General features: G+C 34.1%; 6 protein-coding genes across 7 annotated transcripts in view; 4 read left to right on the forward strand and 2 right to left on the reverse strand.

The window, feature by feature from the left end:
• LOC115452921 overlaps positions 1 to 1952 on the forward strand; it is a 3369-nt gene extending 1417 nt beyond the window's left edge. Inside the window, exons 2-4 of the mRNA XM_037440189.1 lie at positions 1 to 93; positions 320 to 482; positions 1597 to 1952. The exon at positions 1 to 93 is cut by the window's left edge and continues 81 nt beyond it. Of these exons, the coding sequence (XP_037296086.1) occupies positions 1 to 93; positions 320 to 482; positions 1597 to 1676 (336 nt within the window). The 3' untranslated portion in view covers positions 1677 to 1952. The remainder of the gene's footprint in view (positions 94 to 319; positions 483 to 1596) is intronic.
• A 1275-nt stretch (positions 1953 to 3227) lies between these two features.
• Positions 3228 to 15004, forward strand: LOC119189714. The gene is made up of 5 exons (XM_037440182.1): positions 3228 to 3480; positions 4103 to 4187; positions 4697 to 4806; positions 6478 to 6658; positions 14879 to 15004. Exons 1-5 carry the CDS (start codon positions 3394 to 3396, stop codon positions 14926 to 14928), a joined length of 513 nt encoding a protein of 170 aa, XP_037296079.1. The 5' UTR covers positions 3228 to 3393; the 3' UTR covers positions 14929 to 15004.
• A 29211-nt stretch (positions 15005 to 44215) lies between these two features.
• Positions 44216 to 66561, reverse strand: LOC119189689. Its single transcript, XM_037440055.1, has 5 exons — positions 66249 to 66561; positions 48463 to 48930; positions 47755 to 47922; positions 46495 to 46630; positions 44216 to 46016 (listed from the first exon to the last, which is right to left on the reverse strand). The coding sequence occupies exons 2-5, from the start codon at positions 48686 to 48688 to the stop codon at positions 45881 to 45883; spliced, it is 666 nt and encodes a 221-aa protein (XP_037295952.1). The 5' UTR covers positions 48689 to 48930; positions 66249 to 66561; the 3' UTR covers positions 44216 to 45880.
• A 1949-nt stretch (positions 66562 to 68510) lies between these two features.
• Positions 68511 to 71320, reverse strand: LOC115451480 (pyridoxal phosphate homeostasis protein). The gene is made up of 4 exons (XM_037439815.1): positions 71089 to 71320; positions 69791 to 70148; positions 68966 to 69207; positions 68511 to 68703 (listed from the first exon to the last, which is right to left on the reverse strand). The coding sequence occupies exons 1-4, from the start codon at positions 71173 to 71175 to the stop codon at positions 68632 to 68634; spliced, it is 759 nt and encodes a 252-aa protein (XP_037295712.1). The 5' UTR covers positions 71176 to 71320; the 3' UTR covers positions 68511 to 68631.
• Positions 71321 to 71689: 369 nt separating this feature from the next.
• LOC115451481 (huntingtin) lies at positions 71690 to 102052 on the forward strand. Its single transcript, XM_037439814.1, has 43 exons — positions 71690 to 71950; positions 72019 to 72160; positions 72977 to 73098; positions 73609 to 73826; positions 73996 to 74127; positions 74455 to 74588; positions 74852 to 75044; positions 75284 to 75435; positions 76000 to 76146; positions 76397 to 76506; positions 76934 to 77058; positions 77224 to 77993; positions 78142 to 78338; positions 78599 to 78718; positions 78942 to 79194; positions 79485 to 79659; positions 80327 to 80578; positions 81350 to 81531; positions 81936 to 82460; positions 82728 to 82888; positions 83250 to 83343; positions 83617 to 83716; positions 84357 to 84451; positions 87018 to 87263; positions 87860 to 88256; positions 88527 to 88713; positions 89023 to 89167; positions 89498 to 89680; positions 90271 to 90389; positions 90712 to 90843; positions 91168 to 91320; positions 91561 to 92602; positions 92673 to 92869; positions 93082 to 93228; positions 93780 to 93956; positions 94256 to 94404; positions 94630 to 94757; positions 95134 to 95361; positions 96401 to 96606; positions 97348 to 97486; positions 97863 to 97998; positions 98247 to 98566; positions 98848 to 102052. Exons 1-43 carry the CDS (start codon positions 71886 to 71888, stop codon positions 99250 to 99252), a joined length of 9300 nt encoding a protein of 3099 aa, XP_037295711.1. The 5' UTR covers positions 71690 to 71885; the 3' UTR covers positions 99253 to 102052.
• Positions 102053 to 110379: 8327 nt separating this feature from the next.
• LOC115448050 overlaps positions 110380 to 122327 on the forward strand; it is a 21931-nt gene continuing 9983 nt past the window's right edge. The window contains exons 1-6 of one of the 2 annotated variants that reach the window (XM_037440204.1): positions 110380 to 110539; positions 112375 to 112492; positions 119537 to 119607; positions 120208 to 120283; positions 121151 to 121297; positions 121748 to 122082. In XM_037440204.1, coding sequence (XP_037296101.1) covers positions 110444 to 110539; positions 112375 to 112492; positions 119537 to 119607; positions 120208 to 120283; positions 121151 to 121297; positions 121748 to 121911 — 672 coding nt within the window. In that variant the 5' untranslated portion in view covers positions 110380 to 110443 and the 3' untranslated portion in view covers positions 121912 to 122082. Of the gene's footprint in view, positions 110540 to 112374; positions 112493 to 119536; positions 119608 to 120207; positions 120284 to 121150; positions 121298 to 121747; positions 122083 to 122327 lie in introns of those variants that run through there. The other variant, XM_030175346.2, reaches the window with a different exon arrangement.

Here is a 122327-nt window from a genome sequence, read left to right on the forward strand (position 1 = left end):
ACTGCTACAGAGACAGCCATACAAATGACATTAGGGCTCATCTCAGTAGTCTTGTGCTGTGTCAGCGTTCTTTTAGTCATCGGAGCTTGCTGTGTGAGTGTTTTGTTTTGTGAAAATAGTTTATGAACATCGTGTATAATATAATTAAAACTTTAACATTAGGCATCATACAAACTACTTCATAAAATCAATGGGTCGTAATTTACGTTTACATTTAACGTATTATTATTTATTATATGCATGCTAGTATTTTATTTGAGTTATGAAGAAAGCCATTTTTGCTTGGCCTTATGTTTGGGTTATTATTTTAATTTTACAGAACGTTCCAGTCTTGATCGAGATATACCAATGGGGTGTCATTTTGTATAGCAGTATTGTGGTGTTTCTCTTCATGATTTTGGCAATCAGTTGCTTCTTCATTCACACCAATTGTTATCTCGCCGGCGGCGCGTTGTGCGCTCTTATCATATTCGATGTTTTGTGTAAGTAATGTGTGTCTGATATAGTTTTACATTAGAATCTTTAATTTAAGAGGTAAATGAGGCCCTTGAACTACATTGTAAAGGTTTATATCCAAGCCCTACTATTTTTAATTGTAATATAAAACATATTATTTGCATTAATGAACGTGCTTTTAAATTTAAAATTTAGGATATCCGTCCTTTACCATCATAGTAAAATAAAAAATACTTATTCGGAAACATAAAAGCCATCAAAGCAGCATAGCTTCGATCTCAATGCGGGTTAAAATCCAAAGCGGGAACCGATGTACTTAGTTCCGAGAAACGAAGTGGATAGGCGATGCGCTGTTTAAACTCGTTATAGTCTCTTCTTATTGCTAACAGCAAATGCATATCCATTACGTTACTTTGTGTTCCTCCGTTTTAAAATGTTAAGACAGTAGTCACAGTTTTCTGTTTAATATTCTTATTAAGGTCCGGGGGCCTTATTCCTTCTAAGGGAGTATATCCGTCTATTTGCAATTACGGACGTTCTAATCGAAGGACAGCTTTAATGACCATATAGACAAATGGGGATTTTTGAGTCTCTTACCTATATGGTGTACTACCTAAGTCTACTACCTAAGGTGTGTGAAGTCTACCAATCCGCACTAGGCCAGCGTGGTGGATTAAGGCCTAATCCCTCTCAGTAGTAGAGGGGGCCCGTGCTCAGCAGTGGGTAAGTATATAATACAGGGCTGATATTATATTATTATTATTTATTATTACCTATATGGCTATGGAAGATGTCCTTCGAATAGAAGGTCCCTAATTTTAAAAAGACGGATTCGCCCTTGAAGACGGTAAAGGGCCCCCTGATCTAACATTATGTGTTAAAAGTTGTTGTTGTCTTGTTTATTTTCGTGTTTTAAGCATTTGCATATATAGTATAATACAAGGGGTATTAGGTACGCATATTTTGTTATCCGTATATTATTCTATTAAAGTAATGGACGCATCCATCAAAAAGTATTATACATAAAGAACTCTGAACCCAGTAATTGACGACCAAAAAATATAATAAACAACTGCTAAAGGGAGCTAAAGTATAGTAAAGTTATATTTAAAAGTAAGATATAATCTCTTTTGATTTCAGTGACGGCTTATTTCGTGATTGTGGCAAACAGTCTCAGGATGTCTCTGAAATATTTGACAAATGAAGAACTAATGATATGAACATTGTTTTCAAAGTTACAAGTTTTAGTTCTGTATTTGACAATAAAATGTTAAAGTTTTCTCTTTAATTTTCTTCGCATTTGAAAAAGGCAATTATATGTCAACGCAACGTTTTCCTTACATTGTGGCTATAATTTGAACAGCGAAATTCAATGTTGTCTAATTAGCAAAATATTACTTTATATATATATATATATATATATATAGTTAGCATTAATAGTTACGTTTAGATAATCTCACCTTTGCTATCTCGTTAATACTTAATATTCATTCCGGAACACAAGTTTTGGGTTATAATTATGTTAAAAACTTTAAGTTACTTTGTATACAACGCGTACCCGATTATAACCTGTTTTGTGTGTAATAAAATAAAAAAAAAAAAAATACACTTTTTACTAATCATTCTGCAACTGTAAAAATAGCATTCAACAATGTTAGGTTATAGTCAATAAATGATGTATTTTTTTTATACTTGCACGGTAGAGTGACTTCACTGCGCTTGATGGTAGGTGGCATGTGGTCCAATAGAATGTCGACTGACGAAAGATTACCCCTCCGCTGTTGACACAATAGGGGACCGGCCTATGCTTGATTTTGTACATTATTCTATATGTAATGGCTTTTAATATGAAAAAGAAGCACTCCTGCGAAAACTGCATTAAAATTGGTTAAAAAATGAGCGAGTAATTCATATTTAAAATATTGTAACGTGCAGAAGTGGGCACGATGTGGGGATATCGCTTCATCTCTTTCTTTCGCACGCGTCGTAATTCCCGATGACGTCACATGTGGATATTTTGTCTCTTTTCTGTTTCTTGTTAACTACCCTTTCCATCGAAATTCAAAGACTTATAACTTGTTAATTTTTTACCGGATTTTAATAATTCCTTTGTGTTATAATTTATATAACGTAAATATTTGATAATAGTAAAGAACAAAAATGAGTCCGGTACCCTATTATGCCGGCCTGTTGGAACCGCATATACACAGGCTGATCCCGGAACGCGACACTTACGTTGGGCACTATGGCCGGTTTTAACACATTGTATTTGGTGGTCACTATCCGTGCGAATATAAAATATATCCTACCACCAGCAACAAAATTAAATATGGCAGAATTAGACACCTTTTGCACTAAACGTTGTGCGGCATGCAAGCGTGTTTTTTTATTCTTTATATGAATACAAGTGGTGACACGCAAGTTGTTCGCCTGATGGTCGCCACCGTAACTTTCCCCAAAACAGAATAGTACCACCTACAACTTGAATTACACAGCTTTGTAATTTGCATAGCATTAGTCACCCTTCTAAAATAGTCGATACGAATAAATCTTATAAAAGCAATTATATTTAAATATTAAAAAGTATAAATAATTATAATATATAAAACCCAATACCTAACTGTTATAGCCTCAATTCCAAGATTTTATAATGAACCTCCTTTAATAATTTCTTTAACATCAGAAATCTATGTTGACATCTTATATATATAAGAAGTATAAGATTTATTAAAACGCAGTGATTATATTCTCTTTGATATATATTATTATAATTCTCTTCGTTGACATTCATCGTAATAATAATGTAAGATTCGTTATCATTTTTCATTCTGTCACAAAATCTTGTGTCAAAAATGTAATCTAACTACATCAAAATCATATATTTTCTTGTATTATGTTATAAATGATTTTGTTTATCCTCTAAAATTACTCGTCAAAATGTGTGAAATATTTCCAGAATTTCATGATTGTTGTTTGGTTTTCTCATTACGAATTGGATTATTGATAATTTCACTTTTATCAGTAGTAAGTAGGTTATGAATTTTATATTTCGCCGCAACCACATTACCCTTTATTGTGTTTAATTAATTCAATTTATTTAAAATTTAAAATATTAAAAGTGAATTTAATTATTTATGTATATTTAAATAATATGCTTTATATTTTACTCCTCACAATTCGTCTGGTTTATAATTTTCTTCTGACTTTACTTTACTTGCAATTCGAGAGGATGAGAAATTGAAGCTGTTATTGTAGGCTAAAACAACTAAATATGTGGATGAACCGTGTGAATCCAATGATAGCAAAATTATTATTGGTGTAATCTATCTGTTTAAGTATGTATATACTTTTTTATCTTATTTCATTACAATCTTATTCTCTATTCTAAAACCTAGCAAACTGCTCATTATGCAAGTCAACCGTCTATCTAATGTAAGATATATATGGAAAAAATATTTAGTTTGTAACTGACAATATTGGAATGTGTCGTCATTCTACTGTATCTATTACTTTTGTTGCAATTTAGAAACATACTTGTATTCCCAGAGACTTGCTGTGCTGCATCGCCAGGTATCATAAAGTACCTGTCATTGAGGAGGGAAAATCCCTACTATTTCTAACCAGTGCTATTCATATTTCTTTCTAGATCACTGGAGCTATATCGCTGAGCGCTATAGAACAACAAACAGAATCTAATTATGAAAATTTGAAAAACATCACTAATATCAGAGGTGGACTTTTTCAAATATTCTCTACCTAATACAAGAAATTATGTTTACAACTAAAATCAAATTCAAACGGAAACGCAATTTGACTATATTTATAACACAATAACCAGTATTTTTGTGTTTATAACTTTTGTATATGATGTGTTTTTATTTATGCCTATGCGCTGGAGGACCGCGGACAAATTACATTCGCATGGGGAATTTCCAACAGGAAAAAATATCATTTAGATTGTTCTCTCCAGATTTCATACATGGTGTGAAATATGCAGAAGTCTATCTTCATATTCGATTACAGAAACACAGCTACAAACGGCTTTATTTAGAATGTATTCACATATGTCAACTTATGCTTTTAAAATGTACAAGGGTTTTAAAATTTGTTGAAATGACAGTCCTAACATTTAGAGATAAAAGTTATAGTATAATGAAAAGAGATATCCTAACTGATAATCGCAGCATTTTTACTAATATCTGTTATTACAATTTTATCTAGCTCATTTATAACATTTCAGACCCGAAAAAGGCGATATCACAGCTGAGCTCACTGATAAACTCCGGAATCACTTTCATGTCAGTCTGCTTTATGCTAATGGGAGTATTACTTCTATACGCGACTTTGGCGGTGAGTAGAGTAACAAGTATTTCATTATCCTTGTACGATTGATTGGACTAGACCAGAGCCCGTTGCTAAGATGCATTTCTGCAATCGTTAACATACATACATACATACATAACATCACGCATTTATCTCTGAAGGGGTATGCAGAGGCGCAACTAGGACACCCACTTTTCGCCAAGTATGTTCCGTCCCATGATGTGATAGGGGGCGAGCCTATCGCCATATCGGGCACAAATTCCAGACTCCGGGCTGATACTGAGCAGAAAAACCCAAATATTGCTTTGCCCGACCCGGGATTCGAACCCAGGACCTCAGAGCGCTATTGTACCGGACATGCAATACAACTACGCCACCGAGGCAGGCAATCGTTAACGCTTATATATTATAGAAAAATGTAAGGGAATACATATCCTATCAACAAGAATAAATAAGAACATCACATAACATAACGTTAAGAGCCTTTGCCGCTCTCAGACCTACCACTACAATTGCTGTATGCCAGGATCAGCAGTGGCACGCATTTTATGACACCGAGCAGTGAAGTGAAGAGTGTCAGGGAAAACTAATTTGTCTTTATCCCGCATAGAAATTAATAAAATAAAAAGATAGAGAGGAGTTGGAAACATGAATTGTTCACTTCCCTCCATAGCAAAGCGGGAGACACAATAATGAACTATAACGTTAGCGTTAACGATAGTGTAAAAGCATCTTGCTACGGCCTCTGATACAGTAGACGAAACAAATTATCGAGAAACTTTGCGTCCCTCGACGGTTATAATTAAGCAACTAACTCGAAAACTTGTCGAAACTTCCCGCCATTTGCACGATCACCATGATACCATTATAAATAAAAGTCAATGGATTATTGTCAAAACAGACTTAAATTTAACAAAAAGAATCCTATTTGCTCTAATAAATACCAATGTAATAAATGTAATAAATATTTGCCAACCGTCACCGGCAAATATAGAAGCTGCGCTGTTTATTATATTGGCGTTGAATCTTTTTCTATTAAACGGTGCTAGCTTAGTTGCTAGTATTATTATCCAGACAGGGATCCATCATTTCAGCTGGGAATCGTCCACTGCAGGACATAGGCCTCCCCCATTGAGCGCCAAAGGGACCGGTTTTGGGCCGCCCTCATCCATTCGACCCCGGTGACCCTCACCAGGTTGTCGGTCCATCTCGTGGAGGGCCCCTGCCCACGCTGCGTACAGGGCCCTTATACGTTTACTATTTGAATTAACCGCCATACGAGTATTTAATGGGTCACCTTAGCCTTGTTAGCCATATCAGTTTTACATACACGTTGCTGCCTGTAAAGTAAAGGTAGAAGCCACTGTAGAGGAACAGATGGTTACGTTCCTCTATGGAAGGGAAAGATGACCAGTCGGGCAGATGTTGCGCCTGACCGGCCGCGGCCCCTTCGACGGTCATTCGGAGGTAGTATATATGCTGCGTTTCGCGCAAATTCTACTATCGCAAGCCAGTATCGCCTAGCGTCATCTATCGTGATTGCTGTACGATATAACTACAGTTGTCAATGCACCGATCATCTTGCAGCTCCGGTAATGTGAACTAGATGGCGGTGTATGCACTGATTGTACCGCCACTTTAATTTAGTATTATATTTATTTTCGTATTATATTAATTTTATATTTACTTGCCTTCCAGGACGCGGAAGGAATCGTTCAAGTGTTCGTCTGGATTACATTTGTGAACGTTATTTTCGGTTTCTTCATGGTGATTGCGATATGTTATGAATGTGTATTCAAAGAGGACAAATGCATACTCAAGAGCATGGACTGGTTGTCCGGCTCTGCGTTGCTAGTTATCGTTGTTATTTATTTATTTGGTAAGAATTTATATTTAATTAGTATAATAACGATGATTATATTTAGGTAAACATAATTGTAGAATATTAAAATTAAGTAAATCCAGATATATGTTAAAAATCGTACGTCAGAATCGTATCATATTTTTGTATTTTTATTAATTATGTATTTATTTCAATTAGAACGGGTTAAACAATTACATTAATTAAGTTAATGATAACAACATGTAACTACAATTTGTTATATATTTTGTTCAATTTAATGACAGTCTCCCACTGTATCTACAGAAAATAATACACAAAAAATACCTAATCCTAAAAAGATTGCCCTTGTTAGCACACATAATATATACGCAGAGCTGTTAAGCTGTGTACATATTTGAACAAAGCCGTACAGCTTGTGTCGATTTCATGCATATAATAGTACGCAGTTTTAGGTCCGATAACCAAAAATGATTTATGCAAATTGCCGTGTAATACGCTCTGGACTGCAGTGTACTAGCGCCTAAGATCGTGACGTCGCACCTAATGAGCCTCTCGCGCGACAGACCCCGCCATGACCCCCGTTTGTTCACACTATCTCATAATTATCTTGGACGTAATAAATTACAAAAAAAAAATAATTGGTGGAAAAGCGGCTTTATTATTTATGATTTAAGGGTAAAAATGGAGTGTCGTAATTTTATTAGCGAAGGTCCTTTTAAATAAAATGTAAAAAGAATTAAACAAAAAAAAATAATACTTATATCTCGTAACCAGCTTCTGCTCGCGGCTTCGCCCGCATGAAGGAGTTTTCCGGGATAAAAAAAGTAAAAGGGGAAAAATATCCTATAACCTTCCAAGGTTCTTAAACTAACTCTACATCAAATTTCATAAAAATGCTTTTAATAAAATCGATAATATACAGACAAACAGAAAACGGGGACTTTGTTTTATAATATGTATAGATATTGTAAATTAATTAATAATGATAATCGTGATACGGTAGATTTAAAATATATCAAAATATTGCTATAATTACTTTTATTTTACATAAGATTAAAAGTGTTTTAAACTGAATACAATAATAGCTGTTACTGTTTATTATTAGACTATGATATAATATATCGCTTAATAATTCAAGGTTTGTGGCTCGACCGTACTTTAGATTTTACATAATTAATGTGAATATCGGCAAATTGTTTTAGTTCGCGTTCCGCCAAGCATTAACGCGTGCGTGTGGATGTCAAATCAATCAACAAACATAGTAAACTTTAAAATATAATTTAATAATGAAATTTAATTAATTAAAAAAAATTAACATGTTTTTCACGGAAAAACGGTCAAGTGTGAGTAGGGCTCGCGCACCAAGAATTCCGTACCATCCAATTTTATTATTTTTAATTAACAATCTTTAAACTGAGAACTCTTGATAGAGTCCCCCCCGTGACCATGAAGGCTGCAAAGTCTTCGAACGTCGGGAGAAAATAATAATATAAAAACCGCGTAAAAAAAACGTTTAGTACTTTTATTTTTATTATGTATTAATTGTAAATGAAATTATAATATGTACATTTTCATATAATATTCTTTTATTACAATGACAAATGTCAATCATACAATTTACTTTTTAGTGACCATAGAGTGGCCACGAACACAACAGTTTCCTCCCCCTCAAATGAACATAGTTTTTTACTTATTCTTTAGAACGTAAGTCCAGGATCTGGTCCACGTGACGTTTGTGTACTTCGCCACTCTCTGTTCTGATTAAATAGTGTAGGTGACCTAGGACTTTCTCGATTCTGCCAAATTCCCACTTGTCACGGCCTGTGTAGTCCCTAAACTGCACCTTACGTCCAATCTCGAATTTCCTGGTTACAACGGAATATGATCTCGCCGTCTCTCTCGCTACCTTCCCTCTGAATTTGACATGTAGAGCGGTGCGTACTTCTCTACCGAACATTAGCTCGTATGGGCTCTTGCCACTGCTGACGCTAGGGGTCCTTAGCAAATGTTCCTTAATGTCTCGTAGCTGCTCATGTATTGTACCAGGCCCAAAACGGGCAGCATGCAGTGCCTTTTTAATCGTCTGTACGAATCTCTCTGCCTGTCCGTTAGTAGCTGGATGGTAAGGTGCTGACGTTTTATGTATGACTCCCGTATTCTTCAGGAATGACTCAAATTCATTTGATACAAACTGTCGACCATTATCCGATACTAAGGTGAATGGTACTCCAAATGTTGTGAATAAATCCTTCAGTTTATTTATACACCATGAGCTAATGGTAACCTTCGTCGGTATAATCTCCACCCACTTACTGTATGCATCAACTATTATAAATAAGGAATATCCTTTAACAGGGCCCGCAAAATCGATATGTATCCTCTGCCACGGACCAGATGGTTTTTCCCAGTGATGTACTTGTACCGGTGTTGGTTGGTTTTGGTTTAATCGACATTCACGACATTGACTTACTAGACTTTCTATGTCTTTATCTATATTTTTCCAATAAACATAACTACGGGCAAGTAATTTCATTTTAACAATTCCCAAATGACCTTTATGCAGTTCGTTTAGTACTGTGTTTTTCAGACTAGCCGGTATCATAACCCTGGTACCTTTTAGTATACACCCATCTTGCACAGTAAGCTCGTTGTCATTATAACCATATCTTTTAACACTTGTGCCCGTCATCAGTGCTTTCATCAGTGTATCATAATCCATGTCTTTCGTGGTTTCTTCAGCTATCTTTTTTCGGTCGATTGTAATGGTGTTCATTTGGTTTCTCTGAAAAACGCTACAAGCGTCAATAATATTCAAGGCTATTTTATCTACCGGAAATCGAGATAAGTAGTCTGCGTTACTATTGCCACTCGATGTTCTGTATTCAATCGTATAGTCAAAACCAGATAGAAAATGGGCGTAGTGAAAAAGCCTCATAGTACTCATTGCCGGTAATGTTTTATGGGGATGAAATATTATAGTGAGCGGTTTATGATCTGTAATTAATATGAACTTCCTTCCGTAACAGAAATTGAAAAACTTTTTAAGTCCCCAGAAGATAGACGTCGCTTCCTTGTCAATTTGGCTGTATTTCTTTTCACTTGATGTGAGTGAACGAGATGCGAATGCGATTGGTCTATCGGAGCCGTCAGGCATTCTATGTGACAGAATGGCGCCAAGTCCTGTCGGGGATGCATCTGTAGCGAGTACTACTGGTTTATTGGGATCGAAGTGCATTAGTACCCTTTCACTGATAATTTCTTTTTTATCTTGTCGAAACTCTCTTGACATCTCATGGTCCAATCGAATTCTGTACCTTTCTTTAGCAAAGAATTCAAGGAATTCGATATTGAAGCTAAGTTTGGTATGAATTTATTATAATAATTTGCCATGCCTAAAAATGTTCTGAGTTCGTCAATGTTTTTAGGGCGTTCGGCGTCCAGAATTGCTTTAACTTTGTCTCTGTTTTTATGTAACCCATTTTTATCAATCGTATGTCCCAAATAGTTAATGCTCTTCTTAAAAAAATGACATTTCTCCTTATTTAATTTTAAATTATATTCTTGTAATTTTTGAAGAACTTGACGTAGTCTTGCTAAGAGTTGATTTTCTGAAGATCCTTGAATTATGATATCATCAAAAAAACATTTTACTCCTGCCAATCCTTGCAGCAATCGATCCATAAATTTTTGCCACAAGTTAGGTGCTACCTTAACACCAAACATCAAACGGTTAACTTTGAATGAACCCTTATGTGTACTTATTGTCTGCATCATGGCGCTCTCCTCATCCATCATCATGTGTAGGTACGCCTGGCTGACGTCCAATGTGCAAAATATCTCACCACCATTCATTTCTACGAGTATGTCTTCAATTATCGGTATTGGGTATTGGTCGTCTTTGATGATCTTATTTAATGTAACTTTGTAGTCGGCGCATAGACGTATACTTCCATTTGGTTTAACTATCGGAACTACAGGAGTTCCCCATTCAGAGTTGTCTATTTTCGTAATAACTCCTTGTTGACACAAGCGATCTATTTCCGTGTCAACCTTTTCCTTTAGAGCGTACGGTATACGTCTTGGTTTAATAAAAATTGGTGTAGCTCCCTCTTTTAAAGAAAAATTTGCCTTGTAGTTAGGTATACAGCCAAGAGTTCCATCGAAAACCTTTGAATATTCAGCCAATAATGAGTCAAGTTTCGTATCAATATTAGATCGTATATTGTTGATATTGGCTAAATTGAGATTTGTAAGTCTAATCCATGATCGACCAAATATAGGTTCAACGTTTTGTTTGATAATATATAGCTTTCCGCTGAAAAATTGCTGTTTATATTTGCATGTCACGTATACTACTCCGACCGGTTTGATTAATTCTCCTGTATAAGTTTTCATGATAATGTCAGTTTTGAATATTTTTGTATCGAGGTTTAATGCCTTAAAATCTTTATAAGATATTGATGATAGAGCTGCTCCCGTGTCTACCTCCATCTCAACAATTTTGTCGTTAATGTGGATCTTAATCATATATTTGTCGTTGATGATTGATCTAATGACGTTCATGTTCCATGGTATACCAACATCGACAATCGACTCCTCGTTCATATCCTGGGCTACATCCTCAGCATGCACCTCCACGTGCTCAGATTGGACCAAATGGTTGCCCCTGAACGGGTGTAAACATACACGAGCTAAATGGCCCTTTCTTTTACATTTATAACATGTATCGTTAATACATCTACAATTATTAGCTCTGTGGCCTTCACTTCCGCAACGAAAACATTTCCCTTTTATGTCTTTTACTGTTATAACTTGTCTTTTGAATGGGGTTTTCTTATTTAATTGTTGCATTTGATGACTTATATGAGTAGCTTTTGATATGTAAGAACTGTCACACTTTGCTGTTTCTATAGCTGTTGCTGTACGTATGAGATTTGGTAAGTCAGTTACATCGGTACTCTGAAGAATTTTAGCACGTGCGTCATTGTCTTTAAGACCTCGGACAAATTGAAGTGTGATAAAATTATCAGCAATCGATTTATTGCAGTGTTTGCATTTAAAATCACAATCTTGTGCTAAACGTTTTAATTGTGCTGTATATTCTATAATCGATTCATTCTCCTCTTGTGTCCTTGTAATGAATTTGTGTTGAGTTGCCCACATGCTTGGTTTTGGGTCCAAGTAATCATCTAAAATTTTAATAAGTTCGGCGTAACCGACATCAGATGGTTCTTTTGGTGCACATAGATCGTATGCTCTTTGATGTAGTTCTGGAGGAATAGAACTTAAAAGCATGTACATTTTGGTTTGGTTGTCATGGCAATTATTTAAAAGCAAAAACATTTCTAATCTTTTGTAAAATTTATAAAACTTTCTTTTTCTTGTAATGGTTGAAACATTATCTTCGGTACTACCGTTTCACTGCTTCGAGCGTATGTAGATGTAGGTGTTGCGTAGTATGGTGTAGAAATAGATGTTGTAGGGCGTAAATCCTGTAACCTTACTTGTAGCTGTATTATCAATTCTTCAGTTATATATCTTTCTTCTATTTCCACCTCCACCTGATCATCACATTCTATTATCGATTCAATTTCCGTTTGAATTTGGTCGAACTTCTTTTGATAAGTTGTCAAATGTTCTAGTCTTGCTTTTAATTCGTAGTCTGGAATTTCTTGTTCATTTTGTATTAAATAGTTTTGTAATTTTTTTAAGCTGCCCCCTTATAGAGGCTCGTATTCTTCGAAGTTTTTGTAGTTCCATATCCTCGTCGCCAATATTATGTATTAATTGTAAATGAAATTATAATATGTACATTTTCATATAATATTCTTTTATTACAATGACAAATGTCAATCATACAATTTACTTTTTAGTGACCATAGAGTGGCCACGAACACAACAATTTTCAATGTCTAACATTCGCGTAAACATAAGAAATCATTAACTCTTGAAAGCTCAGACTCCAAGACACACGGCAAATACCCAAAATTATTTTTTACTCTGTCGTAGGTTTTCTAAGGCCCTATACCTTAAACTACAGACAATGTTCACATATTGGTACAAAGCTGTTAACGTAAACCCTCGCGTTTAAAAACACTAGCGTCGCTGACCGGGCCTTTATTATTTTTTTAACTCCTGTACTCGAATTGTTTCGGGATTGGGATACGCCGCTGCGGTCGGCGCTAACGGAGTATTGTTATTCCAACTTTAATGGACTGTAGAAAGCCAATAATCTGGAAAAGTACTCCCGAGATATTACCTGACAGTAAGGTAAGGGAAGTAAGGCGAAAGGTCCATACAATCCGATTGCTATCGGCTTCTCTTTTGTAATTTAGTTAAAACTAGCGACCCGCCCCGGCTTCGCACGGGTGCAATATTTCTCCACTATTTAAGTAATGGATGTTATTATACATATAAACCTTCCTCTTGAATCACTCTATCTATTAAAAAAAACCGCATCAAAATCCGTTGCGTAGTTTTAAAGATTTAAGCATACATAGACAGGGACAGAGAAAGCGACTTTGTTTTATACTATGTAGTGACGTAATTATAATCATTAGTACGATTTACAGACTACATTTATATTATATATTAATACCTGTATATTGTGTCGGGTGACCTTTCGGAAAAACCTTATCCTTCGCCACTAATTTGATGGTACGTAATTCTTGGTTCGCGAGCCCTACTCACACTTGACTGTTACCGGAGAAAACAACACAAAGCAACAAAATTAGTGTTGAGTTTTGTATGGGAAGTGAGTTTCTCATGCGTTTAAACGTACAAAATTCGTGGCCAAACACGATTATTTGACCGAACGCAAATAGAAAGTTTGTAATAGTAAATTCGTTAATTTTTGTTCTTAAAATACATAATATTTACGGTTTTTAGACGACACGGTGCTGCAGCACCACCAGCGCAAGAAGTAATGTCTTGTAAGACATTGCTTCAAGCCAAATTTTATGATTCTAAGTCAACGGGAAGTACCCTATAGGTTTTGATTCCCTTGTGAAATCCCGAAATATGTCTTATAACTCATCATATCTTTTGATCGTATTGCCTTACAAGTTTGATTTATTTATAGCTGAAAGAACCCGTAGTGCCGGATATTTGATATAAATTTCGACTTGATAGTTCAACGCGCTCTTCACAAAAAGGGTGAGCCAAAAAGTAATCCTATAAGAGTTCTTTTTGAGGTACGGAACTCTAAAAAGATAATAGGTATGTTCGCCCACATTCCCCCGGCTGCCGTGCGCACTCTGACGCCCACAGACTTTATTTTTCGAATTACTGATTTTTAATTGATTGCAGTCCACAATTGTTAAAATATAAGTTTTACAAATTAAGAAAAGTACATAATCGTAAATCTTGCAAGGCACAGCAACGTAGAAGAGAAACTAACTAGAAACTTATCCTTAAATAAAAAAAATGTTGTATAAATAAGTTATTAATTTGTTTCTATTTAATCTACTAGTCTAAAAAAATCAATGTTATACAGTTACTAAATAGTGTAATTAAATGTATTACTACGTCATGCACTAAATTTAATGTAATTGTATTTAATTTAAACATTAGCTTATTCAGAATTATTTATAATTATTTTACAGTAAGGTGCCAAAGTTAGAATTTATAGATCGTGGTTAAAGAAATCAATTATCAAGTAGTAGCACTATTTAACCGACTTCATAAAAAGGAGGAAATTATCAATTCGACGTGAATGTTTTCATATCAACGGTTGAAAGGCTATTGACTTAAGCGACATTTTTGCGACACCACGTTTCACACATATTTAAAATCAGCACTTTTTTCTATGTGTTTTAAACTACTTAAAATTTTTCGAAAAATTTCGCTCATGTCAATTAGTTTTTCAACCATCGATATATTAATGTTTTAATTTGTTTTTCTTCACGTGTGCATTTAAAATTAATGATGAAGTTCTAATGCACTTATTTTTCTATTTTTTTTAACCTAGTTCAAATTTTTCGAAATAAAATGTCGCTTAAGTCAATTAGCTTTTCAACCATCGATTTAGTAATGTTTTATTTTTTTTTTCTTTACATGTGCATTTAAAATTAATGATGAAGTTCTAATGCACTTATTTTTCTATTTTTTTTAACCTAGTTCAAATTTTTCGAAAAAACATGTCGCTTAAGTCAATTAGCTTTTCAACCATCATTTATAGTAATGTTTTAAATTTTGTTCTTTACGTGTGCATTTAAAATTAATGATGAGGTTCTATTGTATTCGTTCTTGTTCCAGCGTGGATCTACTTCATATCAGTGGCGAATAGTTATGCGACAAATGTATAGTGAAACAGCTTGGGTGGATTAAACAAAACATTCGTGATGTTATTTGTGACTATTGTTTATAAATTAGGTTTTATGATTGTTTGTTTTGTTTATGTATGGATTAGTAAATTTTTATTTAAGTGTACTTACCCATAGAAATAAATTGGTGAGTAAAGTTTAATTAAGTGTATTTAGCCATAGAAATTAATTGGTGAAATATATATCGAGATAATCAAAATATTAAGAGACGGTATTGACACCTAACCCATGCTTAGAATAAATATACGAAAGATTTAATATCTGCATATATTTAACAGGAAAACCGTGGTGTAAACAATGAGACGGTTTTTCTAGGCTGAGGCCTCATTCTGACTCTTTACTTGAGTTTTTGCCGTTTTCTATTGTTTGTGACGATGTATTACAAGTTTACTGGCAACATACAATTTTTGTAGCGCAAATACTTCGACTTTTCGAAAAAAAAGCGGCGATAGCCTAGTTGGTTGTGGAACGGACTGCCAAGACGAATGTCCGCAGGTTCAAATCCCAAGGGCACACACCTCTGACTTTTCTAAAATCATGTGTGTATTCTTTGTGAATTTATCGTTCGCTTTAACGGTGAAGGAAAACATCGTGAGGAAACCTGCACATCTGAGAAGTTCTCTATAGGAATTTTCGAGCGTATGTGAAGTCTCCCAATCTGCACTTGACCAGCGTGGTGGACTAAGGCCTATTCTCTCTCAGTAGTAGAGGAGGCCCGTGCCCAACGGTGGGACTATAATACCGGGCTGATATTTTTATAAATACTTCGACGAATGGTCAACCTATCATATTAATGACGTCGGTTTTTAGATATCTAAACTTAATTATAAACTTACGATAAATTATTGTTGTTTAATAACATTGTTATAAACCGAGATGTACATAATATTTGGAAATGAGACTTAAGGTGGGATTACATCGACCTCGTTCCTCGAGGTCAACTGGACTCCGTCATACTATTAAATTTAATAACGTAAGAGGTTTTGAAAGATTGGTTCCAAGTCTGAAAAATTTTGACGAAATATATTCGAGGTTACTTAAAATATTGCAGTGGAATCTTGAGACCATATTATTTTACGAGGTTATTTTGGTCGGAAAGCGATAGAAGAATAGACAAGGACAGTGTAGTATTAACATGTCATCGATTAAGAAGGTTTTCCTTCAAACAGTTACATAATCAAAACTCGCCATGAGCAAGTTTACAATAATAATAAATGTTTTTATTATTGCACAAACAAAATATAACAAGTGGGAACACATGAGTAGTTAAATTATTATAAATATTGTTAGTGCTTAAAACTAATTTAAAACAAAACATCAATTGACAGGAGGCCACAAACTAGGCAATGCCTGCATTTTTGGGACCAAATATAAATCTATATAATTTATATAATCTTGTTTTTTTTTGAGTCTATTTCATTTCTTTGGCGTAAAAAATCTAATATTTTAATTGGTCAGATAGAACTTTAACTCCGAGACAATTTGTTAATTTTGCAGAAATGTTAAACGACATCTGTCATTGTCGATTTGTAAACGGTAATCAATCTTATACTCCAGGATCTACAATGACATGCATTTTTACGACAATAAGGCTTAGAACTTAGAAGAATCTAGGAACATTAACCTTTAACGCGTAAAGAATTCGAACAGAAAATTAGTTGGAAATATAAAATGTCTATGTGGAAGTAAAATCACAGTTAACCGGTAAAGAAATCAAATAAACAGAAAAGAAAATGAAAATATAAAATGTCTATGTGGAAGTAAAATCACAGTTAACCCGTAAAGAAATTAAATAAACAGAAAAGAAAATGAAAATATAAAATATAAAATGTCTATGTGGAAGTAAAATCACAGTTAACCCGAAAAGAAATTAAATAAACAGAAAAGAAATTGGAAATATAAAATCTCCACGTGGAAGTAACATCACAGTTAACCCGTAAAGAAATCAATTAAACAGAAAAGAAATTGGAAATATAAAATTTCCATGTGGAAGTAAAATCACAGATTTTCTCATGTATCTCCAGTCTTTGTTTATGATATAAGGACACACTCGCGCTGGGCTTCCGTCTCCGGATATTGTTGCTAGCATTTGCAATACCGATATTAATTTATCATTTCCTTACTTTATTTTTAACGTAATAATAATGGAATGCAAGTTTATATTAAAATCTATAAAATAATTTCAATGATCGTTTATTTGTTCTCCAAGTCTAATATTTTATTGGAGTTTGGGTACGTACTCGCGAAAACGATTCAGCTGCTGACATTGTATTAGAGTGCGTAAAAAGATAACTAGTCTGCCATCTTATGCGATCTGCCATATTGGATTTAAAGTAATTTTATTTTTCATTTGATATTCATACCATGGGCACCCACAAAAAATAACTAGTCAAACGTCTTGGACCGTCCGCCATATTGGAAGTAGAATAACGTCACTTAGGTAACAAAGCATCGTCGACCAAAATACACGTCTTTGAAAAATTTAATCTTAATCGGTTATGGACACAGCTTTAAAATTCATTTGCAAGATTTGACCCCTACATGACATATACATAGGTACATACAAACATTGCTAGTTAAATAAAAGCTTGTAAAATACGACGACAACTAAACAGTGTTCATACAAATTAAATCTGAAATAACAAGCATTGCACCGATTAGGGTGTTAGCCGGGTTGGACGTTTTTTCGTTCCCTTTGCGTCGCGTATTGAAATAACACTCCGCTACGATAATAAGGTAGACAAACGGCACGTTTTAGCTAAATTAAAACACGTTGTAAAGTTTGCGTTGTAGTTTTATATGTTTCATATATTTTACGTCTCATGGAAGTATTTTGTAAGTTTTTAAACATCTGAAACATATAATGTTTTATGAACTATTTTACAAATTACCTAACAAATAAATAGTTTACAATTGATAGTCAACATTTTAATATACCATGGACTTCTATATCATCATCATCAGTCTATATCTTTGTCCACTGCTGGACATAAACCTCCTCCAGTATGCGCCATTTTACCCTGTCTCATGATTTGGCAAATGAATTTAAAACAATATTCAGAGAAGAAAAAAAATCATATTAAATTGAGTTACGTAATTAATTAATTTTAAAACTCAATATTTTACCGCACTCTTAAATCCCAAAATGAAAACACTGTTTGCGTAATATAGTCCATTCGTTGTCTGAATACAGTTTTGTACATCCGACACTCCCTTTTCTTTATCATACGTTTTACGTTTGTAGATACGCTCGATCAAATACATTTTACTTTTTATTACATAGAAATTAAGGTTCATTATCATTATGTATACAACCATCTGACAGAATATAACGCTCGGCTTACACGATCGTCCGTGCTCGCTACATGCAATAATCATAAAAGCGGCTCATAAACAGCCTACAAATGAGGGTATTTTGCAATGTCGACGCGTTTCATTGGCATTTACACACCCGACAACGTACCGTACAAATATTAGATCCGATTACGTATACTTACTGTTAAAGGTTTTATACTTATATAACTAGCTTTTGCTCGCGACTTCGCCCGCGTGAAGGAGTTTTGCGGGATAAAAGTCCCACTATATATTTTCCCGGGATAGTAGCCTATAATTTTCCCATGGTCTGAAACTATCTCTATTCCAAATTTCTTTTTGTTATACCACGTCTTATGTCACGTCCCGTTCCCGTGGGAACAGGATAAAAAGTATCCTATGTCTGTCTCCTGGTTCTAAGCTTCCTCCCTACCAATTTTCAGCCAAATCGGTTCAGCCCTTCTTGAGTTATAAATAGTGTAACTAACACAACTTTCTTTTATATAATATATAGATATAGATATCAATTTAGCTGGCTGATATTGTATGTAGTTTCCACAACGATGGAAAAATAACAAGAACAAAAAATGGTGTTACTGTGATACATACGATGAACCGTAAACGTCGCTCATAGTAAATAAACTATCCAGTTTATAAATTCTAGGGCGTTATTACTCTGCAACATATCCCATTCCTAACACTTACAAATTACAATACGATTATAATACGAAAAGAAATATTGTTATGTTTCAGTAAAATTATATTACGCTTTATTTAGTTAAGTAGCGTAGTTGGGGGAGGGGGGAGTACCCAGCGGCAATTTAAGGGGGCGGCAAAACGTCTAAAAAAACTCCAATAAATTTTTACCTTTGTCGCATATGCCAGTAGCTTGGTATCGCCAGTTTTTTATATTGTATTTTGTTAGATTTTTTTTTACTTTTGGGATCATAGTGGCGGAGTCCTTAATTAGCTGTTAAAAAATTATACGCACAGAGGGCAGTCTTGTCCTGTTCCAAAATCTTCCTTATAGTTAGTATGTTCGACACGAACCACAATCGCTTATTGTAATCTCTGTAACATATTACATACGCTAAACTGATTTTTATTACGCGGTTAGTCGCCATGTGTAATCTTCGCTTAGATGAATATTATTTGTTGTACCATCTAAGCATATTAATATAAAATATTCATAATATAATATTATCGTACATATATTCCTATAGTACCTTTTATGTACTCTATTCTGAAAGTTACTTATTACATTTTCATACGTTACTTGAAAATATCACAAAATTAATCACCCTCCGATGACGAAGCTCAAGACCCAAGCCTCCAATGATTACGGAATCAAAACACCTATCTGTTTTTAGATAAATATTATTATTTTTATATACCACAAAACATAAACATGAATATTATTACATTCAATTTCACCTTTACCAAAGTTTGGGGTAAAAATGTTTGGTTTATTGCACGAAACGGGTGTTTCGTGTAATGAGCACTTACTCGTAATGGATATAAGCTTTTAGGCCGCACTGTGGCAGATTCCCGCCCACTACATACTATAAGATAGATGGGGCGGGTAATCAGGGTTTTAAATGCTAAATGTAGGCAATTTACAGGTAGATGTAGGAAGTTTGGTTATAATGGGAAAGATATTACGGATTTAATTTGAAGAAGATTATAAAAGACAATAAAGAATTTAATTTTATAAATACTAGGTATTGTGTTAAGACTATTTTTTTAATGTCTCAATAATTGCTACTAATATAGCGTTCTAATATTTGCTATGTCTGAAAAGGGCTACAAACTTATAAGTATATAAAATGTAACACCAATTTTACCCAGTTATGCCAAAATATACCAAACTACATACATAAATTATCCATATAGAAGTTATTAATGTTTAATGCGCAATTAATCCAAATATGATACATAACTGTTCAACAATACTTGGTTTTCAATTCCTGAGATTTTTATAATTACAAAATAATTTACTACTACTATTACTAGCTGCGGGACTTGTTGCTAAATAGACAAAGAATACACTTCTAAACATAATATAACCTATATATATACTATATAAACATCCAGACATATGAGCCACAAACATTCCGATCTGTATGCATAAACTAGTATAGCGTCTAGCTAAACACACCCAGTGCATGCGTTAATTTAAAATTAATTTGTTTTTGTGACAATAAGAATAATACTGTAACGATGCTTGAAAAACAACAAATTTGCTTTAGATCAACTCGGATATTTGGCGTGGTTTTTAGTTTTGTTTGTCTCATTATGTCCAGTACACACTGGCTACAAAGAACGTGCTCGTAAGCTTAAAATAATATTAGCAAATGTACTGCTTTTATCCATTGTCTGTATGATACAATGATTAATCAAAAAGTGATACAATTTAGATATAAACAATTGCATAAACTGCCACTCCATCAAAATCCACCCACATAAGCGAACCTCTATAAGATAATCCATTTCCTCGCATCAGAAGCACAATTTGAAATATATCGTAACGGGATACACTTCATACTTCCTTTGAAGTAAACGTGAAATGTTATTCCATACAAATGCAATAAATTTCGCCCAGCACTGCGGTGAATATTGAGCCGTTTCTTTAAAGTCTACAGCGAAATATCAGCAGCTTCTATTTTGATACAGAGCCACGCTATTTTATATTGCTTCCTATTGAAATCCGAGATGAAAAGTTAAGGAATTTATTGCTAACTGAGGGAATTTATGGACCTTATTTAAGATCTTTTTATAATTATTTGTTTTTAAATTGTTTGTATTTTATTAATTACTAGAAGAATCCAGTTTGGGGTTACCAACCTCTATTTTTCTATAAGTGACTAATTATTAACGGTACATTTTCGGAAGAATTTTGCATTTTCCTACCGACTTAATATAACTATGGCAAAATAAGAAAGAAATCTTATAATAAAACCATAAAGCATGTTTTTAGTTGTCACCGTGGTTCAAATGATTTATACGCTAAACAACGAAAGCAATTTCAGAGCAATGCAGTCTAATAAAATATGTACAAATTCGTGTTTTCTATACGTACGTAGAGCGTCTAGGTTTTGTCAACTTATCGCTCTTCTGCTGCACACTAAAACGTTCCTTATGTCTATTTTATTAAAGTATATTTTTGGTGCCACATATTGTTCTCGATCAAACAAATGTGGGCGCGGTGTGATCATTCGTAAAATTGCTCTATCAAAAATAAAACCTGCCGTGATTTCTGCTCGCCTGAAATTTTTACGGACGGTCTATAAATATAAAACAATATAGTTAGGACATTTGTTATATAAATATGTTGGCATACATGACGAATTCAGTTCAAAATACAAACTAACAGCATTGAGTAAATCATCATTAGCATTTTTATAAATGCTATGAGATTTCAATATGATAAAAAGTAAAAACTAAAAACGCGTCATAAAATTAGTTTATAGAACTTAATACCATTTAAAAATAAAAATCAATTGCCACTTCAGAGCATCACTTGAGAACGAGCCGACCGATGTAGAAGATCCCCTTTTTGTTGTGTTCGAAATTATTACAACAAAGTTTATTTAAAAACACAATTTTGGAAAATGGACAAAAAGTCTATAATGATATTTTTGTATGAAAATGTTTTTTTGTACACGCTTATAACCGAAACCGCATAAAATTTAGTGATTATTTTGTTTAGTTCCGTGTTTAAACATAAGATTATTTTGTACCCGATAGGTAGTGTTATAATTGATAGTTAAAAATGAAAGATAGTTTACAAAAAAAACGGTCTACGTAAAAGACTGCTGTGGCGAGACGCCTGCTGGGCGTAGGCCTAAATACTAGTAGTCAGATAAAAAATTATTGCCGTCTCAATATTTAATATCGTAGGTCAAGTAGGTATAACTACTAGTAGCCAGATAAAAAATTATTTCCGTCTCAATATTTAATTTGTTAGGTCAACTGCACACTCAGCAGTGCCATCTACAACTCAAAATTATGGTTGTATTGCAACTGATTTTCCACTGTATGCAGTAGAACTTAGTATCAGCTTAGCAAAACACTCGTTTCGTCATTCAGTAGCATAAAAACTAATTGGTCACTCTAACTTTGTATGTAAATTGCACACATCGATCCACCAAAGGGCACGAGCCATGAATTTTACAACACCCGCCAGAGTCGCGACGGACATATTGATTGTGCCTAAGGAAATTCAATACTTAAACGCTCACAGTATGTGGAAATCGAATTATTCAAGTTTTAAGTCGTTTAAGTACAGAAAAAACTCGATTAATTAGATTCGTAAAGCGTTGAGATAATTGAGTATCCGGGTTATTGAATGAAGAAAAATTGTTTTTGTACTGATCATTAACTTGAAAAAGATAAACTGCCTACGTCGCCCGCGTTAGCTATTTTATAATTATATAGTCACATGGTTATCTTTGTTATTTAAAACTACAAAGACAAATTATTCCATCATCATTATCACCAGCAATATGAAGTCTATTGCTGGACATAGGCTTTGCTTAAAGATTTCCTGTCGCCGAAGTGAGTGTGTCGCGTTTTGGGTTCCGGTTGGGAATCGGCCGGCATAATTGTGTCGAATGGCGAGGGATAATCTTTCGTCAGCCGATGATTTACCCAAATAGAGTCCATATGTATTAGCGATTTACCATCAGGTGTAGTGCGTTCACCTTGTCCATAAAAAAAGTATCAAGATTTATTTTCATATCTATAGGATACAGGAGAGGAGGGAAGGCACATTAGCAGCACGTAGAAACCCAACGCCGGAACACTCCCGGCGTTCATTTCCGTCATGGAGTTTGCGATTCCATTGCGGATACAGAAAATATGACCACCGCCGCTTAATGGATATCAAAATGGCGATATAGACGCCTTTAAACTCGTTTTATTCAAAGAGCCTTTTTACTTCTTGAGAGTTTTAAAACTTTTTCCAAGTATTAAGTGGTATTTTTAATGGGCCTCTCAGAAATCTACACCTAAATAATTCATCTTATTCACGATAAACCGAGTATATGAAATCATGAAAACGTACGTGGATTTAATCATACCCATGTCGAAACGATGTTAGAAACGTTAGAATTCTGTTCCTGGCATTTGACATTTGAAGCAGCCGACAAACGTATGTATGAATCAATCCCAATCAATCGAATAAAAGTCGGCCCAGACTGAACGTTGGACCAATTTACCTCTTCGCATACGTCGCACGTTAATCGCATCGTACGCGTAATCGGATTTTGTAAGTCGGAATGACGAGTACGAGAAGCGATTCTGAAACGACCCAGCGTTGCGCCATTTACGAACAGAAAAGACTTAGTGACCGTCACATGTTGGTCTCACGACGATATTAATAACTCAACTCCTCCCTATCTTTCCTATCTTTCTATTTCATTAATTTCGATGCGGGATAACGGCAAATTAGTGTTCCCCGAGTCTCGCTGAGTTTCACCGCTCGGTGTCATAAAATGCATGCCACTGCTGATCATGGCTTACAGAAGTTGTAGTGGTGGGTGTGAGGGCACAAAAGTCTCTCACGCCCAATCACAATCAAGCGTCACTGATAATCGCGTCGTCTTTTATGCCGCATTCTAGTATTCATACGCTCTTGTTCAGCTTTCGAAATACACACCGATACGATTCTATTACGAATCGTATGCGAAGGGTCTTAATATGCTAGGAACAGATTAAAGCGTTTAATAAAGCGGTGAAGTTATAAATAAATTGTCATTATTGATCCCACGTGTTGTGTGGTGTTGGCACATTGGGTCATTGTTGCGTGAATTGTGCCGACATGCTAATTTTGTTCTACCACAGAGTTTATAAAGAGGTTTATATTGCAAAAAAACTGTAATGTATTCTTGTTGTTTCATGAATCCTGGCTATGCAGTGAACCGGAATGGTCAGGTTAACAAATGTGGTAAATGGTAAAAGATTCCTAACAGTTTAAGTATGATAAAACATTATAGCAGAAAGTTTGCTAACAAACAAGTTAAAGGGTTGATGATAGGCGAAGTCAATGGCGCGAAATCATACTTCGCTATAACTATTATTCTTCTCGTAATCTACCTACATTCGCTTGGTCATATGATTAATGCACACATTTCGAATTTCAGACCCAACCAAAATCAGAAACATATGTATTTTACCACAGTTCCGATGATTCATCGTAGTAAAACATGCCCAATGTGGGCATTGAATTTCGAAGTCAAGGAAATATTGACATCTTACGTTTACACGAATTTTATACATCGAAATAAAATTAGAATAAAGTTTGGAATTTGTCGTTTTTTATATCATAGAAATATTTTTCTCTACTTGCTCGGTGGCGTAGTTGTATTACGGTACTACTGAATTTCCGAGGTCCCAGGTTCGACCCTCGGGTCAAGTAAAGTGATATTGGATTTTTTCACCCAGTATCAACACAGAGTCAGGAACTTGTGCACGAGGTGACGATAGCTCGCCCCCTATCACGTCATGGGACAGAATACATGGCGGAAAGTAACTGCTCCTCTGCATACCCCTTCGATGATAAAAGGCGTAAGTGTGTGCGTGTAAAAATATTTTCCATACCTATTTAATTTTATCTTTAAACATTCCTTATATATTTTTATTCTGTACTTTGGCGTTATTTTACGAACCCATGTTTCTACAATATTTATTAACGTTGGTAGACCCCAAATATTTATATGAGGTATCTTATTTAAGTGAGTTGGGTATAGGTGGGTGAGATGTTCAATAAACACCCCACGTCTCAATATTACAGGTGACGGCAAACACGTCTGCAAATACCTGAATAAAAACGTAGGCATCCTAAAGGCATCTCAGGACCTTGCGCATCCTTGACATACCTTTATTATTGCTAAGTATATATTTTATAAACATGCTAACTTTATTTTGATATTGCTTTTTACTAATACTCGCATTCTTGAATTTATGCCCGATATGTGATAGAGATGCCTCCTATCATATCATGGAAGGACGGAAGGTATGAAAAGTAATTGATCCGACTTACCACCTCAAGGATAAAAGGTCATTTGTATTCTATAAAGTTATTCACAAATTACTAAAAATAATCATTAATAATGAGAAAGTATTTCTTCTCCCCGTTCCTTTTGTTTTAATATAATATAGTATTAATTCTTTCACTACTCAACCTGATTTTTAAACTTCGCCTTTCAAACAATCGGGTACAGACTTCAGTCACTCTTTGTTGGAAGAAAAGAACATCTTGCAGGCGAGTGTTTTCAGCGATTGGACAGAGTGTGCATTATATTCTAAAACAAAAGACATGAAGTTCCAACTAAAGAGTGATCAACTTATTGTAATACCATAGTTTTTTAACCCATTTTTTTATTGAATTTAACGTTTGTTTATCGTATGATGAGCCAGTAATTAATATAATTATAGCCTATATCCGATCTAAGAACAAATAAGTCTGACAGTACTTGAAACTCTGCTTTTTTTATTGTTATAAATGAGAAGACGAGCTTACCGTTCGCCTGATGGTAAGCGATTCGACCACCCATAAACAGTAGAAACACCATCCAACACATTGAATTACGAAGTATTGGCTGGTATTCCACTGCGCTCGCCATTCTGAAATATGACATTTTAAGTCTTATTATGTCCAGTGGTTACACTGGCTACAATGTCCATCAGTGACTACACCTTGCTGCTTGGCGGCAGAAATAGACATTACTGCATAGAAATTGACATTGGTACCTACTCAGGCGGACTCTCACATATGAGAGACCTACCTCCAGTGATGTCAATAAGTTAATCACACCAGCAATATTGCTTACTATAACACATAGTGTGAGATAATGAAAAGCGGAGCTGTTTAGGTCTTCAGAACACTCACTCACGATACAAAACGTGAAGACAAGCTATCAACTGTGTTACACCTGACAATTAGTGATTGGATTCATTAGTAGTTCTAACTATTGCAAAGCCACTCAAGCGAGATTTTAACCGCTTTTACCCACTATTCGGCGCCTTAACTAGATTACAAGCCGTGTCTAGTAGAACCGAAGGCCACTGGCATAATTTCTCAACCCATTGACTCCGGGTGCGACGCGAGATTTTCATCGTACTTCGTTCCCAAAATAAGCTTGTTATCACTTAGGGACCACGTTTAAACGCGTCTATTTATATTGTACTTATTTAAAATTTTAAAGCTTAATTAAGATTTTAGGGTATTAAATAAGGTGTACTGCTCATCATTTTAATGGCCATATTGTTTAGAAGAGATTATTTATATTTAAAAACGTGCTTCAGATCTCGTCTCCAGTTACGTAGATGTCTTTTTCAAACATAAAGGCAATTAAATCTTATATTACCTTACTTTCTATTTATATAACTTTCAGTGTTTAAGAGATAGTGTAGATTTCTATTTATCAAAAAAAATTGTATCGTTGAAATAGTTTTACGACATTACTCTACAAACTAAACACGAAGTTTAACTACACTGACAGTAGAAGAGATTGCTTTGTGTTAACACACTTATCTCGAGAAACGCTGCTAGGATTCCTAAAATTGTATTCATACTAGGAAGTTACATTATCCCTGAGTGATACTGGCTACTTTTTATCCCGTGAAAAAATAGAAATTATTTGTTTGGTTTTAGAAACACGTTCAAAGTCTCCTAAATAAACAGAGAAATTAATGTAATGCGGTCAGAGTGGTGAAAAAGAATCTAGTATATTATATTAAAACAGGTTAATACAAAGTACAATTTTTATTAATGATGATTTTCAAAGATGTACTTTGAAAACGCTGTACAGTTCCCATTTTCAAATATGTATTACCATTTTTTTTTCTTTTTATCAATTCACGAAATATCCGATTGGGCAATAATCTAGGTTTATTATCCTTTTCAATTGAAAAAAAAAATATATTTAAACTTAACATTCCTTGTACAATTGACGATCTACTACAAATTCAATTTGTAAAGGCTGGGCGGCATTTCGCCATTTTTTAAGCGACGATGTAATTTATATGTTCTTGTCAGTTTGATAATTTTATTATGGAATTGGAATTCTATTTTATAACCACATTTTAAGAGAAGAAAAATCAAATAACTTAAGATAGTAAAATCATCGTTATATAGGTATGTCAGTGCAAAAGTAGATTCATTTTTAGGTAAGTATATAATTGTAAACGTTTTCACTGCGCTTCTGAAATACTTCAATAAAATAAAAAAAAACTGACATGAGTTTTTAATTTTTTTAATACTACAATTCGTAGGTATATTATCTACCACACTACCTAACCTACCTACCTAATTCTTAAAATACTCAGCAATACTAATATAACAACCAATACAAAAGAGCAGGTACCACAGCGATATTCGAGGCACTCTATCAGAACAGGAGTCAAATCACTGTCAGTCGAGCATGACGTCAAGCAACGCATTTCACGTTCACATCATTCAAAACTGTCAGCCATTGAATGCCAATGAGTAAGCTTGCCATCTATTTAACGGGAGGGTGCGAGTTCGCGCAACTGGGCAAATGTTTGTATAGCCTAATATTTGCAGTATTGTGGGACTGAAAGCCTAGCATTCTTTATGCTTATGTCATAGTAATGTGTATACTCAAGAATATTCTATCACAACATTTAATAATTATTATGATAATAATTGCAGTGGCAGTATTCGTTCTTATTAAGTTTTTGAAACAGGTCCTCAATATTTTAGTAAAGTCGTGAATATTATTATCGTCTGATTGGTTTAAAAGCAACTTAGGTTGTAGTCCAAAATTTTTGGGTTGGTTTCTTAGTTCGATAGTTAAAAATGTGTTTTTCAATTTAAGTAATCAATAAACACAACAGTGGCGAAGTGTGATGTTTTCTGAAAGGAACCCGAGAACACTTATAGGTACTAATATGCATAAATGCTTACTGCAAATAGTTGATAATTAATTTAATATAAATTACGAAAGGGAAGCTTGAAATACACCTTGACGTATGAGTTATTAACAATAGTATTTACTCTATGTGGCGGTAATCAAAGTCCCTATTATTTCATGAGACGAACAAGTACTCTACCGAAATTTACAAAGAACTTATTTTTGGAGCTTAAGCTGTTATTAAGTCGAAAACTACACTAATGTTTATCACGCTTGAATGTAATTTCGATATCTCTCTCCAGTCGCTACAATTACGCCCACACACAAACAAAATCTCGCATTTATCCCCGAAGGGGTATGCAGAGGCGCAACAAGGGCACCCACTTTTCGCCAAGCGTGTTCCGTCCCATGATGTGATTTGAACAAATTCCAGACTCCGGGCTTACACTGAGCATAAAACCCCAAATATCAGTTTTGCTCGACGCGGGATTCGAAGCCAGGACCTCAGAGCGCTGCCGTACCGCGCATGCAGTACAACTACGCCACCAAGCACTCTACAATTACGCCAGTATCACTTAATTGGTTTATTCGTTATCATAAAATCTCTAATTACTTCAATATACAACACCAAAATTCTTGGATACTGACGCTTTAATAATTCTACTCTGCTCTAAGATATAACATAAATCACTGAAACTAACAGTTTTATGTGCCAAGTTAACCGCCTGAAGAGTTTAACATGAATAACTTACACGTCGTAGTCAATAACACATAGTTAGGTATTTTGGGAGATGCCCGCCAAGGCGAAAATGTTAGTTCGGAAATATATTATTTATGTCAAAACGATACCTCTATAACTCATGTGATGTTATTATAATTGTTGAGACAAAAATCATTTTGTATTGTCCGACTAACAGCCATTTCAATAAACCATTCCAACCTCAATCTTTAATCCAACTCCGAGAATGAACCTATCAAAATGAGTCATTTGTAAGGATGTCAAAAAAACTTTGTTCTGATTGGTCCACTTTGATGATAGATCGAAAAACGCGATTCGGATTGTGTATTGTAAATAGCAGTTAATGGTCTAATCAACCAATAAAATTTTAAGGTAGGTACTATGACGTCGGCATATCCTTGCTGGATACAACTCCTGAAATAAATAAAGATGAAAAAAAAGGAAAAAAAATCATGAGTTTTCATTTCGAATGAAATGTATAACACATTCAACAGGCGTTATGTTTTATAATTACGAATGCTCACTAACCTTTTACTCCAAACTAAACTCTTAATACGAGGACTTCAGTGATTTATATTTAATTAAAATAAAGCCTTCTATCCTTTTCTCGTCACTTAAATATCCCGTATTAAGTTTGGGCACGATCCTAAAACATGAATAAATCATGCGAATTTAATACAAGTGTTTGATGTCCATATCGCTGAATAGATCTGAACCGCAACAAATTAAATGAATATACCCAATTAATTAGCAATATGACACGTTCATTATAGCCTACGTGGATTAATGAATGCCTCGATGATCTCTACACGTGTAAACAGGGTGTAGAAAATGTCATGTAAAATGTTACACCTACTTCATTTCGATTTTAATCATATTTAGTTCTTTCTTTTAATAACAATTATATTATTATTGTTTTAATTAATATATTTTTTATTGAGGTCGAGTATTGCTATTATATTGATGAATATAGTCTGAACCAAGACTACCATTGTAATATTTTTTTTTAAGAATATTCTATTTTTTTATTGCGGCCTACCATTAGGTGATAGGTATATAAATAAAGACATTACCAGATAAAATATTTTTCCACGAGACGTTTTTATTCTATTTTATAAACACCAAGCCATTTACCAAAAATCACTATTTATAAATTGTGACTGCAGTATTTGAAAGTTAAGAAAATTTCGACCATCAGGTGGGCGTTTCGTTCATTACCTCCATCTCCCTACAAACGTGCACGATAAATATTGCAAAATATTTTATGTGTTGCTATGAAAGCTGTTTTTTAGAGTATTTTTTAATAGGTAGCTCAAGCATTAGGTTACTTAATTAGATTTTTTTACTTTAATAATTTATAAATCGAACCTTTGCTTTATAAGTAGCAATAACAGTCAAGCTTGAAATCTAAATAAAACCAGTTTTGAGATTTTATGGCGGTATTCAATTTTTTTTAATGTGGAATTATAAAATGTAGGAAGATATGGTAATGTTGATTTTTCAAAATAAAAACACCTCAGTCAACCTCGTGAACATGAAGGCTGCAATCCTCAAAACGTCGGGAAAAAATTATAATATAAAAAGACTCGGGACAAAATCCGGAAACTAGTTTCATTTCGATGTCTAACATTCACGTACCTACACATAAGAAATTATTAGTTAGCGTCGAGATTTTGCGTACATAGTGTAGATCCAAAAATACCTTGTAAAAATTATGGACAAGTAAATTCAACAGTATTAGCGTCTTATCAGCAGTATAACAAGACTATATTTATGCGCAAATTATAATGAATATTACATAGAGACAAGCTATTTATTTATCCTTTTGTAATACAAGAAATACATTACCTACCCACACTGATTCTTTGTTAGCCCTAATCATTTAAGAATATCAAATCGACCTCAATAAAAACAAACAACGTAAAAGCACACAAACCCACTTTCATTTCCACTATTTATTGTAAAACAATGTCTCAAAGAAATAAATCTTAAGAGACGGATACAGTGCTTGTTTACTGGCAGTGTTTACAACGAGCATTCTTTGTATTAAATGAGGTAAATGTTCAATACAACCTTTTCAATATTCTGTGCCCCTGATCGATCAGTCACAGAACACAGGAATATAGTTCTTATTGTTTTGTGAGAAGGTTGATATCTAATGAGATAAAATTTCTTATTCTTTAGTCTCGTAAAACACCAATCCTCGAAGGGATAGGCAGAAATGCAACCAGGGTACCCAGTTTTCGTCGTGCGTTTCAACCATAATGTAAAATGATTGTGTGTGATATTTCCCTATTAACATCCAAATTATAATTTCTTCATATTATAGTAGTAGATAATCGCTTGTATAGTGCACGCGATAGCTTAGTTGAGTGTGGAACGGACTGTCGAGACGACTGGCCGCAGTTTCAAATCCCAGGGGCGTACACCTCTGACTTTTCTAAAATTATGAGACTATTCTATGTAAATGATCACTTGCTTTAACTATGAAAGAAAATATCTGAGAAGTTCTCAATAGGAATTTCGAGGGTATGTGAAGTCTATCAATCCGCACTAAGCCACCGTGATGGACTAAGGCCTAATCCCTCTCAGTATAAGAGGACGCCCGTACCCAGCAGTGGGACAGTATAGTATAATACATTGCTGTTATTATTATTATAAGTTTAATGTGTATATTAATAACACAATATGTATACAATAAATAGTTATATTGTATTTCTCTATGAAAGTAAATGGAATGAATGAGTGACCGACACAGCAGCGAGCTTAGAAGCAATTGGATTGTGAATGAACGATCAACCACAGCCATCTGTTTTTCTCACTTCTGACACTATCAGTATACCCTACAGTCCTTTGTTCGCGTTCCAACAAATTCTTGCGAATCTTTATTTATTTTCTTTCAATATATTTTATACTAGCTTTTGCTTGCAGCTCCGACTGGGTAAAAAAGTTTTCCGAGTTAAATATTTTCCCGGAGGTAAAAAACACTCTGGAGTAATGTAACTTTCGTTTAGTCATTGTTTTGAAATCGGTTAATAGTTCTCGATATTAGAGCGTTCAAACAAACAAATTCTTCAACTTATGTATTAGAATAGATTTGTCTATCTTTGTCATCTACCAAATACCTACTGACGTCCGGATGTGCCGGGCTTACTTACGCTTATAATATATAGATAACTACTTTTATAAATCACAAAGCTGAAAACAAGATGGTTCAAAATAATAAATATTATGTTCATACCAATGTTCGACAGACTGACTTAAGCGACATTTCTTTTATAGGAAAATTGAGAACAGTTAAAAAAAAAAACAAAGAAAATGTATCGATTCCAAACATGTATAAAACATCCTTATTTGTATAAAATTGCAAGTGTAAACCGACGATATATATTTTTGAATATCGTATAGAAGATGAAAATGACTAGCACTACAAAAAATTCTAATATCAGCCATATATTACTATTTACGCATTAATCCGTAAATACCTTTATTTCAATGTTAACATTCGCGTAAACATAACAAATCATTATCAGCCATATAACAGTATCTAATATCAAAATATTGCAGACTATTTAATTGGTTATTAGGTCCAAGAGCCAATATAGCAAGAGAACGTTCACACATCCAGGTTCAGAGTGGCGCAATTAAGTGTAATTTATAGCTGCTCCCTGACACAACGCAGTCGCGTCACGTCTTCCCGAGGGAGCTCTAACTACACCGCGTATTTATAGTTTGTACTTCTATTCGTTATTGAAGTTATTAGGATTATTAGTTTTTATTGATACAGCCATGTCTCGAACTGACTTTATTAACTATTGAAGTGTTGGATAGTATAAACGTTGCAAAAGTAGTAAAGGGAAGATAGAAAAGTGAAGTTCGATGTATAATGTATTTAATTATTTTGGTTCGGCTGGGAATTCTGAAATGTGTTTTTGAACTCGGGCTATGAAAGTTCGAAAACAAATTAACATTATGATATTACTCGTAAGGTACCTATCAAAAACCATATTTGACTCTGCATATTCAGAATTACCTAATTGTTGGCTAAGGTTTTTATCTCCTTGCTATCTATTCGATTTTGTAGATCTGGATAATTTTGTACGCTTTTTGACATTAATCAAACAACACATTTCACCATACCACAACACACGACAAAAAAAAAGCGGCGATAGCCTAGCTGGGTGTGGAAGGGACTGCCGAGACAAATGTCCGCAGGTTCAAATCCCAAGGGCACACACCTCTGACTTTTCTAAGTTCTCTATAGGAATTTCGATGGTGTGTGAAGTCTACCAATCCGCACTAGGCCACCATGGTGGTCTAAGGCCTAATCCCTCTCAGTAGTAGAGGAGGCCCGTGCTCAGCAGTGGGCAAGTATTTAATACAGGGCTGATATTATTATTATATTATTATACCACAACGGAAAGTGGCAATATGATCAATATTATTTCGTCTGCTAAACCGATACTTTTTTATATATGCCTGGTATCTTTTGCCTTAAAGAGCGACAGATTATAATGTTCAACAATACGATGGCACATATAAATATACCTCGAGAGTTCGTGAGTTGGATTCACTATAATGCGGTGCAAGTTTCCTTTGTGTGCCGCATTGATACCCACAGAAGAAAGCATCTACTTCCCGATACTTGTTAAGTCACGGAAATTTATGTGGACGTATATTTTATTACTAGTTACTATCTGTTTTCGATCAAGTAGAAGTATCCGTAGAATTCATTATTAATACCAAACTTGATACTCATGAAATACTTACCCTTGTGTTTTTACATTGTTACGTGCAAAGTGGAAAAATTCTCCAGCTAAATGGGAAATAAAATTGCGTATCAAAATATTACTAAGGTAAAGTTGGATAGAGGCGCGCAACGCCGGATATTGGGTCGCGCTGAGTTGTTGCTAGAATTTAAAACAATGGACCGGAGCCATCTGCCGCCACGGGTTGGGAACTGCGAGCGTGGCGCGCTATTCTCGAGTTATTCGACATTTTGATTAAAAAATATTTCAAAGTGAAACTGAGATATGAGATGTTTAATTAATGGGTATGCGAATGTGAATCCTATGCATTCTCCTACGACTCGCTGCCTACGACTAATATCTAGGGATGCTGATGTTTTCTGATAATAAACTACAAAAACATTTTTAGTTCTTTAATAAATTTATATTATGATAGGAATAGAATTAGCGGGCATTTATATTAAATAATTCTTGTCTTGAAGATAGACTATTAACGTGATTCAGTATAAAGTATTTTTCCCATTTGATATCATCTTACTTCTTATATTACTAATATAGCTTTTGCCCGCGGCTCCGCCCGCGTTATAAAGTTTTTCAGGCCAAAGCTTTCTGTTATAAAAGTAGTAGTTTCCCGGGAGCCTATGTTCTTCCCAGGGTCTCAAACTGTCTCCATACCAAATTTCATCTTAATACGTTGAGTAGTTTTTGAGTTTAACACGTTCAGGCAGACAGAGGCAGCGGGGGACTTTGTTTTATAATATATTTTTTAGAACTTTTTAAGAGGAACAATCCCGTCATACATCATTGTTGCATAACTTTAACCGTTTACGCAGCGCACGCAACGGAAGCTCTCAAAACTAATATTTTTTCCTCGATTTGCAACATGTTTCATTACTGTTCCGCTCCTATTGGTCATAGCGTGATGATATATAGCCTATAGCACTCCAGGAACAAAGGGCTATCCAACACAAAACGAATTTTTCGGTTGAAACCGGTAGTTCCTGAGATTAGACATTACTGCTCCGCTCCTATTGGCCATAGCGTGATGATATATAACTTTGAGCTCTCCACGAACAAAAGGCTATCCAACGCAAAAATATTTTTTCTGTTGGGACCGGTAGTTCCTGAGTTTAGCTATTACTGCTCCGCTCCTATTGGGTATAGCGTGATGATATATAGCCTATAGCACTCCACAAACAAAGGGCTATCCAACCCAAAAAGAATTTTTCAGTTCGAACCGGTAGTTCCTGAGATAAGACAATACTGCTCCGCTCCTATTGGGTATAGCGTGATGATATATAGCCTATGGCACTCCACGAACAAAGGGCTATCCAACACAAAAAGAATTTTTCAGTTTGGACCGGTAGTTCCTGAGATTAGCGCGTTCAAACAAACAAACAAACTCTTCAGCTTTATATAGTAGTATAGATTATAAATGCGTAACTTCATGAATACGTTTGAATGTTTGTTAGAAGTAATCGTAAAAGCAACTGAACGGATTGGGATGAAATTTGTTACACGAATAAACCATATCCTAGATAAACATATTGAGTTCATTTTACCCCGGTAATACACTCCTATGGGAAATGTTAGATATTTTTATCAATTTTTTAAAATAGGTGGCCCTGACCTCTTATTGGTAGCGCCATAACTATTGTAATTTAGGAACTTCTGTAAATGGAAAGTTGTCCACACGGGCGTATCCGCAAGCAACACCTAGTTTCATATAATGTCGTAAGCGACATTCGCCATTTTCGTATACCTTTTATAATAAATCCCCTTTGTTCAAGTGTCAAAGACACGCGGTCACGACATGTCGTTACTAATTTATACTACATGAGACTACAATGTTACATTATCGACACATCATTAGCGCGCTGTAGGGGATATAAAATCAATACCACACGGCACATCCTTAATGAATATACATTAAGTAGATTTAAAAGAAACGTGGAGAGGCAATAAGACAGGCCATCAAAGGATTGACCTTATGCTGGACGTCATCCTTGGGTTCACTTCTATTTTATATCCGCCCGGATAGCGACCACCGTACACAAGGTGTCAAACACACCGTAGTAGCATACGTCAGTGTGTCGCGTTCCGGGATCAGCCTGTGTATATTCGGTTCTAACAGGACGGCATAATTGTGTCGAATGTGGAAGGCTAATCACTTCTCGTCAGTCGACATTCTATTGGACCCCCCTCTATTTACCACCAGGTGCTGAGGGTAAACTTGGCTTTGCCCGCATAAAAAAAAACTAAGCACCAGGTACAGTGAGGTAACTTTGTTTTAAGTTAGGTCAGGAGGCCCTATTCTGTCTATATGGACGAATAAGTTTTCTGGAATTACGGGCGTTCTCTTCGAAGGACAGCTTCGATAGCCGTATGGGTAAGAGAATCAAAAAATCCCCTATTTACCTATACGGACGTCAAAGCTGTTCTTTGATTAGAATGCCCGTAATTACATAAAGACGGATATGCCCCCATAGACGGAATATGGCTTAACCTTATAAAAAGTAATCTACTTACTCTGCCACAATGGTTAATAAGGAGGTCTTGAAACCAGTTAAATGCTTGCTTCGGCTAGTGGCTACCATGACCAGGCTGTCTTTGTAACAATTTCTAAATCTTATATTTATCTTCTTATTTCACATCTATATTTAACTACCACTATGTATAAAGAACAAAAATTTGCGAATTTATTTATAGGTTTGTAGGTGCTAATCTCTGGAACTACTGAACTAATTTTGAATACATTTTATTTATTTATTTATTTATTTATTACACTTTATATACAAAGTGTAATAAATAAATCTAATAAGAAACAATATTACTGTTGAATGCTATAAGTTAATTATATCCTGGAAAAATAAATATCCCAGAAATCCTTTCACGAGGGCGGCGCTGCCGGTAAAAGCTAGTAAAAAATATTTCCAAACCTCCAAACTAGGAACGACACTAAAAATATGTATTAGACATAAAATAATTAGATTGATACCTGTAACAGTACGATATTTCTCACTAAAACTTCATATAATATATTTGATTAACTAGGTACTAACACATACTAAATGTCAGTATACCTTAATAACGATAAAATATTAAGAATGTTGCGTTTCGGAATCTTGTATTACTTAATAGTTTGTTAGTCTACCACGGCGGCGTAGTTGTGTTACAGCATACTGGAGCAGTCATAACTGCAGTGAGGTTTCGGGTTCAAGCCCCGGGTCGGGCAGAGATATTGGGTTTTTCTACTCAGTATCAGCCTGGAGTTTGGAATTTATGATATGGCGATAGCTCGCCTCCTATCATATCATGGGACGCAATACGCACGGCGAAAAGTAGATGCACTTGTTGCACCTCTGCCTACCCATTCGGAGACAAAGGGCGTGAGTATGTGTGGTATATTAACATTGTTAGACATTAATTGCGAATAATAAATGTTCTTGTCTGTATACCTTATAAATATGCACAAACCTTCACGTGTAGTCAGGAATTGAACTCATTTCAAGTTCAGCCACCTTACGCCTACAATATTTCCTTTCTAAGAAAATCTTATTGCCATTTTGTTTTTCTGTCAGTCTCTATGAAGCCAAGAAGCATTGTAGCCATAATGATTATATAAGACACAAGAAACACTTATCATAAAGTAAGCAATTTGCTTGTCTCATCGTTACTTAAAAGATTATTACAATCATTTATTTAATATTTATTATAAGTATAGATGATAGTTTATTCATGAGGCGAAACTACCTTTAACACTATTGAATACTAAATACCCGTTAATTCGCTCATATAAAGAAGATTCAATACTGAAACTTTTTTAATATTACCAACAATGCCTTTTGTATTCGGACACCGCCTCTCTATTCCTTTCAGGTTTCAACCCTTTTCACACTAAAATTGTGTAAATAAATGTGAGTTAAGTCGGCTGAATGATTTCTCCGTAGACTTGATAGTAAAGGTTTTCCGTCACATTCGCAAGGCGTCAGAAAAGTTTGGTATATATTCCAGAAACTAGGGTAGAATTTATTAAGAATTCAATTATTTGGGTTCAATTATTAAGAAGCCAAATATTAATTATTTTCTTTTATTTTTTCATATCGTTAAAGGTCAGTAGGCATACATGTATCTCGCTGTCTGTATACAGTATACTAATTATACTTATCTTAAAAAATATATAATATTAAATACCGCGCTTTTAGAAAGCAATACCCAATTAAATACACAGAACAAACCATTGACATAAATTAAAGAGTAGCAGTCAACTATATAAATAACAATAGACAACTCTTAATAAATAAGCTAAATTATGTATTAATGTCCCAAACTCGTTCAAAGCGACCTTTACAAGATCATCTGTTCATTTATTATTACATGAAAACACAATTAAATTCATTAGTTTGATACATTTATAACCCTATTATACTATTGATAAACCCACGATTATTATATTATTTTGAATTCGAATTTCAAATGTTAATATTTGACAAAAAAATGCAAATTAAATCTTTATTGTGTGTGTTTGTTTTACTTTTGTTTGTATTCAGTGTTTATTTGTTCATAAGGGCTTGTTTAGTCGTTTTTAAACTACTAATTGGAGGTGTATGCGTACGTGGTTTAAAATTTATATTTTATTTGATGAGAATGAAATTGGTAAGAAAACATTTAATTCAAAATTAATATATTATGTGCATAATGTATAGATATTACATTATTACCTATATTATATGTTTATAATATCAGCCCTGTATTATATACTTGCCCACTGCTGAGCACGGGCCTCCTCTACAACTGAGAGGGATTAGGCCTTAGTCCACCACGCTGGCCTAGTGCGGATTGGTAGACTTCACACACCTTCGAAATTCCCATAGAGAACTTCTCAGATGTGCAGGTTTCCTCACGATGTTTTCCTTCACCGTTAAAGCGAGCGATAATTCACAAAGAATACACACATGATTTTAGAAAAGTCAGAGGTGTGTGCCCTTGGGATTTGAACCTGCGGACATTCGTCTCGGCAGTCCGTTCCACACCCAACTAGGCTATCGCCGCTTTATTATATGTTTACCTATATTATATTGTATACAAAACAAACATTCATACATACCTTCACGTCTAGTTCACCGACGGCGTAGACAGAGGCGCAACTAGTGTAGGTACTCACGCTTCACCTAGTTTACAAAGTTCCTTTCTATAGCACACCATAGTTCGCGGGTCACAACACCTGAATTACATACTTTCCCGAGTACAGACGAATAGTCACAAAGACGAGTGTATTAACAGTTTATTAGGGTGTATTCGTCACTCATAATTCATAGTAAATCTTAAGTCGCGCACGAATTATTCGCCAAGTTATTCGCCGATAATCTAAATGAGGTATGGACATTGGACAGGTGACGAGCCTTTTATATGAAAAAAGTTACCTATATTGTATTAGTGTTTGTAAATAATACTATTCTGTGGTATTGGGCACAAGTTTCAATTTAAAGCGACTCATATTTTCTATTTCCAATAACATTTTTAAAACGTGACAAGGCATTTGGTGTCAGTAAAATATCTCCTTAATATTTATATAATAAATTTTGTTTACGCTCCAAAAATACTCCAGAATTATGTTATTTTCATATAATCGTATGAAAAGTCTTTGTGTATTTGTGTTACAATGGTTCCGATTGAAATCAAAAGGTCTCGACGTTACAGATTTGATTCCAGTCACACTGAGAAAACAAACGATTATGTTGTAGCACAGGTTTGTATTTAAGGAAGTAGGGGGCTTGTCCCATTTAATAAAGTAGGTCTTCATGCGGATAAAGTGTTGCAAGGAGTAGTCTTTAATGAATGCATACTGAAATTTTACTAGAAGTGGTAGTTTATGGTTTAGTTCACCACGATGCCAATTACCATAACTTAATTATTTTTATTAATATATTTTTTATTCAAAAAACATTATTACAAACCGATAAAATTATCTAGAATGTTTTTTAACCTGAGTTTTTATTAGCAAACTATAGAACCAAATGCTATCTATAAGCAGAATAAAATCTAAACCCGACCCTGCCTCCTTTCACAATAAGGGCGCTGTGAATTCAATCACCAATTTTCTACGGTCCACACCAGTTTCGTTTTGTGCGTGAGTCGACAGCTAATACACGGGCTTTGTCCAACCTGTCGTCGGATTATGCGCTTTATTTTTACGATATTTGCAACCGATCTACTCGTATTGACCCCGTATTCGCGATTACGACATACCTTGAATACGTGCCTGCTCTAGTTGTTTTGATGCTTGATATTAATGGAAAAATAATTATTTCTTAAGACAAATTAAAAAGTAGCGCTGTATTAAAAAATCTTCAAACAAACATGCAACACAACATGTAAGAGTCCGCCTGGGTAAGTACCACCGCAATGTCTATTTCTGCCACCAAGCAGCAGTGTATAGTCACTGTTGTTTTCCGGTTTAAAGGACACTGTAGCCAGTGTAACTACTGGACATAATGAGACTTAACATCAAACGTCTCAGAATGGCGAGCGCAGTAGAATACCAAACAATTCTTTGTAATTCAAGGTGTTGGATGGTGTTTCTACGGTACAAGGGAATGTTTATGCCTCTACGAGGTCAAATCCATCAAATATTGAAAAATTTCGACACCGAAAAATTGCATTTTGAAAATTAAAACGGCATAGAATAGAATCTTCCGATGGTTTCAACAATAGTGTAGAAACAATGCGCAAAACAACTCGATCAAAAAGAGGGAACACAACAGGATCCAATATAACCAACAGCGCAGAGCAACGGATCTGCGACGGATAAAGTAGCTAGCTTAGTAGGTAAAAAGTAGCGTAATTATGTGAAAAATTAGATATTGCTCGCGGCTCGCTCGCTACAGAAGTCTCATAATCACTGTAGTAATTCATAGAGCCACCTTCAGGACACTAGCGCCATCAAATTAAGTAATATCAGAGTTATAAGTTCCAATATTTTCCATCAGAGCAAATTACCTGAATATAAAGTAGCCTATGTGTCCAGGACATTGTCCATTTGTGTACCAAATTTAATCAAAATCCTTTCAGCCGTTTTTGTGTTTACTTCTATCAAACAACTAAACATCCAAATAACAAAACCTTTTCGTTCTTATCATATTAGTAAGCCCGACGTAGTCCAGCGTATTAGCAAGCTAAAGTGGCAGTGGGCAGGGTACATACAGTTCGCAGAACTGACGGCATATGGGGCAAAAAAATTCTCGAGTGGAGACCACATACTGCCAAGTGCAGCGTTGGACGACCACCGACAAGGTGGACAGACGACTTGCTAAATGTCGCAAGAACACGCTGGATGCAGGCCGCTTTAGTCAGGTCCTTCTGGAAATCTTTAGGGGAGGCCTATGTTCAGCAGTGAACTTTACGTGGCTGATGATGATGATGAATATTAGTAGGAAGTATGATATCTCATTCAGGATGCAACGAAAGACATTAAGAAAGCTATATTATAAATTAAACACGCTGTTAAAAACGCTTGAGTTTATAAACAAGCCAGCGGACTTATTGATATGCTAACAAGATTTCACGGTTGGCCCCCAAAGAGAATGCGATCTGAGTTTCCATTTGTCACAGACGAAACGCCAGCATCTACTGATTTCTGTTTTTCGAATGACAAAATATACCAATAAAAAGGAAAATATTTTATCAATAACGGACCTATTATTTGATGTTACTGCTTGATATTTGAATAATTTACGACTATGATTTATATTGAACAAAGGGAAGCTCTTATCTAATATTCAGGCAAAGAATTTTTTTTTTATCGAACATATACATACGTGGTCTATCCATTTGTAATATATCATCTATGTGTTTCGTGTAATTGACAAACCTCCGAATAAAAGTGTTGTTTTGGAAGAAACTAGTTAATTATAATGTAACTTGCTTACCTTCAATAAGTACCTATTTAGTTTTCTAATATTCGTAGTCAGAAAAGAAAACACAGTACACACTAAAATTTTAAAAAATACTTCAGGGTCCCCGAAAACGACAATGGAAAATTTGCATTCATTCAACCCATTTATAAAAACGGACTAGATTGTAGCCGCTCCAAAATCTTGATTGCAGCCAAATACCTCGGTAAACTGAGTCGCTTATCCAATTATAATACTTAATTTAATTTCTATTTGCTCATTTGTGCGCGATTAGCAGCTATTGTTAACAATAGCTCGACCAGAAAATATTTTATTATATTATACTTATAAGGCTGATTTTAATAAACAATTTGAATTTTTTATCTTAAAAATATCGGCAGTATCTCGAACTTTACAGTGTGATAAGTACGGTTTTATACGAATTATTACGAATACGATCAAATACTTTTAAGTGCTTTTAAAGCTATGTTTTCCTCGTAATATTTCTACATAGGTACTTAATACTCAATACCCATACTTGTACTTAATTGTATCTAATTTGTCTCATTCCTAGTATAATAATAATATCAGCCCTGTATTTTATACTCGCCCACTGCTGAGCACGGGCCTCCTCTACTACTGAGAGGGATTAGGCCTTAGTCCACCACGATGGCCTAGTGCGGAGTGGTAGACTTCACACACCTTCGAAATTCCTATAGAGAACTTCTCAGATGTGCAGGTTTCCTCACGATGTTTTCCTTCACCGTTACAGCGAACGATAAATTCACAAAGGATACACACATGATTTTAGAAAAGTCAGAGGTGTGTGCCCTTGGGTTTTGAACCTGCGGACATTCGTCTTCACAGTCCGTTCCACACCCAACTAGGCTATCGCCGCACTCCTAGTATATTCCCGTGCAAAATTTTATATCCATGGAAATTAAAAACTTTTAGGACTCTGTTAGTATTGCAATGTGGCTAGGGTCTGGGCGATTAGCCCCAGCTTCTGGCCCCCAGAAACGCATAAAATGTTTTGTAAGGCTTGGTATGAAAAATTGCGAAAGGGGTCTTAGATCACCCCAACTTATAGCGTGATAACAGCGTTGACGCCATCAACGAATGATGCAAGAAACTCGAACCGCTGGTAAAATGTTGCACACACAAAATCATACACCCGGGAGACCCACAGCAGAGGCGGCCTTTGGGGGAGGCGAACCGGGCAACCGCCCGGGGCCTCGCGCTTCCCGAGGCCTCGCGCGGTGACTCGCAGCACCTTTTTTCTACGTTCTTACAAAAACAGGAGAACGTTTTTTACTCTGCCTGGGGCCTCGCGTCTGTTTCTTTTTGCTTTTTGGCGCTCGCAACCCAAGTTTAATTCAAATTTTTGGTAGTGTTAAAACTGGGTGGTTGGTTGTGACGTTTTCCATCAAGTGAGCGACTTGCTTCTCTCGTATTAATAGGTTTAAAAAAACTTTATAACACACCTTTTGTTACAAAGCGTTTCAAAACATGTGTTTTCCTTGAAAAAAAAAACAACCACAAAAAATCATTAGTAATTTATTTACGTTAACAATGATCAAGTACATATTAAAAATAAATTTACAAAAACATATAAAATACACAAAGCCTAAACTAATGGCACGACTAATATATTAAAATGTGCTGTACTTTGGACGAAATGTATCAAGACCAGTTTAGTATACTAACTTACTAACTAAACATAAATGTATATATGTCTATCTCATACGTCAGTGCCTTGTTAAGGCGTCAGATATAATCATGGGTGTAGGTAGGGAGCAAAGGTAGGTACCCACCTTAGAAAAGACCTTGCGCCCCTTGTGTAAAATAATTAATAAAATCGAACATAGTAAATACCCTATTGTGGCGACTGGTGAAGGATAATATATAAATATGAATTGTATAGTTAATAACCATTCATATTCCAAAGTATTCTCAAGATTTTTACACATACAAAACGAGACACAATTGTAATCTGTGGCATATAAACATACAGATCTACGAGTATTCACTTAAAAGCTAAATAAAATAACTACACAATTAATACAAAATTAATGAGCAAATAAATTAAGTTACATTGTTTGTTCTGATATAAAATATAATATTAAAGGGCACAAAACTTCACTATCCCGCAAAGATTCTAGCGTGTGATAAGGCGACTTGAGCCAGGTGTTGCAAAATGCAATTTGTACTTGCAACATAGTGTGCCTGGTTCGTGGAATTTTATCCTACAAAAATAATTAAAATCATGCGCATGCGATTAAGAGTCAATAAATGCAGGCCATCTGTGTCATATTTAGTATTTTGTCTCGCAGTTTGCTTTGTGATTGTTAAACATCTCTCACTACAGTAAAGCAATGTTAAGATTACCTAAAAAAACTTGCGGAAGCTGACTTGCAAGCTATTTAACCATGTAAACAATGATGGCTAGTTAACTTCTGCAATTTTTTAAACTTGCAGAACTTTCAGCAAGACACGTGTGTATCTATTGAACTATCTTTAGTGTTCACCTTAAAGTTCTTGTGCAATATATTACTGCAGAAAGTTGCTAGTATCAATGAATCCTTCCGAACCGTATTGTGGCCACGGCGGCTAATCTCACGGAAATCAACCACCTGGCTGATTTGTACCAACGCAGGTGATGTTATAGCGCAAAAGTATGTGCGCAATAAACTGCTAGTATAAACTACGCATAATATTTATTACCAATGAGAAAACTGAATAACAGTTACAAACATATAGATCATTAGTAGGGTGGTAAAGTAATCAATCATATTTCAACCTAAAGCGACATGCTTAAGGTTCAAATTGAAAGTTTTCCCTAGAATTGGACGGGGACGAAAATAGTCTAAATTATAATAGGCATTGATATAGCTATATTATATAATCGTTATTGTCAATGAGGTAATAAATGTAAGGATATGTTATTAGAGTTATTGATACCCATTTTAAGCTTACAAACAAATTTGAACTCGAGAATTATTCAAAAATATTTATAAAATCGTTACATTATTATGCTTAATGCTTAGAAAGTAATTCGCTCGTGATTTGCTGTTTGTTCTTATTTTTATTAATAGACCTCGGATTATAAGCATTATCAAAATGACACTAAAATTCTACATTCAGAGTTTCATTCCCTAAAAAAGGCGAAATTTACTAATTTCAAATACATCACATCAAATTTATCGTCCGATATCTATTTATAACTATTAGGTAGTGTAACCTCAACACTAGTATGCTAGTACATAGCACGGGTATAGTAAACGAAAAAAGGAAATTGCAGATATTAAAAGAGAAAATATTTTCATAAATTAGAAAATAACGCAAAATGCAATGTACTTATAAAATAAATTAAATACTTCTCACGAAAAATATGGTATTATTCTTCGAATAACTGTTAGTATGAATGTACTATGATTCTTAAAATATTTTTAGTCTTAATCTAATTATTATGGACGGATTATTCACAATAAAAATACTTTATAACCATTTATGAGCTAATTCAGCCTTCGTTAACATTCACATTTCTATCAGAAGTGTTGCAGAAAACACTTTCGAAATCATTGAAATACTTCGACATATAAAAAATAAAAAAAAAAACTTTAAATATATTTTTATACGTGTGTATTGTGTACTTTTCCAAGTTGTTTGTTCATAGTAGTAATATTGACTAACAAAAAAAAAAAAAATTCATCTTGTCGTACGATTTTTTTTTTTAATTATATTGTTCACAGACTATAGGCCTCCTCTACTCATTGTAGACAGGCTCTTAGTCCTCTACACTGAAAAAAGTATATATAAATGAACAAAATTAAACATAAGTCAGGAAGAAGAAGATATTTAAATAGTTACTGACCTTTGTAAAAGATTAATTATAATTACGCGTCTTAAAAAGATACTCAATATCATTGATACGCGTTATGTACTTCCAACCATTATCAAATCTCGAGTAAAAGGAATGTTTCAGCAATTTGATCACAATATAATAATCTCTTGGAATGTTCTTTCAGAGTTATAACTCCTTTGAGACGCAAAATATCACAAAATAAATGTATGTAACGAATAGTTTTTATGAAATGCTATTAACTTTTATTGTTTTTTTTTTTGTCTTAATACCTTCATTCTATATATTATTTGATAGAATGAACAAAAAAAAAGACAGACGACATAAAAATCTTCGTAACAATATTTCATAGAAAAACTATTTCGTTACGGACATTCAATTTTGAGAAGTACTCAGATGTAAAAATATAACCTCTATAACATGCAGAAAGAAATATAGCTATCGAGGATCCTAAGGATAAAGAGTCGATATGATCAAGTTCGTCTAGAAGGGTCATTTGAGTATTAGTACAGCATTATCGCGCCGTTGACTTTCTCCTCTAGCGCTGGTGCGATGGTATCAGCGTCGCGGCCGTCCGCCATCGCCACCAGCACGCACACGTCGTTCACTAGTGCTGATAACGAAGCCGCCACCACCAACCTGGAAAATAGAAGTTTAATTTTTTTTTATATATGACAATAGCAAAGCGACTTCACTCCTCCTTGGTGGTAAGGGAAGCGGTGTCCATATTGAGTATTGATTGATGATAGATATCTTTCAACTTTTGACATAATTGTCATATGTATATTCCATTACAACGGATTCTTTAAGCATTTTCTAGGATTTATCTCCTACAATTTTTCAACGAGTATAATCGCATAAGGAACTTGCTCCAGTTTTTAAGCTAGATATAATTAGGCGGGTGCCTAGAAATCGTAATCAGCATATTAATTGTACAGAGCATCAAAGGGCACGAATCACGTGCAGTGAAATCAATTTTAGGGCCAGAGTAGAAAAACAGAATCCTTAAAGATGCAATTCTAAGCCTACACATAACAGCAATTCCAAATTTTTTTATTATGTATAGACTATTCACAGTTAGTTAATAATATGTAATAATAGGTAAGTTGTAGATTACCAAAACGAGAGTCCAAGGTCGGCCATGTCGCTGGAAGACCAAGTGTCAGCCAGATCCTCGTCGGACATGACGTTGTGCTGCAGCCGAAGGAAGTACTCTGTCAACCATACTGCTATCGCTCCCAAAGTGAACAGTACTGGAAGCAGAAACATTGATTATATTTATACATATTATAAAACTAAGTTCCGTTTACTGTCTGTCTGGATGTTATCGATTTTCTCAAAATCTAAGACCCTGGGAAGGTTATAGGCTACTTTCTATTCCGGAAAAATATATAGTGGGACTTTTATCCCGGAAAAGTCCTTCACGCGGATAAATTTTGCTCGCGGCTCCGCCTGCCTGGAAAACTTTTTCCGGGATAAAAGTCCTGTTTTATATGTTTTCGGGGTAAAACAGAGCCTATATTTTAAACTAGACCTCGAGCAATGCATCGGTGAAAACTGCATTCAATAGGGTGCCGGACTCATTTTTGTTCTTTACTATTATCAAATATTTACGTTATAGAAATTATACTACAGAAGGAATTATTGAAATCCGGTAAAAAATCAACAAGTTATAAGTCTTTGAATTTCGGTGGAAGGGGTAAGTAACAAGAAACAAAAAAGAGACGAAATAACCATTTGACGTCATCGGGAATTACGACGCATGCAAAAAAAAAGAGGTGAAGCGATATCCCCACAACGTGCCCACTTCTGCATATTACAATATTTGAAATATGAATGACTAGCTCATTTTTGAACCAATTTTTATGTAGTTTTCACATTTCGTATTATTAACCATTACATATAGAATAATGTAAAAAAATCAAGCATAGGACGGTCCCCTATTCAATCAAATTTTTTCCTGATACGTGTACAAACATACATACTGACAAACATTCTAAAAACTGTTCTTTTGGCTTCTGTTGCTCTAATAAAGTTACAATTTTATTATATGCAAAACAGTCCTTGCGACACGCAACCATTTGTTTCAAAATATCATCTAATATTAAATTGTCTCTTGTAGCACAAAGCAATTTTGATATCAGCTATTTCGCCATTATCTTTGCTACTAGGACTCAGCGATCTTGAGCCCAATGCATTTTTAGTCCCTTTGCATGCATTGGTTTTATCAGAATACAATAAAACAAAACATCAATTTCAAATTCACAAAACACAGTCATAGTTTATATCTAGAGGATGTGTAAGGTTTATGATCCCAAACTCTAGTCATAGGCACCTCTAGATATGATGGCCTCTTGTGATGTTTACACATACTTACCAGCGAGAGTATTCCCTGCCAGCAGAGGGCGTGGTGAGCACCTTGCTCTTGCCGCTGAGCTCAGTACCGCGAGGATGCATGACCCACCAGCGCAGAGAAGTGCCGCACCGAGCAACGCCGCGGTGCCACACCACGCCCAGCGACGAGCCGGGTGCGTTCCGGCTTTTACTGGAAACAGATGTTATTACTGAATACCTTCATTATTCAAGGGGATATAAGTCATCACAGTTTGTTTACTGGGTGTGGGACATTTGTATCCGCCCGGATAGCGAACACCACAGAAAGAGTAAAAAAGTAAAATACTTTTTCGAAAAAAGCAGCAAAGAACAACTGGTTGTCCTGTGCTTTTAAAACATGAAAATGCTTAAAATTCCTATTAATCTTCCAATATTACTTTTAATGTTTCGTTAAATTAAACCTCCTGCGTTTCTGTGACAACCCTGGTTGCCACACGATATTGTAATATGGAACTAGACTAGATCCTAATCGGAGCCAGTTATCATTGTTCGAATTGTACAACTTGCTTCATTTCGCAAAACAAAGCTTGTTTGTACTTTGTATTTGAATATGGACTTAAAATGTAAGGCGCTACAATTTATTTTTTACCTGTACAAGATGTTGTGTGCTTTAGAACGTTCAGTAGTGAGCTAAGCTTAGTGAAAATAAAGACGATATAAAAGATTGTTTTTTTTTTTAAATACCACTTACCACTAAAATCATAGCTCCTCCACCCGTAACCGTAGTTCAGTTCCTTACGACCTTCGAAGAGGCCGAAGCTAATCCTCCCCTCCGATACTTGAAGGCTGTGCGTTCTATGCGCTCGCGCATCTATCCAATGCGTTGTCCCCAACGACGCTACTATTAAAGCTATACACAGACATGACCCAAAAAAGGTCGCAAATATCATCGACCGTTTGAATAAATTCAATTTCATCTTGAATAATGATAAATTCAGCCTTTAATTTCACCCGCGACGTGTTTCATTGGCTGCCAGATATCGCTAATCACATTGTCTATTTCAACAATTTGCGCGCCAAATCATCGAGTTTTTACGTCGTTTTCTAACTATTCAACTGGTGGGATCGCGCCTGCTTCATTGTTTTTTGGTTTACTGACGCCTATTCGCCATTACGGTTTGACTTCTTGCGCTGTTCTCTCACGGTGTTGAAGAAATATCTGTAACAAGCGAAAGATAATTATGTAAAGTCAAGTTCGTTTGTTACTCAATTGAGCGATAAATAAATAATAATGTACGTGAGAGAAAATTATGAGAGCTTTGTGTATCGTATCAGATTTAGATACACTTGGTTAACAGAAAGTAAATAACTCATGCATGTCCCTTTCGTAAGAACTAAAAGCCGTAATCGATTTAAAAGTAAGTAGTCAGCTGTTTTGCCTAAATTATCTAATTGCAGTATAGAATATTGTAATATATAATTTGCACTTGTGCTTTCCTACTACACTTGTTCATGAATGAAGGACAATAATAAAAATGGCTGACCAGAAAATATTTTTTTATGTTTACAAAATTTTCTCTAATATGCACTATACCTTGTCCGCAGTGCACTAGGCCATCTTATAAGGGAACACATACGTGATCTTATATTACATAAGTAGACAAGGCAGTTAGCTGCAATGAAAACAATGGTATTCATTTTATGCAACTTGGCTGACGGCTGACTGGGTAATCTATTGTCCGAAGACCGGTGAAAAAACAGCCAGATAGTGGACTTTAATTCAAGCCGACTAAAACTGCAAAGGGACTTGCGTCTACTAACACGTATTCAATTATTAAGAATGAAAGATTTATTGCTGGCACTATTTTAAATAGACACATTACACAAATAAAATTAAAGAAAGAAAATGACCATATTATTAATAAATAAATAAACAAAAATAACATAAAGTCCAGCAAAGGTACCTCTCATTCAATTTGATGCTACAGTACGACCTAAATAGTACTACAGGTACTTAAGGTTAATGATGGTAATTTTAATCACCATAAGTATAATTATTCTAAAAGTCTAAATTAAAGGCTAATGTTACAGCCACTCGGACTGCATTTCCAAAAAACTAGGACTAAAAAGTATAAATTTGGTGAAAGCAAAAATAAACTACGAACTGATTAGATGAGACACGGCATAACTTTTACCGATTTTACTCGGCCCGCATTACGAATTATAATCTAGCTTATTACAAAAGTTATTTAATAAAATAGAAAATCCACCGAGACAAAGGCGACTCTAATTAGCTGTGTAATCAACATTGTATAATGAAAGTATTGTTAATGTTGAATTTAAACTATTCGAATATTTTCAATTAGTTACGATTTTGTTTTGGTAAATCGATAGATTAGTTTCGTTGAATCACAATGGTGTTATAGTCAAAACTATTAAACAAAGGCCATCAATAAAATTTTACAATACATACAGACTACATACAATTTAAATTTACTCTTCAAGCTGTTCGTTTTAAATGTTGTTTTTATTAACCATTTTCCTTTATGTAAGTGAATGGATTACGTAATATCTGTTACAGTTACTTTGCATTTGAGAAGTGTTGATATTGCATTGTCCGAATGCTTACTGTGCGACAAATATATACATTTTAGGAAATACTTGTACAGTATGTACGTATATATAGTCTTTGACATTTTTGTGTAATTAGAAAATTAGAAAATAGTCAATATTTTTTATTAATTTAATTACTGCTAGGAATTCTGACGGTGAATTAAGTTTAGTCTATTTACGTGTATGAAGTCTAGAAACAAATCGAATGTGGTCAAAATCCGTATAATAACCATAGCATTGTGGCCGCATTTTCACCCACCTTTCAAGATCACGGCATGTATATATTCAATATTAACTGTAACAGTGGCACATCGATAGTGTGGGAAAGTATGTATCGATATTGAATTTAATTGCTTATCGATTAACGGAACGCAGCGGAATGTGGATAAAAAGATATCGGCCTGCAGATCGTTTATGGATAATGTAAATAATTATGGTGGTTTCTGAATATATGCTATTAATTTTAATGTTAGCATTTAAAGGCCCGATACATTTCACAACTTTTAAATTATAAGGTCAAGTATTTTATTGGTCCTTATATTTCTTAAACAACGTAAATAAGTATGAATTACAGTAAATTGTTTTATAATACGAAATGAAATATAATTTAAAGAATTTTATTTCCCAGTCACATGAGTCATAAATTAGTCAAAGGAAAACTAGAAGCAGTTGAAATGAACCTATCTCTTCCTGCATAAACTGGCATCTGCATAGATTCCAGGAACCTTGGCAGTGGTCCCGTAACGGACGGACGAGCGGTCACGGCGCGCTGCGCTTGGCTGATTCCACGCACATCTGCATATTCATCACATACCCATGCTAACGTTGTGAAGGTCACTGTTAGTTATGACATCAATAGTCCGGGGTCGTCTGCTTATGTTGACAACATTTTACATACGATTACACCTTATTGGAGCCAACTATTTTTATATGTGACTGTGTTGTTTTTCAGTACTGCTACCGAGTTGGGTCCTCATATTCGATCTCCCTATTGGAGGAAGCGATGTTAGGGTATTTTGCCCAAAATCAGTCATTTTCAAATTTATGCCCGATATTGGCGAATTGCTACTGTATTTCCTCATGGGCCAGAATAGTTGGCGAAATGCGGATGAACTACGATTAAACTATCTAAGTGTGAATGTTTACAATACATAATATAAACATACGACATAACACCATTGGAAACTACGAAATGCCGGTCAGTTACGTTACCATTAAACAGGTTTAATAATTATGATTCAGAGTTGTAAATTACGTCATCACAATCCGGAATCAGTAAAATGTGCTTTAAATCCGGTAGTTAAATGTTAAATTGAAAAATGTCTCCCACTTATTGAATTTAAAGACGTAAGTAATGACACTATCACGCATTGGTGTTACTGATTTCGTCAGTCTAATCCCAAACGTAGAAAATGTATGTATGCATGGTTTTTAATTCTTGACTTAATGTCATACTTAAACGTTGCATTCTCTTTTTAAATTTTAAGCCGTTTGGCACTTTATTACCTAATCTTTTAAGGTTGATTCATTCAGTTTCATCCTTTATCACATATGTTGGATATTCCCTATCTACGCGTGTTTAAATTCGACGGCTCCTACGTATACTAGTACAAGTGCAAAAACACAACTTTACAGAGGAGCGATTTAAACATTCTAAACTTTGCAAATTTGTCATAGTTCATCAGAAATCTTTGAAATTTTGAACTACTGAGGCAGAACATTTTCAAATTTCAAAGTTTTAATTTTCCTTCTCAATTAGTATGGCCAAAGTCAGAACAATCTGCCGGCCCATATGTTAGCATCGAGCCCCAATGTAACAAACACGGTTAAACGAAGCATGAAATTTTGCAGCCCCTTGTTTACTGCACTTAATCGTGTAAATTGAATGGCTTAGTTCGGTACGGTTATTCGATCCCCTAATGCGGACAGCAAAACCAAACTTTTCAAAATCAGCACGCTAGCTTATGAAAATTTCGATAATTATTGAATAATCTCTAGACGCTATCCTTCGAAATAATATAGAATTGAATTGGCGACCCTAAAATAATTTGCCATCATTGATAAAGCAATTGGTTGCAGTTTTTCAACTCCCGTCGACGTTAATAAACGCTGTCATCTTCTGATGCAATCGTTTCGTTGAAAACAAAAAAGTATTTAAAGGTCATTTTAGTTAGAATTGCATTTCTGCGACCAATTCATAAGAATCTTACAAAGACAAGTCATTCACACGACTACAGTAATTATATTTTTATAATTTAATCGTTCATTCCTCGGTTTCTGTTTCACGCCACGCGGAAGAAATATTAAGATTGTTTCCTTGCAGACAACGAACAGGTTGCTCTCAAATTACTAGATAGTTAGTTTGTCTTGTGTTACGAATGTTATCAAGTTACCGATCTTGTTTATTCATTAGATACACTCACTCTGGGAATTTGCTCCCGTTATCTGTTATAATAATTCTTTTTAATTACTGTAAACGTTAGCAAAAATATTACAGCTAGGTTTTTTCTTTCTTTCTCACAAGAAAAAATTAATAATTGAAAACGAATCGGTACGGTAAATCCAAATTAATTCATTACCAATTTCATAATATCGTTTATATAATACATTTAAGCAATGCTTTCATTAAAGGTGTAAACACCTCATTAAGCTCGAACAAACTTAATTTTAAGGGGTCTTAATCTACAACACCGTGGACTATTACTCGGTAATAAATCAGGGATTACGTCTCAATCCTTAGTCGGAGAACTTGCTTAAAGCTGGGATTAGTACTGAAGGTAATGACTGACTGAGAATAAAACAAATGATTGAGTTGGCACCATTGCAAGTTTTTAGTATATCTACCCTTTTCAACATTATAAAATACATTTATGTTTTTTACTTGTATAACATATAAATGAAATCAGACTGTCTCTGTAGCCGCTTGGATATTATAATCGTGTTGTAGCATCTTTTTTTTTTTAGCATGTCACGACAAAGTGATTACTGACCACAATGTGCTTAATAGTAATCACAATGCCGGTCAAATACAATGTTAACACGAGACGATTGAAAAAAATATAATGATGCTTCTACTTAATTATCAATAAACTACAATAATATGAAATAAGCGGATTAACGTAATGCAGTAATTTTCTAGCTGCATGCAGCATTCGCGAACTGACAGCAACCAGTTGATGGTGTTGGTAAGAATTGTTGCGGACGGTGTAAAGCATTTCCACCCAAATATGCCTTGAATTGTTTATTATAGTTACTGCAGCTCAAATTATTCATGCGTGCTGTTGAGTTTTTTCTACATTTTTCGGTAGTCGACAGCTGGAAACCGCTGTAATATAGATAGTATATGCTACTTTACCCAAAACATCAGAACTCTGCCATCTCCTTATTTGCCTTAACTACTACAAGCGTTATATTGTACTGATCTCTTCACACAACCTTTGACACTCGTGAGACCAAACCACAACACCAAGTACATACTTATTTTTTACCACAAAATTTCAAAACCCCGCATCAAGCGTATCGGATCCTTCGTCCGGTTGCACGTGAAACTAATCGATACCAACCGACCTTCACCAATAGCCGTTTAGTTAATACTTTTAAAACAAGTTTTTATGCATTTTCGAAAGAATTTGTAATATTATTTGCTATTAGTTTATGACGCGAGGCTTGTTGTTTTTAGCTGCGAGTTAAATTTGTGTGGTTGTTCATGTGTAGAGTAATTCACTTTTATTTTTAGTAATAAATACAATTACCGTCAATGGAAATTAAATGCTTGACCACGTACGCATAATATTTTTATTGGATTTCCTTCATTCTTCAGTCCTCAAAAACAAGTTCAATCCAAACACCGATTTATTATCCATTAGATCTAAGTTTAAAAGGTTATAGTTACACGAAACAAAAAATAATAATAATACACTACGTTACTAGTAATTATAATTTCAACCACCAAGCTATTCTACAAAGTAAAACTAATTTAGATGCGTTGTAACTTATAAAATACATCTTATAAGCATAAAAGAACATACACTCCCTGAAGTGTGTCATCAGAACATGTCGCAAATTCAAAGTACCCGTTCAGCCCAACGATCTAGGCAGTCCGATATTACATCCTGCATTCTAGCTATTGCTTAACCCTAGAACTTAGTCATACTCTCGGCTAAAAAAGAATGAATGTTAACATTAATTTATGAAATGTGTCATTCAAGAGAGTGGCCAAGCAGACAGTATTAAGTAGCTCATGCTACAATATAAAAGGAAGATAATGAAGACAGAAGACATTGACAATAAAGGATTTTCGAAGGAACTATTTTGATTATTTTGATAATATTAACAATTTTATGATCCTTTTATTGTACGAGATGGGCTCTGACAGAGTAATCAAGTTGAGAATTTCCTTTTTTGGACTTATCTTCTACAATACAACTAGGTATGTAGAGAATGCTATTTTCATAGGTCAATAAAATGCCAACCTTTAAGTAGAAAGTTCGCAAATCGTCCACACAAGTTCCATTGCAACTAGCCAGTTAAAATCAAGGCTCAGACACAAATTACATAACCACACCACTGGTTAAATAACCGCTTGGAATTATACCACGCGGTTCAGTTGCTGATAATTGCACTATAGCTAACTGTTTATAAGCGGTAGCGTAGAAAACGGTTTCTATAAGTGTAGTGTGCAAGTCAACAATGATCTACTGACATGTGCTGGATTTTGGTATTCTCGTGGCATTGTTCTAAATGATACATACCTACGTCATCAGAAACTTATTTGTAAATACACCAGACAAATACTTATTAAAGGAATAGAGCTATAATTTATTTACACGATGAATGACAAGAAATACATTATTGTAGTGATGAAAATTATATTAATCTAACTTTAACGTCATCTGAGATTTGAGAGTTACAATATTATCGTGATTATCAATCGTGTTCCGTAGCAAGGAATTTCTCCGCGACGTATAGGCCGGATCTATTGATTGTCTTTATTCGCCTAATTTATAGCTGGTTATTATAATATGCTTGTCACGACATTGGGTTGAATAAACTTCTTAGATATCTTGTGCTGCGCCTCCAGAATCCAGATGTCATTTAAAAAATCCGAAAAACAATCTGGTTTTATTGTGTAACTGAGTTTATTACATGTCATGTAACACTTTATGTACCTATTTAAAAATCTGAATCATTTTTCAAGGAAATACATGTTTCTTCTGATATACATAACCGTGAAGAATTTGGATTGACGACGGGAACAATTTCTATAATGCTGTTTCTTCAATAAAAATGGATAAAAACCTCGACACTAAGAACTTAAAATAATTTTATTTTGTCCATGAGCCCGATTAGTTCTAAAGGTCAGTTGAAACCTTTAGAAAATTAAGCTTGACCTAATATGAAATTCTTGTAAATGGTCGGCAAACAATTGTTTTTTTTATCCTAGCTCAATAAATTGACCTTACTATCTCTGATAAAGACAGTGTAGATCAAATATCAGAATGTGGACAACGAAAAACATTATATTTACGTTGTGGTAGGGTCTCCTCTATGCATTAATTCTGCTGTTTTGTTTGTTTTTGTGCAATCGTGACACCATCAAACAAGCGGCTTATTCATTTCGTCAATCAATTGAAAAAAAACATGACCCTTGATAATCGTTTTCAATGAAGATGGAGCTCGGTTCCAAACAAAAATTTTAGTTTAATCGTTTAGAAATTGACCACTGGCTACTTTCGACGCCCGTGACGACGGCTCATTATATTCGACAGTTTCGATTTAGAAACGGTGGTGTTTTCACTCTCTACTTCCGCTGCAATGTAATGAGATAATGGGCGATAAAGGAAACGTGGCTTACATTTTTTGTAAACGCCTTGATTGCCCATAAATATTCACAACACTTACTCTGCATGAGACCACATTGATGCTACTGGTTCTTAATGCCCAGGGGAACGAAACTTGGTATAATTATTTGTCATACTCCTGTGCTGGTTATAGTATACTTTTCATCACGCTACAATTAATAGGAGCAGAGCAGTGAAGGGAAATGTTGGGAAAACGGGAGAAGTTACTCCATTTTTTAAGCTTCCGTCGCGTGTGCAACCTTCATGGTTAAAGCTACACAGAAATCATGTATGACGGAAATGTTCTCCTTAAAATTATGTAAAAATATCCCACGACAGCATATGTCTATCTTTTATGGTTGACTCACAATAACACGTGTAACTCCCGATAGCTTAGCAGTTCGAAGCTTTCTCATTATATTTGTCTACTCTTACGTTTATAACACTCTCAGTCATCCCTAATTAAAAAGTTAACATTATTAAATATTCCATAAAAAGAATCATAGAAATCGGTATAGAAACACCAAAGTTATACATGAAATACGCTAATAATAAGCCATCATGCGTGAATACTGAATCATGCTATAAGGATTATTTTTGTATATATATAAGGTCGCGAACGCACAGGCAGGCGGCTTGCTTGGCACCTAGAGGCTAGCGAATCACCTAGCGAGTAGCTTCGTAAAACGAACATTCTCGAACGTTCGCGACCGACTCCATTTTTGAAGTCCGAAATCCACGCGGGCGAAGCTGCGAGCGGAAGCTAGTAGATAATAAAGCCTCAGTGATCACAACGTCCTTCAAACGAGACATAACAATACCGCTTGGGGCAGACATAGAAAATTAAGTCTTACACTACTCAACATTAAGTATTACAAACAGCAAACGTATAATTAAGCCTTGGATTACACCAGGCATTCTAAAATGTATTAAAAATCGTAATAATCTACAAAAGAAAACTAAGAAAGATCCACATAATGAAATTTTAAAAGTCACATATATCCGATATAGAAATTTTTGCAACAATCTTATCAAAAAAATTAAGAGAAAATACGAAAGAGAATTACTTTCTAAATCTGTTACCAACAATAAACAGCTTTGGAAAAATATAAAACACATTACCTACTTAAGCAAACAAAAAAAACAAAACATAGAACTAATGAATATTGCAACGTCTCCAGTTGATTCAGCGAATTACGTTAACAATTATTTTGCAAATATTGGCAGGGAATTAGCTCAAAAAATCAAACCTGAATCCGATAACCCCTACCATAATATTGAAAATCATGATATTCCTATACAGCCTAATTCGTTTGTGCTTCTGGAAACAGACGTGGGCGAGGTGGATAGAATCTTGATGAATTTGAAAACTGATAGTTCTCCCGGATGGGATAACATCACAACGAGATATTTAAAGTATGCAAGGCATTTGGTTGTACCAGTTCTAACCCATTTAATCAATTTATGCTTTGATAAAGGCGTCTTCCCGGCACCACTTAAACAATCCACTATAATACCCATATATAAGGATGGGGACCGAGACGATGTTAACAACTACAGGCCCATATCTATATTACCTGCTATATCTAAGATTTTCGAAAAGATAATAAATACACAACTACTTAAATATTTAGATAAATTCAGGATACTATCTGACGCACAACTAGGCTTTAGAAAAGGAAAATCAACTGAGGACGCCGTTATCGCTCTGAGTTCAACTATAATAGAAAAACTAGATAAGAGAAGCAAATGTATGGCAGTATTTCTAGACTTAAAAAAGGCGTTTGACACTGTTTCTGTTCCAATACTTCTTAATAAACTGGAAAAAGTTGGAATACGGGGAACACCGCTCCGCTTGTTTAAAGATTATTTACAAGAAAGAACACAGAGGGTTAGACTGGGACAGCACATCAGTAGCGAGGCTGAAGTACTGTATGGTGTCCCTCAAGGAAGTGTTTTGGGCCCTACATTATTTTTAATCTACATTAATGACCTCTGTAATATGCGAGCTAACAATGCTAGAATTTTCTCATATGCCGATGACACAGCTGTAATTTTTTCTGGAAACTCCTGGTGTGATGTGCAACGTAGTGCTGAGCTTGGAATGTCTCAAATAGCTGTTTGGCTGAAAAGAAACTTACTCACACTAAACACCTCAAAAACAAACTTTGTATGTTTTAGCATAACCAAACGGATGCTACCAAGTGAGGATTTTAGTATCGCAATTCATACATGTAACAACGCTAAAAACAGCTCCTGTGATTGCCCAAGAATTAATAGAGTAACACATACAAAATACTTGGGTGTTATACTAGACCAAAGACTTTCTTGGCACCCACATATTGATCAAGTTGCCAGCCGTATTAGAAAGCTGATATGGATCTTTAAAACGCTACGCCATGTTGTTCCTACCACTAGAGCCAGTGACACTAATCTCTCAAGAAATATCCTGAATGATATATATGTTGCACTTGTGCAGTCCGTATTGGCGTATTGTATTCCTGTTTGGGGTGGCGCAGCAAAAACGAAATTAATTGAACTAGAACGTACCCAACGTTCCTTGATCAAAATAATGTATTATAAAAATGTTTATTATCCGACACATACTCTATATAAAATAAGTAATCTACTTTCAGTCAGAAAATTATATATTCAACAAATTGTACTAAGGAAACACAAAACTTTGCATTATGAACAAGAAAATCGAACCACAAGAAGGAAATATACTGTTGCAAAATACCAAAATCAAATTCAACTTTTGCAGATATACAGTTTGCTAAACGTTCGGCGAAACTGTACAACATAATACACAAAGAGCTGGATATCTACGGTAAACCTTACTACAATTGTAAAAAGATTATAAAAAATTGGATAATCACACTCTCTTACGAGGAGGTGGAAAACCTATTACAATGATAAATGGCACACGCACACGCACACACACGCACGCACACACACACACACACACACACACACACACACACACACACACACACACACACACACACACACACACACACACACAAACACACATGCACTATACATAATAATCACGGCATAATGTTTTGATTTTGAATTCCAAAATTACTCATAAAAACTGTTAAAATTGTATTTTTTTATATACATACAATATAAAAAAAAAAAAAAAAAAACAAATGTTGCAAGTAACTATTTATAAATTATGGAAGAGCGGAGTCTCCTAATACAGGCACTCTTGCTTAAAAGGAGACCCCAGCGACCAATTATTGTAAATGACAACTTTGTTATAATAAATAAACATTATTATTATTATTATTATTATTAAGTTCATTGTTACGAAGTATATCAGCAAAATATTTTAAGTTTTTGCTTTAAAACCATCCTTCACTTGTATACTGTGGTCGGTTCAGTGCCCTTAAAAACAAAAAGTGCAATGCTATGACGAGAGGTCAATAAACGAATCAGCGGTCACTGGTAAACAAAACGAACAGTTACAGGCGTTTTACTTATTATAGTTCCTGTATTGCCTCATTTACTGAATGCCAAAAGGCACAAGTATATCATACACATAAAACTTGAATACGAACATACAAGATGATGTGGGCGATTGGAAAAAATCTGAACAATAACTGACGTTATGTCATTATTCTGGCTATAAAACCAATCAGACAAACAACTAAAGAAGTTAGTTGTATTATTCATAAAACCCTAAAAAATTCTCAAAAACATATTGCGTGTCCCTTTGAGTGATGAAACTATAATTAATAAATGGTTTCGATTAAACGATGAAATTAATGACGTAATTATTGGAATGACATCATTTCGAAGGACTTTAGAAGACGATTAAAAACAAATGCAGTGATTTTAAGCTTAATATTTTTTTAATCCACTTGCAAAACAGGAAAACTTTAGTATGATTTGTTTCCAACTATTTGTAAACTTCATAACATTTAAAGAAACATTGCTTCTCAAAACAAATCTGGTTATACGAGTATTTCTCATTATAAGCAAGAAAGCATGTAAGGTGTGTAAATTCATGATCCAATGATTCTTTTATGAACTTTATAACTACTTAACATGTTCAATTAGGCCATATAGAAATATACACAGATTGGAAGATACACACACCTACAGTGGAATAATTTCAATAAAGTGCAGTAATTTCAACTACGAAACAATGTTTACAACCTGGATTAAGATTCCCGCAGTGTATATCAACTTCTGTCATCTCTTTTAATCATATATCAAATTATTTCCCAAGACTTAACAATGAATCCATTCCACTATTCGCTTCCTTATTCGGCGTCATAAATATCTAATACAAATTGGTTTTCTAGCAACAATGGTTAACTCACAATGGACAATATACGCAACCCGGTCTCTGAGCCTGCTTACGACATCGGAAGTAGAAGACGTTTGCCTCGTTGACAAGAATTTGGCAAGTGTGACGGATGGAACAATAGGATGGCTGCCATGCCTGAGGTAATTACTGCAGACTGTACCTACATTAATTTCAAGTTTTTAACTGGCTTTTGTCTACTTGATGAATGAATTATCGACTACATCGCAATAGCACGGGAATTAATAAACAGCTCTATCTTTTTACTTTTTTCATCCTTATTTAACGAGCTTTGTCGATCTCTTGATGATAATTGTTATATCTATTGGCTAGTTAATAATAGATTTTTCCGTAGCAGACTTGATCAAAGTTACTGTACGCCGTTGCTCTTCTCTCTAATGCCATATAAAATTTATAAAAAAACGTCTACTCTCCATCTATTCCCTATTTATGATCAAACTTTCAAAGCCGAATTCTAGTCGCAATTAAGGAAATATTCATTGAGACTTGTTTTATAATTGGCAAAGATTAATGCTAATACTAATGATAATCACTAACAACTTTACAACCATCAATTAATTGAATTAACAACGTGCACGTGTTATGTTTACGTTGTCGACCATGGTTTAAAACGTTATATATAATTATTGTGGATCTATAGACAGTTACTGTTATGCCATATATTACTTAGAACTAAATGCATGTAGTGATTTTTTTAATGATAAAATCTTGACCCAGTTTTCTTTCATACAATAGCATTGTTTTAAATAAAATGTAGGTCTTTGGTGCGTTTTACGATTTGGATAGAAAAATTACTTACTACATATTTGTTCTTGAGATTGTTTTAATAATATATAAGTCTATAAGTTATGGCGCAAAATAAATAAAATAAATACCTACCTACCTACCAAATAAAATAAATACCTAAGTATGACCATAAAGCAAAGACCAAAAGATACACAACTATCGTTGACATCGCAACGCGACGAGAACTGATCACTTCGCAACCATTCGAGAAAATAAAACAAACTTCTAACATTCCTAATCACTTCCGACAATAACAAAAACGAGGCGCAATAAGACCATAAGAGGAATCTTAATTCCTCAATACGTGGTGTTTATTATGGGCGTTTGTAACCGCTTTCCACTTTCTAACACTCGCGGTACGTGACCTGCTAACTGAATTGCCTTTGTTGAATATAATATTAGATAAATTAAAGAAAATTTGGCTTGTATAAGTTTCGCAATACGCGAGTAAAGCGTGAAATATATGATAATTGATTTAAGTATTTGTCTGTTAAACAAATTCCGAGTAATATTCAAATTGAATGAATTTTATTATTGCTATATGTTAGGAGTCCATACGATGACGCAAAACTAATTTTACTTCAGACAATTTGCTGGGTGCACATTTTACTGTGTGTTTGTTGGAAGTTAGCCCAGAAACCGATGAACAAATTCTAATGAAATTCAGCAAAGGAATAGACCATGTCCTGGACAAACAGGCTACATTTAATTCCGACAAATACAGAATGGACCTTTCAGATCGGCAAAGGTTAACAAAGCTGCGAGCAATACATACATGCAGTATATTATGTGACAGACAGGGTTTTTTTTTAGCCGTATAATACTTAAATATATGAAGTTATTTCTTTAGCACTAATACTATGTTAATAACCTTGGCTTCTTCGATTGCATACGTCTTACTTTCCATCCCAGCGCTAATTAGTTCAGCACACAAGATGCGTGTGAAGTGGGAAGATACGTTACAAATAAACGACGCTCGATTGTTTACCTCCATGTTGTGTACTGGGCTAGCTCTACTATTAGAACCGTAGATACTGCATACATCCATAATTAGACTGATGTCTTTTTCTTCAGTAATTTTAAATGGCTCATCAAATTGGGACCTAGTATGATTTATAAGCAATACTTATAAGTGGTAGATACAACAAATAGCTAAAATTAATATTACTGAGAAAGTTTGATACTATTTATTTAATTGTGTGAATAAATGTGTAGTCTTTAACTATGTATAGCATTAAATTTTAGGGTTACCGTTAGATCTTGCATAAGTATTGATACAGTTTGTGAGTCATTTCAATTTAAAAAACACCTTTTACATTTAAAATTCATCATCAAATTCAAATCAATCCATTTATCAATATTGTTACAATGTGAGCATATTTACATATTCAACATAATTAAAGCCAAATATCTATACATATTATAAAACAAAGTCCCAAAAAACTGTCTGTCTGTATGTGATTGATTTTCTCAAAGTCTACTGAACAGATTTTTGTACAGTTTTTCCTAAAAGATAGTGCAATTCATGAGGAAGGTCTAAGTTAATAGTATATTACAGTTTTATGTAAATTGTCTGTAAAGACAATGTTATAAAACTATAACAATATATATTACTATAACGATAACTGTTAAAGAGGTTGCGTGGTTGTAAAAAATGTTGTGAGTCGGGATTTACGCAGAAAAAACTTTCTGACACTTAGTTATCAAGTGGGTAAAGCCGCGGGTACAGCTACTAATTATTAACTTAGTGATAAAAAATGCTAACACTGTAACTTAATAATAACATTTAAATCCAAACTTTATGATAATTGTAACCTTTGAATAAAGTTCATGGTAAAAGGATCATGCTAATAAAATAAAAATAGTAGAATTTACGATGTGATCCCTTTCTAAATGTTTTGTCTGTAAATATTATATGTAACATTTTGTTTCTACAATAAAAAAATCTCGCATGCTTATGGGTACTGTTAAGTAACGTTATAGGTTTCTAGTTCATGAATATTATACAACATGCAGAAAATCATAAGCCTAGTATGAGTAAATTTTTCAGTGGGGTCTAATTGTTTAATAGGAAAAAAATCAAAACGACTTATGTGTATTTGGCAGAATTGATAATTTCTCGATCGGGCACTGACCACCTGGCTCCTAAAATAGAGAAACCAAGGTAGAACTTATTTCTTGCTTTGATATGTGTTGAAATAGGGCTTACTCTGAAAATGGTGTGCATTTTAAAGTAAATAACTTAAATTACAATTATTTGTGAAATACAAAACAAACACACATTACATCTTTATAACCAGATATGCATCCAGGGCGCTTACTTTTTGCCACATGTGTTCTGTTCCATGATGTGAATGAAACTTCAGACTCTGAACACCTTAACCGTCTACATCAATGAAGCAATGTAAGAAAAGATTTTAGTTTAGTTTATTTAGCTTAAAGAAATACATAACTAAAACACAAGATAAAATCTATACTATTATATAAAGCTGAAGAGTTTGTTTGTTTGTTTGTTTGAACGCGCTAATCTCAGGAACTACCGGTCCAAACTGAAAAATTCTTTTTGCGTTGGATAGCCCTTTGTTCGTGTAGTGCTATAGGCTATATATCATCACGCTATACCCAATAGGAGCGGAGCAGTAATGGCTAATCTCAGGAACTACCGGTCCAAACTGAAAAATTCTTTTTGCGTTGGATAGCCCTTTGTTCGTGGATTGCTATAGGCTATATATCATCACGCTATACCCAATAGGAGCGGAGCAGTAATGGCTGATCTCAGGAACTACCGGTCCAAACTGAAAAAATCTTTTTGCGTTGGATAGCCCTATGTTTGTGGAGTGCTATAGGCTATATATCATCACGCTATACCCAATAGGAGCGGAGCAGTAATGGCTAATCTCAGGAACTACCGATTCGAACTGAAAAATTATTTTTGCGTTGGATAGCCCTTTGTTCGTGGATTGCTATAGGCTATATATCATCACGCTATACCCAATAGGAGCGGAGCAGTAATGGCTGATCTCAGGAACTACCGGTTTAAACTGAAAAATTCGTTTTGTGTTGGATAGCCCTTTATTTGTGGAGCGCTGTAGGCTATATATCATCACGCTATGACCAATAGGAGCGCAGCAGTAATGGCTAATCTCAGGAACTACCGGCTTGAAATGAAAAGATCTTTTTGTGTTGGATAGCCCTTTATTCCTGGAGTGCTATAGGCCATATATCATCACGCCATGACCAATAGAAGCGCAGTAGTAATGGCTCATCTCAGGAACTACCGGTTTGAACTGACAAAATCTTTTTGTGTTGGATAGCCCTTTATTCCTGGAGTGCTATAGGCTATATATCATCACGCCATGACCAATAGGAGCGGAGCAGTAATGAAACATGTTGCAAAAACGGGGAAAATTTATTAGTTTTGAGAGCTTCCATTGTGTGCGCTGCGTAAACGGTTAAAGTTATGCAACAATGATGTATGACGGGATTGTTCCTCTTAAAAAGTTCTAAAAAATATATTATAAAACAAAGTCCCCCACTGCATCTGTCTGCCTGAACGTGTTAAACTCAAAAACTACCTAACGTATTAAGATGAAATTTGGTATCGAGACAGTTTTAGACCCTGGGAAGAACATCGGGCTCCCAGGAAACTACTACTTTTATAACGGAAAACTTTAGCCTGAAAAACTTTAAAATGCGGGCAGAGCCGCGGGCAAAAGCTAGTGTAACATAAAACTGTTATTGAAGAATGGAGGCAATATTGTCTGTTAATGTGCTGAATCATATTTGATGACCATGAATAATCAAGCTGAAAATGGAAGAAATAGCGTGACCTAAGTAGAACAAAACAAAACCATATCTTTCTAGCAATTTTATGTATATTTTTACACTCTTGTGAAGAGTGGTACCTAATTGTACTAAACTTATACATTTATTTTACCAGATATTGGATTTTAATAATTTTGTAAGAAATGCATAAAGTCCTAGATGGTTTCTGATAAAAATTAGCACAAGGATACACCAGGCATTGAATTTTAATGGCTACTTTTAATACCAGAAAATTGCCCAGTAAAACTTTAATAAAAAGCCAGTACTGCGGCAAGCAAATTTAGAAGTCAAAGCTACAATATATTGAATATTAGCTTTAAATTCTAGTAAGACTTATGTTTTAGATAACCATAATATGTTGTTATGTGTATCTCTGCTTGTTAAAGCTGCCTCATGGAGTTATTGTATTGCATGTAATGTATTGCACAGTAAGACTACCATCTTGCAGTCAAAGATCCGAATTCTAGGTACAAAGTGATATTGACCTTTTTTCTCAGTGTCAGCTTGGAATTTATGTTCAATATGGCAATTGGTTTGCTTCCTATCACATCATGTAACAGAATACCAATACTCTGCAAAATTCGAGTGCACTAGTTGCACCTCTGGCTACCTTTATTGTGATACAAAGGCATGAAGGGTATGCATATTTAAATATGTGCTGCACATAATAGAATAACTTTTTTTCGCACTTTAAGATTTTGTGATTTATAGAATTATTCACATGCATATATTATGAGGTTGATGCACATTTCACATGCTATGCTGATCATAAAAGAGTCAAGGTTGTTTTCAAAAACAAAATGCATGTAGTAATCACATGTTACCAGTTACAGGAAAGTTTTCAAAGTATTCTCGACACAAAAGTATGTATAAACATTACTTTTACAAAAATGCCCGTGGCACCTCCAATAGTTTTACTAACCAACTTAACTTAAATTAATGTAATTTCAAGAAGCAAACAGAAAATTAGAAACAAAAGATAACTTGCAAAAGTTTGTAACATCCTAATTTCATTTTTTTTGCTTTTACCGTAATTTTGAATTGTGAACTCGGAACTACGTCTCTGTTTTTAATGACTTATTCTTTCATTAACTTTTGTAAAAAGTTGTTATCCTTAAATTTTAAAATCCTTACCTGTTAGCAAGGCCTTATTCCATAACTTTCAACTTTGGATGCTTAGTTGTTAACACAAAAAAATATTCGTGTTACACACTTTACCATACACGTATGAATATGGTTGCGAACTGCACAAACAGATAAATACTTTGAAAAACACTTTAATGACTTTATGTTAATAAACGCACGGTACTATACACTTTATAAAAAGTTGATAGATATAAAAATATCAAACGTGTGTGCACAATTTTAGCACGTACAATTCAGGCTACTACACATAACACAGTACGGCACTAACCACAGACTACATAATAAAAAGATTGTCAACTATAAACTGACAACGCAATTGACACTAGAAAGTAGAACCAGTACATACTACCACAGACAGGGGGTGGACACTTAGAACATTTTGTGTAATGATGAATGATTATATATCTTAATGCAGTTACATAGAGTTTAGTTTCGGTTGACAAAAGGACGTCCATCGTAACATCTTGTACCAACATAATAATCCAAAAAAAAATTAAAGCATGTTGGCTACCATGATAGTTGATAATTTGCCGCCATTATTGACGGTAGATTTGTCATTGTTGAAGTTTATTTGCAAAAAAATTGTATAATTGTGATTATGTTCAATAATAAGTTAAGTTTTATGTCGAATATGTTGAGTTGAGCCAGCTTTTCCGTTTCGTGTATATTTCTTCTTGAAGGAATTTGTGTAGTGTGTGTTACGAGATAGTGATTCTTATTATTCCGAGATATTGACTCTAATTCTGTTTACATTTGTGTAGTTTATTTATTTTGTGTGCGAGAATAGGGAAAAGAATTAATGTGTATAAAAATGTGAGGTTTGTGGCATACAAAAGTATCCAAAGTCAAACATATTTATGGCTAAGTATCCACTTGATCCACACCGGTAACAGAAAATTTATATTATGATTTAAAACATTACATAAAAGTAGATTATGGAGTTTCAATTCTATGCTTAGTAACCTAATCAAAAAGGCACGTGCGAAATCTATGAATTTGCCCTTGCAATAATTGTATCATAGTAATTGTTGATTGGACGGAAAAAGATCATATCTGTAAGGTATCGAATTTGACAATTTCCATATAAAATTGGAAATAAATAACGGAAAACTGGAGTGTTATGAATTTCTAAGTAGGAGACCTAAACATTATACAATTTATACATAAGAAATTCACGTGATAATATTGTGTATTTTCTAATTAAATAAAGGGAATTATTAAAAATTGTGGACGTTTAATTTTTAATATTCTAAATTCAATCATAATTTATACCAGTGTAAGATTTATGGTCAGCAATTTTTATCGATATAAAGCTGTCGATACAAAATTATCGATAATATCGATTAAATAAGGAACGTCCCTAGAAAAGAGCAGATTTATAGTAAGTTGGCAGCCTTGCGTGTTATTTTCTCTGCGTAATATTGGTACAAAATATAACTCTACTGGGCTCACGTATGTGTGCGTGAGCTCAAATTCAATGTACTAAGTGCCGCCTCTTCTTACGTAGTATATTACTTACTCTATGACCACAGATTAAAATATACACCACCAGTGATCAGCCACCGTCCAAAGAACGTTAAATGCAAATTATTTTTTTCTGATGCTTGCTCTTTACTTATTTGGTCTAGCAATTAGCATCTACTCACGTATAAAATACCATATCATTATCAGATTAACATTATTTTGATTGTTGTGACCACTTGTGGAACAAACTTAGGGGTTATTTTTGGAGGTAAAAATTATAAGTACTGCGGATAAATAGGTATTGCCATATTCAAAAGATTTACGGCCTTTTTCAATAAACGATCCTAATTTTAATCTTCTATGCCACTCCAAGATTAAACCAATTTAAAATAAGTAATTTGTAGGCGTACATAGAGAGGGGGTCGGGTGTCCCATACCCACCCCGGGATTGAGTGGCCACCACCTACAGGATTTTGACGCAACCAAATACTAGTAACTACAAATTACTAAAACGAGTAAAATTATCAAATTAACACAGAGATCATATATTTTTTTTTACTCTAGGGCACTGATTCTCCCCTGATAAATGACTAACTATACCCATGTGTTCGGATCGATCGAAAAAAAAAGGCTTTGGGGTCGTTACTGAAATTGGCGGTTAATATGTGTCTACTTGCATAGTCCAATTACTAATAAGTACATTTCATTTCATTTTAGGTTTTTATTGTCTTGCCTTAATTAGGTAGCTAGGTTTGATCAAGAGGTCTTGGGTATAAAAAACATAACTTGGAAGCTCAACATTTATTATTAATATTTTCAAAAATCAACAAATTTTAATGTAAAACAAACTGGAAATAGTATAGTTACTGAACTCTATTATATATGTAAATTTACGATATAAGTACTTCTACTTATTTTTTGGTGGTCTCGCACCAAAAATAGTGCTCCCGACACGCACTGTAGTTGCTCCCAATTCAATCTGAAAATGTATAAAAATATAAAGTTATAAATCATATTTTATTAAATATGCATTTACTTCAATTCTTGATCTTATAATACATAAGGATTGAAGGCTAATAACTGATCTCAATAAAGTAGCCTAACAGCTAAGAACTTAATTATTACCAACTATCCAGCTGGTAACTGTATTATATGTTTAAAGTGCTATCTGTGGTTTATTACAATTGAGGGCAGACATAATATCAAAATTTAATTTAAAATAGTATTAGATGGATACTTACAGCATGTTCAAAGTCTCCAGACATGCCCATTGATAGTTCAACATTATTTATGTCTAGATTTAAATTCTGGCATACTTCCTGTCTGCATTTTGCCAAGCACAAAAAGTCTGGATTAGGTCCTCTAGACATATCATAATCATAAATTCCAATTGTCATCAAGCCAACAAATTCAAGATTTGGACAATTCTTCAAAACATGTTCAACAAGATTTGTACATTCAGAAGGTTCTATTCCATTTTTAGCTGAAATATAACAAAATCATATAAAAACGGACAGCACAGTGCTTTCTGACATAGAAACTACTTTCCTTTGACATAAAACTAGTATTCGTATTTTATCGCAGTTTTTCATGACTTGATTTTATCCTGTCATTTTGAGAAACATTTTTAAACCTCAGTAAAATCAGAAAAATAGTATTAATTTGTTGGCTATCATTTGCGTAATTACTAGAAATAGAGAAATGTCAAAATCTGCCAATTAACTAACCAAAACTATCACTTGAAAAACAGATGTAACAACCATGAGAATAATAAGAAATTACCATTTTTCATAATTTCTTTCATCTGCTAAAATAGTATACCCTAGCAGTCTAACCACAAACCAAAAAATTTGCAGAAGTCTAAAATATTCAAATAATCTTACAAGATTCTAAATATAACAAAATTTTGGACTGCAATGCAAATGTACCATGATAATGTTAGGGTTAAGTTAATAAAGATAAAATTATTATATTAAGGTATCGCCTTAAATCAATGATGTGATCATCGTAACAAACACAAAAACAAAAACAAATTAGCCAAAGATAACAAATTTTGAATATTTTACCTTCTTCTTGGCTGGTATTAATCTGCACCATCACCTTCAACTTCTCCTCTTCCTTCCTGAATTTCAACCATTGCTTATTCAAGTTGTTTGCTAATTTTTCTGAATCAACTGTTTGTACCAAATAGAGACCAGGTGATCCTAGTAATTTACTTATTTTATTTGTTTGCAAATGGCCAATGAAATGCCATTTTATGTCTTTACATTTTTCTAAAATCATAGGATTGCTGGCTTTTTCTGCTAGTTCATTGACATAGTTCTCCCCAAAATCTCTTTGACCTGCTTCATATGCTTGAACAATTAATTCTGCAGGTTTAATCTTAGATACCGCTACCAGTCTTGGAGTAATTTGTGGAAGATCCTAAAAAACCATAAAAATATATCCTTGGTAGTAATTTATAAAATTGTAATTTTAAGGAAAAAAAGCTATTGATGAGAATATTGTGAGTTCATAAAAACACATATGGTATATAGCAAAAATATTTTTTTAATTTTGTTCAGTATTTTTATTTATTTATTTATTATAATTCAATGAAAGTTTACTGCACTTAGCCAAAACACTTACATCTAACAATATAATCTAACTCTTAATCTAACAATATTAAGACAGCAATAACAATAAAATAAAATTCAAACTAATAACAAAATAACTAAAATTATTTCCAACACTTAACTTACTAAGGAACATTTTAAAGTGTTTCTAAAAATAACTTAATACTATTGTAAACATGACAAGGTTTTATCAAAACAAAGTTAAAAATGTATAGGTATATAAGTTATTGATGTTAGAATCAACATTTCATATACATAGTTTATTTTCTTGATATTGTATTTGTTTATTGATAGGTATGAATGGATTAGTTACTATTTATAAGGGTTAGGTTAGTTAAAAGACAATATCAATACAAATGTATAAATAGATAAGATTTTTCTTAAAAAAAACATACACTTGCCAGTTATATAGGGTTCTGACTTCACAATAAAAGAAGAATCTTGCACAATGGAATATAATATTTGTTTAGTTTAGATGCTGAGTGAGCTAAGCTCAGGGTGCTCGTGGTTATAATTGAGACTTAACGAATAAGACTACATTAATTTATAATTAACTGTACACTTAAATAATCAAATCGTTGAACGTCATTAAAATATTCTAGATATTGAATAATGTTGAAATTATATTAAGATAATATACATTCATATAGAATGTAGCAAGTAATTAACAGTATAGATAGAGATAAATATTCGGAATTATAATATCGGTAACATCGTAAATATCGGTACAATACACGATTAAATCTTACTTTGCTCCTTCTGGCAATAGCGGCTTCGATTTGAGAGAGTACATTTTTTAGGCCATACATTACGTCGACTTCACTTTCTGACGACATATTAATTCTTTGTTATGATTTTTTAAATCGCCCAAATTTATTGACATTTGTTATCAAAAGTTTCTTGACAATTATTTTTTTTTCTTGGTCCTTAGGGAACAGGCTATAGTCTTACGACCATACTGCCTAATCTTACGTATTTACAATTATATTGATAATGACTGCTAATAATGGTGAGCGTTTGAAGATCAACTAGATACGTACCTGTTTAACTTCCTGTAATTATATATTCGATTACGCTGATGTACTCGATACATCTCCGTTTTGATTCTAAGCTGAGTTCTAAGTAATTTCAATTTACGGCCTCACTATTCCATCAATGGCAAGCTTCCTATGTTTATAAAAAGTAAAAATAAGAAAAACTGTAAAGCAAAACAAAAAAGTTATATCACTGAAAATTCCGATATGGCAATAGATAATTCTAAAATATTATGGTACTGAATGGAATTATATTACTCCATAGCTCGGAGCTCCATCACTAAACTAATTTTGATGTTCGAGATTAGCAAATCTGTGGCATTAGTTTCATGTGTGGTTTCATGCAAGTTTCATGTGTTTCCGAACGAAGGTACTCCTCTGTCAAGTGGATTGATTTTTTCTTTATATTTGTTTGCATTCTCCACGACGTAAATTCCTATAAATCGCTTCAAAATATTGGATAAATAATGTACGAATCGTATTCTAAACCTTTAGGCTGACAAAACGTAGGCATGAACGTGCTAGAAAAGGCCGAGAAGGCCCTTGAATATCTTAAGGCTAATGAGAACTCGGCCAAGTAAGTGCTATATTTTGGTTTGTAAAGTTTCCGGTGGAATATCTTTTCAACATTATCATATTTTATAGGGGTCATGAACTTCAAGCGGCTGCAGGGACACTTGGCAGGTGTCTAGGAGCTTTGGGCAGTAGAGCAAATTGTGCTAGACATTATGCCAATTTGCTTCATTCTGCTATACCTACCTTATTGTTTTTGGCCAGCAATGACAGCGTGAGTAACCTTGGAGATATGTTTTTGTAAATAAAAACATTCTGAATAATTTCATTTTTTTATTTGATGTATACATTTTCTGTTTTAGTAGTTTACATTTATGTAATTCAATAATAGCTGCTTCTTTATTATTACAAATATATCGAGCCTGTATGCATCATGCTGTAAAAATAGATATTATATATATCTATATAGTAGTATAGTAGAGTATCTCTGATACTCTGCTATATAAGTTACAAAATAAACAAGATTGCAAATCCATCAGTCCACAATACAGAATTTTTTTTATCTGTTTACAAGTAACTACCATTATATAATGTGGCAACAGACTATAAAGTGTATCTTTCCAAAAGATTGTTGCACAGTTAAAGGAGATGCCTAGATATTTATTTTTAACCGAGATATTCTATATTATTATATACAGCTAAAGAGTTAGTTGGTTTGTGTACTCACTAATCTCAGAAACTACTGGTTTGAATTAAAAAAAAACTTAAAAATATTGTTTCAATGATACTAAATTCCACATTTCTTATCCATTAAGATTGAGGTTGGTTGGAAATAGATTGAAATGAAGAATGAAATAAAAACATACAAAAAAATAGACATATCCTTTATGTTTGGTTAAAAAAGAAGGTCACATATTTTAAATAATTTATTTGTTTAGGATGAGAATTGAATGCACAAGTTCTTAAACAGGTGCCTCAACTAGCCTTACATATTGTATATATATCTTTATATGGAAATATGTATCTAATATTATTTAGTTTTATAGAGTTGTTAGTTAATAATATACAGTGTACATTACATTCTTTTCAGGCTGAAGTCAGGCTAGTTGGAGATGAGGCTCTCAACAGGGCTGTAGTAGGAGGTTTCGCCTTCCACTCGTATAAAACAAATATAATTTTACAAAACCAAATAGATCATACAAGGAATGCCAGGTGAGCAGATATGAAAAATGTGTTGTAATTTAGTAAGAAGTAATCTTGTGAAGTGTTTGCTAATAATACTGCATTATTAATTAATGTATGCCGTTGGCTCATGGCTGCTGCAATTATTAATTGTGTTTAAATATTTGATTATTGTATCAACTGCTATGAGTTAATAAATATACGGTCTACTCACACATTTCAGGTGCGAGACAGTATTTGCATGAAAATTAAATCATAAATAAGTTAATTAATTAGATAAAATATATTGCAAAAAACTATACTAATAATATAAATGAAAGTAATATTGTTTGTCACACTTGCATAGATAAACAACTTAACCTATTTTAATGAAATTTGTTACACATTAAGCTTGAACTAAAAAATGACAAACTTATTTTTATAGTATACAGTTTAATGTATGTAGTATACATTTTATCTTCCATAAACTTTGTCACATGGATGAAGACCTGATAAACATATAGTATACTATAAAATGCTTTCAAAATATTATATTTGTAGATGGATCAGAGCATCCCTTTCCCGCATATGCCTCGGGGAGTGTTGGCTGCGTCCAGGCGTCGGGAAGATTCGTAGTCAAGCGCAAACACTTTTCCCTAAGCTAAGTCAAATAGTGCGGAACACTAAGGAGATTCAGCTGATAGTTGAGGCACTGGAAAGTAATCTGCCTCGGCTGTTGAACGCATTGGCCGAATATACTACGGATGAAGAGATTTCAGGTGGGTTTTAGAGAAAAATTTTTTTTAGAATGATTGGCAGTTTTTTTTTTATTTTTTTTTTATAATGCTATTGAGACCTCAAGTAGATGGCTATATAAAGAGTGACAAATAGTATATTTTCAGATCTATAATTTATTTCGATAATTTTATTTTCCTCTATTTTTTCCAGAATTGTCAAAAGCTTTATTATCCCACGTAGAGACAACAGATCCAGCTATAAGACGCGGGATATCAACATGCATTGCGCATTTGTGTTCGCACAGAGAGCCACTTCTTACAAATGTGTTGAGTGAAGTGTTTGGTAAGAAATATATATTTATGAATATTTTGTGCAAAAGGTATCTAGTGAAGTATTTAAATGACTTTTTTTCTGCTCAGTAAAAAAGAGAAAATGAAATCTTATATACTTATAATAGTGACATTGACATCAAAATTCACATTCTAAATCTGGTGAACTTAAAATTATTATATGCCCTGGTTTAGAGCATCTTGAAATTCTTTACCAATTTATTTACAACACCTTCGAGGCACATGAAAAAATCATCAAATGTCTATAATTATAGTATTTCTTGCTTCTTAAATTTTACTATAAGGTCCCTTTTGTTCATTTAATGAGTTTTATTTACAGATAAATTATGGCCTCCGACGTCAGAAGGCGCGGTGATAATGGGTTGGTTTTGTATAGTCAAAGCCATATTCCAAATAAACGATACGTCGAAATTTTCAGAAAACGACCTGTTTAATGTGCAAGATTATTTAGAGGTAAGAATGTGATGGGAGTTAGCATTGTCTTAATCTGAGTGAAAGATAACGATTCTTAAAAATAATTCAGTGGAGTTTAAAGTGGCATGGCAGGTATAATTGTGTTAACCAAATCAAAGGAAATCAAACTGAAAGGATTTATTCATATATTGCTGATCAAAATTTTCCTTGGGCTTAATTACATTAAAAAGTCACTTTGCTGTACTAATTAGAATACAATATTACACTGATTTTGAGTTACATTTATTCTTAAATTATTTCAGCTATACCACCTCTGTATATACTACATAGAAGATTCAACAACCGATCACAATGTTCAGAACTGTGTGATTGAGTGTCTCACTGTGTTACTGTCCCGTGCTAGTGGAGAGTATAGGGGGGCTTTACTGGACCATCATCCCACCGCAGTCAGTCTGGATGACAGGTTTAATCGCAAAGGACATAGAAGAAATATTAGTAAGTGGTATATTATTAAAGAATCCGAATGACATTCAGGTTCATGGAATTTTCCTTTTTTTTAAACATATTTAAAAAAAAAATCTATTTATGTTATTAAAAAAAATGCAGACATAACATCTCTGCAACTTGACATAAAAATATATTACTTTATGTACTTAATTTTTGTTAGAATTATGTCTAAATTGATTTAATAAGTTTTTTGACTATCATATCCTATTTACTGAACTGTTAATCAGGCTCAACAAGCGTGATCTCCTCTCGCTTCCCACCGAGTCCTCCTTCGGAGCCCAGAGACGCGTTGGAGTTGTCGTTCACCGGCGCTCTACAGCTCGGCAGCATTCTACACCTGAATACCCCAAGTTTGAGCGTAGAAGATCTTACTATCCAGGTAAGTGATGTTGACATCATTGATACATGTGAAAGATGATTTTTGAACCATCTAAACTTGCAGGATATAACTGCCCAATATTCCGCTCCACACCCAAAGTTCTTTAATTATTAGATTTAATAACATAATGTTTATAATTCCGTCGCATATGTACTTGGAGAGTTACAAAAGGAACATCTTACAGCCGTTTTCAATAAACAATACCAATCTCAATCTTCAATCGTATTCTGAGAATGAACTAAACAAAATAATTCTTTTGTAAGCATGTCAAAAAAAATTGTTTTAATTTGTCTATTTTGAGATAGATTGAAAAAAACGATTGGGATCTTTTATTGAAAATGGTAGCTAAGGACTGGCGCATATATGGCGGAGCGCAGCGCAGATAATTTTTTACTGTCAAACTATTATCGACATTGTCTTCATCGAAATAATATTCAAAATCATTAACACAACAATGTAATGCCATTTATTACGGTCTTTATTTGATAAATAACCTTTCATTTACTAGACTATTCTATATGGATTTATTTAACTTTGGTAAATCCTGTTAATATTAATGTCTAGACGCCAGATTCCCCGGCAAGTGAGACAGAAATAGAGATTCCCAACACCGAACAACTCTCCAAAGATCTTTCGGAGAAACTTCAAGAGTATGAAGAATGCGACTCTAAGGAAGATGTGGTCGATACCGCCCACCTCGATAGCTTTAAGGTAAAGTATTTGTATATTTTTTTTATTGCTCTTTGGAGTGATTGCTTAACAATGTAAGAAATCATTCGCCCCTTAGTGGGCATCACATTTATGCAGGTTTGTTGTTACGGTATATGCAATGGCTGTCCCAGAATGTGATTCGTGGGAATGAAACTAAACTTTTTCAATACACGTTCTAAGACTGCGATAAATGTTATTTATTCAAATGTTAAGTTTCAGACATCAGAAATTATCTGAAGTATATTTTCAGATAAACATAGGGAGTTCCAGTGATGACGATGTTCCACTCAAGTTTTGCACGAGACTACTCGCGTCAAAGTTTTTATTGGCCGGAAACAAAGGAGATCTTATACCAGATAGGTGTGATAACTTTCTATATAACATTATTTAGGAAAACGGTTTAAAGATATTAGTTATAATTCTGCAATTTTAAATTATATAATTTTAAAGGGCAAACAAAATGTTAAATCAGATTAGTTGACTATTAATCAGTGATTTTTTTTTAAGAATAGCTGCAAATTAGTTTACGTTTGAAGGCTCGCGTGAATAAGGAATCAACTCAATTTTCCAAAATCCGAGTCGTAGCGTGAAGTATATATATCTCATTATTAACGAGTTAATACCCAGACATATAAACTCCAATGTATATATCCTTAAAAGACGGCAATTCGTGTGCAAGGAAATTTGAGCATAATTATTAGAGTATTTTTGTTGATAACTATGTATACTGTGGCATAAGAAGTGGACGTATTTATGTCGAAATTAAAACATAGTATTGTGTTTCCAGGGTGATCAGAGTTTCAGTGAAGGCTTCGGCTCTAAACTGCATATCAGAGATATTGACGATATATCCTCAGGCGATGACGTTATATTTGGATAAAGATGCCGATGTGAAGAGCCAAAATATATCTGGTAAATGATTTAAATATTCCTGGGTATATAATAAATTCGAAAAGATATAATTATCGATATTTCATTCGAAATATCGATATCAGAATTTTTTTTTTGATGTTTAAGATTTCTATAGTCTATTGATGCCACTGTTTATATGGCTTAAGACTCAATTCCATTTGACAGGTTCGTCAGAAGTCACGGAATCTAATCAAGAACACGTCAACGAATTTATCTTGGAACGTAATGTGTGCTACCAGGATTCACTCACGGACTCCATGAGTCAAGACCTTCTCAACAGGAGTATGGACAGCCAACCAACCTCCCATCTAAACTCGAAGAAAGAGAGCAAGTCCTTAGATAAAAGCATGGATGACGATGATCAAAAAAGCTCCTCAAATGTCATCAGAAATGATCTTCTGGCCAGTATCATTACAGACAGCACGAACCCTAACATGACGAATAGTAATTTCACCACGAATTCGAACATGACGGGTAGTAATGATCCCACCAGTGGGTACCCGTTGTCCAGCAGTGGGGATATATTATCGTCAAGTATAGATCTCGATATGAAGTTTGATCACTTCGGTGAGTCGACGACTAATTTGGATAATTTGAAGGATTTCGATAAAAAATCGGAACGGTCGAAACGACCCCTAACTCGCACGGATGAGATGCAAGTGGACGTCGTTGAAGGGTTAGGCGAAAGTAAATGCGATGAAAAGGATTTAGAGAAAGAATTCGAGTATCAACATTTATCGGATATTTTTATTTTACTCGAGGGCCATAATGACCCTCAAATTAGAGGATTGGTGAGGGTTTGCGCCGGGAATTACTTGGCGGCGGCGTTGGATCTGTCCCACGGCGATTATCACAGATGGAGGAGTTTAAACGCGCTGCCTAAAGAAATTAGGGAACATATGAGCATTGAGAAATTGTTCGATATTATCCTAAAGGTACACAATATTTATGTTTTCTACTTAATAGACTAATCTTACGATTCGCTTAAGTGAAACATATCGAACATACATAGCTAATTATAGTTTGGTATTAGAATAATAAAAAAAAATCTATAATATTTTAATTGCTATTTTTTTCTTACAGGGTCTCTCAGACAGCATTCACTCGGCAGTGAATCACACTCTCTCCTCTCTAACTACCCTTGCACCGGCTCTTTGCAGTAGTCCTCACTGGGCCCTACTGGTTGAAGCTTTAAACTCTCTAGTGAGTGTAGAGATGAACAGCTACTGGTTGTGTAAGGTCAACCTTTGCAGGCTTTACGAGAAATTGCCTTACAAAAAGTAAGTTTTTTATTGTATTATATTGTTTACTGCATTGCGTATAATCAGTATATTGATTAATTTTTTTGGAGATGAAGAGATCATAAGGCATAATTGGGTCGGCTGGCGAAGGACAATCATCTCTAAATTGATACTTTATCTGGACGTCACTGCATTTAATAATAGGTGCAGACGTAACATTACCGTGCCTTTATAATAAAAAAAAATTACCATAATTTGATACATATATTTTTACAAAGCTGTATTTATCTTTTTTGCAGACTGTACACACTGTATCCAGGGTATTATGCTAGAAGTAAATTGATAATGGACACATTAATCCGTCTGCTCGGTGATCACGACCAGAAAGTGAGGAGTGCGTCCACGCAAGCAATAACTACGTAAGTGATTAATTGTTGCTCCATAACGTTGTATTAAAACAATTAACTCTTTGTATTTATTATAATAGAGTTTGATTTCAATTAACACTGGTAAAAATAACGAAAAGCTGGTAGTATATTTTTTATTTCGCCATTAAGATAAGTTGAATATTATTTCTAGAAAATTTTGTACAATTTAAACACAATCAAAAACAATTTATAAGTGAATATAATTCTTTCACAGTATAATCCCAAATATCTATCCTTCAAAGCGTCATACCCCTACCACGATGGTGTGCGAGATTGCCTCAGAACATTCTCGACAGATCTCCTTCGATAACATCGGTTTGTCACTAGACTTAGTCCGAGACATATATTTCTACAACGATCTGCCCGAGCAGTTGAAAAGCGGCGAGACGATTCGCAGCGATTGTCTGAGGACAGTGGTAGGGGATTTGATGGCTAAGTTGTTGGCAAGCAGTTGTAAGCATTATTCGGTAAGTTCTTATTGTTATTATGTAAATAATTAATTAACTTTTCCGTCATTTGCGCTTGAAATTAACAATCGATTTCAATCGATATCTCTAAATCGATTACGGAATCTGACCAATCATAATAAAGTGATCACAACGGCCGCATATTACTTGTTTTAGTTGATCTATTATCAAGATTGATCTAGTCGGAATTGTTTCTTATAACTTTTTATACTTAGCATGAATACCAAAATTATAATTATTTACTTATTATCAAGTTTAGGCGATGTCGTAAAAATACAATGTGTCCCTAGCAAGGTCTGTTAGAAGCACTACAAGCTGTATCTAAGAGGTGGTCCCCATGGAAAAACATCGAAGCGTACTCGGATCAAGGAATAGTAAGCTACTGCCTAGAAAACCTGGACTATTGTAATGGAACGGTTGCTGTTAGGACCTTGTTAATGGATCTGTGTTGTATGAATTATCCAGGTATGTCAAATGTTAATTTTGTACATTCGATTTTGAAAAGTATTTTTTTTTATATCTTAGTTCAATTTAAGCAATAAGTTCTCTATGAACGGTATTATTTATCCTACTATCTGCACATTGTATAGAATAACTACGATTCTTATGTAATTCCTGTACGTCTATTCCAGTGGTTCCTAACCTTTTCAATATTGTCACCCCTGTGATCTATGTGGAAAACTAATTTTACCCCACCTGTAAAATGTTATCAAAACAAACAATACAAGCAAATACAAACATCTTTATTAATCATAAATTGCACGTCATCCTTACAATTTTAACGTTAGCTGTTACTTCTTTTATATTTTACGAAAATAACCTTATTATAATAATAAATAATAAAATATGTAATAAATAATAAGGTTATTTTCCAATCACACACGTAACTGTCATGTTATCCGGCTAACATGTTAGGCATGCAATGGTTAATTAGGATCATTGTTGCCTCCGTGAAATAGCTGATTTATCCCTATGGGGGTAATTACCCCTAGGTTAGGAACCCAGGATCTAGTCGATGGTATAAGAAGCACGATACGAACGTTGGTGTTACTTGATTGGTCGAGAGATCAACGTCTGAGTCTTGCTGGATAGACACCTGGTTATAAAAAAATTTAGATAAACATATTTTCAGTTGAAATCCACAACATAATGCGTCACAAAACTTCAAACAGAGATATATTCGAGCGCGACTCGCAAAGTTCCAAAGACAAATGGCAACATTTAGAAGACAGCAGGGTTGCCAACCTTGCGGAGAAGTTTCTCCAGGTCACGCTGAAAACTTTGAATGTGTTGGTGCATTTGATTGAGGAAGTTAATCCTACTGTGCATTTGAATAGGAGCGGTATTGCGTTACCCGGCAGTCCTGTTAGGAGGAAGACTCAAGGTAAATGAATTTAAGTTATTAAATATTTATATTCTTTTTTTTATTTTGGTATAACACATGAATGAATTAAAGCGGCGATAGCCTAATTGGTTGTGGAACGGACTGCCGAGACGAATGTCCGCAGGTTCAAATACCAAGGGAACACACCTCTGACTTTTCTTAAAAAAAGATTATGTGTGTATCCTTTGTGAATTATCGCTTGCTTTAACGGTGAAGGAAAACATCGTGAGGAAACCTGCGTACCTGAGAAATTCTCTATAGGAATTTTCGAGGGTGTGTGAAGTCTACCAACCCGCACTAGGCCAGCGTGGTGGACTAAGGCCTAATTAATCCCTCTCAGTAGTACAGGAGGCCCGTGCCCAACAGTGGGACAGTATATAATACAGGGCTGATATTATTATATAATTATTACATGAATTAAATGTGGGTAGTATTTAGTTCAAAAATATTGTTCACCACGAGAACACTATAATTATGGCGGACTATCTTACTAGATTTACAACTTTGTCCCCAAAAAGTAACTTGTTAACATAAGCCGTTATGATTGGTTATTTAAGAAATTTTTGGAAGGTGAATATATTAATAAAATCAACAATACTAATTTATACATATCAAAAATTTTATAATACTCAAACATAGATGACAAATATCAGTATTTATGGTATTTTAAGATAACTATGCAGCCTGGGTCCAAACCCAGGTCTACTATTACCACTATAGTAGACCATCTATTTAAAATAGAAGTCCTGCATTTGAGATTTATATTTCCAGATTCAATACCTGTTCGCAAAAGCAGCACTCCAACAGACAGTCTTGATGATAAGGGGTCATTGCGAAAAAAACCGCCGACGCCTGCGACAAGTCTAAAGATAAATTTCAGCGGGCACTTTTACAATGAACCGTTTTATATGAAACTGTATGAGAGTTTGAGAGCTACGTATTTCAATCATAAGGTAAATAATTTAGAGTACGAACTTCTTTGTATGAGAATTTTATTAAAGTTTGTTTTATTGCCCGATTTCAATAAACTATTCCTATCGGTTAGTTTCGATTCATGTTTAAATAGACCAATGAGAATAAAGATTTTTTTATAGGCTTTAAAATTACGTTTTGATTGGTTTACTCTGGGGATCGAATAAAAGATTGAGATTGGGATAATTTCTTGAAAATTGCCACAAGTGTGTCATTTTTGTAAGAAATTTAATGTTATAATATTCTTCTTAATTCTCAGACCCAAGTATATGTAAAATACCCTTTATTTTACCATATTTCATTATTTTATAAGTTGTCTGCGTTAACATGACACGAGATTAAAACTCAGTAAAAAATTTAACGATTTTTATAACTTTTTTTACAGATAAACCTAGACCCAAAATCAAGCATATTCCACCTATTTCTTACAACAACATTGAACTGTCTAGCAATTCAATTGGAATTATCTACAGAAAAGGAAACAGGCAATGTCACCGAAGAGATTCTTTACTACCTAAAGGCTATAATGCCACTCTGTCCCAATTTAACTGTTTACTGCATCACTCAGTTATTAAAATGCCTATTTGGGACAAACATGTTGAACCAGTATAGTGATTATATGAGTATAAGTGATAAGAAAGATGATGAGAGAGGCGGTTTCTTCGATGACGTGATGGTGACGAATCCTTTGAATGCTGATAAGGGATCTAGAAGGTCAAGCGTCAGTTCTACAACAAGTCAGAAGTTGTCTCTGGACAGTAAAAATCCCAGGATGATTGTGGAAAGGCAGTTGTTGGTGACGCTGGAGAATTTCGCGAAGAATAAATCTGACAGGAAGTGGAGTACGAATAAAAAAGAATTGGAGAGATATATAAGATTGTTTGAACCTGTTGTTATACAGGCTTTGAAGGTGAGTTTTGTGTATTTTGAGTAAGCTATATTTAGTATAAGTAGGTTTAGGTCCCGGGTTCGATAACCTGGTTGTGTAAACTGATATTGGGATTTTATGCTCAGTATCCCAAATTTTGGAAATGCTCGTCGCATAGCTATTGTTTTCCCCCTCTATTACTTGGGATGTAACATATCTGGCGAAATGGGAATATGTTACACCTTCGTCTCTCAAAAGGTGAAAAAGCGATACCAAGAGCAGTTATAACAAATACAATTTACTCCACAGAGCTACACAATGCAGAACGACATACCGCTGCAGTGCCAAGTGCTGAACCTGCTCAATCAGCTGCTAATGCTGAGAGTCAACTACTGCATGCTGGACAGCGATCAGATATTCATCGGTTTTCTGATGAAGCAACTTGATCTGGTCGAACAGCATGAAATACCGTCAGTTTTATTTTTTTCTCATCCATATTTTCTTGTTTGATACGCCATTTAAATCTTGATATTGCTTGCGGTTTCGCCCGTGTGGAATTCGAATAAAATATTTTGAAAAAGTGACTCTTCGGTAGTTATTGTCAGAGGAATTGTATGATTAATGGTCGACTTTTAAGTATAATGATTTGAGGTCGAGTTGGGATTTATACCTCCGCTTCAATCCTTCTTAGATTTATTCAATTGATGTGCAGCCGGTTCAATACAGTTAATTCAAAGGCGTCCATAGTCATGTCATCGAATTCAAATATTGTATTTTGTTTTTCGGACATGCTGTAGAATCAAATGCAAGTGAAACTTTCGATTCTTCCAGAAACTGTTGCGATCTCGTGCACAGCATCCTTATGTTCTTGGTGCAACTGTCATCGTCTAAACATCACACCAAGCAGATTATAGAAATACCAAAGGTAATTTTATCTAGTAAATAAGTACTATTTATTTACGTCAAGATGTTTAAAGAGTGCGTGGGACAGAGAGAGATAGAGATAGAGCGAGCGAGATTGAGAGAGGGAGACACACAGAGAGAAACAGAGAATTTCCTGTATAATTTAATTTATGCATTTTCAATTTTTCGACATTGTTTTCGACATATTTGTATTGAATTTTTGTTTATTCATACACAGTAATATAAAACTCACTCATTATCCTGTTTATTCATATTACGTTCTGGTGTGGTGCAGTTGATCCAGTTGTGCGACGGCCTGATGGCGTCGGGCGCTCACGCGGAGTGCACGGCGGGGTTGGAGCCCGTCGCGGTGAGAGTGTTCAGCACCATGGGAGGTAACGTGGCACTTGTAATTTAATAAATAACATAACATTTGGTTTTTATACAATGTATTTAACATAACATTCACTTAGATCTAGAAACATTTAATGTTGTCCAGTAGTTTCCTTAGAAATTTCCGAGGTTCATCTTTAAGGGGGTGTTTTAATAGGAGGTGTTTAAAGCGAAGATAGCCTAGTTCGGTGTGGAACGGACTGCCAAGACGAATGTCCGCAGGTTCAAATCTCAGAAGCACACACCTCTGACTTTTCTAAAATCATGTGTGTATTCTTTGTGAATTTATCGTTCGCTTTAACGGTGAAGGAAAACATCGTGAGGTAACCTGCACATCTGAGAAGTTCTCTATAGGAATTTCGAAGGTGTGTGAAGTCTACCAATCTGCACTAGGCCAGCGTGGTGGACTAAGGCCTAAATCCCTCTCAGTAGTAGAGGAGGCCCGTGCTCAGCAGTGGGCAAGTATATAGTACAGGGCTGATATTATTATTTAATAGGGGGTGAATTTTGTTTGAAAATTCGTGTTGAAATTGATCGTGTACATAGCTAAAAGAACACAAATGATAGCTTAAAATTGCGGTCCTTTTAGTATGCTGATTCTTTTTGCTAGAAATATACAATGAAATGTAATCATTTTTGCAGGTGGAAGTATTTTAGGGAGGGCGCAACAACAAGAGGCGCAAGCAACAAGAGAAGTTCTTTTCTACATGTTGCAAAAAACTATGCATCAACCTAAGGTTTATAGCAATTCTTTATGTTCAGTTTAAAAGTTCTTAATTATATCTATACAATTTTATTTATATGAGCGTTTACTTAATATCGTAATAATTGTTCAGCTTTTACGATTTTATTTCTTAAGATATATTATTTTGAGATATACTTTAAGTAACATCAAAGGACATTGTTCTGTGCCCATACATAATTCGCCCTGGAACCAACAGTAATGGAAAAATGTTTATAATATTTAGAATCATTAATAAATTCTCATGACATATTATTTATAAAACGGACAAGCTGGGATATCGCATTAATCCAAAAAAACGATGAGATTTTGAGGTTATAATTGATAGTAAACATTGAAAACTTTTCAGTGTTCAAAGTAGATTTATAGTCCTATCATTTACGCTTTAAATATGCTTTTTATTGATAATATAAGTACTTATCTAATATACATAAGCCCTAAAGATTCTAAGATCCTTCTATGTAGGTATCTGATTATTTTTTACTTAAATCAGGCTATTTTAAGACTTGATTTATATAATTTTTTATAAGTAAAAAGGTACCTAATTATGTAGTTATAGTATTAACATCCTCTAAGAGTACCCTTCAGAATTTGTGTATTTTCTATATATACGTACGTATTGCTCGAAGAGACAGATAGAGGCGCACTGTTGAGCATTCACGCTTCATCAGAAGCATGGCATATTTTACACTTTTGGTAGACTCTTAGGGCATGTAGGATTAAATTAAACAAATAAAAAATATTTTCAGTTCATATTATTTATTTCCTCATCACCTACATTGTTTAATAAAATATTATCTGAGTATTGTGCAGGAGGGTTGTTGTTATGGTATTATTTATCAATTCAGTTTTGCCAATCACCATATTAGTTAAATGAATATAATCTTTCATTATATGTACCTCCAATGGTGCCAGTCTTTCTAAAATGATATTTCTGCTATAAACATGATGTGGAGTATTTGTCCTTAATGAAATTATTTGGTGTGAGCGAGTCCGGAGTTCCAACAATCTATTACAGAGCACGCAGCTTCTACTAACATTTTTACAGCTGAAGTATGTATAGGCTCTTGGGCCGTGGTCCAACATGTTGTACATATAAGATCAAGGGCTACAACCTGAAAAAAAAAACAAACAAATACATTATGCTCAAATTAGAATGGTAATATATTAATATTGTGTCACACGGAAAGCAGATTTATGTATTCAAATCTTCCAGCTGAATTAAATGTAAGAAACCTTCAAGCATATGACACACATTTTTTAATCAATAATATACTTGCTAGTTTGCTCTTAAGTTGCCACAGCCACATGCTAAAGTGTGTAGTAGGTAGCATACAGACTCTGGTCGCTGTCTCCACGCAGTTACCAAGAACAGGAACTGAGGAGCGAACTAGAAGTTTGGCGGCAGTTTAAACTTGTACGATTAAAGAAAAATGTGCTTACTAAACGAGGCGCTGTCCATTGTTGTATACAATGGCGAATCTGCTCGTTCTCCAACACCATGGTCCCGCCAGCAGAGCCAAATTAATGCAGAAAGCAATTTCCATTTCGTATCCGTTATCAATGCCATGTAAATTGTTACATCAGTTCACAAAGCCCAGAAATCTCAGCCAGTGTATGTCGATATCGTAATTAATCGCACAGAGTCTTTATAATAGCCGAATCGTCAATGATATAGTGAGAGTCAGAGAATTATAATATATTATATGGAAAGTGACAGTCTAGTTTATTTGTCTCTGATGAGTGAAGTGTGAGTGACATTAAATTGAATTGAACAATGAAGTAAGAATTAGGGATACTACTCGACTAGATTCTGGATCGATTATATAGATCATTTATACAAAAATCGATTTTATTCAACATAGCGTTATTTTTATTCGGAAAAATATTTAGTGGGACCCTTATCCCGGAAAATCTTTCACACGGGCGGATCCGATAGTAATTTAATACTTTTTATATGTATAATTCATAAATATTTTGTACGCCAGAAAAATAAATGTTCGCATAATATATTATGCTCTGCTATCTGTACGAAGCTAGGGCGGGTCGCTAATATAGAATCTAAATAAACAAAGTAACTCAATATGAATTAAAAACTAAAAAAAAAACTTTTTTCATAGACGACTTGATCTATAAGCAATTTATTCCTAAAACTAACTACTTATTTATTTGAGACGCATCCACTGCTCGATTAAACATTATTATAATAATTAAAGAACATATCGCCTCACAAATCGAATATATTAAAATGATTCAATAATTAATTATCGGTAATTAGATTTATCGTTTTGTCAAACCGATACATCTCTATACACAATTAGTTGGAAACATGTCGGCGACTTTGACTTTAAGTCGTTACAATACTTTTATATATTCATTTTGGATGTAGCAGCTTGTCCGTTTTATACACATAATTGCAAATAATATAAAAAAATACATAAATAATTATGGTGTTAGTCACCCCTTTGTTGGTTCTGGGGCCGTTTTCGACAATGTCCTTTATTTGTCATACTTCTTTAACAATATATAAATGTTTGAGACTATACGCATTTGGTTCACAGGTACTAGACCTCGTATCCTGCGTGCTATCTCTCTCACAAGAACATCCGGAGAGCTACTACCGCTACTCAGAGCTAGCGAGTGATACACTACTAAATCTATTGTCACAACGGTCAATAGAGCTAGACTCGGCAGAAGCGATATCCTCACTTGAAAGGCTAATCGACTCGGTGTATAAAGATGTTCTGCTGGAGCAAAGCCGGGTGGAGATATTGTTAAAGATATTGTTTAAAGCGCCTCCAGATCAGGTAATTTTTATATAGTGTAGGGTTTTTATTTGTTGTAATGTATGGGAGTCACAACCCTAGCGTATAAATTAAACTCAAGGCACTGTATAATTATATTCAAAGTTCCAGTGTACGTTAATACACAGCGATGTACTTAGATGGTAATAGTAACAATTTAGTGGATGTACTGAGTTAATAAAGGCGTACGTCGCTTTTATATTGGAGGCGTGGTGTGACACAGCATTCCCGCACAACTATGCACGTGCACTTACATAGTTGCGCAAGTTTGTGTGTACCTACATATAGTATTATGTTATGCGAGTGGTAAATGTGATCTCAAACATAGTTCTCTCAACCAAGTAAAGTACTTTGAGAGCTGCTTCGGAACAGATGGTTTGTATTTGCTTAGTTTTAAAACAATGAGTATTGCTGTTGTTGATTCGTCGCAATCAGTGTGTACTTAAACGTTTTCCACTTAATTTTGGTAATCAAGTGGAAAACGATTTTTCGATAATTCTTTTGAATTATCATCTATTCATTATTATATTAAGTAGAGCGAATTATACACGAAAAAATTGTATTATCGTTTATAGATCTTAAAATATCATTTGTTTCAGGCTACAACACCCGTGAAACTAAAACTCCGCTACCTCTCCATAATAATGGTGTTACTGCGCAAAATACTGATACTAATACCAGAAAGCGAGATCTTGCTCTCAATAAACTATCTGAAAGCGACCTGCATATCGCCACAGTCGATATTCTTCAACGTGAAACCAGACGTCGACCCTCTAAACGTCCAAAATGTGAACGAGAATTGCGCGAATCTATCTTCAGACGTGGTTTTAGTAAGGTTTTTGTTCAAAACGTTAACTTACGCGTTATTGGAAGCTGAAGTGTGTTACGAGCCTAGCGGAGTGCAGAGGGACGCTGGCACTGTCCAGAGGAACAATTTAATATACGCCACGTGCGTCAATATTATAGTGCAAGTGAAGCATATGTTGCATTTGACAAGTGAGTATTCATTTTTGCTGTGTTCAGCATGTCTTTGTTTGGCAAAGTTCAGTAATTAAGTGATACTTCTTCGGAAATTTTTGAGTATTTTACATGGCATCAACAGGATATGATAGCATATATTTATATAATTTAGAATACATTTACCTTTTAATTGATGATAAACATCCGAAATAATTATAAATATTCTTAAATAACATCGATATACATGTTCAGTAATCGATATAATGAATATAAAATATATCGATTAAAACGATTGGCACCTTACAGATGGATGTCTATTCCCATTAACTGCAAAAACAGCTCAAAACATCTTGCACAACGAACAAAGCGGATTGAACACTGGATTATACAGTCCCGAGGAGAACATACCATTAGATGCACTGAATCTTATATGTTTGAAGTCCGCGCATAGGTTGCCTTTACTCACTGTGCATTGGTCTCATCTCTTGATAAGGTAATTATTACTCGTTATATTTATATGACATATTAATTTTATAACAATATTATGTCGTGGGTCTTCTTGAACTGCTTGGTACGATTCTATTTTCTTTCATGTATGAAGTGTGTGTTAACATTTTTCATTTGCATAAAAACGTGAAGTCTCAATTGATATCCAGTTCCGCCTTGACTGCTACTGCGTCCACGGGCGCTAAATTAAAATGTGATCTTTTTTCGATGAAGTATATCGATATCGATAAAAAATAGCGATAAAACATGCACTATTCCCACATTCATATTAAACACATAAATATTATGATTTCAGATTAAACTTCCTATCTCATAAATATTGGCAAAAATTGGTGGGATTTGCTCGTAACCTCCCACTGAGCGCTGACACTGGAGACACGACCTTACTGAGGCTCGACATGCTTCAGATTGCATGTGTCGTTGCTTACTGCGAGTATTTTGTGAGTTCTTGTTTTTTATGAATCATCCAAATGTTTTTACTGGTCTTATCTACATATTTGAAAATATGTTAGAAAACTTTCCTATAAGGACAAACAATAGACTTGAATAACGTTAAACAGACGAGAAAGCATTTTTTTCTAAATGCGAATATTTTATAGTTCTGCCTCGGTTATCGATAGCTAAAACTCGATATTTAACATTCAAAAACTTATACTTAAATACGGACAACCGCTGATATTACTGAATCTAATTTGAAGACCCAAGAAAATCTCGATATTTTAAAATTAAATATCGATATTCGCATGTGACACACTGACATTTATTCGCAGGTAGAAAACGGTCTCTCGGAAGCGGTACATCTTACATGGCTGCTGGTGAACCGCGTTCACATCCTGGTGAGTCAGTACCAGCAGCACATGGTGCAGAGCCTGGTCAGCAAGGTGCAGCAGACGGCAGGAGCCTCAGGTCTACTGTTGCAAGCTGTCGCCGCTAGATGTCAGAGTTGTTTGAAGGTTAGTAAATGTAGAAGTTTTGTTTAAAAATGAGCGTGATTCTCGATAAACTAAGAAAGCTAAGCTTTAATTGGAGCTTCGAGTCTTAAGGTTGACTGGTTTTCTTTAGATTATGAGTCGATCGATCTCAACTGCTGCTGTCGTATAGTGAAAATTGATCGATTAGAATAAAGTGTGTGTTAACACGAATATAAATTACGTAATTTGATTAGTGTATTTTTTTTATTATTTCGTGTAATATTTTGACGCGAATGTTAAACATTGAAATAAAACTACCTATCGGATTTTATAGCGTTTTTTATTGTACTTTATATTGTTCACGACGTTTCGAAAAGAACAAACTAGCCTTCGTTAAGTCCGCCCCGTGAGCATCAATCGTACAAAGTCCTTGAAACGCTGTGAGAAATATAAAACACAAAAAGCAACCTCGATAAAATCCGAAAACTAATTTTATATCCACATTAATTCATATTTTTTGGAATCGTAAATAACATATAGATGATCGTATCTTAATAATAACTTATAGTCATTTTATAATATGACATCCTAGAATTATTTATTGCATTTAATTACTAACTTATTTTCTTCAGGATGAGTTCGCGCTAAACACATATAAAATTCTCTCGATGTGTCATGAGAGTCAATCTGGACCTTTAGTGTTTCTCATCTGTCGGATTATCGGTAAGCTCGAACCAGCAATAGCAGTAAGGTAAGTGGAGACAAATCGATGATATCCTTTTTTCAATCAAAATTTAAACGCGGAGTCACGTGCATGGACTAAATAATCAAATCATCTGTCACTTTTCACAGTCGCATCTTTCAAATTGTGATCGAATGCGTCTGCGCATTAAAATACGCACAGCATAACTTAAACTAGTCGCCTCGGTCTTTGGCGACCAAGGCGTCTATTGCAGGTATAATGTTAGTCAAGGAGGGTGTGGCCTACAAATGGTTTTATAGAATTATTTTAGTAGTTCCAGTTATTATCTCTTACAAATGTTACCTATTTATGATATGGTAATTATTGACAGATTCGCGAAATTGGCAATGGAGCGATGTAAAATGTTAAAAGAATTGCCAGTAGAAAAAATTAACATGCAGCTATCCAAAGAGGATGTACAAGTCGCTCTAGAACTACTACAAAGGGATAAGATATACGTCAGGTACGTTTAAACATGATACAGAACATGTTCTTATACTTCTGCTTTCCTAGTACTTACAGTATAAATGTTCTTGCGACAGAAATCAGTACGATCCCAATCTTTGTCTTCGGATTGATCCCGAGATTAAAACGATCGAAATAATTCATTTTTAAACATTTAAGCTAAACTTCATTCCGATTGATTTATTTTTGAAATCGATTTGAAGGTAACATTCGATCGTTCATATAAAGTGCCGTTAATGCTATGAATATTTTAGGTTGTTATTCATATTATAATTTCGGAACATGTCTATAGTTGTTATAATTATTGATATTTTATACTCAGATATTCGTCTCTTGTGATGGAATTGAACTCACTGGCCTCAAGCGTATTCGACTTATCTCCGTTGGATTTATCCCAGGACAGAGCTATAAATCCACAATACATTGTTACTACCAATGTCGACTCCAATTGGTTGATGAATCAGGTTAAAAGCAGGTAGAGATTGTGTTTTATTTGTATTATAGGGTAGATAGAAGATTATAAATACTACGTATGTTTGTTAAAGTACAAACTTTTATGTCTTTGTGTACATCAATTTCATTAGACTAATAAGATGTTTCGTGTGCATTTTTACTGTTAAAGATTTTTAGTCGGCCAAACTGCATTGGATTATCCTATTATTGTAAATCACGGTAAATAAATAAACAGCTATTTAAGAACTGAAATTATTTTCAGATGTTGCCAATCGCCTTGCTACCTTCCAAGAGAGTCAACGCAAGGCGAACTGGCACAACTCCTGTCAAATTTATCCTACGAGGACCTAATGTCTGTTATGTCGTGCCAAGAGTTCAACAGGAAACTCCTAGGCACTTGTTTTAAAGTCGCGTGTGAGGCATATCTAAGAGATTTCATAGACGTAGTGTCCGCGTACGAAGCTAAAGAGATAGAAAAGGATAATGTAAAAATGCAGAGAGAGATGAAAATAGCCGAAGAAATGACGTCATCGATCGACAGCAATAAATTGAACGTAGCTAATACTCTTCACGTGTTTAAAAAGAGCGACAGTAAGGAATCAAAATCGCAATTCTTTATACCGATAACGGACAATGAAAATGTTAAAGAGTTTGGTAATCTTCAAATATCGGAGGAAGAGATTGAAATGACAATACCCGAGTTACCCAAATTGTATCGAGTGGCGGTTACAACGTTGGATAAATCCTTAGCCGAAGTTATCCGATTGTTCCCGAGACAGAGCCGACCACACAGTCAATCGGAGACGTTCAATTTGAACATCGAACATACAATCGATCGCTACACACGTCGATGCCACCAAGTGTTCCAAGATAAACTGTTTCATAGAGAATTCGTCGTACTCCACACAGCTCTAACGGGTTTTATCGATAGTTTAAAGAGTTTGATGCAATTTATCGATGATGCAGATTGCGATTTGCTGGAGAAATGTATGGAGAATTTGTTACCGACATCACTGGCGAAGAATATAGCAATATTCTCGGTCATTTCCTTGCAGTATTTGTCGTTTTTGATCAAGAATAAAAGTGTAGCTGAATCTCCGGTACACGCTGACGTATCGTTCCGTGCGACTGTAACAACGACGGATAGTGTGTCTATCGATAACGTAATAGCGTGGGTTATCGACAATGTGTCGAAAGCTTTGGATGTTGAGCAGATTTGGGCGGAGCTAAATGTCGATAGCAATTCGAATAGGACTCAGTCTGCAGTCAATTGTTTGTACGCCATTTTGAAACATTTGGTGAAAGTGAGTTTTGCGTTTTTAATTAACTCTTATATTCGTTTTGATTTTTCGATAAAAACAATATTTTTTTTAGGATACAAAACCTCTAGTACTGAAGCAATACATGCAAACACAAGATCCAGGTCCCAGGTCCGACATGATGATAACAGGCGATAAGCTGGTAACGCTGTGGGATTATTGGGAACGGACTTTCTACGCAAATGGTCCAAGCAATGTCCTCGGAAAGTGTTACAAGGAGCCGATTGAGAAGCTGCTCTCGAGTTTATCCCGGTAATGCATACAATACAAATTAATAATTACTTATTGGGCAAAATAGTAAAGGGTCTATGTATGTATATATTGAAAGCGTACAATTTTATAGGTTTATTATTTTAATTAGAAGATTTAGTAAGTTTTCTATCTATGTCTATCCCAAATGATTTGTTTGAAAATGGCCTTTACATAAAACATCATATTTTTTACACTAGATTGTCCTTTTTTAGGTTAGACCTGCTTAGTAACATAGCTCTGATACCGCCAATAGTGTGGTCGTCAGTCGATGTAATCTCCAACAAAGAACAAATCCAGAAGATCGATTTACCGTTACAAGCGCTACAGGATATGGATGTTTTGGAAGCGTTTTTATTCAGGTAAATTAAAAATTATTTTTAGTATTACCTACTTAAATTTATTATTTCGTTTAAAAAAGAAACTCCGTTGTGAGGGAACAATATTCTGTCACAAATTAGTGTTTTAACATTAATAGGGTATTTGGGTAAAGTGATGTGAATTCGAGATACTTTAATTATGCATAACGTATGAGGAAATATTGTTGAGTCTTTTTAAAGTCGATTAATACAAATTGATATAATTTGCCAAGTATAAATTATTGCCTAGCAGATCTCGACTTTTATTAATGAAATTGTCAACGTATACAACACGACCGAATCAAACTGCGAACGTATATAATAACATTTAATTTACTAGCCCTCAAGCAAAGTTTAGATTAGCAAGAAAATTTGCAGAAGTCGAGATACTTAATCAATTTTCAACCATGTAACAATCACGGCAAGCTGACTTGTCGCATGTGTATAAACCATTAAAATATTGCAGTCAGTTCAAACGCATCTGGAAGTTCTTGTACAATACATTGCTGGTAGAACTTGCCATTCGAAACTCAACATTGTGATTTTGTTGTTAGAGCTCAATGTGTCGGTTGGACGGGACGTCGGCAGTTCGAGGAGCGTTGGGTGGCGTTGTTAGCAGCTTTACAGACCGACGCTCCGCACACGGCGCTCAGGGCTACGGCGCATCTTCTGTTATCAACGGCTAAGGGTCGGCACGTAGCTAGAGATTCTGTACCTACCATTACTCATGGGTGAGTTAAAAAATATATTCGATATTTAGATTTTTCTAATGAAAATTTATGTATGTTTTGAGAGTATGTGGCTATAAATTTAATGCAAAATGGGAGTAAGACTATGTTAGATGTAAAATTGTTATTGGTATTCAGAATTTATTCATGTTGGAAATACTCTTGAGGATGGGTCCAGATGATATTTTTTTTTCAGCTGATTAATCAACTAACATTTATCGTTACCTATTTATAATCTTTGTAACATATAATAACTCAACACTCATAAGGCCACTATTTAATGTATGTTTTGTCTCGTCTAGAATGCAACGTCTCCGAAACATTCTAATCGGTACGTCGGCGTATCGACTCTTTGATGACGTTAACTTGGAACGAATACCTTTACAAAATGACGACTTCGACGGTTACCACTACGCACAGTTCAGCACTGAGTATTTGCAGTATGCGTCTGGTAAGCATATAGCATAGATTTTATAATTTCTTTCAGATGAGACACATACCACCTGATGACTATATGTGACGTGATATTTATTTCTTAAATTTTATCGAAGTAAACGTTGTCTTTATTCCATTTTTTTTTATTATGAACCAGTAAATTATGGTACTTATTTATAAAAGAAATAATATATTTTTTATTTGATATGTCAAATTATAATTGTGTTTATTGAAATTGTAGATATAACTGATGACGCGCCATACAAAGTAAGGAAAGAAGTGAAGAGAACAAGAAAGAACAAAGAGATCGATATAAATAGTTGTCTACAGATTCTTATGGATGTTATAACACAAATGCTCGACCCGAAGGTAAAACACCTTGTTATTGTTATACTGTATAACATATAGAATTGTAAAAAGTAAAAAAAAGTCTTGTCGCTAAACTTGTTTCCTATTTTTGATGCTTCGTGTTATTCAGTGTTCTAAACTGAACTGTTTAAAGTTATGACAAAAAGATTGCAATAGTTGAAAAAAGGCTTTGTAATAAACCCAAGTGCAGTTTTTTTTTAATTATTCCATTTATAATATTTCTGTATTGTTATAAATAAATTAGAAATGCTATAAATAATAAAAAAAATTGGCATCAACTACATTTATTCCTAAGTATAGCAATACTAGCATAAGGAGACACTGGCCGTAAATAAATGTAAATGAAGTTTTGTAATGTGCACACTGTCCGTGTCAGTCGTCGACGGGCGTGGCGGGGCGCGCGGCGTGCGTGTGGTGCGTGGAGGCGAGCGGCTGCGCGCTGAGCGTGGCGGCGCAGTGGCGGCGCGCGGCGGCGCTGCTGGTGGCGCTGACGGGCGCCGCGCACGCGCCGCTGTCGCAGCTGCCCGGCGCCGGCCGCGCGCTGCTCGCCGCGCTCGCCACCGCGCTGCCCGTGCTGCAGCACCACCGGCACAACGAACTGCAGGTACGACACAATGGGGAACTTCTATGTTTCATTTTGTTCATTATAATATCAGCCCTGTATTGTATACTTGCCCACTGCTGAGCACGGGCCTCCTCTACTACTGAGGGGGATTAGGCATTAGTCCACCACGCTGGCCTAGTGCGGATTCCTATAGAGAACTTCTCAGGTATGCAGGTTTCCTCACGATGTTTTCCTTCACCGTTAAAGCAAGCGATAATTAACAAAGAATAAACACATATTTTTTTAGAAAAATCGGAGATGTGTGCCTTTGAGATTTGAACCTGCGGACATTCGTCTCGGCAGTCCGTTCCACAACCAACTAGGCTATCGCCGCTATTATTCTATATGTAATGGTTAATAATACGAAAAAGAACCACTCCTGCGAAAACTGCATAAAAATTGGTTAAATATGGGCTAGTAATTCATATTTCAAATATTGTAACGTGCAGAAGTGGGCGCGTTGTGGGGATATCGCTTCATTTCTTTTTTTCACACGCGTCGTAATTCCCGATGACGTCAAATGTGGGTACTTCGTCTCTTTTCTGTTTCTTGTTAATTACCCCTTCCATCGACATTCTAAGACTTATAGCTTGTTGATTTTTCAACGGATTTCAATAATTCCTTCTGTGTTATAATTTATACAATGTAAATATTTGATAATAGTAAAGAACAAAAATGAGTCCGGTACCCTATTTCGGAGGAATCGGGTTATATGGACCCTACGTCTCTGATACACACACCTGTTTATTATTATATTTCAGTAACAGCTGTATTCAATAAATAATCCCAACATTCATCTTCAATTTGATTCTGAGAATGAAACAATCAAATGGAGTCATCTCTAATGTCAAGAAAAACTTTGTTCTGATTGGTCCATTTTTGAGATACATTAAAAAATCGATCGGGATCATTTATTAAACAATGGCTGTAACAGATCTAACTCTACTGCAGGGCTTAGCTTATTAAATTTCCTTACCCAACCGACATTGTAAAACATATTTTTATATGCTTACGAATATATTACATTATCTGCCCGCAGGAACTATCAACAGTACACCAGAAACTCGTGAAGTCATTGTCGTCATCGTACGCGCCGCTGCGTCACGCGGCATTGCAGGGTTGTCTCTTACAACTGAGCGGCAAGTCTCAGCGGCTGGCGATGCAACAGTCCACTCCAAACCCTTATCAGGAACTCATTTCGCAGCTGAATGTAGCAGTAAGGATATACTTGCCTCATAATAAAAGGTACGTATTTAAAATTAAACTATTTTTCAGATGTTATCGCGGTTTTTATATTTTAAATTTCTCCCGACGTTTCGAAGACTTTGCAGCCTTCGTGAGCACGATTTAATTTTAATGTTTAACATTCGCGTATACATAAGAAATCATTAGGTACATTTTTTTTTACTTACTTATCTATTCATTGCAAGCTTCTTTTTGATTATAATTGTATGTGGTAAGCGTTTAGTCACGTGTAGTTAGATTATTCGCCATTCTTTTTGACTTACCTGAAGATAGCCGCAAGCAACTTAAAATGTGTATTGTTAGGGATGATAGGTGGTTTACGAACCGGGACAGATAAATCAACGTGATTTGGCTAAAAAGTTTAGAGATTGTACTATGGAGAGTTCGCATCGTATTGTATCAGTCTATAACGTCCCAATGTTGCGCAAAGGCCTCCCCAAGATCCTTCCATGAATCACGATCCTGCGTTGTTGAGCAGCAGTTATTTTGAAATGAATCCAGTTCGTCCCGCCATCTCTTCTTTGGGCTGCCGCGAGACTCTTCTCGCGTTACTAGTTTTTTTAAAATATATTTATTATTTATAAATACCGAAAATTGGCATTAAAAAAATTACTAGTCGTTTTATGTCAACAACCAAAGATGCTTCATCATCATCATCAGCCGTAGGATGTTCACTACTGACCATGGGCCTCCTCAAAATAAACTTCAGATGCACTTATTAATAGAGATTTACATTTCTAGAATATCACTATACGAGCAAAGTTTGTATTGGACGGTGCTGTTCACACTGGTGGAACTTGGTTACCCTGATCTTATCAACCTGGCTGTGGACTTTGTGCTGTCGAGGCCAAGGCATTACTGCGTGGATCTCGTGGTGAAGGTACGTACAAACGGAATGAATTATTTTCTATTATTTAAATTTGTCCTAAGCATACAATTGTATATAGGCCTAAGTATATATTGCTACTAGGAATTTTGAGGGTATATGAAGTCCACTAATCCGCACTAGGCCAGCGTGGTGGATTAAGGCCTACTCCCTCTCCGTAGTTGAGGAGGCCTGTGCCCAGCGTTGGGATAGTATGTAATACAGGGCTGGTATTATTATATTATTACATACTTTACATACTTTTCAAATGGTATCTCTTCCTGCATATAATTGCATAACTCGCTCACACTATCGTTGATCTGTTCGAGGCTAGTATAATATTGGATTTTATCTTAATATCTTTGCTTTATTCAACCCTATCTTGTTTTAGGGTATTACAAATACAATACGTCAGCAAGTCCTACCAAAGGATTTAAAAAATTCAGTCATAGAAAAATTGTTGGACAACATGAAGAACTACTCTGAACATCATGCGATTCAGATACTACTCGTACATTTGTTCTCTGGTAAGTTGTGTAAAATGATAAAAAAAAAATACAAAATTATTGGTTACAGGTTTTGATAGTTTTGTTACATTCTGACTGTATTATTTGTTTGTATTATAAATGTTGACTATCAAAATGTAATGATTGACTAAATTTTATAAGAGATGAGACATCATTTAGTAAATTGGCTACGTTATTAAATATAATTTTGTAATAAAAAGTAGTCTTAAGCTCGCAGCTTCTTAAATTAATTAACTTCGCGTTTTCAGCTGACAACAAACTTCTGAGCCCGAAACTAACTTCAGACGTGTCCAACATGGATCCAGACGTCCTAATGAGCTCTATGGAAAGAATTACATTACTCTACAAAGCTTTACGTCAATCTAAACTGAAGGAGACCCGGCGTATAATAACAACTTCGTTAAAATACTTCCTAAGGGAGACTCTACCGCCGGCAGCGACTCTTAGTAGAGTCGTGATAGAGTTCTTGGAGTGTTGCAAAGATGCGGAGAAGTTGAACATGAGTGTGGTCAGCGAAAAGGAGAGGTGGATCGACTATTCTGTGTTAAATGCTGAAGTTGTATTTGAGGTTTGTATCTAGATGTTTTAGATAAAATTTCATTATTATCACATGGTTTTAATGACTAAAATATATGATATTTCATTGTGTTATCAAACACTGTCTATTCTTATGAAAAGCATAATTAAAAATGTAACCTTTCACCACAGGGAACGGTAGACTTTATTTTATCGTGTCGGGATAACAAAAGACGATATTCATGGTACAATTATAAAAAAACTATTTGTACTAAATTATTGCATACTTATTATTAGCCATCCATGTTGTATTCTATTTTTTTTTATTTGCAGGTATTCCAAACATCGATATCACAAGACCAACTGCCAGTTCTAAGTGGCTGGATATTCGAAGCTCTCTGCCATTTACTAAACGGCAAAGTAACTGCGGATTTACTACCGAACTGTCTTGTTACCTTACTAGTGTCGGCCAGCTCCAATCGACACATAAGGGAAGTGGCCCCATTGTCGTACGCTATATTAAAATCAGGTTTCTACAGAAACTATAACGTCGACCAAAATTGGGGTATTTTCAGCGATTTTCTATCGAATTCAAAACAATTGTCGTTCGCTGATAGAAGATTGTTGTGTGTAGTAGCGTTACACTCGGACTACACTGGATCTCAGTTGGAGAGATTGAAAGAGTTGTGCGAGAATGAGGAGTGTTTGCGAGATTTGTTGACTTGTCTGTCAGTTTAGGTGTTTCTAGGGTGAACTGCGGTGTTGGCGATATTAGAAAAATGTAGTGTCAAATTTATTCTATTTTTGCGACTGTAGGCCTGTGTGATTAGATGTGAATTGTAGTTGTAGGAATGATCTCTTCACACGTGTGTGGTGAGGATGGGCTATCGTAACCATCCTAATATTGAACTGCAAGTAATCGTTCATGAATTGAAGTGTTAGGCTGCAAAAAGCCAAGTCTCGCCACAGATGTGTATAAAAAGACCATAAGGATATTAGTAAATTTGTCGGTTCGAGGTCTTTTTTCAACTGTTAAACAAAATTTTTAAACATTTAAATATAATTTTTATAGAAGAATTTAAAATTCTTATAGAATATTTTTTGTTAACTGTCATATACATATTACATCATTTTTTTAAAGGAGTTAATAGAAACATTTATTTCAAAATTATTAATTGCCGAATATAATCATTTATTATCATTTAAAACACACTTCGTGCATTTCGTCCGCCGAAAAACGCCATCAAATAAGTTCGTGAAATTTTAACTTATAACTTTGAAAATTTCTTGTTAATTCTAAAACGTAGTGCATGCTAGTCTGATAGATTTGTAGAGGTTAAACTATAGCTGAACAAGTACAAATGACAATGATAATGAAATGATCTTAGTGTACGGCGATAGTGCGGTTCACCCTACAAACATTAGGCCGACGCAAACTGCAACCTAATGCAGAACAATTTTGTTATTACGCCAATATTTTTTCATACATAAGCATATAGCTAGCAGATATATGAGAAGGACTTTCACTGAATAATTTTGGATCGTCATGTTATACTGGTATTTTGTGTCAGAAGTTCTGAGTTAGCTAAAAAAAGGTTTTTTATATGGTACACTTCTATACATTTTGATAACCAATATGCCATATTAAACATTGTCATAGTTCTTCTCAAAGATTTTATTTTGTGATAATTAACTAATAAGATCTGTATATTGATATAATTCGTGTATTTAATCATTGGTTAATATACATTAATGTTTATTCAAATTTGATAACTTCATAGTCAGAGAAAATCAATTATCATAGACAATAAGTATGCTTTATAAGGCTATAGGCTGATTGATCAGTCCCTTTACCACCATGAGGCGGAAATATTGGAGACATGTGCAATTATTGCATTCAATGTCTATACATTCTAAAGTCTATGCATATGCATGCAGTAAGGCATATTTTATACGCATCTATGACGCGTGAGTTTGGTATCTTTTTCATACGTGCACGGGAAAGTGACCCTACTGGACTGATGGAGTGATGGATGGAGAGATGATTATTCTTTTCCAGTTGACCCATTATGTCGCCTCTTATGTATGTGTGCTATATACGTCAGTGAGCACATGTATCTTAGTACAAAGTTATCGACTCTATCGCGTTCGCTACACGTTCTAGTTTTGTTTGAAACGCATTGTCGGCGCGTATAGAATATGCCTTATATGCCTTCAGTGATATTTCCCCTGTAGCCTCGATGTGAATTTGGTTTGCGTCGGTTGAAAACAATGAATTTGATCTTTAGTAATCTTACAGTATTTTTCCTAACCACGCTTAAAATGCGGTATGCGTTATAGCGTTTTATCTAAAAGCACGTATAATTAAATAATTTTAATTTTAATGGAATTAATTATGAAATATTTATATTCATGTTAATATTACAATATACTTCATAATAACTAAATTATGAATAAGTATACTCTTTTAAAATGAAACAACGAAGCGAGTAAATATTTCTATATTAATTCCAACTGTTTTAAATTTTGACATGCACATTTTTATATATTTATTATTTGAAAAAATTATGAAATCTAATTGGCTTTAATACATTCCATTATTGTTGAAAAAATGTGTATTGTGTAGTAATAAAATTAAATTACACTGAAAATGTACTTAAATATTTTTGAAAAAAAAATCGGAAATAAATTGTGTTGTGAATAATCAGGTTGAAATTTGAATAAATTTATGCTGGCTGTTGTAACCAAATTTATTTTGAAGTCAAAAGTGAATTTTGACCAAGGTACCTAAAAGGACTAAGCTTTCTATGTTTTGTCTTCGGTTTCTAGTATTCTTATCTTTTTATGAAATACTATTAATTGTCATTTGTTTAGGTGATCAATTTTGTCAATAGATGTGCGCATTACATATATTTTTAAATAGTAATACAAACTAAAGGACATCTGTATTGGAATATTGATACTATCATTATGTATTACTATTAAAAAAGTATATTCTTAATATCTAATGTATCAAAATCGAATTTATCGAATATTCCAATCATAGCTTAAATTTTACGTGTTTCACAATCATCTCTTTTGAATATATTGACGAGAGTTGTTTTTATTTGTAATATGTAGGTCTGGCAATGTTGAAGATTAAATGTTAAGCGAATTTGAACTTTGTCGATTTTTAATATAGCAGTTTTTGAATAAAATAAGTATTTGAATCCAGGTAAATTTTCAATGTCATTTTTATAACATTTCATTCTTATGATTTGAAGATACCTTACGTAACTAAGCATACCTATATTCTTAAATAGTGGAGTTTTTTCAGTATATTTATTAACTTTTTGTTTCAAAGTCTATGTTTTCCTTCTTAATCTTATTATTTTTCTAATGGAATCTAACCTTTAACATTGCCAGGTGGTAGAGAACTTGTGTATAAATAATATTTAATGTTGTATAATTTGTATATTTTATGAAATTAATTGAAATTATGTTATATTTTAATTAATGCTTTCGCGTGTTAATAAAATTATTTACCTCTAGTTCTATTCTTATGTAATGTTTTATTTATTTCACTTCCTAAGACTAAGTATACTATAACAACAATGATATAAGTATAATGCTTATTAACGAACGTATTCGTGCTAATAATTATGAATGAATCGCTCGTAGTAAAATTTCGGCCTCAGCGGCTAATCTTAAAGGAGATCAGCCAACTATGCAGAAGATATTATAGTGCACGGGTGTGTGCGCAACACAGGTGCACTCTCTGTTCCTTCACTCTCATAGTCCGGTGAGACGGCAATCTGACATTAGGGGCCGTTCAAGTATTACGTAACACAATTTCGGGGGGAGGGGGGCTCTTGTAAAACGTTACGATGCGTTACAGGGGCGTGAGAGCGGTCTCGTACAAAGCGTTATGTAACATTGGTTTTTTTATTTTAAAAGAATAAAAAAGGTATTTTAGCGATTTTCCGGTATTTTGCGTAAAATAATTGTGTATATTCCAAAAAAATTGTCACTTTAGAGTTACATAACTTGTGGGGGGGGGGGGGTACAGGAAAACGTTACGGCGCGTTACATAGGGAGGTGGGGGGGTTAAAAATCTTTAAAAATTGCGTTACGTAATACTCAAACGGCCCCTTATCGGAGGGAGAGTACTCGCAGGACTAACGGCTTTATGTGATGTTCAAGGCACGGGGGTATCACATCGCCAACTTCCTGACTCCGAGCTACGGCTAAGTAATTTTAAGATAGAAAACTCCAGTCACAATTAATTATGATCCGACTGTGGATTCGAACTCGGGACCTCAGTGTGGTAGTCGTATGCATTACAACTATGCCACCGAAGCATTCAAAATATTATATTGGGATCTTGAAAATATCAGAGTTTCCACTGATCTTGAAACGCAATATCAATATTTAAGGACGGACTAGGTACACTTATGGCGTTGCAAATGTACACAATAAGAATCATAGGTTGCATGGAAATCTGGTTAAATGACTAACATGACTTATTCTTAGACAACATAACTGCTTTTTCCGTAGCACGAATAATAGAGAATTATTCCAAGTATTTGTATTGTTGCATATCTGGTAAGTAAATTTTTAAATATCACTCTTCAGTCGTTATACGACACAGTGGGCCAAAAAAGATACGTGCAGCTGATTCCCATACATTTTGAGTTTACTCTTCTATGAATACACGATTAAATATTCGACGTTTACATGCGCACAGCGTTCACCAAAGAGAATTATAATAGCGTTCACGCTGCCGCATTTTAGTTCCTAATATTTCTATAACTTCCATGTAATAAGTTACTTAAACAAATTATAATTTAACGTATACCTACCTATAAAGCATATATTCGTGCCAGGGATAAAAGCTGACGATCAGGTATGAGTTGTAATAAAGTTAAGAATTTGTATGCCAACCATACTGTTGTGAAGATGTAAAGCGAATTCAGAATTGCCCGACTTTTGAAATCTATATATATAAAAATGAATTGCTGTTCGTTAGTCTCGCTAAAACTCGAGAACGGCTGAACGGATTTATCTTATCTTGGTCTTGAATTATTCGTGGAGGTCTAGGGAAGGTTTAAAAGGTGAGAAAAATTCGAATAATTGCCGGGAAAATCCTCAAAACAGTATTTTTCTATTTCCCATACAAACGTTTTCTAACTAATACGTAGAGTCAATTTGAGCTTTATTGCTATTGTATAAAGTTCACTGTTGTCTAAGCAATGTAGGTGTGTTCCTAACATCAAAGCAGTGTGCGTTGGAGCACAGAATATAATAATGTAATGTCGCGTTCTGAAACTCAACAAAAGTGATATCGCAGACCCGACTAAATTGAACAGTCACAAAATTTAATATATCATTAGTTATTTGGTTGGCTTCACGATATTATTTCTTTTGCATGTTTTCGTTATGGACAATTTTTGAGCTACTTTTGCATATCTATACTTATAATAAATCTGTAGAGAGGTCAATTCTGTACATGAAATATATTTCCAAAAATAACTGGGGGTGATTAGGGATCGATACTGATGCCAAAAATGCAATTAGTAAAATTTTTGTCTGTCTGTCTGTATAACCGTTATAGAAACAAAAACTACTCGACGGATTTTAACTTAACTTGGTACAATTATTTTTCATACTCCTGAGCTGGTTATAGTATACTTTTTGTTAATAAAACCACTATGACGGATCACTGTTATTTAATTTGATATCTTAAACATAAACTTAAAGAACTACATTATTGTGGTTGCTCGCCGGCAGCCCGTGACAGGAAGAAGGAAGTGGAGGCGTGTTGCCACAAAAACAAATTAAATTACATATTAACAAATGTTACCCTAAACAAATATAAATGTACCCATTCAACATGCCTCCTTACATTTATATTTTAACTAAATCATATCATACACTACTCATATCAAGTATTTTAAATTAAAACAATAGCTCTATAAACATTACCTTCAGTATAACATATTAATTGTAACTTATTTTTTTTTTTTTTTTATATTACAATTATCATCTTTTAATTAAACAATTTAAACCAATATTTATCTCAACATAATATCCATCTGAAAGATAAATTACTTTTACAACAACTTTAACATATCTCTAAATTTATTAAATTTATTACTTCCCAATGGTTTTGTTAAAATGTCAGCTATATTTTGATCAGATGCAATTTTTATAACATCAATTAAACCAATTTTAACACTTTCATGAACAAAATGATAATGAACTTCAATATGTTTTGAATTTTTTTGTGAAATTTCCGTATTTAGCAATAATTTGAGCTCCAATATTATCTTCATATATTTTTACAGGTTTACAATCTTTCTGACAAATCTCATTAATTAAACAAACTATAAATTTAATTTCAGTAACAGCTTCTGACAGCGCAATGTATTCAGCAAATGTAGATGACTTTGTTACACAATTTTGTTTCTTTGATTTCCAAAATATTACATTCCCAAACAGTCTAATTACAAATCCTGTTGTTGATTTCCTACTGACAATATCTCCTGCAAAATCTGCATCTACATAACAATCTAACATATCAGAATTTATATTCATGTTATAAATTAATTTTATATGTTTTGTTAAGTAAAGATATTTAAGTACTCGCAAAGCATATTTAAAATGTGTCTCATTATAGCAATTTTGGAATCTACTCAAATAATTAACACTGAACGATATATCTGGTCTTGTACCTGAACTAATATATAAAAGTGCTCCAATTAAATTTCTATATTTTACATTCTCATTTATATTACAGTTTTCTAGTTTAAGATTTACTTCCATTGGTGTAGTATATAACTTTGTATTTATTATATTATAACGCTTAGCTAATGATTCTATATATGATTCCTGACTCAGTGTCATGGTCTTATTCTTTTTATAATCATAATCAATATGTATTCCAATGTATTCTTTAACTTTACCCATATCCTTCATAGTAAATTTACTTAACAGTTTGTTTTTAATATTACTCATTACCTTTTCATCTTTACAACATATTAACAAATCATCAACATATAACAAAATGTATACACTCACATTAGTATCCAATTTAAAATATAAACACAAGTCATATTTACTTCTCTGAAATCCAAGACTAGTTAAAAACTTATTGACACATTCATACCAAGCCCGAGGGCTTTCTTTTAAACCATATAATGTTTTATTTAATTTATAAACTCTATCAGTGCCATCATCATAACCAAAGGCTGGTTTACATAAACTTCAGATAAAATTTTACCATTTAAAAAAGCAGTTTCAACATCCATCTGATGTATATTAAGATTATTTTGACAACAATAAGACAATAACAATTTTAAAGTTTGCATTTTAGCAACGGGTGAATATATATCATCAATAAAATCTTTTTGTTGAAAACCTCTTACTACTAACCTAGCTTTAAATTTATTTTCGGCTTTCTTTCTGTATATCCATTTCACATCTAAAGGCTGTTTGTCTGCTGGTTTACTTACAAGTCTCCAGGTCTCATTTTTTTGCCAAACTGTTCATCTCACGATTCATAGCCTCAGTCCATTCTTTTGCTTCATCGCTAGTTATTGCCTCCTGAAAATTATCTGGAATCATAGCATCACAATAGTTAACAGTTATACAATAATAACCAAATTCTTCATCAAACCGAGTTGGTGGCTTGATTTTACGCCGATTTCTTGTTTCAATTACTTTATTATCATCATAACTTTCATTTGTTTCAGCATTCAAATCTTCATTAATTTTCTCATTATTTTCTTCTGCATTAGTCTCTTTCTTCTCTTCTATAATTTTCTCTTCCAATTTATTCGGCTGGCTATTACTTTTATCATTTTTCTCTTCTCTATTATCATCGGAGACCAATACACATTACATCATCTTCAATTATATCACAATGTCTTGCTACAACTATTCTATTGTTTATTAATACTCTATATCCAACATCTGTATAGCCCATTAGTATGCCAAGCTCGGCTTTCCTGTCCCATTTACATTTTTCTCTTTTCCTCTGGTGTTCTAACAAATACTTTACTTCCATATATCCTTAAATTTTCAATGCTTGGCCTTTGTTTGAAAAATATCTCATAAGGGCGTCTTCCTTTCTATAGTGCCATTTGTTAATGTTCTATTCTTTAAATAAGCTGCGGCCATAACCACTTCAGGCCAAAATCTTTTATGCACTTTTGCCTCTGCCAATAGACATCTTGACATATCCATTATTGATCTATTGAACCTCTCTGCTGTGCCATTTAATTCATGCACATATGGCGGACAAGATTTAATCATAATTCCCTTTGATCTTGCAAAGTCAAACACTCTTTTATTAATGTATTCCTTTCCATTATCACATCTCAATTCTTTAATATTTTTCCCAGTTAAATTTTGTATCTCATTAACATACTGCATTAAACAATTATATACTTTATCTTTTGACGGAATACAATAAACTTTTGCCAACTTACTATAGTCATCTATAAAACTTAAGAAATATTTTTCACCATTAAAACCTGTAGTTCTGTGTGGCCCATTTAAATCTGTGTGTACAATTTCTAATATATCCTGTGCTCGTTTTCTATTATTTTTAAATGGCAAGTTATGCATTTTATTTTCAATACATATAGCACATTTCATGTACTTACATTCAATCTCCTTTGGTAATCCTTTCAATAATTCACTTGTACACATAGTATTCAAATTGTTAAAGTTTATATGACCAAGCATCCTATGTAATTTCTCCTTCACTGTCATACTTGATTTCTTCACTAAATTAGCATGTAATGTACTTGCATTTATATAACCTTTTAATTTATACAGTCTATCTTCTTTCACTGCTATAGCTATAATAGTTCCATAGACGTTATATATTTTTGATTGTCGTCCCCTGGAAACAATTTTATGATTGTCTGTAATCTTTGAATAGCTCAATAAATTTGCTTTCATCTCTTTGACATAGAAAACATTGTTCAAAACAACTTCAGACTTTTTTCCATAGACCATAAAATAAGTTTGTATTTTTCCGACCTTTGTAGCTTCTAATATTCTTCCATCACCAACTTTTACTTTAATAGGTTGTTGTAATATTTCACATGAATGATAGTACTCATCAGTATTAATTATATGATCTGTACAACCACTATCTAATAACCAAGTTAAGTGGCCAGACTGCTCAATATTATATATTTTACTTGAAGTTGAAACATTATTATTCTCAATAGTTGCAAGGAAATTATTACCACCACACTCATTACTGGATTTATTATTATAAGTTCTTCCTCTAATATTTCTTGAATTATAATATGATCCACGTTGATGTCCACGATTATTATTAAATCTAATAAATCCATTTCCTCTACCACTGTTAACATTTCTGTGTCGACAATCTCTTTGCATGTGGCCAGGTTTTCCACAGGTAAAACATTTAAAGTTTTTATTAGGTGATGCAGAACTACTAGTGTGAGCTTTAAAAACATTTGAGTTGTCGCGTGATGGTTCATTACATTTTTCAGGTTCTTTATCCAATGATTTTAACATAATTTTACTTTTCAAATAATCTACAGTTCTGTCTTTTTCTGGTAAAACGTCTATTAGATCTCCAATATGACTGTAATTACGAGGTAAGGCCTTTAACATATAATTTAATTTTTCTTGTTCACTTACCGTCGCGCCGGCTTGTTTTAACTGATTTATTGATTTCTCAAAGTCGTCAAAAAATACACTTACTTGCGAATAGTTCGATAATTTTATTGCTTCTACATTGTTGCGACATATAATCTGTAGTGCCGATGATTTCTGCAGGTACATTTCATCAAATTTTGCCAATATTTTGCATGCGGAATCTAAGTCGCATATATATTCGAGTTGCTTGTTGCTTATTGCACTATAAATGTAGTTCGTTGCCTGGATATCTATCTCTTCCCACTTTGCAACATCATCCGAATCATTTTTGATTCGTATGGCAGCTTTCTTTACATTTCTTAAACTCCAAAAACTTAAGTATACGTATTTTCCAGCTACTATAATCCGATCCGTCGAATATTGGAATAACTGCGTCATTGCATTTAGTAAACGCCATTTTTGCTTATTGCATATATAGCACGTTTCCACTTTATTTGCGAAAATATCTTCTTTTTCTTCTTTGTATTTGCAGGCAACCACGCTCTGCTACCATGTTAATAAAACCACTATGACGGATCACTGTTATTTAATTTGATATCTTAAACATAAACTTAAAGAACTACATTATTGTGGTTGCTCGCCGGCAGCCCGTGACAGGAAGAAGGAAGTGGAGGCGTGTTGCCACAAAAACAAATTAAATTACATATTAACAAATGTTACCCTAAACAAATATAAATGTACCCATTCAACACTTTTCATCACGCTACAATTAATAGGAGCATAGCAGTGATGGAAAATGTTGGGGAAACGGGAGAAGTTACTCCATTTTTTAAGCTTCCGTCATTTCGTGTGCAACCTTAATGGTTAAAAGTTCCTTCGATTTCACCAGGATCCCATCATCAGACCCTGACCGGACAATCGGACCACCTGCATACCACCATAAATTAAAAAAACATCCCGACAAATTGAGCACCTTCTCCATTTTTGAAACCCGAAATCCACGCGGGCGAAGCTGCGGGCGGAAGCTAGTACATAATATAAATTAATTCAATAAACTGACGCGACGTATAAAGAATGGTCAATATTTGTTTACTACAATAAATACTTATGACCATATCCTATTACGTTCTTTGAAACTATTATTTGACGAATTCGAATAATTTCATGATCATTATCGCATAGATAAGGATAATTCAAATGTGCAGGACGCGTCGTTTTTATCTATTTTTATCGTTTATATTATTTTATAGTCCGTTATAATAATTTTTCTTACTGACTCATAAGTCAATTCGTAATTATTGTTTACAATGTATAGAAGTCAGTATTTCAAGTGTTTAAAGATTAAATTCCAGCACTCGGGCATAATAAAAGGCTATTTTAGATATTCTACGGTATCCAAAAATGTAGCGATTAAATATTTTTCCAATTGGTAGGTACTTACCTTTTAGCAAATGATTCGGAGATGACATAAATTTATATTGTTCTTCTTTTATATTATGGCTGCTGCAGTTAGTTTATTTACGAGTATCTGTGATTTTGTCAATGTCAAGAAATAATAGTAGATAAAAAAAATATTAAAATCAGGTAATCAAAACAACTCCATTTCCATTTGATTTATTCATTTTTGATGAATTAAAATTAAAATCCATCCGTTCGATGACTTTACATTAGTATTAGATACTAGACGCGTGGCTATGTACCTATATCTATAAAGTCGGCTAATAAAACCACAATTAATTTAATGTTACTTGCAAATGATTATTATAATGACTCAGTTAATAAACGTCGTAGATATAATGCTCTTAAGTCTAATGCCAGCAATGAATAGCTAGACAATCAACGAAGGAAAAGAAAAAACGAAGAAATTATGTAAGTCTGGCTACGACTTTAAAACAAGTTCCTTCTTTAGGATGCGGTTTCGGAGTAAATGTTGAGTCTAATTATTACAACGAATAGAGATAGCTGTGTCTAAATACGCAGTGGAAATTCTATCTTAGGATTTTGATCAGTATTTAGAAAACTTGTTGATGAATCATATGTTATACTGAGGATATTCTCTACAATAAATTGGAAATATCACAATCTATTGTTCTAAAAGGGGTAGTTGTGAACTATCGCATAACTTTAATCTGACGTTATCTAGTTCTATTGTTCTATATATTCCACCGCTCTATTTATAAGCAAAAAATATATTAAAAGGATTAGTAATATTGTCTTACTGTTATCCGTAAACGTTTATCGAAGCGATTATCATTTATCGTCGATAATTGTTGAACTGCTATCAGTATTTCGCAGAGCGCCAAACATGGCGGTGACACGACGGGTGTATATTTTTAGTGCTTTTCTTCTAAGTGTGCTGTCAGTTTTATTGATATTAGTGGCTATATCGAGTGATAGTTGGGTAAGTTAAGTTCATGAAATCGGAAGATAAGACTTTGCCAGGGTACGCTGGAATGATTGCGCATTTTTCGTCAACGTCGGTTACATTTTAAATAGAAATCATGATCCCGTCATGCTTCGCAGAAAAAGTGTCAAATCGCGTTATTCGTATTACCGCATAAGGGCTTAATTTGAAAATGGAATTCAGTTGGTGCTAGTTTGTCGTAATGGAAAGGGCCTTAGGCCTTCAAGGACTTTAAGACTTGTAACGAAGTTTGCCGATTTTCCGATATAACTTAAACGATGTAAGTAAAATTTTCATGGTGAGAGAGGTTGAGAAGCAAATATAGCATAAGATACTCAGCAATGTGATCGTATAGGTATGAAGTATGACCATTGATCGAGGGGAATGCGTACACAGTTGCAGATTTAGTCAGCTTCTCGTCAAAAGGAAGTTGGTTCATTCGGGAGACGTCGATCATTATGCACTGAAAACGAAACACAAAAAGCTGCTTTGAATTCAATATCTAGATAATTATTTGCGTACATGAAATGTGTATTTAACTAAGAACTATTTTTGGATTTGTTCCTAGTAGAAAACAAACTACCACGGGGTTTTAGGTGGAATGCGTAGTTCTAGATATAATGTCTTACACATGGTTGTTTCAATCTCTATCTACCAACTGACTTCGGTTCTTAAGGGACATATATACCTTGTTGGTTATATGACCAACGTAGCCATTTAGCTTTCGCCTGGTCTGAATGGTGGCGGCAAATTAATTTTTCACGAAAACAATAAAGTCAATGGCGAAAGGTGAAATTTTCTCAAAGGGAACCCGACACAACATATAGATATGTATAAATGCGGTTTGCAAATCATTCTAATGATAATTAGATTATATACATTCTACATGAAGAGAAGCCGGCTAGAATCAGTCTATACGGACCCTTCGCAAAGTCTATGATGCACATCAGACTATAGTCAATTTTAAAATACTACCTACTTTATCTCTGCGGAGAGTTTCGGTATTCGCAAACATTCCATTTACCAATACGCTATTTATTAAGCCCAATGCACATTTAGGTTATGCGGAATACTGGCACGTATCCCAAAATGATGAATTAAGATGGATGCAATGCTGCAAACGAGATTGCTTCCAGTCTCATGATGGCTTAAATAAATCAGGTTACGCTAGTAAATTGTAATTGTAGATTTTCACAATAAATAGAAAGTAAACAAGGAATGTCGTCTACTTTAGTTTTCATGTTTTGGTGTAAACATAAAATTATATTTACTTATTTGAACACTTTTTAAAAATGACTTCAATTAGAATTTCTTCAAAGCATGAATGTTTATTAATATTCTTCTGAGATGACTCTATTATGATGATAAATGCGTTTAAATTATTAATTTACATATACGTGTGTATTTGAGTATGCAGAAGTCATTGCAATAATACACATTGCGTTGTAAAAGATTATTTATAGGTAATACGCATAGATAAGATTAAAGAAATACAAAGAAATTAAATCGAAGAAACTGGCGATTAGAGCACTAGTGGTATTTTCCAAAGGTTTTAAGGACTGGTGGTCTACTGATGTGAATTTTACCTTGATCAACAGTAGAACTGTACGTTTGTACAAAATTCCTTATGTATCATCAGATTATATCGGTTTTGACTGATTCGATGTATTGACTTTGTTACAAAGTATCAAAAAGATATCTGCAGGATTCTGCATAATTTTTTAAGCCTAGAAAGTACTACTATAATGGACACTAGCGTGAGTTCATGGAACAGAAGCGTAAAGGAGGTCTCTTCAGGTTGTTGTGAGGTAATTCGAAGTGGAATGTTCCAGGTAGCGTCGACGGCAACAGCTGAGGTGCAGAATCGCGATAGCACCATCAGATATGGCCTGTTTAGAGGCGAGCTTGGTCTCCACAATCTTATCACACCAACCTTCAATACTTTATTTAGTAAGTTATGGTTACTGTTTTTTTTTATTATTTATTTATTTCAATATCAACACACACCTATTATAGGTTACAGTCTATTCAACTGGCGGAACTATTAACAATACATAAAAACTTACAACTATATCCTATAACTATTTATAAAAATAAATTATGTAACAAAGAATAAAATGAAAAACTTAGCATAACAAATGACATACAAGAAAATATTAAATATATTGTATATTTATACTTACCCTCGCTCCAAAACTTGCTATCTACCCGTAAAGTAAGGACGCCTTCAAATTACCCACAAATTTAAGGCGTCTTTTGGTCTTATTCTTCAGCGTCGTTAATGTTGTGCCTATTTTTATGGATTTACAATAATATAGCGCTGATGCCACGCTACAGTCGTGGTTAATAATGGAACCTGCCATCCTGTCAATAAACTTGACATAGCATTTATTTATCATACAATATTTGTTTACCTACCTGTATGAATTAACGACAATGGTACAACCTTAATGTCGCAGAAGGAAGTAAGCAATGTATAGAATAAATAAAATTTTATCACCGTATTCAACTTAATATACACGTGCAATACATAAACCCAGTCTTTGAATTCTCGAATGAATATGTAGGTGCGCAACTAGTGCACTCAGGATTTGCTAAACTTATTTGCATCTTGCGGATGTGACAGAGGAAAAATCCCGGGATATCGGTATTTTCAAAGCCGTCAAGGTGTTCAGAAGTCTAAACAACCCCACCCGTTTCACTGATACTCAGGTCTTTATTGTCACTTCTTTTTTGGGGTTACGCTAATTCTCGAACATTGTAAGTCCATAATTTATGAAATTCCGGTAGATTTGATGGTAATTTTTGTCGATATTTTCGAAAAAAATACCATTTTATCATTTTCTTTTGGGGGCACTGCGTGCCTCTGCCTGCCCCCATAAAAAGCCCTGCTAATATTTATTCTTTACCACCAATCGACACAGCCATGATTCTTTTGGAATTTGTGTTTACGGTCGATTAATAAACATCTGACCAAAATTATTTTTTAACCATAGATGTAGTTTAGAGCTCTGTAGATTTACATCTAATATGTTGTCATTGTGTCGACATTTACTACTTTTTATTGAGAAATATAGGCCGTGTCATGTACAATCGGACAAGTTGGTGCTAGTACACTTCCAAACACATTTTGCTTGACCGGTATAATGTCCCGAGATATTTAGACACGCCCCTGTCTCATATTTCACCAATTACGACAGTTTTGGAGATGTGCGAAAGGAACAGCAGATAAGTATTATTGTTTACTTTAGTTGTATTTTACTGATTGACGACGCGCACGCAACTATTGAGTACCAGTAGTATTTTGCTCACAATTATTGTTTCGTTTACGGACACCGATATCTTGCCACTACGTAGACTTATGTTCGTTTACTGGACTCTTAATTACTTAGTCGCCGACCCTTCATGTGACTACTGCACCATGGATTATATATTCCGGGAATTAAATATTACAGTAAGTAAATCAGTCATACTATACTATATAATATTTTAATATTAATTTTAACTAGTGGACGTTAATATGCGTGGGAAAAATATCGTCAGCGCAGAGAACTAATAATTAAAATTTTGCAGTTTTGAGAAAATCGCGGTTTATGGCTTTTTTTTAATTATTGGTCATTATAATTAATTATATTTAAAGCCAACTTAGACCACCTTTTTAAGCTCTTTTAAATATAATTATAATATTATTGAGTTTTGATGAATACTTATTCCTTTAATTGTGTAAAACAGACTTCAATATGCTACTTATTATATTTTATATTAATCCTTAAGTTATCCTATCTATCGTAGGGTCAAATATGATTAGTCATTGGTGTGTTTTTTGCCAAAAATTAACATAGTGCTATTAATCATACTTGTAGTAATCTATGTAGTATGTTATTTAAGTTGCTTTACGTATAATCAAATGTCAAAATATTGAAAAGAATTATAATTGGAAAACTCAAAAAGTACTCAATGCAAAAATAAACTACTTCGACGGGTATACTCACTATAGTTATAGATGTTACCTATCTTTTCTTGATCTCAGTTAAAAGTTCAGAGTTTTCGATATTGAAACAGCAGTAGCATTAAGCGTAACTTTTACCGTCGACTTTTAATAGTAAACTCTAATTTAATGTTGGAAATATATTAAGACAGGCCGGTAAGCCTTTTAGTCTAGTCAATAAGCTCAAAAAGGTGTCAATTTATGTATTATAAAGATCCAAAAATATGAGTGATAGCTCATTCGATTTGGATAACATGACGTCTAGAAAAATAATCTTTAGTGTTCATTGGCACTTAAAAATACAATTGTTATTAAGAGGATAAAGAGGTTCTTCGATAACTTAAAAAATATTAATATTTAAGAAATAAGGAGGAAATTTCCAATTTAAAGAAGTCACGACGCCCGAAATTCTATCTCCTTTATTAATAATTTTTATTTAATGCCAAAAATATAGACGAGTACAAATAATTTATGGATAGGCGATAATTTGTTTTTATTACAGTAATATTGCATAGCCAACATTTTTATTGCTGCACATGTGCAGTTTAAAAAGTGTAAAGATTTCACATAAAAAGGGTCTTTGTTAGAGGACGATATTTTTTTTATGTTTTTGTTAACCCCGGTTCCACGTCGACGCCTTTATCGGAAAGCGGCGTCCATTGTTGATTGAATTTAGACGAGTTTAAAGATTTTTAAGTAGTGGTATTATGATTTCTTACTAGAGTAATTAACTATGTCGGCGCGTTTGTGAGATCCGCTTATAGACGTTTAAGTTCCACCCAGTTTAACCCAGAGGTTTCTGTTATTATTGTTTCTTTTACAACTACATAATATGTAGCACTGAATTAAAGTAGAATTACAATCCGATTTAATGCAAATTTGGGATTTTTATCTCAATAAAATGTGTGCAATTATGGAAAACAGAGCTGATTTTTTTTACTTAATTTTGATTATTTCGTACTTGACCCACGTATTTTGTGTCGGCCGCACTGGCCTTCTGCTCCCATATAAATTTTATTATTTTGGCACTGTAGTCATTACGTTAAAATATTATTAGAATAATAGATTTTAGTAATTAATATATAATTTAATTGTATTACAGAGAACCACTGTCCCTCGATGGATACACTAGGATGCGGATGAGAGCTCCATCGCTAACCGATCCAGAGCGCACACTCTACTCAACCTGCCTGCTGAGCGTATCAAACTTGTAATGAATACAATTAAATCATATCACTGAAGTAACAAAAATGTGTTTTATTTACATGGACTTTCTACGAAATTTTTATTTTACATGTGTATCTCATTATTTGTTGGTGTTGCAAATATATTATCTACTATATTCGATTTTAACTTTTGATAATTATATATCGTAGCGATATGTGCATGAGCCTCATCGACTGGTTCACAAAACGAGCGTATTGAAATAAATCATTTTATTTGAAAGATTTGATTGTGAGATTTAAAAAAATATTTACTTTAAATATTACACTTAAAATGAACTCTGCAAATATAAACGTTATTACATTTGGAAGGCATCCCGAAAAAGTTAAGTAATCAAAAATCTTGTTTAGTTATCTCTGAAAATATTTACTGCGAATAACATTTTTTCAAATTTTCTTATTTTTAAAATTTTCCAACACAACAACAACACTTACTTAGGTAAAAAACAGGTAGTTATATCTTTTGACGAATCGTGAAATTATTTGTATGAATTACTCAGCCATGACTTTTCTTTCTTATTTTTCTTATCAATGAAGGGTCTAAAATTATTATTGTAATGACTCCAAAGTACTAATTTTTGGCACATTATTATTCAATAAGTTTGAGGTTGGTTGGAATTTATTCGAAACAAAAAACCAGCGCCCATACAACAAAACGGACATGTCCTTTAAAAAGTAAATAAAATGTTCAAAAAGCATAAAAATTTGAGAAAAAATATAATAATTTCTAATAATGAAACGAATAACAATAATTTATGATTATGTGAATGATTTAACGAATTAAATAAACTGAACTGTTTAAGTAATTTATATAATTCAAAATTCAATCATAATATGCAGCTATTAAATCGGTAAAAAAAAATCAATTACTGTAAGTTGATTATAGACTTTGGGTTTTAACTCAGCGAAAACTAAATAATTGGCTAAAGAAAGTAACTAAAATTTACAAACTGTACATGTGCAGCAATAAAATGTTAGCCTTGCAAATATTATTGTAATAAGAATTCAAATCAACGCCTACACTTATAATCTTTAAATGCCTCTAAATTCAATAGCATAACAATCGACTCAGTTTAACGATAAATGCGTCCACGTAAGACCGGTGTCAATACAAACATTGATAAAAATGCGCTCTTTAACAAACAATTTTTATGTGATATATTTATTCTTTTCAAACAACATCTGCAGCAATAAAAATGTTGGCCTTTCAATATTACTCTAATAAAAGCATATTACCGCCTACACATAAAATCTTTAAACTCGCTTCAAATTAAATAAATAATAATCGCTGCATATCGATAAATAGTCCAATTAACTACTTCAAAAGGTGTTAAATAGTTCAAATTAGGATGAAAAAAGGTATTTCGTTATTAACTCAAAAACTATTCATATTTAAGATAAAAAAGATCATTAAGAGGAAATAAAAACAATATCTCCAAGAAGCTAATAATTTTAGGTCAATTATTTTAACTTTAATGTTAATACATATTTGTAAATACAGAGATTGGAATAAAATGTTATCGTCTAAGTTTTTGAAATAAAATAAAATAACAATTCAAATAATGAAATCTATTAACTATGATTTATTCTTATAATATGAATTATTGAACGAATTGAATAAACTGAACAGTTTAAATTTTTAAGATTCAAAATTCAATCATAATATTATGCAGTCATTGAATTTATTTAATAAATTAATTATAGACTATGGGTTTAAAGAGACCGAAAACTAAAAACGGCTTAAAAAGTAGCTAATCATAATTTACTAACAAAATATAGTTGTGACAAATATGGCGGAAATTGCTTTAAAATGATTATTTTTTGAATACAACATAAAGTTTGGTTTGTTAAAAGTTAAAAAGAAGGTAATCAGGCACATAATATGATATAAAATAATTAACATAATGTCGTTTCTTATTTATCAAAAAATAATGCCAAAAAAATTAACAATAAAAACACTGTAAATCGCGATTGTCTCCAAACTATAAAACTTTTGTTATTACGTTCTTTACGCCGACGATATGCATCTTACAAGTATAGGAATTATCGTCATAGCATAGACGTGCGCGCATCAATTTTAATTTCGTTTTCTATTATACACTCAGCAGCGGTTCGGTAGTGTTACGTAACGTCATTGCAGGTAGCCAGTAGGCCTACGACTGATATCGATCTATGCAATCGATCCCAAACCCCGCCTCCCAAACGTAGTAAAACAAATTTGCCAAGTTATTTTGACCCTTAGGGTGGTCGACCGCCAACTTTGCTGATTGTACATAAAATCAAAACAGAGATAAATATAATCTACAGGAATTAAAAAGTTAAGTAAGCAAGATAATATACGTATATAAATAATACTTACAATATTTATAGTATTAATAATCTGGAAATGGATTTACCTGCATTTAATAAGTTTGTAACCTTTTTCGACCCTAAAATCTTTCAAATCTTTATATAAACGAATTATAAAATTTGAGGCAATACTTTTAAAGGTTCGAATAATATCTACAAAATTTATATTATTTTTAGGCTAGATTTTTGACCATTGTCTTGTGTAAACCGTACACTTTAAGCAGTGGCAATTGGTGTTTCTTCATGAATGATCGTAGATTTTCGTTTCTAATTATTTTCATTGTTATCTGATAACAAGAGGAAATACAACAATGATTCATAATCAAATGAAAATATGCCCGATACCTACTTTTATATTTATTATATACATAATGTAATATAGAGGCAAAACAATGAATTAAGGACTCTCATAAAATTTAAGATTAAGTACTTCTTGGTTCAAAATTTCCTTTTTAAGACTTGAATATTAAAAAAACAAAACTTTCTGTTTAACCCGGCTAGGAATGAAGAGATTCTTACGAAATAAAATTAAACACCCATGTAAAGCATATTTTGTTTACATAAATAACAGTTCACCAACATCGTAATGCAAAATATATCTACTTACTTAGTATTTAGACTGAAAATTTATCGCTACTTATTATTTAATCGATACAATTCGCGTTTATAAGGTTTTTATTGTACTGCGAGTATTATTTGAGATAAGTTACGGGCGGGCAAGTCCCCGAACAAATACGTTGAAAATATCGTCGGTACTTTATCTTTCACCACCTCTTTTGTCTCAAAAAATATTAGTGGATAGGTTTAATTAAATTTTAAAGTTGCTAGAGATAAATTATGTTATTATTTTAATACTTTCGATGTAAGCGTTTATGTCAAACGATAATACAAGAATTATATGAATAAATTTTGTTTTAAATCATAATTATTATTATATGAACATTTTTGTGATGAGATTATTAAGTATTTAAGTTTTTTTTGTATATACGGCCGCGGTTAAGTGAAATATTGTCAAATTAGAATGGTGTTAGTATAAATGAGGTTATTGTACAGATTATAAAATATTGTTTTCATACGAGTATTATTAATTTTAAATGTAATTATTTTTCTACCACCAGTTCAGAAGCAGTTCCCAACAGTCACCCAAAAAACCTATGGTTGCCGTTTTCAAAATCAGTCTAATACATAGAATTCGTCTAATACTTCCTTCGCGTACCACCTATTACCTATACCTATGTAAATAAACTTTGATTCCTTTAGATGGTTTATGACGCGTTTCATTGTGTTATCATTAACAAACTGCATTGAACATGGATATTCATCACCAAGGAATATATTAATTACGCTTTTTAAACTTATTATCCGTAGTAAAAGATATCAATACCTACAGTTCATAATAAGTATCTCTTTCATTAAAACAATAACTTTATACAGTGACATGCATACCAGAGTTAAACTCGTGTGCAGTTAGCTGTAAAACTGAAGCAGATGCAAGGAACGCAGAGGTAAGATGCTTTATCAAAATCATCGAATTCTAATGACTGTTGCCGGTGGGCAGCGGCGGTAATCCCTCCAACATTGCAGTCCACGCCGTCCATCAGGGGCACCGCTTGCTCGTTTGCCTACTTATGCAATATTTTTTTTGGTAATATCGAGATTAACCTGATCGTAAGCAAAAAAAAATTACCGTCGAGTTAGATTAGTTGCGCTATTTTCTTGCCTTTGACATGCTAAAGTCGATTTTTTCAATAATTAACACGGTGCATTTATTTTTAGAAGGATATTTTCATACTTTCATACGCATAGATCTTTTTATTTAGAGGTAGGAAGAATTGATTATGTCTATATTCTATCGCTCACTATTCCTTCCCATGATGTTAAAAGACATTAGGGCACATTAGGGGATGAGTTAAATATTACGTTTTTCGAATAATTAAATTACCTAAATTCAATCTTTGATGTATGAATTTTACATTAAATACTATATAGATGCAGATGGTTTCCATTTTGAACATAATGTACTATAGGTTAATCTCATTACCAAATATATATATTGTCTCGACATCTAATAGGAATTGCTTGTTAATATTGTAAATTGATTTCAGGTGCGGGCTCTAGCCCAGGGCTATCGGCCGACGCCTGCCTGTGTTTCTGTCACAGACGTGGACACAAGCGATCCGCGTATGTATTAATTTGTGTTTGTAATTAATTCGGCCATTGTTATGACATTCTGTATTAATGAGATTCAGCTATATGACATTATGCGAAATTGTTAATTTGTCCTTTAGCACAGCAACAAAGGAATGGCGTATGATGTAATAAACGACGATGAGTCGTAGGCTGCAGTATGATAAAGTTTATTATCACGAGAAATGCAGTTCACTTGCCGTTCAGTTTGCCTGCGTAAAGACTTTTTAGTGGTATTTGATACAACAAGTATAAGGTCGATGAAATGAAAATGTAGCTTACTGAACACTGTATTGAAACGAGCGACTCGTATAGTAATCACTGATGACAATCCAGTCGTACCTACTATATATTTAGTGGTAGTTAAAGTCAGTACTGGATTTTAACCAGTTTGTGCGTTGAATCATTTCTGCACAACACGGTCCACTTGTAAATGAATTACTCCAATTTTTGTTTGTTCAGGCACAGTAAAGTGACCTCTCTACATCTGATGCTAAGTGAAGTAGTGTTCAGATAGAATTTATAATTATCCCTCACTAGTCAACACAATTATGTCGGCCTGTTTGGAACTGGATGTATACAGGCTGGAACGCGACACACTTACATGTACCACTATGTCGGTTCTTATACCTGAGCCATAGCCAAGATGTCTTTTACAATCGGTATCTCTAATAGAGACTAAAAAAGGGTTAAAATGACATCTAACGATGAGTCTATTCTAGAATTGATGTCATTCTCATACATTAAGTTAGCGTTAACGTTTGTAGAAATGGATCTTGGCTACGCCCGCTTGTAAGATCACTACCCGGACGGATAAAAGTATCCTAACACCACCTCATTACAACTACACGTTTGTTTCAGTTGAGACGCCGCCTGTGATATCATTCGCTCTGTACGTGTGCTTGCTTGTGTTCGTCTTCCTTCAGCTGGCATTCGCCTTGGTCGCTGCGGCGTTGGCTATCGTGAACGCCACTAAGAACCCCACAGAACCAGTTTTCGGTCTGCCAGGTAAGTCGTTTTATTATACTATTACTATAGTTTAGAATAATGTAGTCACCCCTTATTATATGAGAACAAAAAGCTGATAATGTCTGCGTTACTCAGCTGTCCACGATTGAAAAAAATGGCATGATCGTATTATACTATGTATCTTCGATTGAGTAGAACGGAGCATAGATGGACATTTTGTCAACGGTTATCTTTTATGGTGGTTTTCATACAACGTACCCATAATATGAAAAAAAAGTTCTGGTAGTGATCCTGTAATGAAGAAGACCTGTTCAGTACGGATTGCATCCAGCGTCTTCAAACTTTGCCGGAAGACATTTCTACATCTAAGGGTAAAAAATTTACTTTTAGATGATGCTTCTTTCTATTTAGAATTTGTCTTAATATTCAAAACTAGACTCTTATAGTCCGTGGTCAAGTAATACCAAAGTAAGGAGTTTTATTTTCTAGGATGTCTCTGGACTAATTTGGCGACTGCAGTATTGGGTATTATAACGCTCTTGTTGTTCGGAATATACTGGGCGACTTCAGGATTGAAAGACCATTTAGCGGTATCATACATAGCTCTGGGCTTATTCGTGCCGGGACCAGCACTTGGTTATTCGTATTGGTAAGATTATTTTTAATATTATTGATGCGTGGGTAATTGAAACTTTTTTACACAAATGCAATGTGCTTGACTGATGATAAGTCATTGAACCACCCATAATCAGTAGCTCCATCGTCAGTTTGATATTTTTGATGTTAAGGCTGATAATATTATAATTTGTAACACTTGCTATGCTAGGAAATTCGTCTGTGGTGGTAACCGCCATGCAGGTAGCAATGGGAACTAAAATTTCGTATTTTTAAACAGTGGATGATACTGCATTACACCGCAAATTTAATATACACTAGCTATTGTTCGCGACTTCACCCGCTAGATAAGCATTTCCCTCAACAAAGATCTTGAAACACTGTATAATGCCAGCGTAAAAAATAATTTAAAAAATCTAGTTTTCTCATGGGAGCCAATTACTGGGATAGAAAG

Source organism: Manduca sexta, chromosome 18 (genome assembly GCF_014839805.1).
Source record: "Manduca sexta isolate Smith_Timp_Sample1 chromosome 18, JHU_Msex_v1.0, whole genome shotgun sequence".
In the NCBI taxonomy this organism is placed as follows: domain Eukaryota; kingdom Metazoa; phylum Arthropoda; class Insecta; order Lepidoptera; family Sphingidae; genus Manduca; species Manduca sexta.

What these genes read in the sequence shown, in the direction of transcription:
- LOC119189714 (XM_037440182.1), top strand. Translation starts at nt 3,394, where the DNA reads ATGTGTGAAATATTTCCAGAATTTCATGATTGTTGTTTGGTTTTCTCA. An exon ending in TTCTATACGCGACTTTGGCG is followed by an intron (nt 4,807 to 6,477) that starts GTGAGTAGAGTA and finishes CTTGCCTTCCAG; the next exon opens with GACGCGGAAGGAATCGTTCA. An exon ending in CGTTGTTATTTATTTATTTG is followed by an intron (nt 6,659 to 14,878) that starts GTAAGAATTTAT and finishes TTCTTGTTCCAG; the next exon opens with CGTGGATCTACTTCATATCA.
- LOC119189689 (XM_037440055.1), bottom strand. Translation starts at nt 48,688, where the DNA reads ATGAAATTGAATTTATTCAAACGGTCGATGATATTTGCGACCTTTTTT. An exon ending in GAGGAGCTATGATTTTAGTG is followed by an intron (nt 47,923 to 48,462) that starts GTAAGTGGTATT and finishes ATCTGTTTCCAG; the next exon opens with TAAAAGCCGGAACGCACCCG. An exon ending in GACCTTGGACTCTCGTTTTG is followed by an intron (nt 46,017 to 46,494) that starts GTAATCTACAAC and finishes TCTATTTTCCAG; the next exon opens with GTTGGTGGTGGCGGCTTCGT.
- LOC115451481 (XM_037439814.1), top strand. Translation starts at nt 71,886, where the DNA reads ATGAACGTGCTAGAAAAGGCCGAGAAGGCCCTTGAATATCTTAAGGCT. An exon ending in GTATTTGCAGTATGCGTCTG is followed by an intron (nt 94,405 to 94,629) that starts GTAAGCATATAG and finishes TTGAAATTGTAG; the next exon opens with ATATAACTGATGACGCGCCA. An exon ending in ACTCGTACATTTGTTCTCTG is followed by an intron (nt 97,999 to 98,246) that starts GTAAGTTGTGTA and finishes TCGCGTTTTCAG; the next exon opens with CTGACAACAAACTTCTGAGC.
- LOC115451480 (XM_037439815.1), bottom strand. Translation starts at nt 71,175, where the DNA reads ATGTCGTCAGAAAGTGAAGTCGACGTAATGTATGGCCTAAAAAATGTA. An exon ending in TAATACCAGCCAAGAAGAAG is followed by an intron (nt 69,208 to 69,790) that starts GTAAAATATTCA and finishes GTTATATTTCAG; the next exon opens with CTAAAAATGGAATAGAACCT. An exon ending in CTGGAGACTTTGAACATGCT is followed by an intron (nt 68,704 to 68,965) that starts GTAAGTATCCAT and finishes ATACATTTTCAG; the next exon opens with ATTGAATTGGGAGCAACTAC.